The sequence below is a fragment of the Eleutherodactylus coqui genome, chromosome 2, assembly GCF_035609145.1.
Source record: "Eleutherodactylus coqui strain aEleCoq1 chromosome 2, aEleCoq1.hap1, whole genome shotgun sequence".
Taxonomy (NCBI): domain Eukaryota; kingdom Metazoa; phylum Chordata; class Amphibia; order Anura; family Eleutherodactylidae; genus Eleutherodactylus; species Eleutherodactylus coqui.
Window position 1 is genome coordinate 285,160,474 of NC_089838.1, and position 144,179 is coordinate 285,304,652.

The 144,179-nt window shown below is 45.4% G+C and overlaps 3 protein-coding genes across 4 annotated transcripts; 2 read left to right on the forward strand and 1 right to left on the reverse strand.

The window, feature by feature from the left end:
* The first annotated feature begins 852 nt into the window (after window positions 1–852).
* Window positions 853–13,588, forward strand: LOC136610815 (interleukin-1 beta-like). The gene is made up of 7 exons (XM_066590012.1): window positions 853–940; window positions 1,051–1,102; window positions 2,151–2,199; window positions 5,362–5,557; window positions 7,545–7,715; window positions 10,114–10,253; window positions 12,891–13,588. The coding sequence occupies exons 2-7, from the start codon at window positions 1,059–1,061 to the stop codon at window positions 13,083–13,085; spliced, it is 795 nt and encodes a 264-aa protein (XP_066446109.1). The 5' UTR covers window positions 853–940; window positions 1,051–1,058; the 3' UTR covers window positions 13,086–13,588.
* Window positions 13,589–19,430: 5,842 nt separating this feature from the next.
* On the forward strand, window positions 19,431–33,214 carry CKAP2L (cytoskeleton associated protein 2 like). The gene is made up of 9 exons (XM_066593130.1): window positions 19,431–19,510; window positions 21,332–21,398; window positions 22,820–22,880; window positions 25,201–26,276; window positions 28,425–28,632; window positions 29,711–29,866; window positions 31,695–31,758; window positions 31,837–32,008; window positions 32,209–33,214. The coding sequence occupies exons 1-9, from the start codon at window positions 19,480–19,482 to the stop codon at window positions 32,477–32,479; spliced, it is 2,106 nt and encodes a 701-aa protein (XP_066449227.1). The 5' UTR covers window positions 19,431–19,479; the 3' UTR covers window positions 32,480–33,214.
* A 3,881-nt stretch (window positions 33,215–37,095) lies between these two features.
* On the reverse strand, window positions 37,096–84,459 carry LOC136612647 (cytosolic purine 5'-nucleotidase-like). Of its 2 annotated transcripts, XM_066593131.1 has the most exons (18): window positions 84,138–84,452; window positions 80,192–80,265; window positions 79,805–79,922; window positions 78,244–78,339; window positions 76,710–76,801; window positions 74,048–74,105; window positions 71,410–71,503; window positions 61,928–61,981; window positions 60,695–60,778; window positions 60,573–60,614; window positions 55,453–55,560; window positions 54,134–54,200; window positions 53,850–54,020; window positions 53,206–53,257; window positions 51,701–51,761; window positions 50,448–50,624; window positions 38,234–38,329; window positions 37,096–38,117 (listed from the first exon to the last, which is right to left on the reverse strand). In XM_066593131.1, the coding sequence occupies exons 1-18, from the start codon at window positions 84,260–84,262 to the stop codon at window positions 38,007–38,009; spliced, it is 1,680 nt and encodes a 559-aa protein (XP_066449228.1). In that variant the 5' UTR covers window positions 84,263–84,452; the 3' UTR covers window positions 37,096–38,006. The 2 variants fall into 2 exon arrangements, with proteins under 2 accessions (XP_066449228.1, XP_066449229.1); XM_066593132.1 differs by lacking the exon at window positions 53,850–54,020 and having other exon boundaries at window positions 84,138–84,459.
* Window positions 84,460–144,179: the final 59,720 nt, after the last annotated feature.

A 144,179-nucleotide genomic window follows, 5' to 3' on the forward strand; every position in this document is an offset into this window, starting at 1 on the left:
GCCGCCGGGATCCTCTTCCTCCGTGGACCGCAGCTCTTCTGTGCGGTCCATTGCCGATTCCAGCCTCCTGATTGGCTGGAATCGGCACATGACGGGGCGGAGCTACACGGAGCTACACGGAGCCCCATAGAGAACAGGAGAAGACCTGGACTGCGCAAGCGCGGCTAATTTGGCCATCGGAGGGCGAAAATTAGTCGGCTCCATGGGAACGAGGACGCTAGCAACGGAGCAGGTAAGTATAAAACTTTTTATAACTTCTGTATGGCTCATAATTAATGCACAATGTACATTACAAAGTGCATTATTATGGCCATACAGAAGTGTATAGACCCACTTGCTGCCGCGGGACAACCCCTTTAAGTTTATTTTGTACCGTTTCCTGCCCTCAGCTACTTTTGCCCAGTGTCAGAACATCCTGTTAAATGTGCAAAAAAGGACCAGACAACAATCAAGAATGTAATAGAAATAGAGCAGAAGCTAGTAGTCCATAGATAATGCCAAGAGCAAACACTAGTATACCATATGTAAGCAGAACTAAGAGATTTGAGTTCTGAAGAAGATATATTCGAAATGCTGAGTTCATCTACTTCATTTAACATCGTTTCTATGAAGCTGGAGTCTTAATACAATCGTCTTTACTCCACCTGAAACAGGTTTTTTGGGTTGGGTAAAAACTGCAGCCCTAATGATCCCAAAACTGTGAATTTCCCATTCTTCTTTACCCATCCTGAAATTCAAGCCATATGTGTACGACATATAATTATATAGAAAAGGGAGTGTTTGTAAAGGGAGGAAGCCAAAAAAAAAAAACCCTACATTACGTAAGAGCTGTCTATAAAACAAGCTGTCCGGCTGGAAAGAGAGGCTAGTTGTAAAACTGATAACATTTCTACTGACTGGAGATAAGAACACCTCCCGGACTTGCTTCCCTTGAAGAGGGGTAATGATTCATTACTAATGAATGACATCGTAATATTCCATGTTTGCAGATATTGATATACGCCGTATGGACTCATATTACATTATCTGCTAAATATTTTATCTCTACAGATACAGCAATGGCAGAAGTTCCAGATTTAAGTGATCTTCCTATGGATGTCAGGTAGTACTTTATATTCATCTAGCTTTGAAGAGATGTATTTTGGCTCTTTCTTACTTTTCAGTTTATTGGACACCATAAACAAGCAGGTTAGCTGCTGTTGATGAATCTGATTGTGAGCAGCGTAGGAATACCTTAAAGGGGCCGTGTGGGACTTCTGCTATTGATTACTTGTGCTGGAAGTAGATAGCGGTGTCAACATTGCAGCAGCCCAGTTGGCTAGTGCAGGTACAGCTCTCATTGAATTCAAGTCCCAGACAATCCCTTTAAAGGATCTTAGTATTGAAAAGATGCAGGGGTTATTAAAAGGGGTTTTCACACAACTTAAAATTGCTTCACAACCACTCTGTCCTTACTGGTTGCTGCTGACCAGGACATGTGACTACTGCAGCCAATCACTGGCTATAGAAGGGGTTATCCGGGGCTGACCTATCCTTAGGACCTGGCACCACTGCCAATCAGCTGTATGAAGAGGCTGTGGACTGCAGCCTCTTCAGAAATCTTATTGGTGGGAGTCCCATGTGCGGACCCCCACTGATCTACTATTGATGACCTGTCCTATGGAAACCCTCTTAAGGTGTTAATGAAGCAATCAGATTCACAGGTTGCAATTAGATACATAACAGTGCATCATTACGATGAAAAGAATTATGGGTTCATTATGAATTACATAAAAATGCTAAATTTTACATTTTCTCAAAATTCAGTTAAATGTACTTAAGTGTCACAGCTAAAAGGGGGTACTCGGGGTCGCCGGGGGGTGGGGGGTGCCGTGGGTGAGTGGGGGGTAGCAGCGGGGAACAGGGGGGAGCCCTCTCTCTCTCCCTCTCCCCCCCACTCCCCGCTGCAACCCTCCACTCACCCACGGCGCCCCCTGAATTTTTTCGCCCGAATACGGAAGTACTCGAAAATCGCGGTATTCGGGTGAAAAAGGGGCGTGGCCGAGCATGTTCGCTCATCTCTAGTAATAATGTATAATTTTATAAATAAGGATTGGATGTTTTTTGTTTCTTTTGCACTATTACAAATTTACATTGTTTTGTTTGTTTAGTGAAAATGACGAAGAATTTTATGCCAATGACGTCCCAAACAAAATGAAGGTAAATTACACTTGACAAGGTTTCTCATAAATGTATTAACCCTTTCCAAACCAATTTCCCCGCCGCCCCCACACTCCCCAGCTGTAATTTATTTTGGGTGGGCAAGCACTTTGTGGATTCCTTGGAAATACTCAACAGAAACACATGAAAATGACCCGTCATGATGATTTTATTAGCAACTTTTTGAAATTTAATTGTGAGTTATGAGTGTTTCACATCGGCCAGATCATTAGTAATAATCCTGTAAATATATGTATATTGATGTAAAATATACATTTATGTAATAAGACTTGATTCATTTATAAATTCTCTAATAATGGATATATATCTCTGTAATACAGTGCCATACAGAAGCATCCTATAACATATGTGTATAGCATGTTTCTAACACTATGCAGAACAGCTCTCCGATGTCGGAGGCTTGTCTGCAAATGTATATTACAGTATGCAGGACAGCGCTTCGAAATTGGAGCGCTGTCCTGCGTGGTGTTAGAAGCATTTGTCGAACCTCACCCGACATGGGAGCTATGCAGGCCAATCTCAATGTCGGACGAGGTCCAACACTAAACTGGAAAGGGTTGAAGGGGATGTCTAGTGTGGAACACTTATTTCTAAATATTCTATTAGGATATTCTGAGTTAATAGGGGGATGTTCTTCTTCAGGACTTGCATCTATGATCAGAGAATGGTGCCTCTTGTTTTGGAGAGAAAGGAATCGTGAACGTTTGTGGACATGGAGGCGCAAGGCTCATGAAACGGTATTCAAGTAGGTAGTTTTACCCAGTTCTTCTTTATTAAAAAGTAAAAAAAAACCCAGACAATATTTAATGCTTCCTCAGAAATGGCTGTAATGGGTGCGGGATATATAGCAGAGGTTTCTCCTATCCTCGCTACCATTCTGGTATACCCACTGTTCTCGAGAACGGTAGCGAGGATAGGAGAAACATCTATTACTGTCATTTCTGAGGAAGGGGCTGCGTCCCCAAAATGTGTTAAACATTGGCTGTTTTGTAAGTCTTTAACAAAGAAGAACCGAGTAAAACTACCTACTTGAATACCATTTCATGAGAGTTGCGGCTCCATTTCCACAAATTTCCACAATTCCTTTCTATTTGATACGCTCCATTACTAACAGTTTGGCGTTAGTGGACTGGCAGCACCTCAGTTTATTTCATTTATTTTTTCCTATAAGGAAAACCATCTTTCCTGCACAGCAGCAGCAGAAGCAGCTCCACCCTTATTGTTATTTACTCATTGGAGGACTTTGTACTTTTATGCATTACACAAAATTAGCGAGTTTGCTAACTTTTCTAAAATGTATACGAGCACTTTTAAAAGGGGATGTGAGAGAAGATCTGCAAAACTTTGAATTGTCCCTTACTTCCTTGCATAGAAAGGGAAGCCGTAGCCTATTCATGGCACTGGTTTATTAAAACTAATGCAAAGGATAAGAACAGAAGTGGTCCATAGCAATCAGATTCCACCTCTCAGAGGTCCTTTGAAAAATGAAATCCGATCTGATTGGTTACTATTAGCAATCTTGCTGTGTGACTTGTGTCTGTTTTGTGCAGCTTGCTGTGTGACTGGTGTCCAGTGTTTGGCTGGCGGCCAGACATTAGGTGTGGATAGCCCTGTAGGGTGTATATGGTGTGAACAGTGTCATGTTCTGTATGTCTGAGCAGGTGGCTAGACATGAGGAGTGACACAGTCCTGTTATATGTGGTTGGGTGTCTGGCATGCTAACCCTAGTGTGTCGCTGTGTGAATAATGTCTTGTGCTGCCGGTTTAGTGTCTTGCTAGAGTAGGGACTGCAAGACATGAGGGGCCTTGCAGCTTAAGTTCATTGGCCAATATACGAACTAACACCTCGCTTTTATATTCAGCGTTACCATCTGCTGTGGAGTGTGAGGTTGTGTGGTGAGTTGTGCATTTTGTCAGTTCCGCCTGGATGTGAGTATCCCCGTTAGGGAGAACAGGGCCAAGGTTCTGGCGTGGGGCTGCCTTTATAGAGGCGATTGCCCTGCATAGTAGGTAGGGCCATGTCATCCTCCCTGCAGCATAGGGCCAGCCCCCCCCCCCCCCCCGACTCGTGTCTCTGGGTCACGTTCGTGTTGGCCCCGTCCTTAATAGCTCACACGAACATAACACTTACATTCTGTGCATGGCCATCCTGAAGCAGGAGCCAGCTGTGATTGATAGTTGGCCTCCCACTTCAACAGCGAGGATTGATAAGAACAGCGATCCCCATTGTTAACCCTCTATATTCCATGATCTATGTAGATTGTGGCATGTAAAAGGGTTGAACAGCGTGCTCCCTCTGTGACGGCATCCCAGATATTTGGTATCATTGTATCCGTGATAAGCTGTACAAGAAATTGAACACACTATTTATCCTGCATGGCAAAAACTATTTAAAAAAAAAACTAAAAAAACAAAGGCAAAATGCTTATTTTGTTCACTTTGCCTCCCAAAAAAATGTAATACAAGTGATCAAAAAAGCCAAATATACCCTTAAGATGGTACAATCAAAACTGCAGCTCGTCATGCGAAAAAAAAAAGCCCATACAGAGCTCCGTCCATAGAAAAACAAAACAGTCATGGGACTTTGTATACAAAGAAGAAAAAAATAATTTCCAAAAAAAAGGGGTTTTATTGTTCAAAAGTGGAAAAAACTAATAAATTTATCATTGTGATTGTACTAAACCGCAGAAAAAAAAACTTAGCATGTCACTTATGCTGCATGATTAACGCTGTTGGGGAAAAAAATTGCAAAATTGATGTTTTTTCTCTCCCTGCCCTCCAAAAAAAATTTATAAAAGTTTTACAGTACATAATACATACCCCGAAAAAATGTACCAATAAAAACTACAAATTGCTACGCAAAAAACAAGCCCTCATACGGTCATGTCAACCGAAAATTTAAAAAGTCATGGCTTTTGAAAAGTGGAGATGAAAAGCCCCCAAAATTGGCGCGTCCTTTGGGGGAAAATAGGCCGTGTCCTTAAGGGGTTAATACATCTCTCACAATAGGCTGAGGACCTACTACAGCCTTGTGTCTTCAGGGTGTATTACATCTAACTACAATTCCCATGATGCACATAATATAAGGTGAAGGATTTATGAAAGAGCCCTGTAAGAACCCTATCTAATTTTAATCCACAGGCCAGTAAGCATTTACACTGCCATGAAAACCGGGTGACTTGTCTTCCCAAAATAAAGCTGGACATAAGAAAACCAGAAAAATTAGTGCGTTCATACAAGAAAGTGTTCACTGCAGTTGCGGAAACATTGAAGGAAAGTGGAGGATCCAAAAGTCAGTGTTTGATCTATGATGATGACCTGCTGACTCCAGGAAATGGTAAGACCATTTAATGATATACAGTAACTGCAATAGGTCATATGTCAAAAAAAAATAAAATTCTAATTTTGGTTTATTGCACCCTGGTGGCCAATCCCGTGAACTACACCCACTGCAATATGTCGTATGTTAACAGACCAATGAGAAACCGTCAAATTCCCTCTCTATCTATAGGACGAATCAAGATGATGAAGGCAAAATGGGAATGTTTTTTGTCTCGCTTGTAAAGATTGGTAGATTTGACATACAACCTATCGCAGTTACCACAACGACATAGCTTTGTACAAAATCTCCACAAGGGAATACATTATAAGGTGTTCTTAAGGCCTTCTTCACACAGGCGACACGATATCACCGCGAGAAAATCATAGCAATATCGCATTGGCAGTCCGTTGCAAGTGGTGCTACAAAGTTGCACGACTTTATAGCACCACCTGCGAGGATTTTTTGGGGGGATGAGGGTTGTGACTTGAAAGATAAGCCCAACACCGAAAATAAGCCCTAGCTTATCACAATTCCCGCATCCAGAAAGAGATGGCTGTGACTGGTTCACAAGCACCCTGGCTTAGCCAATCATTGCCAGCTTTCAATGAACCAATCACAGCCATTCATTCATTCATTGAATGGCTGTGATTGGTTCAACGAGCACTGGATCTGATTGGCTGAGCCACAGCACTCATCAACCAATCACAGCCGGGGATTTTCATCCTGCAATCCAGGAAGGGTTGACAGAAGACTTCAAGCAAGTGCTGGGGAGCTTCAGGGGAGACACACGCAGGAGATGACAGCGCCTCTTAGGTGATGTATTATTTTATTTTTTTTTTCTTCAGCTAGGGCTTAGTTTAGGGCTTTGACAGTAGGATTTCCTACTGTCAAAGTTGCATCGCATGAAAATCATGTTTTTGGAGAGGAAGGCTCCATAGGGAAACATGGGCTACAAAACCTTGCAATTGGCGTGCATATCGTGAAACCCGCAAGGTTTTTGACTTGTAATGTTGCATGCTACAAAATCTCGCAAATGTGAAGGAACCCATAGGAAAGCATGGGCTTCACATACATGCGATTTGTAGCATTGTCGCAACGCGTGACTTTGTTGCTCATGTGAAGGAGGCCTTAGATGTATATATTAGGCCAGTTTCACATCTGCGCTGGAACCTCAAGCTGGAGGTTCCATCACAGATCCGGCTCAAAATACCAAAGTTTGAGGAGTGGCTGTATATAGCATTTGACATTCAGCTGAAAAGGATATACGGGAGGAGCAAATGTAATAAAACCAAAAGGCTGGAAATAAGGCGCAACCCTTAAAGAGACATGCACATACACAGGTGTTTGCCATTAAAATTTCTCAGTTTTTATTTGGTAGAATGAGCTTAAAAACTGCATTTTGAAGCAACGCAATGCTTCTTCTTCAGTATTGCTGGGGACACGCACCCGAATATAGCAGGACAGGCGCTGGACATGCAGGGCGGGGGAAGCACTGTCCTGTTCAGCTGTTCTCAGCCAACATCATTACTCTATATTTGCATTATAACTAGAGATGAGCGAGCATACTCGCTAAGGACAATTAGTCAAGCGAGCATTGTCCTTCCTTATTAAAAGTTGAGTAGAAACCCACCTAGACATGGGAAGAACATACAAACACACGTGTCCTTATTCAGATATGACCCCAGGATCCCAGGGCTTCAAGAACATTGTGTTATCCATGCACAGGTTCACATTATGGCTACAATACAAGAATTCTAAGAGGAGAGCTGCAGTGTAAAGCATGGAAGATGGATAGTGGCCCCTGATAGCATTAGAAACGAGCCAGGATGTGAATTTCTAGACTATAATAAGCAAAGCTGAGTTGGAATCTCCAAAAGGCAGCCAAGTTCTGCTGAGATTTTAGCTACCGGTAGTTCTTGGCATATTTTTAGTTTATGGTGATGTTTTCCTGTAAGTCACTATTAAGTAGGACGTGTTTAACCCGCTTTCCTTCTATTAACAGAAAATGTTACCGTAAGTAGAGTCGATATTAAAGAGGCGGCTCCACTTAAGTTCGCATACAATAGTACATCACAGCACAATATTCGAGACTCCAATGATAAAGCCTTAATAATGGAAGGCAATGATTCTATTGTGGCCGTATATTTAGAAGGGGAGAATGTTCAGCTGGAATGTAAGTCTTATTAACATCTAATACCATTACAAATAATATCATTATTGAGGATAAACATGTAAATGCAGCTTTACCTTTAGAAAAGCTGCAGGGCAGTGGTACTACCCATATATATATATATATATATATATATATATAATTTTTTTTTTTTTTTTTAAATTTAATTTATTTATTTTATTTTACCTTACATTGTTACTGATTTTTGAAACTATTTTTTCTTTTAACATCTATATCATGATGTGATATAGGTCCTCTGGTAATCATTCACATTTCTTTTTTTATTTCACTTTCCCACTTCAGCTGGGGCATCCAAAGGCGTCCCAGTTACAGGGGAAAACATCCCCTTGCAGTGACAATAGTTACTAACAGAGCTCATTAGGGTCTGCTAGGACCCTGCAGCTCTGCTGTGGCAGGGGTCACCCGGCAGTCACGTGATCCCCGGGAAAAGTGTTACTTCCGCTTTCTCTCTTCAAAACATAGTACTCATTGAGTCCCAAGGAATATTAACACTATCACTGAAGGGGACCCCTTTAAAACATAACTTTTATTAAATAATATCTAAAATATATTTGGACTAAATAGGGTAGACAAACAAACAATCACGTGTATAGAGTGGATGATGAGAGAAGTGGTTATACATCCACCACTCTCTATAATGCTAGGATTGCTCTCCAGCCTACCATCCAGGCTGGAGACTCTGTCAGTCCTTGTTTGTTATTTTTTCTATGGGGTTATGGGGTTACTGCCTATTAGGAACTTTAGAGTGAGATTGTTCACAGATATCCAGTAAAGTCTTAAGCTAGGTGCAGTCGTACTCCTGTTAGTCAGGTGAGGACAGATTTAATGAGAGATGCTTTCATTTAGATTCATTTGCAAGATTAATTTTTGCACATTCACGAGAATTCCATTTTATTTTAGATACTCTGTGTCTCCTTCCATTTTTCACTCTAGCAATTAATCTGATGTAGGAAGTTTATAAGTACCTATTTTTTCTTTTTCGCTCCTCCTTTTTAAGGTATTAAGAATTTCCTTCACTTGATTAATGAAGGATTCTCTTTTGTAGTGATACCTCATTTATACATCAAACACATGACAGATTGGTTATGCACTTCTATAGAGGTCTTTTTTCAAGAGGGGTGTTTGTGGACTACTAATAGTTTCCTAGTATCTGATATAAGACACAACTGGTGCTGGAGATACTATTGTAAGCCATCCTAGCATTATAGAGAGTGGTGGATGTATAACCACTTCTCTCATCATCCACTCTATACACGTCATTGTTTGTTTGTCTACCCCATTTGGTCCAAATATTTTTTAGATATTAATGAATAAAAGTTATGTTTCAAAGGGGTCCGTCCCCTCCAGTGGTAGTGGAAAGAAGGAGGAAACCGTTAAAAACTGCTTCTGCCTTCTCCTCCATTAGTCACAGCTGAGGACCTAACCTTCTCCTGCTAGATTGCATGAGCTTTAATCCTTTTTTCCCCAGGACCAAGTGCCGTAAATTTATTGTCCTTGGTCCTTTAGGCCTCATGTCCACGGGGAAAATCAGGCCCGCTACGGAATCTCCATGTAGAATCCGTAGCGGGTCCCTCCAGCCCTGCGGACATGAGCGCTTAAAATAAGAATAAACTCACCTCTCGCACGCTCCGGATCTTCCCTTCGCCGCGGCTTCATCTTCTCTCCGTTGCGGCCGGATCTTCTTTCTTCGGCCCGGCGGATGTGCATGGCACGTCGGTTGCGTGCCGCGCGCATGCGCCGGCCCGAAGAAAAAAGATCCAGCCGCGACGGAGAGAGAAGATGAAGCCGCGGCGAAGGGAAGATCCGGAGCAGGTGAGTATATTCTTATTTTAGGTCTCCCGCGGATCCGGACGGCTTCAATAGAAGCCTGTGGGAGCCGTTCCCGCGGGAGACCCGCACGAAAATGGAGCATGGTCCAGATTTTTTCATGCTCCATTTTTAAAAAATTACTTTTATTGACCATCCGCGGGTATTTATCTACCCGTGGGTGGTCAATGCATCCCTATGGGATGCGGATCCACGGGCAGGAGAAGAGTTAAAATCCGCTGCGGATTTTAATTCTTTTTTTGCCCGTGGACATGAGGCCTAAGGGATTAAAGGAGTTGTACCACCAATAGAAGCTGCCACCTATCCACAGGATAGAGGATAACTAGCTGATCATTGGGGAAACAACTGTCGGGCCCTCCACCAATCTCCAGAACTCGGGGCTGACAGGTCCCTACGTGAATGGGTTCTGAAATGACCTCCATTCATGCTTGGTAAGCACCTAGTGTTTGGTTATTTTTGGGTAAAGTAGTGTCAGAGGTGCAGCTCTCTTTATGCTGTGCATGTAACATGTAAAAGTAATAGTGCATTGTTCACACTATGTCTTTCTTTGCAGTAAAAATAAACATGAATACTTATATTGAACCACATCCTGACAGCAACAAACGTCCAGTCACATTGGGAATTGTAGGCCACAATCTCTATCTATGCTGCACTGCAGAAGAAGGGGTCACAAGTGGGGTGCTCCGACTCACAGTGAGTATTCTTAGAATAGATTTCTTCTTATCCCATTCCTGACCTCAACTTGCAAATACACGCCATACGATCATGAAGGATGTATAAAATGAGCTAAGGAGTTGAGTCCGATCAATATCCATTGGCCATCAGCTGCTTGACAGCTGACAACAGCCGGCAACTGCCACAATTGGAGTTAGCTTCAATCACGGCAGTTAATTATTTAGACACCACCTCCATCGTCCCATCGCTCTGCTTGGGACATAATTTTGGGGTGCCAATAGGTTAGCATGTAAGCCCAAAGCCTAGTGAAGGTTCCCAGTGCTGCCACGCATGGATGCCTATTAAGCCCTGCATGTAGCAGGGCTTAATAAGCAACATTGAAGCTTACTATATGCTACACTACTGTAGTTTGCAGTCTATTACAAAAAAATAACTCAGAAAACCTCTTTATGGTCACCTAGTTTCCAAAAAAAAGCAAATTCTTACTTCAAAATCCACCCTTTAGGTACCATCTACCTCTCTTGATGATCAGCTTCGTAAATAAATGATGCTTCGTCTGGGTGAACAGTATTTGAACATAAGTAGCTACATATACAAAAGCCTCGTCTGGCGCAGAGTATTAAGGCAGCAAAATGCAGTCCTAAGCTCTCGCTCACGATTTTAGGACTGCATTCCTAATTGTGGGTTCAATCCCCACATGGTTCAGGTAGCCTGCTCAAGGTTGACTCAGCCTTCCATCCTTCCGAGGTCGGTATGAGTACCCAGCTTGGTGGGGGATAAAGATGACTGGGGAAGGCAATGGCAAACCACCCACAAAAACAGTTTGCCAAGAAAATGTCACAATGTGACGTCACCCCAGGAGCCAGTCACAACTCGGTGCTTGCACCAGGGAACTATACAAGAAATCCTACCTACTATACAGGCTTGTTTTTGCTCCTCCTCTCAGTCAAGAAACATGACTGTCCAAACAGAGCCAGACCGTGTAAGGACACACTCCATTCATACATTTCCAGGAGGAATAACTGAGAAGCAGAACACAAGAGTTCTAAGAAAAAATGTTCTAGCATTGTTACTGAATTGCTAAAATATGTGTGATTGAGCAAACTTTCGGGAATTTCTCGCAGCCTTTGTCAGGCTGAATGAAACTAGTTTGGATGGCACATAATTATAACATACAGATGCAGAGGGGAGGCGGACACACTCCTCTTGATCTAAATAAATGTTCAACACAAAAATTTGAGACTGTTTTGAACTCAAAACTTAAAACAGACAAACAGAGCTAAGCCATACATCGTAAATCAGTCCACTGAGTTCAGGACAGTTTTATGATGTGTCTTATCTCTCCTTCAACCTGCACATGGAAGGAGATGCAGCACCACCTAGTGAATGGAAACATTATTACAAGTCAAGTTCTGAATTTTTATGAAGTTTTAAAGCAAATTTTTATTTAAAATTATGATACGGAGGAGGACATCCCTCTTGACCGCCTTCAGACCATTCATATTTTCCACTTATGCAAGAATCGCGGGCTGAGGTTCATTCCATTCTTGAGAGTATCAAACATGACCATAAATGTGTACTCCCAAATTCTTCTGTGATGCTGCGACTTGAAATTGCCCTTTAGTATGATAACTCTCATCTGCTCTATGCTGTGTCCCTGACCACAAAAATGTTTTGCCACAGGTAGTTCAGTCTTTCCCTCTGTAATTAAGTGGCGATGAGATCTCATCCTGGCTCTCAGTTTTTGTCCTGTTTCCCCGATATAAAGCCCCCCAACAGGACATTTACTGCACAGGATCAGGTACACCTCATCAGACGTGGAACTTGTGAATGTCCCTGTGATCTTATAGTCCTGCTGTGTGTTGGGGATTTGTATCCTGTCCATAGTCAGTATATGTGAGCAGGTCTTACAGCTCCTTACCTTACAGGGATATGTTCCTTTTTGTGTGTCAGAGGGCAAAGCACTCCTGATTTTACAGTTCCTCTAATTAGGAGGTTGCCTATAACACAGAAGGGGAGGGTCTAGGAATATGGTTTTCAGATGGTCATTCTTGTGTAGGGTATGATCATAATTTTTTTTCTTTTTTTTTTGCTTTAAAACTTCATAAAAATTCAGAACTCGACTTGTAATAATGTTGCCATCCACTAGGTGGTGCTGCATCTCCTTCCAGGTTGAAGGAGAAATAAGTGCATGTTGCTGGAGAAATAAGACACATCATAAAACTGTCCTGAGCTCAGTGGACTGATTTATGATTTACGTCTCCACTTTGTTTGTCTGTTTTAAGTTTTGAGTGCAAAACAGCCTCAAATTTCTGTGTGTAAACATTTATTTAGATCAAAAGGAATGTGTCCCCCTCCCCTCTGCATGTTATAATTATGTGCCATCCGAACTAGTTGCATTCATTAGCCTGACGAAGGGGGTGAGATATCCCCGAAAGCTCCCTGTAACATCATGTATTTTTGTTAGCCATTAAAAGGTATCATATCTACAAGATTACGTGGTTTCTCTCACACTTCATTCTGGCTAACACGATACCAAACCTTTTTCTTTTTGCTAAAACAGACATGTCAGATGACACATCCTCATTAACTTTCTGATGTATGCTAAATGGTATTCCCTGAATCCTAACCTTATCATTTGCGTCTTTCATTTAGGAAGTTGATGACATAAAAAGTAAGGAGAACGAATTGTTACCCTTCATCTTCTACTGCAGAATTTCAAGTAATCTTAGCACTTTTGAATCGGCAGCCTTTCCTGGTTATTATTTAAGCACATCTCCAGAGGAGCGCGAGAAGCTGCAGATACGGCCGGACGATCAAATGTTTCTGACGACTTTCCAAGTGTCATAGTTGTCAAGTGTGAATAGTTGACAAGTCTGAGAAGCGGACATGTATGTACTATTTACAGAGTGGAATTATTCTTAGTTCAGATCTCCTTGAACTTTTTCTTCTGTGACCCCTGCATCCTAACTAGGGTCACACTTGGCCCTCCACATCTATGCCAAAACAGGGACATATAGATGAGGTGTGAATAAGATGCAGCGGCAATTCCCTATAACAGTAGCAAGCACATAAGAGTCATTGTGCAACCAGTCAGTACAACACTTACCTTGCCATGCAAGACTAACCTCAGGGGTGCACTACCTATACATACCACTAAGGCTGAACAGTTGCTACTGGCTCTGATGACTTGGGCACCTTGCACTGCAACACCAAATCTAGTTTATGGATAGGACAGTGTTATATAGGCAACAGTATGGGAGTGTTATTTTTACGCTTTATGTCTGATTGTATTATTTGGGAATAGAGATGAGCGAACGTACTCATTTCGAGTAATTACTCGATCAAGCACCGCGATTTTCGAGTACTTCCATACTCGGGTGAAAAGATTCGGGGGGCGCCGGGGGAGGCGTGGTGAAGCGGGGGGTAGCAGCGGGGAACAGGGGGGAGCCCTCTCTCTCTCCCTCTCCCCCCCCCCACTCCCCGCTGCAACCCCCCACTCACCCATGGCGCCCCCCGAATCTTTTCGCCCGAGTACGGAAGTACTCGAAAATCGCAGCACTCGGGCGAAAAAGGGGCGTGGCCGAGTAGGTTCGCTCATCTCTATTTGGGAACTATATGGTATAATGCAAGGAGTATGGACGCCTGCACACGGGCAGATTTGCATTGCGGAATCCACCCTTGGATTCTGCAGCAAATACTGTCCATAGCATGCTATAGAAAAAATTATTCTTTCTGCACACGAGTGGAAATCAATTGCGATTTACGCTCGCGGAGGAAAAATCGCAGCATGCTCTATTTTTCTACGGATTCTGTGTGGACTGCTTCCATTGAAGTGGCCGCCCTTCCGCAAGTAACATTGTGGAAAGCTCACACGCACTACCATCATCGCCTAGCAACAGTGTGGGAGAATCTGTACTGCGCGTGTCTGACGGCGAGCCGTTTGTACCATCTACAGTACAGAAAACAAAGACGACTGGCAGGTACGCAGGGTCGCTGGCCCCGGTCAGGGCCGGATGCCACTGTGGGATTCCGTGTTCAGAATCTGACTCTGCCGTGTGCAGGCGGCCTGACTAAGTGAAGAGTGTATGTTATTTATAGCTATATTTAATAATATTAAGAATATTTATTATGCAGGATGTTATATTTAACTTATTACATTGTTTTATATTAGAGTTATGTGTTTTAGATTTATGTTTTTCACAAACCCAATTCCAAAAAAGTTGAAATAATGTGTAAAATGTAAATAAATGTAAAGAAAAACAGAATGCAATGATTTGGAGATTTCATATAATCATATTTTATTCCCTATAGAACAAAAAAAAACACATAAAAAAATGAAAATGAACTCATTTATAAATTGGAAAGTAAGCGGTACTAATGAAAAACAGTTGGGGTGCCAAATTTTCTATTGTCACTTGAGTGTGTATAAAAAGAGCACGTTAAAGAGGCAGAGTCTCTCAGAAGTAAACATGGTTAGAGGGTCACCAATCTGTGAAAAACTGCACCTAAAAATTGTGGAACAATTTTTTCAGAAAAATGGTTCTCAACAGTACATAATATCAAAAAAGATTCTTGAGTAATACATGTGTGCAAGGGACAAAGCTGACGGTCAATATTGGATGCTTGAGATCTACAGGCCCTCAGGCGGCACTGCATTAAAAACAGTCATGATTCTGTAATGCAAATCACTGCATGGGCTCAGGAATTCTTCCAGAAATCATTGTGAACACAGTTCGTTGTGAAAAACATTTGGCGCATTATGAAACAAAAAATTCATCAGAGAAAACCGAAGACTGTTAACCCCTTAAGGACACGGCCTATTTTGGGCTTAAGGACGCAACGATTTTTGGTAGATTTTCATCTCCATTTTTCAAAAGCCAAAATTTTTTTATTTTTTTGTTGACGCGGCCGTATAAGGGCCTGTTTTTTGCGTGGCGAACTGTAGTTTTTTTTGGTGCCATTTTTAGGTACATAGACTATATCGTAAAACTTTTCTTATTGTTTTATGACAGCAGGGAGAGAAAACGCATCAATTCTGCCATGTATTTTTTTTTACAGCGTTACTCATGCAGCATAAATGGCACAATACATTTTGCGGGTCGGTACGATTACAACGATACCAAAATTCTTATATTTTCTTTCAGGTTTTTCCACTTTTCTCTAAGAAAAAAAAATGCCGCTGATATGGAAGATTAAAACTCAAAGTGAAAAAATGGGTCTCTACCTGAATTTAAAGAAGACTAAAATTATGACAACTGTGAAAAATGGCCAAATTCAAAACAAAATCTACAATGAGGTCATAGAATGTGTGTGAGACTTCAGCTTCTTTGGTTCAAAAATTAACCAGGCTGGAAAATCTATGCCAGAGATAAACCATAGGATAGCATTGGGGCGAAGAGCGATGCTAAACATGGACAAAATCTGGAGGGATATCGGCATAGCAACTAAATGCAGGATAGTGCAAACCACTGTGTTTCCCAGAGCCATGTATGGATGTGAGAGCTGGACTGTGAAAAAAGCTGATAGGAGGATTGATGCGTTTGAGCTGCTGTGTATGCCCTGGACGGTGAGAGTAACAAATAGAGAAGTCCTGAATCGTATAAGAGCCGATATATCACTGGAGGAGAAGATGACCCGGGCTCAGAATCACCGTCCATGTAATGTGAGCAGAGCCGCTGGAAAAGTCTATAATGCTTGGCCAGATAAGTGGCAGAAGAAGACCCGGCCGCCAAAGAACACGATGGCCAATACTGTCAGAGCTGATACTGGCATGGATATCACACAACTGAAACAAGCAGTGCAAAACCGAAAAACATGGAGGGAGCTCACCTTTAGGGTCGCAGAGGGTCATGAATCACTAAACAGCTAACAACAACAACATCTACTTATAAGACCTGTGTAGTTTTTAGGTAAAAAATGAGAAGAGATATGGAGAATCCTGAAGGGTTGTCAATCTTTTAAGTACCACTGTAGTTGGTACATAACTCAGTCGTTTTAATCCCATAGTGACATAACTACTTTAAGAACCAGTAAATCATTTTTCTTTTTGTGTTCCTGAGAGATGAACAGAAAACTATTTTGGCACTGCTGCATTACCACTCCTACTTCATATGGCTGTAGCTTCAGTTTGATCGCAGTGACAGACACGCTTTTTGCCTCATTTTAAATCTAACATTCTTGGCTCATATATTCACATCAGAAGTATTCATTGTTGGAGGTCCGGGTGTTGGGACCCCCATTAATCCATAAAATGAACAAGCTGAAGTGCTCAGCTGAGCATTTGTTTGTTCAGCTCTTATTAGCAAGACTTGTGTGGGTTCTGGGCAGGGATGGAAACAGCTGACTGGGCATAGCACTCAGCTAGGCCATTTTGCCCGTATTAACATCATTTAGAATAATATTTATGAAAAATGGTTCCATTGTAGCAAATCAAGCTTCAAATTTAGTATTATTGCCAAATACACAAAGTTCATTGTAATTGCAGAGGCGTTCTAAAAATTTATAGAAAATGAGTAAGGCCTCATGTCCACGGGCACACATGGAATCCGACCCTGCATACCTGTCTGTGTCTTCTTTTTTCTGTACTATGGATGTGTGTGGAAGAGCCGGCCGGCGCATCGGTGCACATGCGCAGTAGATAGTTTTGTTAAACTCCTGCTTTCCGGGGGAAATCCATGGCCCATCCACAATGTCAATGGCCCACGGATCAAACGGCTTCCATTGACTTCAATGGAAGCCGCCCGTATGGGAACCGCAGTAACATGGAGCATGCTGCAATTTTTCATCCGCGAGCGGAAACTGCAATTGGTTTCCGCTTGTGTGCATGAAAAATAATTGTTACATAGCATGCTATGGAGGGTTATTGTTGCCCACTTCGGATTCTGCAACAAAAATCTGCCCGTGGACATGAGACCTAAGAAAGGTACAGGTTGTAAAAATGAGAGGAGGTGGGATAATCACCGCGTGGGGTGGTTACTAAATTTTGGGGGGGTTCAACAGTCTCAGTACCCTTGTGTAAAGATTATGCATGCTCCATAAGACATCTTGCTACAGAGCTATCCTCTGCTAGATGTATCGCTTCTTAGCGGAGAATACCACCAAAAGACAGTGGCAAAGAGGGTCACCGTATGGTGGCTAAGTGCCGAGGGATGCGTAATATTCCGTCCTTGTGCTCACGGCTTGGCTGTGTCCGTAGCCTTGGCTGTGGCTTGTTCATTATATTACATGCTGTAATAAAATTAACAATATCAGCTCTAGTGGTTAAAAAAAAAAATTGCGCAAAATCTCTGAAAACCCTCAAAAAGGTGAAGAAATTGAAAAGCTACAACTCTGCAACTTCTGCAACATGAAGCAAGAACTATATAGGCAGAGCAAACTGAAAAATAAGACCGCAGCAAGATACATGGGAAAATAGAAGTGACCGGCAGCAGGAAGTTACTTCAGCCGACTTCTATCCCAGAATGCTGTTCAGGTTATTTCTTAAGACTAAATGAAGAAATGGAAGCAAAGATTCACATCACCGAGCCTTGAGAAACACAGTTAGGAAACCGCTGCCGACATCGGTGAAGAAAGAGTGTTTCCAGGTCAAGGCTACGAGTGGTGGTCAACCTGCCCCAATATGAGGTCCGGGGATGGATGCCGAGACTATAGACACAAGGCCACAATGTTACCGCGGCAGAACAATGGAGCTGCTAGGGCATGTTCACACAGGGCGGGAGTGCTGCGAAATCCACAGCACAGTCCACAGCATTTCTGTATCAGATCCGCAGCTGATTGTAGTCCGCAACGCCGCTCCTCTCACCATACTGAGCCCTCACCGCAGCTCACATCCCTCATCCGGCAACCACTACTGGGCGCTCTGCCGCAGGTCAGGTGATGCAGAAGTGATGCGAGTCACATGAAAACGCCTTGCATCCGTGGGGCTTTCACATGGTGGGGAGTACGATATGCGGACGGGATTCATGGCCTGATATGGCGCTCACCAGAGTGTGGCGAGCCTTAAGGAGAGATCGTGTCGGAAAGGTCCCATATTCCGCGTCATCGCTGGGGGACGATGCGGAGAAGCAGGAGTTTCAAGAAAAGAATCTGTACTGCGCATGTCCGACGGTGAGCCACGCGGACCAACCGCAGCACAGGGGACAAAGGAAAGCAAGAGGTACGTGCGGGCGCTGCTGCTGCCAGGGTTGGATTTCGCAAATGGCGAGCACGTCGTCAGTCCGATCTCGTGTGTTATACCCATGAATGCAAGATGGCAAGCGTGATGTCGGTCCGATCTCGTGCGTTATACCCGTGGATACAAGGTAATTTTTTGGCAAAAACATCTCACATCGCTTCTGTGAAATTCTGATCCTCTTGTTCGTGTTTCACGCGATAGCGAATCGGAAGCGTATCCCATTTATTTCAATGGGAAACCTGGCATCACACTCGCACGCAATGTATTTCAGGTCCCATTGAAATCAATGGGCGTGGCGTTCCGAGGAACGCGACAAAGTAAGACATGCTGCCATTTTTTCCCTCGCAGCATCGCTGATGTGCATGACTCCATTCAAAAAAAGTTATGCGGTTATGAACGCGGTCAAATCCGCGCCTAGATGGTACGGATTTTGTCACTGCAGATTTACAGCGTGGCATTTTTTCATGCATACACCCAAGTGACGTCAGAAGGAAAGGCGTGAATAGTTGCGATATATATATATATATATATATATATCATGCTCTTAGCACCATTAAAAAAGATTAGCACGCCCTTGCGTCATTTCTATGCAGCTGCTGCTTCCCACTGTCCGTAGAACTCGATGTGCTGCCGCAGGTGAACTGGAAGCTGCAACAAATATATATCTGCATCCATCTACCCCAGCATACAACGCACTGCTGCAGCGCCGCTATCACCTAATGCAAACCCTGTCTCACGCCTCTAGCAGAGGGACGCAGCATCTCCAACCACGCCACCTTCCAAATTTTTGTCCAATCAGGAGTGACTGCACAGAACGCCTCTCCAATCAGCTCACGCGATATCCCGCAGCCGTCCAATCCTGGCTATCAGCACCACACTAGCCTAGATCTTTGCTGCGGCTGTTGTTGTCAATAAAGTTTTATTGAGAAAGTAAAAAAAAGTGCTGATACGAGCATGTGATTGGTTGTTCTTGCTTAGAACGTAGAATCTGATTGGTTGTTTGGTTTGAACTACGGCGGTTGTGTGGAAAGTGCTTTCAGCCGCGGCGGCTGTATAATAATAAATATCATGGAAGCGACGAAGAGATGGACAGCGGAAGGTGAGTATACACTGTGTGCGTGTATATATATATATATATATATATATATATATATATATATATATATATATTATGTGTATGTATGCGTGCGTGCTTTCCTGCAGTTCTGGCCGCACATTTATCATGCATGCATGTAATATGCCTGTTATATAATAACCCCTCTACACATAGCCTATGCATTACCACTAATGTATACACACATTTGCACTGTATATTGCATATATGTAATGAATGGACCCCACTGATTTCAATGGGTTCGGTCACAACTTCTTTTTTTTGCGTGCGCATTATAGTTGTACTAAAAAAAATGTAGCATAACCCTTTTTTTGCGCGAATTGTGTGCAAAAATAGCGCATATTGAGCCAATTAAACGTAATTGCCTGTTGAAATCAATAGGCGCATACTTGTATGCATGTTTTTTCTTTTAGCGCGCACAAATACGCCGGGCGTCTGCAAACAATACGGTAAAATACGGGGACAGACGATCAGTGGTGGATCTGTGGGGTCTGATGTTTGGGGTCGGCCGCAGCTGAATCGGACGTCCACATTGGGGTCAGAAGTGGGTCTAGAGGGTGTGGTCACCATTGATTGTAGTGGGACGAAGCCTTCTACTACAATGAGTGCGACGGCTGAGATCAAGTGATTGCCGGGCGGCGGACCCCGCTGATCAACTACTGGTGAGCTGTCCTGAGAATAGGTCATCTATACTGCAAGGGGTTAAATGCTCAGAATACTCCTTTAAGGCCGGGGTCACATGGGTCGTATTCTCGGGCGGAAAGCTTGCAGTTTTGCTGCAGCGAAAAACTGTGAGACTTGCGCCGGGAAAGCGCAGATTCAAAACCTGTGGCGCTTGGCTGCGGGTTTCAGAGCGGCTCCGCCGCATGCTTTTCTGTTGCGGCCGGCTCTCTCATAGAGAAGAGTGCAGCTGCAGCAGAAAAGAGAAAAGAATGGACATGCTACGTCCCGGGAATCCGCAGCGCTGGCTTTGCCGCCCTGCGTGGAAGGGATTTTTGGCAAATCTCGTCCGGAGAAACGCAGCCAAGAAAGCTGATGATTCCCGCACTGAAAAAAACGTTGTCAAAAAGTTCATTTCAGCGGCAAAGCATCGCGCTTTAAAACACATGACTATAACGGACAGCGCTGCGGATTAACCTTGTCTGAGCAGCCCCCTTGAAAACAGCGGTAGTGATTGACGGCGTTTAGCGCTGCGCTGAAAATGCAGCGTTAAACGTAGAACAAAACCGCCTGTGTGCGAGCGGCCTAACTCCGGGCTGTGATGTAGCAGCGCCATAGTGCCAGCTGTGCACCTCATGGCTCATACAGTAAACGCCGTAGAACCTCTACACCCAAATCCTCTACAGATATTCCGCAGCACTTACAATCGGCGTGACGCCGCCCGCAGGGTACGATGTCACATAGCAGATTTGTTGCAGATCTTGATTTGCAGCAGATTTTGCGCCTTCAGTTGAAGGGATGAAGTCTGCTGTGCGTCCGCTGCAAATGAACGCTCCCTTAGGCCTCTTTCACATGAACGTCATTTTAGCGCCAAAATAGCGGCTATTGGAGCACTAAATTGCATGAACGAGGAATAGCCGCAACCAGATCGCGGCTATTCTCTGCACGTTTACTGCACTGATGTGGCAGCCCCTTCTCAGAGGTGGAATAGGAGGAGGGGGTCCATGGAGTATAGATGGAGCCGTAATGACGTGGAGCATCCAGAGGGGCTACAGAGCCTTTATTTATTTCTGAAGCTGTATGTAATATTCTCCTATAGTCTGACCCTCCAACGTAATATTTGTCATCCGTTCCTTCTCTTTGTAGAAGAGCGCCGGTTGAAGCTTCTGGAATATTTGGCAGCAAAAGGCCGACTGAAGCCTCAAAACGACAAGTAAGTCAACACTTTGTTATTCCAGGCATGAAACGGGTCATCTCAGCCAAGTGCTGCGCCTTTTAATCTACCTTAGGGACGGCCACTTGAGCAGAACACCGCCCCCGTCTTCAGTGGGGGATTGCTGGAAGCACTAGTTTATTTTTTTTTCATTGAAACGACTGACCCCTCGATGCAACCTGACTTACCCCATTATAAGTTATAAGGGCCAATTGGGCACAAAGAGTTAGGTGACGAATCCCACACAGCATTGTGACGATGACGATGAGAACAGAGCCTGAAGGGGCATTTACATGGGCTGCTTATTGGGCAGAAACGTTCACCCACATGGCCAAGTGTTCCCCGTTAGTCTGCCGGTGTGTAGATCATAAAGCCAGCAGTAAACTTTTTTGTTTGTTGGCTGATCTGCTTGTTTATGCGAGCATAAAAACGCTGCTGTTCAGCTCTACATCATCCCTGTAAGAACGAAGAGATGTCCAGCTGACCAGTGACAGCTCCGTAGGGACGAACGATTCTTCTACTGATCCTTCATCCCTTTAAAGGATCCTACATAGAGGAGTCCACTGTGCGTGCGATCCGCCGGGAGGGGTCCGTTGTGCGCGCGCGGGCCGCCGGGAGGGGTCCGCTGGCGTTGACTTCCGCGGGTGACAGTTGGGAATCTGGAGCCAATTCAATATAACACCCATATTCCCCGTCTCCTTGGAACCTGCCCTATGAGCACAATAACTTTATGGTGCTCACGGGTGCAGGCAAGTTCCCTTTAATGCCGATTTGCTGTGTGTTAACGACCGTGAATGAGCACTGATCAATTCTTAGCCTGTGTAAATGCACCTTTACTCCCCAGTAGGGATGAGCGAGCACACTCGGTAAAGGCAGATACTCGAGCGAACATCCCTCTTCTCGAGTAACTGCATACTCGTCCGAGCAAATGTGGGTGGAAAAGAGAGAGATCTCTCTCACTCTTCCCCCGCCCTCCCGCATTTGCTCGGACGAGTATGCAGTTACTCGAGAAGAGGGATTTTGCTCGAGTATCTGCCTTTACCGAGTGTGCTCGCTCATCCCTACTCCCCAGTTGTAACAGTGTACTTCACAGCAGGATTTTGTGGTTATCCCAAGATACTGCAGCATTGTCCAGTCTCTAGTCTATCCTATAGTCAGTATGGAATTCCTGCCACACAGCTGCTGTCTCAGTGAATGGCATGCACACAGTGGGGTCCCACGCTGTGAAGTTGCTTGCAATCTCGCTTGCTGTTTTCTCCGTATTTTAGACATATGTAGCGGCCCCTTTTAGAGCAAGTTTCACCTTTAAATGAGTGTAACATAGTACAGATTGTACTGAGAGTCCTCAAATGTGTAGTATTGTTATAGAGAGTGCTGTTGGTCTATTGCATTCTTACTGTTTATCCTCATGTTTTTTGCAGACCTTATCTAAAAGATTGCACTAATCTACAGAATAAAAGGCCACAAGAGTCTTCTAAACAGGTAAGTGAGCAACTGTAGGCCACTGGTGTATTGGGAAGTATTACAATGGCAATCATGAACACAATGTGGAGGAAAGCCTTATAATCTGAAGGCCAATTTACACTGTTCACGATTGGTAAAGATTGTTCATTTGCCCGATCATTGGACTGCGTAAAGGCCCATTTACATGCAACGATTATCGCTCAAAATTCGGTCATGTGAGCGATCATTGTTGCGTGTAAACGCTGCCATCTTTCACTTTTCGGCTGAATAATGATTTTAAGGTGAGCTTGTCTGAAAGATTGTCTTTGCGTGTAAATGGGCCTTTAGGCCGGCTGTCGACGGGCGTAGCATATTCCTGCAGCACATTTCTGCCGCGAGAGAACGCTAAAGTCACCGCGATGAACCTATCATAAATGATAGGTGAATAGCTGCGTGCCGCGATTTCTATACGCAAGCGGAAAATCAGGGCAATTTTCCGCTCGTGTGCATTGGGCTGTGCTTTCCATAGTTATCCTATGGAAAGTGTTCATTGTGTTACCCGCATACGGATAACGCAATGGGATATCGCCAATGGACAGGACGCCCCCCTAAGCCTGGCTTCACACAACCAGATTTTTTTACTGCCGAATCTGCGTCCGCATAGAGCAGTGTTCCCCAACTCCAGTCCTCGGGGACCGCCAACAGGTCATGTTTTCAGGATTTCCTCCGTGTTGCACAGGTGATGTAATTATTGTCAGTGCCTCAGACATTGCCACAGGTGTTCTTACCATAGGATGTCCTGAAAACATGACCTGTTGGTGGTCCCTGAGGACCGGAGTTGGGGACCCCTGGCATAGAGGATCCCTAGCAAATACCTTTCAAAGCATGCTATGTAAACTTGCTTTTTCCTTCACACTCACAGAAACAAATTGGGATTTCCACGAGCAGTGGAAAAATTGCAGCATGCTCCTCTTCTGCTGCAGACTTTGTGTGGACGGCTTCTATTGAAGTCAATGGAAGCTGTCCGACCCGCAGCCCATCCGCAATTAACATTGCAGATAGGCTGTGGGTACCCGCGTCATCACCTAGTGAAATCTTTTTTTTTTTTTTTTTTTAAATCTGTACTGTGCATGATTGACGGCAAGCGTCTGTAGTCATCCGCAGCACAGAAATGACAGGTACACAGGGTCGCCCGCTGGGTTCACAGACAGATTCCCCTGCGAAATCCAGCGCTGCCTTCTGCAGCCGACCTAAAGCTGCCCTCGGTCAGCCTATGAGTGAGCAAGCACTTGTTGATCAGTTAATTACTAGAGATGAGCGAGCATACTCGTTAAGGACAATTGCTTGATTAAGCATTGTCCTTAGCGAGTATCTTCCCGCTCGGGAGAAAAGGTTCGTGTGCCGACGCGGGTGACAGGTGAGTTGCGGCAGTCGGCGGGGGAGAGAGGGAGAGAGAGATCTCCCCTCCGTTCCTCCCCGCCCGCCGCCGGCAGCCAAATCTTTGCTCTCGAGCAGGCAGGTACTTGCTAAGGGCAGTGTTCAATCGAGCAATTGCCCTTAGCGAGTATGCTCGCTCATCACTATTAATTACGTCTTTTGTGCAACCGAAATATATTTTGTACTAGATGACATACCCGGCCTCGCCCGAGTTACTTTGATACAGGTGTTTACGTGGAAAATTTTATGAAGTCAAGTTACTTTAGAGTAACAGAGGGATAAAATATGTATACACATAGAAGAACGTTAGATTCTCCTCAGGCTGCATGTACGGATGTCCCTCTGCAAAACGTGACACTCCCCTAAAGAATGCTCGCGCCACATTTCACGCTTGTACGACACTGAGAAGTTACATTACATAGGGGTGCACTTACTTTTTCACTTAGCATTGAATAATCGAGTTGTGACTCCTTTACTTTTCCTATTTAGGACCTAAAGAATGGTTGTGGCAAATTTCATGTTTGCATGACACCAGGAACTTTAGAGAATTAGCTTAGGTACATTACACAGGGGTGCTAATACTTTTGCACTTGGCAGGGAATTTTCAAGTTGTGACCCCTTTACATTTCTTATTTAGGACCTAAAGAATAGTCCTGCCGTATTTCATGTTTGTACGACACTGGGAAGCTAGAGAATTAGTGGCGAGTCAGTCAGTCAGTGAGGGCTTTCACCTATAGATAGATAGATAGATATGTACTGTATGTTGTATGAATGATCTTTCAGTTGTCTACAATAAGTAAATAAATTACATTTACATGAAGACAGAAAAGTGGAAAATCCGTATGGGGAAATCTAATTACAAACTGTTCACACATCCCGGGTATTGGTAGAACTATAATAACTGAATTTTATGTTTTTATAGATTTGTAAGCCAAAGAACTCCGCTCCGAATAAAGGGTCACATTTTACTTTCGGATTGAGTAAAAGCAAAACCTCATCCGCAACCCTTCTGCATCAGTCAAATTCAGGAAAAATCCCTACGCAGCCAACTGTCTCCACCAAGAGACTTGTGAGTAACGCTTCATCCAGGAACCCGCTGCCACCCAAATGTGGTCTACCAAGAGTGAGACCTGAGCAGAGGGACCATGCGGGGAGGACATCACACCCTCCGTCTGTTCCCAGCGCCCATGCTAAACAGGAAAGAAGGGAAGAATCAGACGTCACATTAACAGTCATCTTGACCAAAAAAGATGGGGAGAAACCTGAAATCTGTGTGGTGGATGAGACCTCACCTACCACGGGAGGCCAGTGTGCATCCGGGCTGTACGCAAGTGTGCAGCGCAAGAACGGAGAGCCGGGTGTATCTCAGTCTAAGCAAGTACCTGCAACTAAAGCCGTAACGCAGGCCACCAAAACGAAAAGTGATCCTAAGACGCAGCCTCCAGCTAGTAAGCCTGTGTCCCTGGCCAGCAGTGGACACATCCGCATAGTTTCTAGATTAAGCCTGCCAGACGCTAAAAGTAAAAGTGTTAGCGAAAGAAGTTTCTTGATTAAGTCTTCAAGGTATGACGGCTCAAAACAACCACTAAATGTGCGCAAGTCGCAGCCGGTCGACAATTCTCATAAAACAACTTGTCCTACTGCCAAGTCCAGCTCAGCGGTGGCGGCCTGCACCACGATGGTCCATAAGAAGATTAGCACTGGTCCAGTCTCTGCTCCGAGCAGAAGACCACATAGTTCGGATTGCACTTCCAAGAGAATATCCTATAGTCAGAACACTCAGAATAAACCAATAGCTCCCCGGAAAAGCACAGCGCCAACTGGATGCAAGACAGTAGTCAATGGGTCCAAGGATGAGAACAATGAGGGGAACCGAGAGCACAAGCAACAAGGTGTCACCGGTGCAACTCAAGAAGTCCTCACGAAAGCTTCCAACCTGACAGCCACCGACACCGCCAGCAGACCACAGACTCCCAGGATGACTGTAGAAGACTGCAAGTATGTGAAAGTGTTAATAGACCATTACATACATACATATTAGGGATCACATCAGCGTTTTGATTCTCCTTTTGAATGGATCCTTTTATTTTAAAGTGGAACGGATAGCAACATGGAACTCAAAGAGAGACCATAGTTTCCGTTTCTTTAACGGATCCAGTAGACGGGTCCGTTAAAAAAACCTGTTTTTATCAGTTTGGTTTCATTTGCTCCTTTTTACATCCGTTTTTAAAGGGGTTGCCCAAGTTTTTGTTTTTTTTCTATAAAACGCAACTCCCCCTGCTGTAAAACAGTCATATCCTCGCCTCTCCTTGCTCTATCTGAACTCAGAGCAACATATCTCCCTCCCTTGTAACATCTACCCACTGGAGCTTTTAATTAACTACCTTGCAGGTGAGTCTGCTCCCTACTATTTCACAGAATGACAGGAGTCCGGGGGAAATATACCTCCCATCCACTACAACTCCTGTCATCCTGTGACAATGGAAATGTGTATTTTCCATTCTGGACCTATTGGGGCATATGGACGTCATAGAAGGGGGATCCTCCTCTATGAACCGCAGTGGGGAGCTTTCAATCACTGGCTCTCACTAGCCGACGTGGCCATCCATGTATTCAATGAACAGCTCTTCTATGCAACCACCATGTAATGCAATAGGCCCCTTGTGCAGACCCACAGTAGTAGTAACAATGCCAATATGCCTTTTTTACGACTTTTACTAATGGGCCTGTTGTATTAATATAAATGTGTTTCTTATATCAGCCTAGGCAAAAATATATATATATATCCATTTTCATAGGAAATAGCTAACAGTTAAATGGTTAACAAGCTCAATATTATACCCTGGTATGTTCAAGTACAATGTGGAAGCTAACCGTACGCATTTCCCAGCGCTAGTGCACAAGGGGAGGAACTTCTTATCTTACTGCATTCCTTCTCTCAGATTGGAATATTAATAAAGTCTATGCTACTTGGGTATATAGGAATTACATGTTCACATAGCGACATACACCGGGGGCGTAAACATATGGTAATCATTAGCTTCATTACATACTAGGCCAATCGTGAGTTGTTATGATGTTGGGAGGGGCGTGCATGTAATTAGTGCGTCATGGTCAAATATATTTGTATTGTACTTCCTTTGAATAAACCAGAAGAGTATTGGGGACTGACGGATAACATCAGTCAGTTCAAATACATATATTCATGCATGAAGCTTCTCAATATAACCAATCTGAAGCGGACCAGTGAAATCTTCTGGAATATGATTTATTCCCATAACGGGCCTAAAGGCCCGTTTACACGCAAGGTTTATCACGCAAAATTCATTCAAAGGATGGCATAGGAGGGATAATTGTTGCGTGTAAACGCTGCTATCGTTCACTCTTCAGCTGAACAATAATTTTAAGGTGAGCTTAAAATCCGTTGTTCAGTCGGAAAGAAGATAACAGGGACTGCACGCTGTGTTCTGCACAGGAGTCAGGGATTACATTGTATTCCGCTTGACAGCGCGTTCAGAGCACAAAGGAGCTGTATACAGAGCTCAAACCACATGCTGTGCTCTGTAAACAGCTCCAGGAGGCCCTTTTACATGCAAATGTTGCTAATAAAGTGTTAATGGACACTTTATTAGCTGGTATTTTTCAATCCCTGGCCTCCAGAACAGAGAAGACGACTGACGAGGCTGGAGAGAATAGCTCTTCAAGTTGAGTTAATTTTTGACCCATTTGAAGAAATGGGATAGCATTGCAGATTTCTGTCACAGCCGTCTCAGGGGAGCGCAATGTTCTCCCTTTGTCTTTAGTGAGGCTAGCGCTGCTGCCGCCGACCCCATTAAATACAATGCGCGATATCGCCCATTCTTCTTTGCGATGCGAGATTACAGCGAAAACATTGCAAATGAGAATAAAATCATTGGTTTCATCATCATGCGTTTTCACTCTCACATCACAAGGGTATCGTATCGCCAGGGGGTGTGAGCCCTTACAGAAATACACCATTTTTTTAATGCTGCAATTCTCTTAAAGCTGATCTCCATCACATCTGTTATAAAAGTGCTGAAACACTGGTCACGGGGCTCGGTAACAGATCTTTTGTGCAACTCTTAGTACAACTGCATTGCAACTGCTATGTTTTCTACTTCTAAGGAAGAAATTACAAGAGTGGCTAAACTCAAAGGGGAAGACTTACAAGAGGCCGCCCATGTTACTGCCGCCAAAGAGGCCACCGACAGCGAAGAAACAAAACCCTCATAACCGTTCATTGTGGGAAGGTATTGAGGAAGAGGAGGAGATGCTGGCTTGGTCAAAGAAAATCAGCCAGACACTTAGCGAGTGTCTAGAACTCATCGAGAAGGTAAAGGTCCTCTGCCATGTTGTGAGAAGATGATATTGTGTTGTGCCCAGTGCAGGGCTTGGCATTAAAGTGATGGAACCAGAATGGTAATGGGGTTTTGTTCTCCTAGCGCTGCGCTCCGTGTTCTGAGGTTTAGCATTTTGCACAATTTCACAATTGCACGTTCTCCCCTATCCACAGGATAGGGGTTGACTTTCTGATCAGCTGGGGTCTCACTGCAGAGACCCCTGCCGATATTGAGTGCCCCTTGTCCTCCCTTTTAGGGTTGCCTTATTACTCCTTTCACTTTCAATAAGACTGCGGTGATACTTGGGGTGCGTATGACTTTTTTGATTGTTCTTTATTACATTTTTGGGGGAAATGGAGTGACCAAAACAAAAATCACAATTCTGGTATTGTGAATGTATTTCTGATGACATTCACTGTGTTGGGTAAATAATGCATCATCTTGATAGATTGGACTTTTACAGATACAGCAGCATCAAATATGTCTATTTCTGTTTCAGTGTTTCTTATTATAAATACTGGAAAGTTTTTTTTTTTTTGTTTGTTTTTAATTTACCTTTTTAATCTTTATTTTATATAAAATAATAAAATGTAACTTTTTGTGATTGTGTATACTGCAGTACTTTAATATTGCAGTAAATGGTATTTTTGATTGCATTCTATTAAACCCTGCCTCTTATGGCAGCACCAGGGGGCCTTCAGAAGGCCCTGGAGTGCCATGACAACTGAATTGTATCTCATTGGAAGTGGGGCACATTCAGGACCCCCAAACGCTAGCTGGGGCATTAAAATGCTGCAATCAGAATTAACAGTAGCATTTAAAGGTTTAACAGCCACTATCAGTGTAAACGCTGATCACTGCTGTTGTAGCCCCGTATTAGTTGTCAAAGGCTACTTACATCTGCTGTGCATGGAGCTGGCTCGGCTCCTGATCCCGCTGCATATATACCCCACACACCGAAGACTTACATATACGTTCTGGGGCACTAATGTCTTAGTATACTCTAAACTTCTACAAGTTCATACTGGAGGCACTGTGAATGTTGCTTACTGACATGGGCTTGTCTTACAGGAAGTCTCAGTGGAGGATATTCATGCTGCATTGGACAAGGTCCCAGAAGCAAAAAAGTTTGCAAAGTACTGGGTGTGTAAGGCAAGGCTGTTGGAGAGAGAAGGCATCTGTGATGTGATGGACGTGTACAAACAAGGCGTCCAGTTCGGGGCCACGGTAAGTTTGTGCTGTAAATAGAAGCATTAGTGTGCATGTAAAGGGGTCCTATAAGTTTGAAAAATGCATAAGAAGCTTCAAATGATATAGAAATAAAACAAACGCTGCTGACCTCTTATTTATGCAGCACTCGTAGTCTCACTCTCCTCCCATGGTGGTTTGCATGCGGCCAGCACATAATTGCTACAGCCACCGCTTACCATACAGCTGCCATTGCTGCTTAGTACATGCTACTACCGTGTCACCCTGAAAATAAGACACTATCTTATTAATTTGTGCCCCAAAAGAGAGACAGTGTCTTATTTTCGGGGGGTGTCTTAATACCTAGCAGGCGCTGTCCCCATCCCTGCTCTGCAGGTGATCCAGCAGTCATCCTTGTCATTCTTAGCGCTAAAAGAGCATTCTCTTCCTGGTAACGTGGGTTGAATACCCCGCCTCCAGCAAGAGAGTACTGTGATTGGCTCAGGACTGCAGCTTCAGCCAATCCAAGCCAGCCCTTGATGAGCCAATCACAGCCATTCAGTGAATGACATTGAATGGCTGTGGACGACACGGAAGACTGCCGGAGCGCATGGAGAGCAACGAGATGGACGGCGCCTGCGAGGTGAGTATTCTCGTTTGTTTATTTTTTTTTATGTAGTGTAGCTAGGGCTTATTTTCTGGGGAGGGCTTATATTTTAAGCGGTTTTTAGAGGTTGAATTTGGTGGCAAATTCCCTGTGTGAACATACCCTTGGGGTGGCTTTACGCATGATGACTGTCCCAACAACTATCGCACTTGTGCTTTCACACAGGAGTGATAGTCGTTCAGTGAACAGAGGCGGAGTGCTCTGTAGATCTGCGCCCGGCCGCCTTCATTCACCGAGAACAGGCAGTCGTTCAAAGACTGCTTGTTTATACTGAACGAGAAGTCGCTTACGAGTCGTTCCGTTTAAGTGAGGTGAAACGGAATGACGAGACTACGGCGTGTCTTCTCGCTCAGTACCGTGGGTGCTGTGTTTACAGGCCGACAGTCTCTCGTTTGAGTAATTCGGGCGACTACCAGCCTGTGTGAAAGTACCTAAAGCAGTCAGTCCAGCCTTACTAGCAGATCTTATTGAAGCTGCAGAAGACAAACACTGCAACATTTTTAACTAAATCCTATTGCAAAAATAATTATCAGACCAGAATACATGCATTTGTCTAAAGCCTGTAAAGTTGGATAACCCCTTTAGATTTGGGGTTATTCATATGCGACCATGTACAAGATTTAAAATAAAGGTATATTCCCATCTCAGACTTTTAGGGTATATCCACAGGATATGCCATAAGTGCCTGATAGGTGCAGGTTCCACTTCTAGAATCCAAACCAATCTAGAGTTTGGGCCCCCACGAACCCCAGCCATCCTGGATTCAGTGGCTGGAGGTAGTCAGGAGGCCGGAAATATCTGAGCACCCTGTGCTATGCTGTATCTGGAACACACAGACGTCTATAGGAGTTACACAAACAGTGTAGCACAGCCAGCTCAGGGGCTATGGAATCAGGGAAGCTTGATGTGATACGTTGTTTCCATAAATCCCATTCACTTCTACGGGAGTTATAGAAATGGCATAACTCAGCTAAGCTTGGCTGTTTCCATCTTCCTGGTCATCTTGTAGTCAGCGGTGTTCATGTCTCTGAATGAAAGATTAGCTAATAGAATGGTAAATATTGGGAATGTCATCAAAGACACCGGAAGGAAATGTTTTTGTCAACTGTTCTAGACTTCACTCATTACCTCCAGAGACATATGTACTATCTCCTTCTATGGCTAATTCACTCATGTATTCCCCTTCTGTCGTTTTCACAGCCACTCGACGAACTGAGAGAAGTTGTGTTTGACATCATGAAGAACACAACCAAGAAGACAAAAGGTGATTTATAGTCCTCTGTTTTTACCTACAAGGAAAGCTGGGGGATCTCACATGATACTCATAGATTGTCTTCCTTAGTGGTCACATTTGGGCCCTTGCCAGCTGAGGAGGTGACGGAGAGCGAGATCCACGAGGACATCTCGTTAACCCCATTTACTAACCGTACAGAACAGGTGAAGACACCTTGTACTGGAACCAGCATATGCGACCAAGGCTCGGCCGTGAAGCTCCACGTTGCATCTCTTACCAGGTAATACCCATTCATCAAACTGATGACCACACATGGGCGGCAGGGGGTTCTAAATAGGCCAAAACGTCTTTTTTGACCCTAAACATACCCGTTAAAGATTACAAATAGTGAGCCAATCATACAATATTCCTGAGTACATAGATGTGAACAGAGCCTAAGGTTTGTTTTCTTTTTTTATTCTTTCCCATACTTCAAAACAGCAAGAAGAGAATTTCTGAAAGTGGTCAGGAGTGGAAGCGTCTGACTCCAGTGAGGAGGTCGGTGCGGATCCATCACTCAGCGTCTCAGTACCCGGAGGTTGTACAGGAACACGATACTGTGGTGTCCTGTTTGGAGGAGCTCCTGGACAAGGCGGATGCAGAAGCCTACTTATACACGAGGAATGAAGCCCTACCAGAGGAGGCGGAGCACAACCTTATGATCTTGAGGAAGAAAGACCCCACAGAAGGCCAACATGAAGGACCAGTGTGACGCTGGAGGCGGAGTCATGACTACATAGCAGCATGTACATGTCTGTGTCTTCCACGCCGCTGGTTCTTGGAGCTGTTATCTCTGGCCACTTTTGTTAAATGGAGAGTTGTACAATTCGCATCAGCACTTTAACCCTATAAGGATCAAGCACTGTAAATTTAAACACGATGGTAAAAATACAGCGCGCAATTAAAAATTCTGCAATGCAGCAAGAGCAGGTTGGGTGCTCAGCTGTTAATGCCGAAGACCCGGAGGAGAAGGCAGAAGAGATTTTTAAAAACTTTGTGGCTAAACTATATAAAAATAGCCCTTTATTTCACTTAAAAAAATGCAGCAAAAATAATTTTCGTAGCTGAAAGAATTAGGCTGTAAAATCACCACACGGGTACAATCCCTAAAAATGTCTGGTCCTTTAAGGTGTTAATGAGATGTCATGTGCCAACTGCTGGTGAGCATAGTGATACAATATATATTGTAACACTCTGATGTAGCAGACACTGATAGCCCACTGTCTGTATGAGAGATGTGTGTTTATATGTTTATAGTAAAATATTGTCTGGCTTCACACTTATATATATATTTTTACATAGAATGTGGATTGCAATTGTAGGAAAAGTATTGTGAGCGCCTGTAAATGCTTACAATTCAATATGAAATGGACATCGGTCCGCTTTTACTGCAGCTTACCTGTATATTCACTATAACAAACATTAAAATGTTCGGACATAATGTAAAGACGGGGGTTTAAGGAATTACTGCTGCTTCAGCAATGCATATCAATGCAACGTGAGTCTAACTTCACTTTCAACAAACTTTTGATATGTCAAAAGTTTTATTAGTGAGGTTCCAGGTGCAGAGGCTGGCAATATACAGTAAGAGAACCCTGACGGACGTCTTCCAACATCAGAGCTGTACAGCCTTAAATCATAATGTCTTCAGACTTCAGACAGTAGATTGGAAAGGGTTAAGGGAGTGTCAGAATAGACACCTGCAAATCTCCAGAAGACGGTTGAGCAGCATGTATAGTGACCTGAGCAGAGGAGTCATCGAATAGGCCAAACTCCAATGTTCCACGTCATTGAGGTCAGATCACCAAGGAGTGGTTGGAGGAACACAACAATGAATTCTCCACACTGTCTTTGCCTCCAAACTCACCGGACAGTAACCTCTTTGAACATGTTCTGGATATGCTGGAAATGCCTGTGAGATCTGCTCCCACTTATCTGCTAAACTAGCTGCAATACCAATACGGCATGAAAAGATAAGTCTTACTCTATCTTTTGCCAAGATTCGCAGGAAGCTCCTATAGAGTTCAATGCAAGCTGGGGAAAAAGGGAGCAGATAACAAACACAGCTGGCCCAATTTAACCATTATTGGTTATTCTGAGCATTTTACAGCAATCAATGTTTTTCATCACTATTGCATATTTTTTTGCCAATACGCGGCAGCAGTCCGTGTGACTGGCTGAAAATATGCGGCCAAATTCAGGACTGGATCGGCAATTATTATTTATTCATGTGATAATACAGTGCAAACGGAACAATGCATAGGGTCGTGTGACGGACAGCTGAAATCAGTGTGTCTATCCATATACTGGTATGCAAGGCAGTGTTTTGGACCTGCAGGGGCCTTGATTCACGGCCTAATATCGGCCTCGCAATTCTTCTGAAAACCCCTGGATGCGAGATGTTTTCACATGTAAATAGCCTCGCATCCCTGCGGGGATGAAGGAGTCCCCCATAGCGAGGGGAGAGAGGTGGAGCTACAGGGGCTCTCCTAGAGATCTCTCCAGAGATGGGGGGCGGGGCTAGAGGGCTCCCCCAGGGCTTTTATGGGAGTGTGAACAAGAAGGGGCGGGGCTAGAGGGTGGATACCTCTAGCTCCTCACCCTCTCCTGGCTAGAAAGGAATCGCTGAGAACCCCATCTAGCCCAGCCCCCTATATCTCCAAATATGGGGGGATCTCTAGGAGATCCCCTGTAGCTCCGCCCCCCTCTCTCTCCTTGCTATGGGGGATTCCTTCAGTCCCACAGGCTATTTTGTGATCTTCTCACATTGATTTCAATGGGGCCGGTGCTGCAGAGAATCACAATGTTCTCCCTATGTTTTCAATGGGGCCAGCTCTGCTGCTGCCGGCCGCATTGAGAATAAAGTTGAGAACAAAGTTAAACCCCTGGATGTGACAGCATCGAGGGGTTTTACATCCAGGTGTTTCTCTTCCAAGGAAGGTGCGACAGCTGCAGCAGGGAATTGCGATCTTCTCCCATTGCTTTCAATGGAGCGGCGCTGCTGCTGCACCATTGAAAGCAATGGGATGAAGTGAACCCCGCAGTGATGCAAGGCTGGTTTCACATTAAAATGCCTCACCTCCAGGGGTTTTAGAAGGTTTGAGAGAGCGATATCGGACTGTGAATCATGGCCCGCTCTAACTCTCCCCAGTGTTCAGAAGCTCTAAGTTCCCTGCTGGGTTGGCACCGGCCTCGGGAAAGAGAAAAGCCCCCCGGCTGCAGTCTCACCAGTTATTCCTCACATTGTCCTAAACTATTAATCAGATCTTGTACCTGTAAGCAGCGACCCACATTCGCACACGCTGAGCAGCTGTTTTCTGTTCTGGTACAAACAGGCATTTTCCCCCATCGGTATTCACTGCTAGATGTCTCAAAACAACAAGCCGGTACAGAAGGTCATCCATGCACAGAACATAGCCCGCAGCACTTATACATTTAAGATTCACTCCTTGCTAATAACGTCAGGGCAAGTTCATCAGAAACGTGTCAGTGGCTGCAGGCTATATGGATGCAATACATTATAGAGGATTATCTGGACACCACATCACTGCTGGATTCCAATCCCTGCTGGCTACGTCTGTGATCCCTACTGTAGGTCATCCGTACATATGGGGAATGCCTGAACTAATCAGTAGTGCTGAGATGATGATCTGAAATGTTTGCTCATTACTAGATTGCTGCGAAATGCAGACTGAATTGCCCGAAATGTTATGTCTGCTCTGCACTGTGACTAGAAGGAAAGCAAAGTCCAACTAAGACACAAGAATATGAAAAAGATACTTTAAATGATCAATGTAAACTCTTGCATTCTACTTTTTTCCATTCAACTCGCAGCTTGTCATGTAACAGATTATTATCAGTCCTTATTACATGAAGGAGGATTCTGGCATCATGTCATTTTTTTGTTCTGCTCACCAGCAGCATCCCAAAATCACTCCCTATTAAATCATTGGCTGATGGTTGAACACCCTGTAAGTATTTCCTCTTTTGTAGATTTTCCCATTATAATGAAGCATTAGGGGGCTAGTACGCGGCCACAAGTAATAAGCACATTTTTACCAGTAATTACCGGTCTGCACCTGAACTCGCAACTTGAAGAGACAGCAAGGTGCAGCCCGACAATTAGTAAACGGCAGCATTAGCCATGGGCGCACAAGTGATTTAGAGCTAATTGTAGGGCTGAACTTGCAAGTCCAGGGGCAGCCCAGCAAATCGCTCTAAATTGTGAGTATTAGCAGGGCTTGTGTTATAGCACCCTTTTAGGCCTCACATCCATGGGCACACACGGATTCCGCCCATGGCCGGTGATCCTGCGTACTTGTGTGCAGAAGTGCTGGCCAATGCATATGCGCAGTACAGATTTTTATTTTTTTTCAAACTCCTGCTTTTCCCACAGAATCCGCGGCCTGTCTGCAATGTCCACTGCGCACGGACCGCGGATCGGACGGTTTCCGTTGACTTCAATAGAAGCCGTCTGTGCAGGAACCGCAGTAAAATGGAGCATGCTGCGATTTTTCATCTGCGAGCGACAAACCACAATTGGTTTTTCGCTCAAGTGCATGAAAAATAATAACCGCAGCAAAAATCCGTCCGTGGACATGAGGCCTTGGGGTGAGTTCGCACATCAAGGAGAAAACCTGAACCAAAATCCACGTGTGGCTTTTGGTGCAGGTTTCACAGCGCAATTCACTCATTGCATTGCAAGGAATGAGTTCTATGAAAATCCGTGGCATTTCCACAACTAAAGGGTAAGGCTAGTTACCATGTGTTCAACCATATTGTCACGGGTATCAATGTTTTAATAATATAGAGTATGTTCCTTTACAAGGAACATCGGGTGTGACGGCGGGAAGGACACAGCAAGGCAGTCTTGCAAGTGCCCATCAGGAGTGTAGGAGACAAAAGAAAAATGCCCATGGGGGTCAATGAAAAGTGAGAGTTGCTGCTGAACAAGAGAGAAGCAATGTTCGATGAAGGTGCAGCACCTCCAGGATGCCCCTGCCCACAGCTGTTTATGCCCATGGTGGCAGAGCTCTAGCCCACCAAAACTTTTGTGTTTGGGCTGCAATAACAGACTGCCCTGCTGGGCCTGCCCCGGCGTGTACTGGTGAGAGTTATACATCATCCGGAAATTGTTTGGGGCCCGTGTACACAGCCGTCCCAGCAATAATCATTTTCATACAGGAGCGATCATCGCTCAGTAAATGGAGGCGGAGCAGGACGGGGATCAGTCCAGCCACCCGCCTCGATTCACAGGAAACAGGCAGTCGTTCCTAGATGAATCACTGCCTCTTTATACAAGCCAATCGTCGTCTGATTTTTTTTAAATTGACTTTGTTCTTCTGATTGATTAAAACTAGTTCCAGGCACGTCTGTGATTGAAGGGCTTACTAGATTTCCCAGCTAAAGTTGCCTGAAAACAGTAGGGAATGGCCGGTTCTCATCCTGGGGCCACATTCCAAGAGCCTGACCGGTCCGAGACCACCATGTGGACCCTTTCACAACAAATACAGCATGCTGCAGATTTGAAGATCCCCAGCATTAGTCTTCCACTGCGGATTGGTTACTCTGCAAGTGAATGGGATTTGTTAAAGCCCCATTCACTTACATTGTACTGTTTCAGTGTGAGATGTGTGAACTCGCCCTCAAAGAATCTCTCAGGCTTCCAAATTAATGATTTTCACCTGTAAACGGCTGAAGGAGAATGCCCCTCAGGTGCCAATCCCAGATCTCTGCATCCTTCATTGTGACACCTTGACTATTGGATCTTGTAGCATGTAATACACTCTACCAAGACGTCTACAAGGTAGTGGAAGACGGGACCAGTCTGACTATCGTGAATGGCGATCTGTGCAGATATAATACTGCAGTATAATAGTTTCTGGCAATTATATTGGTGACCACCAAGCTTTTGTAGGAAAATATATACCTATGATATGGCCAGCTAGAAGAACCTGACAAATGGATGACTGTTTTTTTTTTTTTGAGGGGGCGCTAATTTATTTGTAATGATTTCAGTGCAATAAACAAGCCTGCCCTTCCTGCAGTAGACCTGCTCTATATGGTATAAAACTGTCCTGTAAACTGTAACAATCACCACTCCATCATTTAGATAAAAAACTATTTCTACGCCCAGTGTGGGTGTATGTGAGTATTGCCCCTCCAGCCGTCATCTGTCATAAGCTGCGTAGCAGTGAACTCGGAGTATCTGTGGATGTCGCTAGGTTGGCCGCTCGCTGCTAATACAGCATAACACTTGGCGGTTTTCTCTCCGTTTCAGGCCTTAATGCCGGCGAGTCCTCAAGGCTTAGCCTTGCAGTGTTGACCACCTGCAGCCAATCGTCTTGAAGCTGTGATCAGAAAACAGAACAGTGCCCGGTTAATCTTACCCACACAATGCCCGCACTGAAAACCACCATCAGTCCAGTTAAATGGAAATCAAGTATATTGCACATCCCGTACTCACATGTTCTCTTTTGATGAATTTTAGATGTTGTCCAAGAACCTTGTTGGCATCTGCTCCGTCCACACTGACATGCTCCACTGTGGATTCATGGGGCATCTGGAAGTATTCATATATGAAGAAGAGTCAAGGAGGCACTTAATTATCTGTACTGACCGGTAACTTTTAGAACATTGATGCTTAATTGATACAAAAGACTCCATTTCTTATTCTTTTCTTTACTGAACTTTGTCTCCTGATCCCCATCAAATATTAAAGCAAGTAATATAAACACCCCCTTGGTCCCAGACCTCTGAGTGATATTTTCTAGGGTATCGCATTTCCAGAAAGACCAATGCGGACAATCTCTCAACTTCATTTTCTTCTCTACCCTTCATGACCGACCCTGGCTCTGTGCAGTCGCAGGGGGTGCCAGATACCAGCTTCTAAGAGGGGTACCAGGCGAAAGGAGGCTGGGGTCAATCACCACCTCTTAGGTCCGCCTGGCTAAATGACAATTTTTTCCATTAGGCAGCATCTTCTGGTGCTTAATGAATGAGGCTAGGCAGGTAGCCTATCGGCAGCCCCACAACACAATTGCTTAGTTCTGCTACTGTATTTATGTTATAAGCTTGGATCTTGTATCCATGTACTGAGGTTGGTTGGTGCCATGTTCTTGTTATGAGCTTGGTTCTGGTTCTCTCTTTATGTCATGAGTTTGGTACTGGAGTTGTATTTATGTTATGAGCTTGATTCTGGTGCTGTATGTATGAATCAGGTTTGGTTTGTGCTATATTCATGTTATGAGCTTGGTTCTGGTACAGTATTTATGCACTCAGCTGTTCTGGTATGGGTATACTGTTATCGTGATGCTTTATGTACAAGCAGAATACAGGCACACTGTCCCCTGCTGGTGTGATGGTCTGTGGGGACTATCACATATGACAGTTGGTCCCCCTAGTAGTGGTACGACTGACAATGACAGCTCAGCGATATGTTCAGGACAACCTGCAGACACATGTGTTCCTCTCATGGCGGCTTCCAATAGGCATCCTCCAGCAGGATAATTTCTTGGCCGCACACACAAGGGGGTGACAGCACTGCCACATTTCTGTAGTCAGTCTAGGCGCTAGATTTATCACCAATAGAACATGTATGGGACTATTTGGGACACCAACTTTAACAGCCTACGAGTCTGCACAATCTAGAAGCTCAGTTACGGCAAATGTGGAGCAATATGCCACAAGATATCCTATAGAACCTGTATGCCTCCATGCCCGCGCGTATCTCATTTTGTATCCAAGTTAGAGGCAGCCCAACAGGGTACTAGAGCCGACGTGCCTGTGCGTATCACATCTTGTATCCAAGCTACATGGTACAACAGGGTACTAGAGCCTTCATGCCAACCTATCTCACATGTTGTATCCAAGCTAGAGGCAGTACAACAGAGTACTAAGGCCTCCATGCCCCCCGTAGCACATCTTTTATCCAAACTAGAGGTGGTACAACAGGGTACTAGAGCCTCCATGTCTGCCCATATAACATCTTACATCCAAGCTAGAGGCAGTACAACAGGGTACTAGAGCCTCCATGCCCACCCGCATCACATCTTGTATGCAAGCTAGAGGCAGTATAACAGGGTACTAGAGCCTCCCTGCCCACCTGTATCGCATCTTGTATCCAAGCTAGGCATGGTACAACAGGGTACTAGAGCCTTCATGCCAACCCATGTCACATGTATCCAAGCTAGAGGCAGTACAACAGAGTACTAGAGCCTCCATGCCACAAGATATCCTATAGAACCTGTATGCCTTCATGCCGTATCACATCTTGTATCCAAGTTAGAGGCAGCCCAACAGGGTACTAGAGCCGACGTGCCTGTGTGTGCCTGCTTGTATCCAAGCTAGAGGGGTACAACAGGGTACTAGAGCACTTCTAGGGGTTAGTTTTCTATGATAAATTCTCCTTCTGCTCTGATAATGTAATCACTTACCTATATGAGTGTTATAATCACACAGAGAAAGTTTTATTTGATTCGACAACTTCTAGGGGAGGGACTTTTTTTGACAATGAGTGTATGGAATCTTTTTCTTATTACAGGGGCACCAAAGAAAAATTCTGCACAAGGAGTAGAGATGAGCGAGCACCAAAATGCTCGGGTGCTCGTTACTCGGGACGAAATTTTCGCGATGCTCGAGGGTTCGTTTCGAATAACGATCCCCATTGAAGTCAATGGGCGACCCGAGCATTTTTGTATATCGCCGATGCTCGCTAAGGTTTCCATTTGTGAAAATCTGGGCAATTCAAGAAAGTGATGGGAACGACACAGCAACGGATAGGGCAGGCAAGGGGCTACATGTTGGGCTGCATCTCAAGTTCCCAGGTCCCACTATTAAGCCACAATAGCGGCAAGAGTGGGCCCCCCCCCTCCCAACAATTTTTACTTCTGAAAAGCCCTCATTAGCAAGGCATACCTTATCTAAGCACCACACTACCTCCAACAAAGCACAATCACTGCCTGCATGACACTCCGCTGCCACTTCTCCTGGGTTACATGCTGCCCAACCCCCCCTGCATGACCCAGTGTCCACAGCGCACACCAAAGTGTCCCTGCGCAGCCTTCAGCTGCCCTCATGCCACACCACCCTCATGTCTATTTATAAGTGTGTCTGCCATGAGGAGGAACCGCAGGCACACACTGCAGAGGGTTGGCACGGCTAGGCAGCGACCCTCTTTAAAAGGGGCGGGGTGATAGCCCACAATGCTGTACAGAAGCAATGAGAAATATAATCCTGTGCCACCACCATCAGGAGCTGCACACGTGGGCATAGCAATGGGGAACCTATGTGCCACACACTATTCATTCTGTCAAGGTGTCTGCATGCCCCAGTCAGACCGCGGTTTTTTATAAATAGTCACAGGCAGGTACAACTCCGCAATGGGAATTCCGTGTGCACCCACAGCATGGGTGGCTCCCTGGAACCCACCGGCTGTACATAAATGTATCCCATTGCAGTGCCCTGGACAGCAGAGCTAACGTCAGATTAAATGCAGGTGGGCTTCGGCCCACACTGCATGCCCCAACCTGACCGGGGTTTTTAATTCATAGACACAGGCAGGTACAACTCCCTATTGTGAAGTCCCTGTGGACCGACAGCATGGGTGGGTGCCAGGAAGCCACCGGCGGTACATAAATATATCCCATTGCATTGCCCATCACAGCTGAGGTAATGTCATGTTTAATGCAGGTGGGCTTCGGCCCACACTGCATGCCCCAGTCAGACTGGGGTTCTTTAGAAGTGGACACATGCAGTTACAACTCCGTGTGGACTGACAGCATGGGTGGCTCCCTGGAACCCACCGGCGGTACATAAATATATCCCATTGCAGTGCCCAGCACAGCTGAGGTAACGTCCGATTAAATGCAGGCGGTCTTCGGCCCACACTGCATGCCCAAGTCAGACTGGGGCTCTTTATAACTGGACACATGCAGTTACAACTCTGTGTGGACCGACAGCATGGGTGGCTCCCTGGAACCCACCGGCGGTACATAAATATATCCCATTGCAGTGCCCAGCACAGCTGATGTAACGTCAGCTTTAATGCAGGTGGGCAAAAAATTTATTGGATTACACTGTAGGCGAGGGCCCCAAAAAATTGGTGTACCAACAGTACTAATGTACCTCAGAAAAATTGCCCATGCCCAACCAAGAGGGCAGGTGAAACCCATTAATCGCTTTGGTTAATGTGGCTTAATTTGTAACTAGGCCTGGAGGCAGCCCAGTTAAAATAAAAATTGGTTGAGGTGAAAGTTTCAACGCTTTAATGAGCATTGAAACGTATAAAAATTGTTTACAAAAATTATATGACTGAGCCTTGTGGGCCTAAGAAAAATGCCCGTTCGGCGTGATTACGTCAGGTTTCAGGAGGAGGAGCAGGAGGAGGAGGATGAATATTATACACAGATTGATGAAGCTAAAAGGTCCCCGTTTTGGATGGTGAGAGAGAACGATGCTTCCATCCGCGGGAGCAGCCTACGTATTGCTTAGGTATCGCTGCTGTCCGCTGGTGGAGAAGAGAAGTCTGGGGAAATCCAGGCTTTGTTCATCTTGATGAGTGTAAGCCTGTCGGCACTGTCGGTTGACAGGCGGGTACGCTTATCTGTGATGATTCCCCCAGACGCACTAAACACCCTCTCTGACAAGACGCTAGCCGCAGGACAAGCAAGCACCTCCAGGGCATACAGCGCGAGTTCAGGCCACGTGTCCAGCTTCGACACCAAGTAGTTGTAGGGGGCAGAGGCGTCACCGAGGACGGTCGTGCGATCGGCTACGTACTCCCTCACCATCCTTTTACAGTGCTCCCGCCGACTCAGCCTTGACTGGGGAGCAGTGACACAGTCTTGCTGGGGAGCCAGAAAGCTGTCAAAGGCCTTAGAGAGTGTTCCCCTGCCTGTGCTGTACATGCTGCCTGATCTCCGCGCCTCCCCTGCTACCTGGCCCTCGGAACTGCGCCTTCTGCCACTAGCGCTGTCGGATGGGAATTTTACCATCAGCTTGTCCGCCAGGGTCCTGTGGTATAGCATCACTCTCGAACCCCTTTCCTCTTCGGGTATGAGAGTGGAAAGGTTCTCCTTATACCGTGGGTCGAGCAGTGTGTACACCCAGTAATCCGTAGTGGCCAGAATGCGTGTAACGCAAGGGTCACGAGAAAGGCATCCTAACATGAAGTCAGCCATGTGTGCCAGGGTACCTGTACGCAACACATGGCTGTCCTCACTAGGAAGATCACTTTCAGGATCCTCCTCCTCCTCCTCAGGCCATACACGCTGAAAGGATGACAGGCAAGCAGCATGGGTACCCTCAGCAGTGGGCCAAGCTGTCTCTTTCCCCTCCTCCTCATCCTCCTCATGCTCCTCCTCCTCAACGCGCTGAGATATAGACAGGAGGGTGCTCTGACTATCCAGCGACATACTGTCTTCCCCCGCCTCCATTTCCGAGCGCAAAGCGTCTGCCTTTATGCTTTGCAGGGAACTTCTCAAGAGGCATAGCAGAGGAATGGGGACGTTAATGATTGCAGCATCCCCGCTCACCATCTGGGTAGACTCCTCAAAGTTTCCAAGGACCTGGCAGATGTCTGCCAACCAGGCCCACTCTTCTGTAAAGAATTGAGGAGGCTGACTCCCACTGCGCCGCCCATGTTGGAGTTAGTATTCCACTATAGCTCTACGCTGCTCATAGAGCCTGGCCAACATGTGGAGCGTAGAGTTCCACCATGTGGGCACGTTGCACAGCAGTCGGTGCACTGGCAGATGAAACCAATGTTGCAGGGTGGCAGCGTCCGTGTGGGACTTGCGGAAATGTGCGCAGAGCCGGCGCACCTTTCCGAGCAGGTCTGACAAGCGTGGGTAGGTTTTCAGAAAGCGCTGAACCACCAAATTAAAGACGTGGGCCAGGCATGGCAGGTGAGTGAGGCTGCCGAGCTGCAGAGCCGCCACCAGGTTACCCCCGTTATCACACATGACCATGCCCGGTTGGAGGCTCAGCGGCGCAGGCCAGCGGTCGGTCTGCTCTGTCAGACCCTGCAGCAGTTCGTGGGCCGTGTGCCTCTTCTCTCCTAAGCTGAGTAGTTTCAGCACGGCCTGCTAACGCTTGCTGCGCGACACCGACTGCTGGCGACGTGCTGCTGCTGACACATCTTGATTGCGAGACAGAGGTTGCGTAGGAGGAGGAGGGTGGTTTAGTGGAGGAAGCATACACCGCCGCAGATACCACCACTGAGCTGGGGCCCGCAATTCTGGGGGTGGGTAGGACGTGAGCGGTCCCAGGCTCTGACTCTGTCCCAGCCTCCACTAAATTCACCCAATGTGCCGTCAGGGAGATATAGTGGCCTTGCCTGCCTGTGCTTGTCCACGTGTCCGTTGTTAAGTGGACCTTGGCAGTAACCGCGTTGGTGAGGGCGCGTACAATGTTGCGGGAGACGTGGTCGTGCAGGGCTGGGACGGCACATCGGGAAAAGTAGTGGCGACTGGGAACTGAGTAGCGCGGGGCCGCCGCCGCCATCATACCTTTGAAAGCCTCCGTTTCCACAACCCTATACGGCAGCATCTCCAGGCTGATAAATTTGGCTATGTGCATGTTTAACGCTTGAGCGTGCGGGTGCGTGGCGGCGTACTTGCGCTTGCGCTCCAACACTTGTGCTAGCGACGGCTGGACGGTGCGCTGAGAGACATTGGTGGATGGGGCCGAGGACAGCGGAGGTGAGGGTGTGGGTGCAGGCCAGGAGACGGTAGTGCCTGTGTCCTGAGAGGGGGGTTGGATCTCAGTGGCAGGTTGGGGCACAGGGGGAGAGGCAGCGGTGCAAACCGGAGGCGGTGAACGGCCTTCGTCCCACCTTGTGGGGTGCTTGGCCATCATATGTCTGCGCATGCTGGTGGTGAGGCTGGTGGTGGTGGCTCCCCGGCTGATCTTGGCGCGACAAAGGTTGCACACCACTGTTTGTCGGTTGTCTGCAGTCTCAGTGAAAAACTGCCAGACCTTTGAGCACCTCGGCCTCTGCAGGGTGGCATGGCGCGAGGGGGCGCTTTGGGAAACAGTTGGTGGATTATTCGGTCTGGCCCTGCCTCTACCCCTGGCCACCGCACTGCCTCTTCCAACCTGCCCTGCTGCTGCACTTGCCTCCCCCTCTGAAGACCTGTCCTCAGTAGGCGTAGCAAACCAGGTGGGGTCAGTCACCTCATCGTCCTGCTGCTCTTCCTCCGAATCCTCTGTGCGCTCCTTCCTCGGACTTACTCCAATTACTACTACCTGAGTGATAGACAACTGTGTCTCATCGTCATCGTCCTCCTCACCCACTGAAAGCTCTTGAGACAGTTGCCGGAAGTCCCCAGCCTCATCCCCTAGACCCCGGGAACTTTCCAAAGGTTGGGCATCGGTCACGACAAACTCCTCCGGTGGGAGAGGATTCGGAACCATTGCTGCCCATTCTGGGCAGGGGCCCGAGAACAGTTCCTGGGAGTCTGCCTGCTCCTCAGAATGTGTCATTGTAATGGAGTGAGGAGGCTGGGAGGAAGAAGGAGCAGCAGCCAGAGGATTCAAAGTTGCAGCAGTGGACGGCGCAGAACTCTGGGTGGTCGATAGATTGTTGGATGCACTTTCTGCCATCCACGACAGGACCTGCTCACGCTGCTCATTTTCTAATAAAAGTCTACCGCGTGCACCCATTAATTGTGAGATGAATGTGGGGACACCAGAAACGTGCCTTTCTCCTAATCCCGCAGCAGTCGGCTGCGATACACCTGGATCAGGAGCTCGGCCTGTGCCCACACCCCGACTTGGGCCTCCGCGTCCTCGTGCGCGTCCACGTCCTCTAGGCCTACCCCTACCCCTCAGCATGCTGTATTACCAGTAGTGCAGAAACAGAACGCTGTAATTAAATGTGCCGCTTATTGGCCTGTGGTTGGAGGCTGACTTCGCTTACGGAACGCACAGCAGAGCCAGGAAAGAATTTTGCGCAAGCCTGCTGTAACACTTAGCTGGCTGCGTATGAATTAGGACAACTACCCCCAGCAGAGACGCAGTACAGTCAGGACGGTCACAGGCAGCCCAAATAGATTTTTTTCCCCAAATTTTTTGGGAAAAGCCCACTGCCTATATAGACTGTATATGTCTTTCACTGTCCCTGCCTCACCACCACTACTGGCCCTGGACTATGTAAAATTACTGCAGACTGTTTCACTCTGGACAGGATGACAGCGGTGATGTAAGAGGCAGCGCAGAGCCAGGAAAGAATTTTGCACAAGCCTGCTGTAACACTTAGCTGGCTGCGTATGAATTAGGACAACTACCCCCAGCAGAGACGCAGTACAGTCAGGACGGTCACAGGCAGCCCAAATAGATTTTTTTTCCCAAATTTTTTTGGAAAAGCCCACTGCCTATATAGACTGTATATGTCTTTCACTGTCCCTGCCTCACCACCACTACTGGCCCTGGACTATGTAAAATTACTGCAGACTGTTTTACTCTGGACAGGATGACAGCGGTGATGTAAGAGGCAGCGCAGAGCCAGGAAAGAATTTTGCACAAGCCTGCTGTAACACTTAGCTGGCTGCGTATGAATTAGGACAACTACCCCCAGCAGAGATGCAGTACAGTCAGGACGGTCACAGGCAGCCCAAATAGATTTTTTTTCCCAAATTTTTTTTGGAAAAGCCCACTGCCTATATAGACTGGATATGTCTTTCACTGTCCCTGCCTCACCACCACTACTGGCCCTGGACTATGTAAAATTACTGCAGGACGCAATGCTCTGGACGCAATGCTCTGCACGGCCGATATACAAAAAAAAAATGTGCAACACTGCAAAAAGCAGCCTCAACAGTACTGCACACGGTCAGATGTGGCCCTAAGAGGGACCGTTGGGGTTCTTGAAGCCTAAAATCAATCCTAACACTCTCCCTATAGCAGCTCCGGCATCAGCAGCACTTTCCCTGATCTCTGTCAGAATGCATCTGTGGCGAGCCGCGGGAGGGGCCGATTTATATACTCGGGTGACACCTGATCTCGCCAGCCACTCACTGCAGGGGGGTGGAATAGGGCTTGAACGTCGCAGGGGGAAGTTGTAATGCCTTCCCTGTCTTTCTATTGGCCAGAAAAGCGCGCTAACGTCTCAGAGATGAAAGTGAAAGTAACTCGAACATCGCGTGGTGCTCGGCTCTAGTAACGAGCATCTCGAACACGCTAATACTCAAACGAGTATCAAGCTCGGACGAGTACGTTCGCTCATCTCTAACAAGGAGCCATCTAATCTATGACTGGCATTGTTACCCTCCTCTCGTCATGTATTTTATATCACTACTAGTGAATTTCTGACCCAATTTCTGCTTAATTTCTTCAATGCCATCTCCCTGGGTTACCCTTTCCTTGCTCAGACCTTGCAAGTACATATTTCTGTCGCCCCAATACTCCTTTACTTGTGGTAATTTTAGACCTATTTTGCTATTTTCTAAAATACTGGCCTTGAGACTCCAACCTTATATCCCCTCCATGAAACCGAGAACAGGTGGGCTTTGTGCCTGGACATGAGGCCATATACAATGCTATTGTGGTGGCCCAGAGTTAGTGTAGTCCCTCTATAAATGTTACGTGTTTGTCTGTGCAATTGTATTGTCAGTGTCTTCTATTTTTTTTTAACTTTGTTTTATTTATCAGAATACAAAAATCATGGTACAGAGCACACTTGTTTAGAAAAAAACATCATACAAGGCAATGAGTATTTATATGCAAGTAATATATATGTGTACGAGTACAACTAGAACTGTTCTGTACCTATATAAACTTGACAATAAAGGCATTGCTTTTTAGTTTTGCTTGGTTTCATGTTGAACAGTTGAATAACAATAAGGGGGGGAGGGAGTGCCGGAGAGCCCGCGGCGGGCAGCCGCTGAACGCCTGATGGAGAGGTGAGGAGTGCATCAGAAATGCGAATGGAATGTATAGAGGAATGAGAGAGATGCGAGAGAGGGAAGGTATAGAGGAAGGAGGAGGAGGGGAGGAGCCCGGATGAAGATCAGGTTGGTGATAAAGTATAGCGGTTGATGAGCCAGAGGCCCCAGATCTCCTGAAACCTACCCGGGCATCCCCTGTTTTTATAAATAATTTTTTCATAGGGAATGACATCATTTATTAGTTTTATCCATTGTGTTAGTAGGGGTGGGTCTGCAGCCATCCAGTGTAGTACTACCACCTTGCGGGCCAGGAATAGTATTTTCCTGAGGAAGGTGCGTGTATATTTGGGCCATTGATATTCCGGCAATAAGCCAAATAGGATTATTTTGGAATCCATTGATATAGTGAAAGGGGATAATAAAAGTGAGTTTGTAAAGGCGGTAATGTCAGACCAGAAGTTGTTGATTGGTAGGCAGTCCCAAATTAGATGCCAAAAGTTCGCCCCAGGTTGATGTCATCTGTGGCATGAGTTTGAGGGGACGTTGCCCATTTTGTGTAGCCGGCTAGGGGTGAGATAAGCTTGATGGATTATATAAAGTTGGATCAGTTTGTTGTTCACGGCAGGAGAGACAGACAGGTGGGATTCCATTATGTCTGTCCAATCATCAGTTGTGAGGGATGGGATGGAGAGCGTCCATTTGTTACAGACTAGAAGCGGGTTATGGTTTATTTTAGCTGAGAGCAGGTGTGTATAAAGTGCCGAAATCAAGCCCCTGGGTCCCTGGGATTTAAGGATTCCGATTGTAGGGAAATTGGATATCTGAGTAGAGTTGGGGGGGAATTGGGTGGACAGTGCGTGCCTGAGTTGAAAGAATCTGAATAGTTGAAGGTTTGGGGATTGTATTGAATCGCGCAGCTGGGTGAATGTAGGGAGTATGCCGTCTGTGTATACATCTCTCAGTGAAACAACCCCCAGGCTCCTCCAGTATTGGGGGTCCGGGACTGACTGCAAGGCCGTCAGGCCTGGGTTATTCCAGAGAGGGAGATCGGATACCGTATCATCAAATCTCTGGAGGGATTTTGTTTCTCTCCACACACTCAGCGCCAGTCTATGGAGTGGTAATTAATTCGGAGGGGTTAGAGCAGTCGGTGTATTTGGAGTTCCCCAACAGATTGTTGCCTTTCACTTGATGTTCAGTGTCTTCTATTTAGTGTGCATTTGATGTGTATTGCACCTCTGCAGCACTGAATGGGTTCATGTCTAGGCTACGTCTGAGAAATGTATCATGTTGTGTGTCATGTGACTGTGATGGATACCTGAGAGGTTCTGCAAGTGAGTTACACAGACACGGATTGGTCTGTGTGTGGTGACTGGAAGAGGCCGAGCGATTGCCTGATGCTCAGCCCGGGCCTGTGAAAACCCAACGGGATCCTCGGTGCTACTTCTGGGTGCTGAGAGAATGGAACCAGTTCACAACAAGTAGAGAAAGTAGTAAGTGATTTCACAGTGTAAGAGAGATTTGTGCCGAGAGAATGTGATCACACAGATAACTGTGGATTCTACGAATGCCCAGAGAGCCTCCACTGCTTCCACACTTCCTTTGTACAGAACTGTTATTTTCAAGAAGTTGAAGCACATGGACATTACCACACATTCCCGGTTTGTCCATGACAGTTTTCCTGTGTGTGTGGACTACTTTATTACAACATCTAGCTAGTTTCACCGCAGAGAATGGAACGGTGGCGTCACGAGTGACAAAAGAGACTCAAGGTAATGTTCAGTTACTTTTCCCTGTGATCTCCTCCAGCAGTAACTTGGTCAGGGTTATACCCTGAGGAGAGATTGTGTGGTGTTGCTAGGCAAGGTGGAGTTACCTGCCCTACACTTGGCGGCAGAAATCATGGAAGACTATGGACGCTCAAGATGGCACCTACTCTTCCTTTATTGTTAAAGAGCCTGCAAAACTTTCCTGCCAACAGCTTCCCGCCGTGGGTGAGGGAAGAGTAGAGGGGGGGCACCCCTACCGCGGAGCAGCAGCTGCTGACTGCTGAGGACCGCCCAGGGTGCGCCTCCATGGTAGTTCTCTATGCCTTCTAACAATTGACGCTAAGATGACGTTTAATACCGTGAACTGGAACTTCCTGGAGACCACCCTTCAGAGAATTGGACTTGGTAAAGTGCTCTGATTCTCTCACACACTTGAGCCCCATCATCCTACAGTGCAGGCACAAGTTAATGGCTCGCTCTCTGCCCCATTTCAAATTGGGAATGGGACAAGAGAGGGGTACGCCTTCTCCCCTTTTTTATACATACTTGTTATGGAATCCTTGGCAAAGGCACTTAGAACAATTCGATTAAGGCTACCAGTGTTGGACCTATGGAACATAAACTTTCACTATTTGCTGATGACCTATTAATATAATATAAGTTTGCAAGAGAGGAGGCAGAAGTGGTAAAAACTGCTTCTGCCTTCCCCTCCGGGTCCTCAGCTGTGGCTAACAGCCGAGAACCTGGCCGTGCTGTATTTTTGCCATCGGCCGAGATTAAAGCCCAGGACCAAGCACCATAAATTTACTTAAAAAGTTAATCCTCCCTAGAGGAGTAAAAACCCGTTGAACCATGAATACAAGGATCAGAAAAAAGTGGATATATATATATATAATGTAAATGATGTTACCGAAGGGGTTAATTTGACAAGAAAGTATAAACTGCAACTTCCCATAAAGATGAACTTTTTCCTGATACGTGATTTGTACGGGGTTCACAAGGTGCTTATTCTCCAGCTACATACCAGTACAGGAAGAGCGCGGAAGACGTAGCTGAAGGGATAGTACAGAAGGTTCAGGAAGGAGGCAGCATACAGATCAGCGTAACGCATTAGCTGGCTGGAGAATAGTGTCTGACGGGAACCGCTGCGGAACAGGCTGCCCATCTTCCCGTAACACATGTCCATCTCTTGGGTAATTTTCTGTGTGTAGAGGACAGGAAACTTAAAAGATGATTAAATTTTTACATAAGAAATAGAATGCCGCCATCAGGAAATCATTCCCTTCTGCGGAGCTAGGACTCCAGGTGCCACAGTCATATATAGTCATCTAATATAAACCATTTTTACAAGTTATTCTCTATGGCATATAGGTGGTGCATGGAGTACCTCTGGTTATATCAGGCAGCTTCTCCCTAGGGAAGTGCCTAAGCTTTAGAGTCTAAACTGAAGGTGCTATTTGTTTGTGCTAACTTTCTGATTACTGAGTGGGTATTCCCTGACTACTCTGCATTCTCCACTCCTGACCTCAGCTTATTGTATTGACCATTCTTCTGTTTGCTGCCTTCCCTGACTCCTGGCCTCTTTGTACTGTGCTGAACCTTTTCTGTAAGCTCTGACCTCTGGACTGTCTCTCGTGCTGAAGCATATGCTGCCTGCCTCAGTGCGGATTTTCTTGACTGCATCTTTGTTCCCATGTTCAAGTCTATTGTAGCGTCAGATGTCACATAACTGGGAATACGTCCAATGTAACTGCTGGGGTACCCCACAGTGAAGCCCAGATCCCAACTGGTGGGGTAAAAGGGTGAAGACCAGGGCTCCTCAGATGTCGCCTTAGGATCTGGCCAAATCAGTGTGTGGCATGCACAAGGAATCTACATCCGCTGACCCCAACACATTTGTAGTACTACTGGTTAGTTTTATGGCAGAGGAGTGGTTGGGTGTTTTTAGGTAATGAGTGTTGTTACTACCCCCCCCCCCCCCCCTCCCTATATTTACACCGCATACTATTCCCTACATAGCAAGGAACATACCAAAGTACTTGCTGGACCGAGGACATATGCCTGGAGTGAAGCTCTATCTTATATGGTAGGCATTTTATGAGAAGATCCAGCTCATCGGAACAAAGACAGTTAAAGCAAATCGGGCAAAAAGTGAGAAGCACAAATATTATCACAGAAACCATGCAGCTGTCATAGAGCTGCCTGAAGGCTGCTTATAAGATAGATATCAGGAGCTGGTACGTTGATGAATTACCCGAGACAGAGGGGTCACTGTACCTGAATCTGCTTCTGAATGGAGCTGATATTTGGTTGCTCACTGCTGCCGCTGTCAATGTGTCTGGACGAAACAGAATCATACAAGGTTAATTCAGCAACTCAGTTTATTGAAAGAGATGCCAAAAGTCTTATCATAATGATGGACGTCCTATCATTCCGAAAAAAAACTCCATTAGAGGAGTTGTACCCCAACTGACTTCATAGGATCCATAGGATAGGTAATAAAAGTCTGATTGGTGCAGTGCCACTCCATTCATCTTTACTGGGACTGGCAGAGATAGCAGAGTACTTGTGCTCAACTATTTACATAAGCTCCACTGAAATAAATGGAGCAGTGGCGCCCATGTGTGACCACCACTTCATTCAATCGGAGTCAATTCAAGCTAACAGTGATGAGGAAAGGGGGACACGGGACCCGTGTTATTACGATAAGCAGGATCTCAGCAATGGGACCCCCACCAATCAGACATCACCTTGATAAAAGTCGATTGTGGTGCATCCCACTTTAATGCAAGCTGGATGGTTTCTGCTAATCTGTCATCTTAGGGCTTATTCACATGGGTGATTTTCACATCCATGTTAGCAACTGACTATACACAGGCAGCATACTGACCCATTACAGTCAATAGAGCTAAGCATTGATACGTTCTTCTACATGAACCAGTGGTCCGTGAAAAAAAAAACACATCATGTCCAATACTGCTCTGATAGCTCGGACAACAGTCACCCATTCAAGTCTGTGGGTGTACAAAAAAATGGCGCACATATGGATAACATCTGTGTGCATTCCTTTTTACATAGATCTAAGCAATGCTTTAAAAAAATGAGCCTCCTATTTGTTTTGCGCAAAACAAAAAAAAGTGAACGACACAAGGAAGTAAAAAACGAACACATGAATGCACACAGATGCAGAACAGACATCCACGGGAGGAAAAATCCATCCATTTTCCATAGACATAAATCAGACATGCCTATGTGACTAAGACCTAATATCTATCATAGCTCCACTGCAGATGGCTCACTGCCAATGCAGCTGAAATATAAAGTGTAGGGGTGTAGGGTCCAGTGACATCATCTCTATGACTTGTTTTTAGGAGTCAGAAACCATTCCTGATGTCTTTGGTATTGGTGATTGTTCCTAACTTCCAGTAGTTCAGCCTCAGTAATGTTGTGTGACTCTGCAATATAACATCAGCATACAACATGATAAGCAGCAGCTCCATAGAGTGCCCACTATACAATCAGCCATCCAGAAGTCAAGAGGGCCGTTCTTGCAGTGAAGCTGGCTGGAGGGGTGCCAGATAGTTTTGGAGTCTATGAGGGATGAAATAGTCGTTCGGTATACGTGCTGTTAAGCTTTATTATAATGCCATTGTGTAAAGCACCAAAGCCTCACTGCTGATCCTGGAGAGCCGACAACTCCGACTAGGGGATTGGGTTGGACAATGAGTGTATATATACATACAGGAGGAAGCACCATGCTTCTACATAGATGGAAGACTTACTGCTGCAGCTGACCCAGGAAGATGTCCAGACTCTTCAGTTCATTGAAAAGCTCTGAAAAATAACATAATCTTATCAAAGTGTCTATTTCTAAATATTATATTGTGCTACAGGGTTGAATTTCAAGCCAACATCTTTTATGTGAGCCGCTCCCTCGGTGTACCATTAATTGTAGGGGGTCCTACTGCTGGGACCCCTTGTTCTCAGCTATTATTGGTTGTGCTAAAGGAACCTGGAAGCTAATACATTCCCCTAAAACTTGGCATTATGCAGCAAGCATTGGAATAAATGGACTGTTAGTATATTACATAGTTGTACCAGGTCCTACAGAGTGGGAATAGCTGCTTGATACTGATTTGGTTCTGGGCAATGAAAGGTGGACCCTTTGGAGAAGATTTCCAGGAGACGTATTATAGAAGACGTTCATTAAGGTTTTAATTGGTACATTCATCATGCCTAGGTAATGAAAAAACAAGTATATACTATGTATAAATATTACATACATATATAAATATATTGACGGGAGCGCCACCAATCAATCTTCCATGGCATACCCAGTCAGTAATTTGGGAGGGTCTATATAAGTGTGATATACTAGATAGATATAAAGCACTGTGTCTACAAGCCTCTCCGGGCAGACACTCACCGCTCTTCTCAGTCCAGATGTTGAGCTCTTTGGCCAGCTCAGGCACAACTAGAAATGTTCTCCATCCCTGTCTTTTCTTAGATTTTAGGATGTCACCAAAGATGTGGTCCCCCACATAGAGGATGTCTTTCCCTTTCACCCCAAGTAGATCACATACGATGTCAGAGGAGCCTGAAAAGCAGAACATTCACTGGTCACAATGTGGAGAAACCACCCAGGTGGGTCCCTTCTGACATTAAACCGAGTGATCCCTGCAGTGGTCTAACAGACAAAGGGTCACCTACCTCCTGAGTACACCGCACAGTGCTGGTGGGGACCCGTGTACGTCCCGATTCGTAATTTCCCATTATCCTGAAAAAAAAAGGCAGTTGTAAAAATAATTGACAGCGTTTCATCTATACTAAGGGCGAGCACCCACTGGCGTTTTTTTACCTGCGTTTTGCGTTTTGCGTTTTTCCTGCACAGGCATAGAGATAACATGTGTTCCTGTCCACTGGCGTTTTTTTTGCGTTGCGTTTGCGTTTTTAACATAGGAACTGTCAGTTGCATATGTGTCCTTATTTTTCTCCATGGAAATTAATGGAAAAGCCGCGAAAACGCCGCGAAAAACGCCGCGAAAAACGCCGCGAAAAACGCCGCGAAAACGCCGCGTTTTTTCCCCGCGGAAAACGCAAACGCCAGTGGGTGCTCGCCCTAAGACTATGTAAAGCTTGTCACAGGCAATGATTATCTATAGAATCAGATCACCTTATAATACATAACAAGACCCCTGCTGCCTGCCGTCCTTGTAAGGTGGAAAGCGTATTGACTACTGGATGCAAACTAATCTTGTCTTCTTAGATTAAATGCAATGCTTTCAGAAAATGTGAATTCTTCAAAATCGCCACAAGAGGGCAGTAGAGCTCCAACCAATATTAAGTTTATACATGAGGACACTGAAAGTAGCTCAGAAATGGAAAGTCTTATTGGAATCCGGATTGAGGAGGCAGCAACACTCAGGCTATTGCTGCAGCCTCTCCTAGAGCAGTGACGTCATGTACAATGGTCACATAGACAGTCCCATTGAAGTGAATGGGATTCAGCTACAATACCAGGTGCTGCCACTATACAATGTACAGTGCTGTGGCTTGTATACACCGAAATGACAGCGGCGTTCACCCAAATGGCGTAATTTTTTTCAGCTCATCAGCGGGTATCCTGAGAAGCGGACCCCTGCCAATCAACTATCCTGGGGGGGGGGGGGGGGGGGGGGATAAAATCGCGCGATTTTCACACAATGTGAGACTGAGTAAAAACACAGCATTATTGATTTTCAATGTTTTCCTTCAAATTTGTGATGTTTTCACTTATACGATGTTGAGAGAAAAATTTTTTTTTGCATTTTCTATCTCCCATGTTTCCCTATGGACCGTTTTTAACATTAGAAAGTCCTATTGACTTTTGCGCTAAAAAATCGTGGCAAAATCGCGTGAAAAAAATGTGTGAGAAAATCTGTGCATTGAAGAATTTGTCCATTTGATGACCACATTTGACATATTTAGAATGTTTCCAACCCATCTGCATCTCAGGACTATACACGGATAATATATGGAGAAGCTCCTACCGTATTGACTTGGCGAAGAACAGTTCCTTCTGCAAAGAAGAGTGGTTTCCTCGTGTCCACAACAATCAGATCAAAATAAGACCGCCACGTTGTCTTCTTGGGGTCGTACTAGAGGAAGCGGAAAAATAGAAACCTTCATTTACATACAGAGCGATTGTGGCGGTGTGATGTGAAGATCAGAGAGTTACTTCTAATGATTGTCAGTTGGGTCATTTGTAACCTAACGCAACATCAAAGTTGTAGAAACTCCAAACCGCTTCCCGGTCATAAACCGTATGCATCATAAACCGTTACGTTCATGTGCCGCAAATACGCATTCATGTGAAGCCGGCCTTAACGTCTTTGTATCACTGCCGAAGTAGGCCAGCGATCCGGATGTCAAACCCTGTTGGAATGGTATTGCCTGCAGACTGGCTGCTACTCCACTTCCTCTATCTGCTCCTGGCACAGCTGGGTGACAAGTCGTCTGCTGTATTAACAGTTCCCACAGGGTTTTACACCCTACTTTTCCGGATCTTTCAATTGGCATAGTTTTGCAATGTCTTTCAAGGTCAACCCTTTTGGCCAGTTTCCCACAAGCGATAAAATCACGCGATTTTTCTCGCAGTGCGACAATGCTACAAAATCGCATGTATGTGAAGCCAATGCTTTCCAATGGGTTCCTTCACACAAGTGATGTTTTGTAGCCTGCGACATTGCGAGAGGGAAAAAAAAACGCTGGTTGCTAAATATTGCGCGATTTGCTGTTTTGTAGCCCATGTTTCCCTATGAAGCCTTCCTATGTGTTGCCTCACAAAAAAACGCAGTTTTTTTGCGGTATGATGCAGCCCTGGCTGCATAATAAAAATACATCACCTAAGAGGCGCTGTCCGGCTCCGCCACACGCCTCCTCAGGTTCCCAGCATATAGTAGTTGTAGTGCTTGTAGTTTCTTCTCAGCATTTCCTGGTCAGGAGTTTGAAAAACCCCACCTCTAGGAAGTGCTGCCTCTAAATGGTTCTCGAGCGCTCACATTGAATTCATTGAATGGCTGTGATTGGTTCATCGAGCGCTGGCTCTGATTGGCTGAGCCACGGCACTTGAGAACCAATCAGAGGCAGCACTTCCTGAAGGCGGGGTTTTTCAAACTCCTGACCAGGAAGCCTTGCCTAAAGACAAGTGCTGGAGATGCAGGCAAGCCCTGCGCCGTAGCTGGACCACGCCTCTCAGGTGATGTATTTTTTTTTTGGGGGGGGGGGGGGGGTTATGCAGCCAGGGCTTATTCTTAGGGTAGGGCTTATAGATCAAGCTCTCCCCCCCCCCCCGAAAATCCTGTCAAGAGAGCACTACAAAGTTGTGTAACTTTGTAGCGATACAAAATCGCGATATCGCCACAAGAAAACGCAGTGATATAGCACAGAACATTGATGCAATATCGCTGCACTTTTCTTGCGGCGATATCGGCGGAAAAAAATAGAATTGACATGCTGCGGAATTGAATTCCACGTCGCATGGCCGTTTCCGCCTGGCTTTGCCGCAACGGATTGGCTGCCCTGTGTGGACGTGATTTTTACAAAATCTCATCTACATGGCTGGCTAATCCCAGAATTAGGAGCCGTGCGGCAATTCCGTCCCATGTCAACTCAGCCTCAGGGAAGGTCCAGATGTATCGGAAAATTTCCACTGCGGATTTGGCCAAGAACTTGCACTAAATCTGCTGCAAAAATCTGCAAGTGTAACATGCGATGGATTGTGACATAAATCTGGCAGCGGACTTTTCATCAATTTCACCCTTTGCATTGCAAAAAGTGAAGTCCGTGGTGAAAATCTGCGGCAGTTCTACAAAACAATTGAGCTACAGATCTGAGAATCTCCCACAAACTCGGATTTCCCTGTACTTTTTCTGATACATCTGGAAACCACATCCATTTGTTCTGTGCTGTAAACTGCTGCGGATAAGTGGTGCAGAATCCGCCACCTCTGGACCCACCGTAGAGAATACACGGTTTTGCCATCCGGTTGTAATGAATGGAGTCAGACAGGATAATATGGGAATGACCAAAGTTCCAGATAACTAGGGCAGCTGCTGTTTCCCTATTAGCAAAAAAGTGACCTAAACCACGAATCATCCCAAGTGTTCTGGCGCGTCGGAGGAGGACGTGCGGACGGTATTTAAAGGTCCCAACAAATCAATTACCTGCAGCCTTCGTTGATGTGACCTTCAGTGCTAGAGATGGAACAATCCAATGAGGAGCGGCATCTTAATACAAGTGCTGCAGTAATTGTTGGGGCATTAGATGGGATTGCGGGGGCATCAGGTAACCGTCCGCAGCTGCTGCTTCATCATCATATATCACACAATAGTGGATTCCTGCCCTCGTTAATCTAATAACTAGGAGCTCAGCCGAGCGGCCTGAACTGGATGTGGCCCAAGTCCCCAATGTCCCCGCACAGGCGATTAACTCATTACAGAGTCACGGACAGCCGGATCGCTGGGATTTGTCATGAGCTCATTATAACTATATAAAGGCACTTAGGCCTGTGTCATGGGCGAGTATGAGCAGCGTTTTGCGCATGCAAAATGTGTGCACGCAATATGCAGTGAATAGATCCCATCAATGTCAATAGGTTTATTCGTGCACATATTGAACTAATTACACTAATCAGAGGCGTACCTTGAAGCTCTCGGGCCCCAATGCAAAACCTGTAATAGGGCTCCCAACTATAATGCTTTATTCATAGTACTGGGCTCCCTATATAGAGAAGAGAGGCCTTATGGGCCCCCTAAGGCTCCTGGGCCCGGGTGCAACCGCATCCCCTGCATCCTCTATAGTTATGGCCCTGACACTAATTGCCTATTGCAATCAATGGGAGTAGGCTTGCATGTCTTAGTGGGTTTTGGGTAATTGCATGTGTAGGGCTTATTCACATGAGTGTATATAGACCGGCATTTTCACGGCCGACCGATATACACTGCAGGGGTTCGGCGTATATGCCGTTGGGTGGGGGAAGACAGCTTAACTCTGCTAAGCTATCCCCCCTTCCCTCTCCCTCGCTGGCTCACCTCCTCTTTCCTCCCCTCCGTCTGTTTGCAATGGGAGAGGGCGAGATGAGGGTGAAGCTAAGCTCCTGCCCCCTCCCTGCCCATTGTATGCAGCCAGTAACGGGAGTAGGTGGGCAGAGCTTAGGAGCTTAGCTCTGCCCCTCCCATTGCAAACAGCGGCAAGGGGCGGGAGAGTAAAAGGGGGAGTGCGTTTAGTGTATTTGCAAGTGTATTTGATTTCAATGGTTTCATTTCCATTTCAATATATTGTGAAGACCTTACTGTACGTTTTGCGAATGCAAAAAAAAAAAACATGCAACCATGCCCACATTTATTGAAATGGGCAATTAGTTAATTAGTTTAATATATGCTATTTTCCTGAGCAGGCAGCACGCTGGAAAATAGAGCAATAGGTTCTATTCAGCTAGTTTCACACGAGCGTTTTATCATGGCGATAAAATGACGGCTGAAAATCGCGACCATCTGAAGCATTGGATTTTTTTACTCCGTCCGGAAAAGATAGGACTTGTGTTATCTTTTGCCGGGATACACCAGTTGTTCCCATAGGCTCCCATGAGAGCCATCAGGAAAGGGAAGGCGGAGGGAGTTTAACAGCGTCTCGCATTGCTAAAGCCCCTCCCCTTGCCGGCAGCTCCCATAAGCTGGGGAGGGAGTTTAGCACACTAGCTCCCTCCCCGTTTTGCCTCTTCCCTTTGCCGGCAGCTGACAAGGGGCGGAGCGGGGGAGGGAGAAAAGCAGTGCTAAACTCTTCCCCACTGACCAACGGTATTCCAGGCTGCAGCGGAGATTCGCCGCATCTGGCTGGCTGAATTTTTTTTGTGGAAACGATCACGCCAAATACCCGCATGTCGAACTCATTGAAAGCAATAGATTCTATTCCTGCATATTGCGCACGCAAATGTGCCCTGTATAAGCACGTCTGTGTGGATCCGGCTTCTGGGAGCTCTTTGATAATATTCAACCATTTCAATGAGGCGGGATGACGAAGGTGACAACTACTTGTAGGATAGGGATTGTCATTCCAGCTTTCTGCAAACCCTGCATGCTTGTAAATCCACATTGTTCTGTGTGCCCAAGAAGATGGACTCAGGGTCTCTGGAAAGCTGGGTCAGATGACCGCCTTTAGTATTGTTTTCCCCACTTATGTATGATAGCCCGTTCCAGTGTTGTTGCTGTCCCCAGGGAAGGATTTCTAGGAATACTTTGGGTTCTGGGGATTTCCTGCCGTCCTCTGAAGTAAGAAGATCGCTGGGGATGCACCTAAAAATAACCAGATGTTCCAAATACTGGCACCTGTTGTTTTGTTGTAGGACACCATGCAAGATCTATCCTGGTCCTCACTGGTCATGTAGATGTGATGCAGCTGAGATCAACATGGGCACATGTTCTTAAAGTGAAGCAACCTTAAGACTTATGCATAGGGCATATGGTACTCCGGGGGGCATATGGTCATCGGGGGGGCATATGGTCATCGGGCGGGCATATGGTACTCCAGGGGGGGGTCATATTGTGCACTGGGGGGGAACATGGCACACCAGGAGGGGGGCATATGGTGCACTGGGGAAGCACATGGTGCACCGGAGGGGGGGGGGGGGGCACATGGTACACCGGGAGGGGGGCATACGGTACTCCAAGGGGCAAAATTTATGCTCACAATACATAGAGGACAGAACATATTAATTCAAATGGGTTTGTTCACATGCTCTATTTTCCTGTACATTTGTGCATCAAATGTCCCCAGAGAATTCAATGGGGGTGCACAAATGTGCATGCAAGACGCAAGGAGATGTGTGATATGCTGCGGAATTCCGCTGGAAAAAGAATACATCAGGAAATAATTAGACTAATTTGCAATTTCAATCGGCGTGTCTTTGTTTGCCACGCACAAATTAATGTGACTTGTGGGTGAAAAAAGTACCGTAAAATATGCTGATGTGCGTACAAAAATAGCTTAGTTCAATCTGCCTTATGGAAAGCCTTCTTAAAGGCTAATCGTTATTCCTGACATCTAACAACTATCTAGCAGTTGTTTCCTTTAAGTCATGAGTTTGTATGTATAGGAACATTAACAACCTTACCTTATCATCAATTCCATCATCAAACAGATAGGACATGATGGCCTGGAGGAAGAAGACAGAACATGAGGCACTGTGCAGAATACAGAGGGATAGTGGGTACTTAAAGGGTCGGACATACTTACATTCGTGTATTTGTAATCACTGTTTGTGGCTAAGAAAACCTTCCCCACCTCCCGTAAATGATTCAGCAGCACAGGGATTCTGTCCTGGAAGAATCATGTATTGCTATTATATGATGGAAGAAACAGTTGTCTGGCTTAGAGAATCCATTTACAAATACCCTGTCAGAGAATAATGAGTTAATAGACGCGGTCTTCCATTCAGCAAGAGTTACAAAGATCATCCCTCACTCTGGAGGACCCAATGCGCCCATGTATTATCCAAACAGTCCATTGATTTCAATGGGCACCATGTAATGCCTCATTTTCCCTCTGGTGGTGCTGTAGGGAAATTAAGCACTTGCTTCAAAATTCCCCTACAGATTATAGCTGATCACTTTGGTTCCAGCAGAGACATGGATGAACTCTATATAGGTAGTTGAAAAAGTACAATATAGACCAACTGTGTGGCTTTTGGACAGGTATTCCCCCTCGGTGCACAGATACTGTATAGTCCCATTTGCACACAATAGTAAGTGATAGTCAAAAATTAAAATTCCAATAATTCATTGAGACAACTTCGAAATAGACACAATTCCTGTAAAAGACTTATTCAAATGTTTCAGGCTATACTGTCCTTAAAGGGGTTGCCTGAGACTTTTACCGTTGATGCCCTATCCTCAGGCTAGCTCATTAATAGTTGATCGGTGGGGGTCTGCTGCTTGGGATCCCTGACGATCAGCTGAATGCCAGGCCTGCTTTTAGAACGGACAGCACTAAAAGCAGATATCACTGTCAACACTGCCCGGGCCCGGGTTAGTAATGCATTGAATTCAATGGGAGTTGTGCCTGCAGTACCAACCTGAACCACTGCACTACAGACGGCACTATCTTTTTTCAGTTCTGTTTGCACTTTCGATAAATTATTAATTAGCTATCCTGAGAATGGGTCATCCATAGCAAACCTCCTGGACAACCCCTTTAATTATAATACTGCTGTATAAATGAGCCAAAATCTGTGCCATAGTGTTTGAGCGTATCTACCGCCAATCTGGTGTACTGTCCCTTTAAATCATACAACCTCATTATTGGAAGGCGCATAATCCAGTTGTTTATTCTGTAATGTGAAGAAGTGCGGTTCATATGCAAATTTTACTCAACTAGCTTATTTATTTGACCGAAAATTGGAATACGCAAATATAGAAATCCCTTCATAAACTCATTATATGAACATCCCAGTTAATAGGAAGAACTTACATCTTTCAGAACATATTTATTGAGATCTTTCAGAGTCTTCTCCTTTAGAACGCCCTAAGGACATACAAAATGGAAAATTCATGGAGTTCGATCATCATTACTCCTAATATTAACTAACAGTAATAGTAAAAATACCTGTAAATAAAGTAAGAAATACTCAATAGTCACACTTTCTGGAATATTATTAATGAGGCATTGTATCCCCTGTACTCCCAGCCTTAAATACTTTGGACCCCACACAGCACGAGCCCTTACCAGTGTCAGAAACATAGATCATAGCTCCAGCGCAGTTCCCTACCCTAGAGCTGTCCTTCTCTACCAACACCCCCTAAATACATGCTCCAGAACCGCTAAACTAATAGAGTCCCAAGACCGTAAGCCCTAAATACAGACCATTTATCACCGAAAGGACCAATAAAGTTAAAATATAACCTTTAATTCAAATAATAAAAAATTGACGTGTCAACAAATTATTATAAAAACCAGATGAAGGTTGAGGTAATATCTGCAGTATTTATGCAGATGTTTATTACTCTCACCAAATTAAGTGTATCTTCAAGGATACACGTTGTAGCATTTAGGATATCTCCAGATCTTGGTAGGGTAATTCTACTGCTGATCGTATGACATAATTGAGCTTACAGTAATATATCTGTTTCTTCGCTGTAAGAGGTATATATACTAAAGGAGAGCTGCTAATTGCCTTTATTCAAATTTTGGCGCAGCTACTCCTATTGCTGATAGATGGATTGACACTCCATTGGACGCCAGGTGTCTTATATACCCTCAATGTCAATGGTCAGTGATGTATATACTCTACACCCCTGTATCTTATACTACATAGGGTTGTGTGCATTGCATTCATATAAACACTGATAGTACGCTCCACATCCACTCATCCAGATCAATATCTTTCAGATATATAGCAGATAATATCCCCAGATATTAGTGCTACCTAATGCAATAAATTGCCCAGTAACTATCTCTTCTGATAAGTCTTTATCCTACGTGATCTGTCATCTATCTAGTTTTCTAGACTAATCACTGGATATATAGGGTTAACCTAATATAGTTCCCCTTTAGTCCATCAACGCGTTTCAACAGACCCCTTTAAATTGGGGGCTGTATCATCAGGATGGTTAAATTCTAGAGATATAGAGGTAGTGTGCAGCCTACTCGGCCGCTTGATAGTAAATGAGCATAGATGGTACGTGCTTCTCTAGTCCGGGCTTATGTATCCGTTGCCCCGCCTACCTGTCAGGGGCTCGTCCTTTCTGCTCCACTTAGCAGTGCCAGGGACTACAATAACTTACCACGCAAGCGCGGGATGTACTGAACATCGCGGTGTTCAGAGACGGCCCCTCCTGGCACTGCTCATTGGAGCAGAAAGGACGAACCCCTGACAGGTAGGCGGGGCAACGGATACATAAGCCCGGACTAGAGAAGCACGTACTATCTATGCTCATTTACTATCAAGCGGCCGAGTAGGCTGCACACTACCTCTATATCTCTAGAATTTAACCATCCTGATGATACAGCCCCCAATTTAAAGGGGTCTGTTGAAACGCGTTGATGGACTAAAGGGGAACTATATTAGGTTAACCCTATATATCCAGTGATTAGTCTAGAAAACTAGATAGATGACAGATCACGTAGGATAAAGACTTATCAGAAGAGATAGTTACTGGGCAATTTATTGCATTAGGTAGCACTAATATCTGGGGATATTATCTACTATATATCTGACAGATATTGATCTGGATGAGTGGATGTGGAGCGTACTATCAGTGTTTATATGAATGCAATGCACACAACCCTATCTAGTATAAGATACAGGGGTGTAGAGTATATACATCACTGACCATTGACATTGAGGGTATATAAGACACCTGGCGTCCAATGGAGTGTCAATCCATCTATCTAAGAATCTATCTAGTCCTAAGAATTCAAATCTTACCACCACCCAAATTAAGAACTGGCCAATTTATGGAGAAATGGGTGAAGGAAGTAACAGAGAGCTCACTCAAACTTATGAAATTGCTGTTGGAGGAAGAGAAGTCAAATTTAGAAAAAAAATAGTAAAATATTAGATGATCAATTGAAAGACATACAGAAGTTCTCTGGTGAGGCTGAATTTAGTAAAAAAAAACAGACACTTAAACTAAATTTGGACAAATATACGGGATTCCTTAAAGAAAGGAAACACTTCCAATTTAATAGGGATCTGAGAGACTTTAATGAGAATAAGGCCTATGAAATGAGATCCTTCACGGAGTCTGAATTTAGCTCCTCAGAAGGAGAAATCTCAGGTAGCAAAATTACATCTAAAAGAGGTCCCTACTCTAATAGATCTAGAGGAAGGGGCGGCTCTCGCTTTAAAACCCGTGGTAGAGGTTTCCCAAATGAGGGACATTTTTTAGGGCAGCCAATTATGCAATACATGACAAGAAATCGGAGTGGAACATCAATGACCCAACAGCAATAAATACTTTAAGGGATGTGAGAGCCAGTAATTCCCAAGAAATCAATGGGGATGCTGTACCCACACCCCTCGTAGTTAGAGATGATAACCCACAAGTAACCACCCAGCAACTTACCACACCATCGCAGGATGAGGAGGAATTACAGATTATCAATTTATCACCTAGAGTACTATCAGTAGATGAAAAATCACTTCTCAAGAAAGGTTTGTCCTTTATCCCCACTAACAAGTATGATCGCTTTAGCTGGACGAGGGACGTGTCATTGTTTCTATGTAAATTACGCTGGAAAAAATTTTTCTCCATCAAGGACCGTAAAAAATGTCTGGAACTAGGTCTAGAGATGGAAGACTTGGAAGCGATTAATAGACATCTTAAGTGACAAATCAAGTTATGAAATTTTACCAGGTAACCCCACTGACAAATTTACCGGCGAATTGAGAGACATCTTACTACCAGCTAAAGAGAACCAACTAATAGGGGAAACGAATTCCTTTACTGTTTACCACCAAACTCACAAATTGCTACTTTTTACAGCCTCCCGAAGGTACATAAGGGTCTATCGCCGTTGAAAGGAAGACCAATACTGTCAGGAATTGACAGTCTCACCCAAGGGATAAGTAAATATCTGGACCTAATGTTGAGACCATTTGTGGAGGCGCTACCAGCATATGTGAAGGATACCACAGATGTATTACGCAGACTTGAGGGCTTGTCTATTAGTGCTGACATCAAACTAGCGAGTCTAGATGTAGAAGCGCTATATAGCTCCATCCCCCATGAAGGGGGTCTGCACGCTGTGGAGTTTTTCCTGAAACAAAGAGGTATCCATCTAAAGCCCCACAATGACTTCCTGCTACAGCTACTCTCGTTTGTCCTACACAAAAAAAAATTTCTATTTGAGGATAAGTACTTCCACCAGCTATGGGGTACGGCAATGGGGAGCCCTTGTGCCCCCAGCTATGCCAATCTGTACCTGGGCTGGTGGGAGGAAAAATCCGTATTCTGCGAGACAAACGAGAGCTGGATGTCCAAAATAGACCTATGGATCAGGTTTATAGACGACATCCTGATCTTCTGGAATGGTACAACAGAGGACTTTTTCAACTTTGTGAAACATCTGAACAACAACAGGTTGAATTTGTACTTCACGGCTGAAATAGACCCCAGTACCATCACCTTCCTGGATCTTAGAATTCGGAAATTAGAAACTGGGACACTGGAAACCACCATCTACCGTAAACCCACGGCGACAAATACGCTCCTGCATTGGACAAGCCACCATCCAGTCGCATTGAAAAAAAGGGATCCCGAAGGGGCAGATGATAAGAACGAGGAGAAACTGCTCACAAGACGCTGATTTCAGAGAAAAAAAGAACCAGATGACCCAACGTTTCAAAAACCGCGGCTATCCAGAAGATACTATAACATCTGCATCGGAGTTTGTGATGGACATGAAACGGGAGGAATTCTTGAATCCACGACCCAGAAAGATAGGGGACGGGAAAACACGTATAATAGGAACATATGATGACAAAAATAAAGAAGTGAGACAAATTTTGGAGAAACACTGGAACATCCTACTAAAGGACAATGATTTGGTAAATCATCTCCCCGAAAGACCCCTTATAACATACAAGTGGGGGAGGAACCTCCATGATCGCCTTATTCATAGCCATTTACCATCACTGCCAAATTCCGCTACATGGCTAGCAAGAGATCTACCAAAAGGGTCTTTCCCCTGCGCAGGATGCAAAGCATGTAGATATATGAGGAGAGGATCAACATTCCGTAGCTCTGCAACTGGAAAACAATACGAGATACGGGATTTTATAAATTGCAGAACGAGCGGAGTTGTCTACTTAGCCTCCTGCACTTGCCCCACGGACTATGTGGGCAAGACAATGCAACAATTGCGGAGAAGGGTCCTATCTCATATAGGTAATGTGAATCGGAATGAACAAACCAGCATAGCCAAACACATACGTGAAAAACATAACAACAACCCTGATGTACTTCATTTCCAAGGAATAGAAGTTATCAAAAACAACGGCAGAAGAGGCGATCTAAATGGCAGGCTACTCCAGAAAGAATGCGGTTGGATTTATAGACTGGATTCCTGCTCACCAAAGGGTCTTAATGAGTGCTTTACTTTTACACCTTTCATCTAAATGGCACGGTTTACCATCATAAATGACCGCCTTATAAATTCATCTACAAGCAATATAATGGAACCATCAGCACCATGTGTATCAAAAAAGTCGATCATATTTTTGTCAATCAAATAGCGAAATAACAACAAAAAACGGATAAAAACATGAGAGTGATTTCTTCCTCCACAAGAATAGAAGACAATGATTTTCATCTCTACCATAATATGATATAGTATTAAAGTAGATAGATACTTACCATCGAGGTTATAACTGATATTGATGAGATAAATAAGACTTGACTGGTCGTAGTCTTGAACAACTAAACGAATAAACTGATTGGCATTCTTATATCACCTCATGGGGCAATATCCGTCCGATGGATGATCCGTCTCATACCGCTATCCCTAAATGCATTTCATGCGCCATATCCTTACTACATCAGGTAAGATACTTGATGGCATCTAATGCATACTACGATATTTAAATGCATCCCATCTGATATACCCTCAGTATATCTGGGAGGGAGATTAAGGACATCGAAGCTACACAAACATATTACAATCTATTGCAGCACATGGTTCATCTAATTGGATCCTAAGCATAAGTACACACAAATATAGAGCGTCTTTAAGATCATGTGACATAAATAGACTTTGGTCTACAAAGGACTAAGTATTAAGCGCCTATACTATCACAGCGCTTTTGTCATCACAGCGCATGCGCGGAACCACTGCGTTAATGTCACCATGACAACGGCACATTCATGTATTTTGATCCTCCTAACATGGATGCATGCCGATGACTTAACGGAACAGCGCATGCGCCTAAACACGGAGCTTATTGCATTAACTAGGGCGGAGTGATCCAATGAACGCACCAATGATGTGGATGTAGAGCGCATGCGCGAGAAGCTCTAAGTATCGCGCGATCTCGGCATCAAACCCAAGGTAATGGCCGGGACTACAATAACTTACCGCGCAAGCGCGGGATGTACTGAACATCGCGGTGTTCAGAGACGGCCCCTCCTGGCACTGCTCATTGGAGCAGAAAGGACGAGCCCCTGACAGGTAGGCGGGGCAACGGATACATAAGCCCGGACTAGAGAAGCACGTACCATCTATGCTCATTTACTATCAAGCGGCCGAGTAGGCTGCACACTACCTCTATATCTCTAGAATTTAACCATCCTGATGATACAGCCCCCAATTTAAAGGGGTCTGTTGAAACGCGTTGATGGACTAAAGGGGAACTATATTAGGTTAACCCTATATATCCAGTGATTAGTCTAGAAAACTAGATAGATGACAGATCACGTAGGATAAAGACTTATCAGAAGAGATAGTTACTGGGCAATTTATTGCATTAGGTAGCACTAATATCTGGGGATATTATCTACTATATATCTGAAAGATATTGATCTGGATGAGTGGATGTGGAGCGTACTATCAGTGTTTATATGAATGCAATGCACACAACCCTATCTAGTATAAGATACAGGGGTGTAGAGTATATACATCACTGACCATTGACATTGAGGGTATATAAGACACCTGGCGTCCAATGGAGTGTCAATCCATCTATCAGCAATAGGAGTAGCTGCGCCAAAATTTGAATAAAGGCAATTAGCAGCTCTCCTTTAGTATATATACCTCTTACAGCGAAGAAACAGATATATTACTGTAAGCTCAATTATGTCATACGATCAGCAGTAGAATTACCCTACCAAGATCTGGAGATATCCTAAGTGCTACAACGTGTATCCTTGAAGATACACTTAATTTGGTGAGAGTAATAAACATCTGCATAAATACTGCAGATATTACCTCAACCTTCATCTGGTTTTTATAATAATTTGTTGACACGTCAATTTTTTATTATTTGAATTAAAGGTTATATTTTAACTTTATTGGTCCTTTCGGTGATAAATTTATAGCTATACTAAGGACGTTACTGTCACGGTGACAAATAAATACAGACCATGGACCAAACACCAGACCCTAAACTACAACAGACTTCAGAACAGACCCTCAAAATTAACATTGACCCTACAACAAACCCCAGACACACACCCTGTGATTCACATTGTCCTTCGAACAGCCTTGCTTAAAGAGCCCCCTAGCTTCAGATCCTGCATACATTTGTGGCTTCTGGACTCACTACACACCACAGTTTTTTCAGGGTCTTTGCTGTGCAGCGTCCGAGCAGAGGCCGGCCATTGCAGGTGAGACCATGGGGTTCTCGAGATGGTTGTCAAGGGTGGCTCTGTGAGGTCTCCCCAACAATGGCGTAACGTGGCCCAGCTCGGTCGCACGCACTACAAAAAGAACAGGCAGATGTAAACGATGGTAATTAGTCCTAACGGTGTTTTCACGTGACGCCAGTACCTCTTTTTAAGCAAACGGTTGCTTGTTGTTAAATAATAGAGTTCACAGACAAAGAGATAGTTTTCAAACCGGAGGTACACAGTTTTCTTTACTCACATAGTCCAACTTCGATTTTCCAAGTATAACACAAGATGACTGTCGCAGACACAACACATCTGGAAGGCTTCACCTTGATTCACTTCTGTTACACACACACGTTCTTCTAGGAGACATTTTCCTTCCCATAATCTAGGTGTCCTCAGTCTATGTTATCTGTAAGACGATCCCTGGGGGTATACTCCTGGTGGGTTATGGTGGGTTAACACACAACTCTTGCCTTTTCTTACTTACTAGTTACTCCTTCCGACTTGTCATAGCAGGAACTGTTACTCTGAGCTTCAGTCCCCGGTGAGGGGAAAACATCCCACCCGTATTATAATTTGGCACTGGCCCTTACTCTCTAAACATTGAGATAAACTTATCATCTTTTCTATGCCAGCAACTTTTCAGGCTTTTACACCGAGCCCGCCACTTTTTCAAAAAATGGTGCAGCTGTACATGGCCCGTCCCATTTACCGGAGTACATTATAGAAGACACCTAGACCAGCTCAGAGCCAACATGGGTTTCACCCTGGGGAACATAGGTGCCTTCGGGTGCAACTAACATATTAAGAGGCGCAAGCCAGGCAGAGTTTTTACTAAAGGCTTATTCACATGGGCGTACACAATTTTGGTCCGTATGACGTAGCATGTATATGCATATTAGGTATGTTGTTGCTGGATGTGCACTTTTTTTCTATCCATTTTGCATTCTCTGTGTTTTTTTACGTACCCATACACTTTAAGGGCTCCTTCAGAGGAGTGTATGCACAAATGTGCATGCTTCAGCGCAGGGGCGTAACTATAGAGGATGCAGGGGATGCGGTTGCACCTGGGCCCAGGAGCCTTAGGGGACCCATAAGGCCTCTCTTCTCAATATAGGGAACCCAATACTATGAGTAAAGCATTATAGTTGGGGCCCTGTTACAAGTTTTGCATCGGGGCCCAGGAGCTTCAAGTTACGCCTCTGATGCAGGGGATGCGGTTGCACCTGGGCCCATAAGGCCTCTCTTCTCCATATACAGAGCCCAGTACTATGAATAAAGCATTATAGTTGGGGGCCCTGTTACAGGTTTTGCATTGGGGCCCAGTTGCTTCAAGTTACGCCTCTATGTTAAGGGGTTAAGAGAAGTTGGTGGGCCCCAAGATAAATGTTTGCACCCAGGCCCATTAGCGTTTAGTTACGCCCCTGCTTCAACGCAATGTATTCGCACTATGAACAAGGTTGATTTGCGCGTTTGTCTGCACATAGAATTGTACATTTTTGCGCATGCAAGGCCTGTTCATATATGTGCACGACAACACAAGCCCTGATTTAAATGGCTATTTAGCTTAATGACGACCAGATGCGTTCTTTTTTTTCACAGAATTTTTGCACACCTCCCATAGAGCAGGTCCTATTTGTTTGCACAAAAAGGAAATAAGAACAAACCCATTGACATAAATGGGATCTATGCTCTGCATATTGTGCGCGCACATTCACCTATGTGAAGGAGCCTAAACAGGTGATTTTGGTCTGTGCATATGGACCAAAATAGGGAATGCGCAATATTTTTTAGGTGCAACATTAATCAGCATAAAAACCGCACGTCCGAATGCACCAATTTAATTCATTGGGTCCATGTGCTGTCCGTGTTCAGTCAGTAAAAAATAAGGACAGAGAATACACCTGTGTGATTGGGCCTTCTACATGCCCCTCTGACTCTAGGACATCCAATCCATATACAGATTTATATGGTTGTACAAGGATAGGCGCCCCCTAGTGAAAATGAATGAAATTAGATTTTAACAAGTACAAACCGGGCAGTAGCATCTGGGAGTACAAAGGACTGCATGCAGTAAAGGGAGTCCCTCACACTGAGCCACCAATCCAAAAATTAAATTGGGGGCTATATGGAGGGTGAACTTTGTACCCAATGGTTTAACCCTTTGTACATGTCTGATTTTCACACGACACTACATGACCACGTTATTATTTTTCTGTTTCTTTCGAAGGCGTATTGTATTAAAGAACATTCTGGGCATCATCTGCCAAATACAACTATAGGTACAGATGTAGTCCTAGCACAGACCCACCCGAACCGCCCACCAGGGTGGGAAAGGATAACAGAGGGCGATAATTGAGAACAGCTTATCATAACCTGCGGTTGCCTCTGAATAATAAATATGACCGAGGGGAAGTTGTTCTCTGTCTGCAGGAATTCTGTGGTGAAGATCTGATAACTCCAATACTACGTGAGGCCCGGCAGGACTTCACCCATTGAATATTTCACCACGGCACAAAAAGGGGTGGAGTAGTGAAAGCTTATCTAATCCATTGGGTTCCTGCTGACAGTCATGTCAATAAGATAATACATATGACCTCCACACCCCTCCCATGTTCTCACCGAGTCATGCATGTAGTCCATCGCATCTCTCACATCCTGAAACATACTTTTATAGGACATAAACAGATTGCCATGGCGGTATCCGGTGTCGTAGCTACAAGCAAATTCAGATAAAGAATCACTCACACCTTATAACATATAATAACTTCACTTTAAATGAGTTTTCATTGTTTTCAGAAAATGTCTCATACTTGTGGCTGGTGGGGCACGTGCCCTGGGTGCTGGGAGAAAGAGGGTGCCAAAAAGCCACTCTACCTTGGTCATATACAGGCCAGGGCGGTGAACTGAAGCTTTTTTCCAGTCTTTCATCCTTTAACCCTTTGAGTGGCGGGTTTCTTACCACCCTGTCAGACCCACCAGGGCAGGTTTTTTTAAATAGTCCAATCATTTAATTTCAACTAATTTTGCAGTCGCATTCCAAAAGTCATTGCGTGCAGAAAATGCATCAGGAAATAATTTGAAAAAATTAAATTTCTTTGAAAAAAAATACAAGTACTGCAGCAAAAAAAAAAAAAAACTATACAAGTTTGGTATCGTAGTAATCATACTGACCCATAGAATAACGTTAGCATGTCGTTTTTGTTGCAGTTTGTGTGCAATAGAAACAAAACGCACTGAAAGATGGCGGAATGTCTTTTCTTTTTTATTTTACTCCACTTAGAATTTTGTAGAAGTTTTTCAGTACATTATATGGTACTTTAAATAGCACCATTGAAAAATACAACTCGTCCCGCAAAAAACAAGTCCTCATACAGCGACGTCGATGGATAAATAAAGACGTTATGATGAGGAAAAAAAGAAATGGGGGAAAAAAGAAAAAAAAGGGGCCGTGTCATTAGGGGTTAAATAATGTACTAACTTCCTTCTCTGGGTCATTACGATGCAGGGATACCACATGTGTCATTTTATTTTTAAATTTTTACAAAGTAAAGGGAGACAAGTGTTTTTGTTTTTATTTTTCTAATAATTTTTTTTGCTTTTTTTTTTTTACTTTTAATTTTTTTTTGTCCCTTTAGGGGACTTCCACAGAGACCCATTAGGACCCCTGATCACAATCTGGGGGTCCAATGGTGACAGCCCTTTACATGCTGGAGTCACATAGATTGCAGCATTTAAAGGGTTAACACAGCAGAGGTCGGAGGTTTTCTCTAATCTCTGCTGTAAGAGCTGGTAACTGGCTGTCCTCTGACAGCCAAGCACCAGCTATCCCTGCCACAGAGACCATCGGCTTGCTTCTGACAAGCCGATGGTCTCTATGGCAACCTGTAAACAAACCAATGCAGGAGTTTGAATTCAGAAGCAGGAGATTGCCGGCAGATCGGCAATATCTTCCTGCTTCTGTTTTTCAGAGTCATGCACTGGTTCTCTGTGGGACTGTGCAGGCAGAGCACAATACCACAGCTTGTGGCATTGTGCTCTGCAGCTCCCATAGTGATACATAGCCCGGAAATCTTCCGGGCTATATCGCTATGGGCAGTGGAGCTCGTCCCGGAAAATTTCCGGGCGTGACACTCAAGGGGTTAATGGATGGAAGGCAGACTAATGGCTAGACAAGCGTTCTGCTATTTACTTGAATTCCACAGTACCTCGGCCCAATGTTGTTCGACAATTTTTATAAATGATCTAGATGACGGAATTGAGGAGAAACTGATTAAATTTGCTGATGACACAAAGCTAGGTAGAATAGCTAACACTATATAAGAGAGAGAGGAATCAAAAATATCTTGTCAAGCCTGAACAGTGGGCGGCGACTAACAGAATGGTATTAAACAAGGAGAAATGCAAAGTCCTACATCTGGGGAAAAAATGTAAAAAGCATATATAGAATGGGAGGAATTGGGTGAAGCAGCACATGCGAAAAAGACTTCATACTAATAGATCATAGACTGAACATGAGTCAACAGTGTGATGCTGCAGCAAAAAAGGCAACCACAATTCTAGAATGTATTAAGAGGAGCATAGAGTCTAGATCACGTGAGGTCATTATGCCCCTCTACTTTTCCTTAGTTAGACCTCATCTGGAATACTGTGTCCAGTTCTGGCCACCCCAATTTAAAAAAGACAGAGACAAACTGGAGCAATTTTAGAGAAGAGCTATCAAGATGGTGAGCGGTCTGCAAATCATGTCCTATGAGGAACAGTTAAAGGATCTGGGAATGATTAGCTTGCAGAAGAGAAGGCTGAGAGGAAACTTAATAGCTGTCTACAAATATCTGAAGGGCTGTCACAGTGCAGAGGGATCAGCCCTATTCTCATTTGTACAAGGAAAGACTAGAAGCAATGGAGTGAAACTGAATGGGAGGAGAAACAGATTAGATATTAGACAGTGAGGGTGATCAATGAGTGGAACCGATTACCGCAGGAGGTGGTGAGTTCTCCTTCAATGGAAGTGTTCAAACAAAGGCTGGACAAATACCTCTCTGGGATGATTTAGTGATCCTGCTCTGAGCAGGGGGTTGGACCCGATGACCCTGGAGGTCACTTCCAACTCTACCATTCTATGATTATATGAGAAATATGCAGTATATGATCCTGTAAGTGCACTTTTATATGTTTTTAGAAAGTAAATCAAGAAAACTCATAATAAGAATTGGGTTTTAAGGACCTCAAAATACAGTATGAAATAGATAATACTTACTTAACATATCGTGGGCAGTCAGTGAAGAAATCCACCAGACAGGCATATAGATAGGTCTCTGTGGAGAGAGGCAGCACAGATCATGAGCATGCATCTTCTGGTTAGTAGTAGAAGAAGACATATTCTAGCAGTAGTAGTTGTATTCGGTGATGATAGTAGCAGATACCATTAGTAGTCACTGTCAGACTGGGGTACATTAGGTCCACAACGGGGACATTACTTTTAAAGTCTACTTTCCAGAGCAGAGATATGTCAACTTTCACGTAGTACGGGTCATATCATAGGGACTAATAAAGTAATACATCAATAATATGAAACCCCCACTTGCTTACTGGTCGGATGCATATTTCCCCGTGTGAACAAGATGTGCAGCTCACCAATGATAGCTGTATGGGGACAAACAATTATAATACCGACCGTTCTTCCCCATACTGCAGATAGTCTACCAGGGTACACAAGAAGAGCGACATGCTCACCACCATTGGTGCTTGTTAGCATGGGCAGATTACTTTCCCATGTAAAAAAAACCCTAAGGACCTTCCACCCAGGACGGACTCACGTCGCAGACGGCTGTCAAATCCGCGGGTGCAGAATTCCACGCCAAAATCTGCAAGTCTGACTGCAGATCGTGATGCTGATTTGCAGGCAGGTTTTAAGCCATTTTCAATTCCGCATCAAAATCCGCAGGTAATACAAGTGATCTTTTGCAACCTATTACAGATGCAAAATGCGGACTTCTTCATGTTTCATCAAAAACAGAATTAATGTCAGGACCGCCTGCTCTAGGGATCTCCGTGCCCACACCACCGGTCCTATCACCCGAGCTGATCAGGTGCGGCGCAGGGGAGCTCCGGTCTTGGTGACCTCCCCTGGCCGCTGGGGTTCCGGACATTGGCTCCAGTCGCACGCTCCCGTGCTCAGAAGGCGGCGCATGGGTAATCGGGTTTGCTGAGGATGCGGCGATGCTGTCCCTGTTGCCATGACATTCTATCAGCATGTTCTGCACTCGTTGCTGGATGTCTGGGTCTCTGCACTCGCTGACTTATGTCTGGGTCTGGCTGCTGGCAGGCTCTCCACCCCAATCAGCTGCTGGGGCGGGAGTTCTGACAGCATTTAAACGTGCCTGTTTCCTTCCAGTATTGCCAGTGTATGTTTGTCTCCAGGCTACACCCGCATTATTCTGATCTGATTTGCCATTGTGACCCTCTGCTTTTGGACCTGACTTTGAACTTGCCTGATCCCTGGTACCGCGTATTCTCCTGTTGCCGACCCGGACTTCCTGACTTCTCTCTGTATGTTTGTCTCTGTATTTGTTTGTAAGTCTGACTCCCTGCCCCCGCTTCCCTAGTGAGTATAGGGACCGTTGCCCAGTTGTCGCCCTGGGGCCTAGCCCAGGGGGGCAAGTAGGTAGGGACAGGGGTTGCGGGTAGCTTTTAGGGACTTCCAGTACCCGGACCCCAGTTCCCTGACAATTAATACACCAAGGGCTTCTAAGGTGCCCTAAAGGACCTTTGACTTGGGACAGAATTAGTCATTAAATTGTTAGTATTCATTCTTACATCCGTGCTGACATAGATGTGACCGCCACTACGTGGGATTGTTCCCTGGCAGCTAGTAGCAGCAGACTTGCTAGTTGGAGTACTAACTATCCTAGCAAATTTAGCAAATAGTAGTAGCTAGTAGTTATAGGATGTGTAGTAATTAAGCCAGTTTCAGACACGCATATTGTCACGTCTGTACTACGGGATCCATAATACAGACATGTTATAGATTATCTGTATGTCATCAGTTTTTCATCAGCATTTGATGTTTATTTGCCTCCATATTTGCTGTCATTGGTTATGCTGATCAGAATTTGCCCAACAGAAAAGAATACCAATACAGAGGCAAAAACGGACAGAAATAGGTCCTGCTGTGTTTTCAAAAACATCCATGAAAAGTACAGCCATGCGAATTGATACATAGATTTACAACCCCAATTCCAAAAAAGTCGGGACACTGTTTAAAATTAGAGATGAGCGAGCATACTCGCTAAGGCAAACTACTCGAGCGAGTAGTGCCTTAGCCGAGTATCTGCCCGCTCGTCTCTAAAGACTTGGCTGCCGGCGCGGGTGAGCGGTGAGTTGCGTCGGTGAGCAGGGAGGAGAGAGGGAGAGAGAGATCTCCCCTCCGTTCCTCCCCACTCTCCCCCGCTGCTCCCCGCCCCCTGCCGGAATCTTTGGAGACGAGCGGGCAGGTACTTAAATAAGGCACTACTCGCTCGAGTAGTTTGCCTTAGCGGGTACGCTTGCTCATCTCTATTTAAAAGGTATATAAATATAAAATGCAATGATTTGAAAATCTCATATACCATATTTTATTCACGATAGAACATAAAACACATATCAGCAGGTGAAAGGGAGACATTTGTCCATTTCATTTAAAAAAATTTAACTAATTTAGAAACCGATGGCAGTAACACATCTCACAAAAGTTGGGCCACGTCTACCATTATACTAGAGACCAGTGCTATCAACGCCATCTTAAAAAAAGGATCACAATAACTTTGTGGCAAAAAACACATACAGTCAACCTCGTGCGTTTTTCGACAGCATTAATACTGTATCCTGACCGGACCATGTCCTTCCCCTGAGTAGTACCGTCGGCAGAACCCTCCACTCACCTGACAAGTTGAATAGCGTGTTGAGCACATGATACCTCTTGGTGTCATCTCTCTGGATGAATTTATTGGGGTACTTAACCCAGATTTCTGCCCTGAATAACAAAGACAAAGAGCTTGGAACACAGGACACTGCGTAGAAGATTTACACAATGCATGACTTTATATGAAATGGGCCCTAGTTTGTATGCATCCAATAAAGAGAAATGTGACTATGCATCCTGAACACCAAGAAGAGTAAGATCATGACCACTGTCAACAAAGAAGTCCACATAAAGGTCAACAACAAGGATATCGAAATGGTTAATGGTTTCATATTTCTTGGGTCCCTCATCGATCATAGTGGCAGCTCTACAGGTGAGATAAAGCATTAATGAGCACTGGGGCGTACGGCCATGGTGAGCATGGACCCAATATGAAAGTGCAAGGATGTCTCCGTCAACGTCAAACAAAGGTTAATCACAGCCATTGTCTTTCCGATTGCTACATATGGCTGTGAGACATGGACTTGAAGATATGAGTGTGGAAGAAAACCTCTACGAATCCCATTGACAGCTAGGGTCACCAACAAAGCTGTCCTGGACTGTATTAACCCAAAGGTGTCCCTGGAAGGCAACATTATGAGACTGACTTCCTTTGGACATGTGATTCACTGGAAAAAGAGATGCTACTTGGAATGGTCAGTGGTAAAAGGAAACAGGGAAGCCAAAATGGCTGGACACCATCAAGAATGAAACCAGAATGGACATCAGGCAACCGAAAGCAGCCACAGAGAATAGAGAAGCATGGAGAGGACTGGCCTACAGAGTATCCAAGAGTCGGACACGACTGAACGGATAGAATAGAACTGTGGAAGGGACTGATGGGAGTGATTACAATCTGTAGTACTCGCCCATAGTGGCTAGTTTTGTTGCAGAGAACAGACGTGTCTGAAGTTTCTTTCCCCTTTGACGACTCTTGGGACAATCCTCCGTCTTCTTGTTTGCTAACAAGCCAGTTCCTCTATAGTTGGAAGTCCTGCAAAGTTTTCTACCACCTAAAAGCAATGAGGATGGGACCATCCAGGGCACAGCTCCATCGCTCTAAGAGCCCCAAAGCAGCCGCATGGGTCTCTCTATGGTATATTTGCTGTCCAGGACTCTTGGAACAGAAGCTCACAACCCAAGGACTTATACTGATTTAGAGGAGATGCTCATAAAGCTTATCACTAATTAGAAAGTTATTCGGTATCTAATTAAAAACAGATTTCTGTGAGTTAATAAGTGGTCATGTCAGGACTGCTCAGCAGAGAAGGAGACATTCAGAGGACAAAGAGGAGACTCGAAGGAATTCTGGCCACTGGACAATGGACTTATGTATAGAAATATTAAACCCGCAGGGATCTTCTGCAAGAATTTAGCATCATGACAGAACCCCACAAACATGTCACTCTGGATCCAGACCCTATTTCCGTCCTGTCGATGAGCCTGAGCAAACAGTGGGCGCAGTCACACCAGCCAATCACCGGCATGTTTTTCATGGGTTTCTGTTCACTCACCCTTTCAAGAAGCGGAAGCCATGAGTGCAGACCAGCACATTGCCATTAGAGTCAACTTTCAGCAAGTTTCCATAAAGGCTATCAAATACTAGACCCCTGCAAAGACACAAGGCATAGTGATTCAGTAAAATGAGCATATACAAATAGAGCGGAGTCAAGTTTTAGTCCAACTTCTCAACTTTCCACAGGATCGCAGGTGCACAAAACGAAGAATCCAACGCACAATTCAGCTCTGCTACATCTGACACCAAAACTATTGCAGCTACTAATTGATGCACGGAGATTAACCTTGCTTTATTATTATCGTGTATTAGAGAACAGCATTGCATAATGTACACACAGCAGAAAATAAGACTCCGTCATGCGTGTGCCGCAGGATAACCTTATCAGTTTTGTACAGTACTGTAGAACAGAGCGTGGTGACATCACAGAACGAGGGCGAACGGGGTTCCTCTTCTAAACATGATTTTGCATTTCAGCTCTTGACGGTAATAGTATTCCAATGTTACGCTCTATAGTGAGACTCTAATGTTTTCTATATAAAGTTAGTAAGCCATGCTGCACCATCTGCAGGTGTGATAGGGTACTGCACCCATAAGGTGAGAACAAAGGGGAAAGTTGGTCATTGAAGAAGTTGACCTACAGCATTTTAAGGGTGTATTTTCGTGTGAGTCTTGTGCGTCTCGCAACACACAAACTTGTACAATTTACTTCCCATTGCGAATGCTTCCTTAGGGCGTCCCTGCACATATCGGTAGTAGCGTGCCACACAGCATGTGGTGGAACTCCATGTAGTTTTACTGCAAACTGCTGCAGTTTTGTGATGTGGCTTTTGGACTTGGAACTATGTGAAACCTTGGGACAACTAGGTCTAGAGTCCGTAACATAGGTGCAAAAAGAGCACCTGTACCTGAGAGCAACATAGTTGTACAAGTACCACCAGCCCCATCCTGAATAAGGGTTTTCATTATTTATCTATCCTTTTTCTTCAATTAGCCCGACAAAGGACTCTGTAGTCTGAAACGTTGCTACACATACTCCTCAATGTATGGAATCCATGTATCCTTCACAGACTGAAAGACTAGACTGTGATTGGGCTTTGCACAACACTTCCCAGTGCCACCTAAAGGGACAAATAAGCCATTATTTTCTCTTCTTCTTATATTCCTAAGGGCCCCTTTCCATAATTGCTTGGATTCCTGCAATCCAGCGAGAATCTAAACATTTATCAGTCAGTGTAAATGCATGAACCAACTGAATGATGAATAATAATTCATTCACTCATCATTCGTTGTCCTGTTTCTTCACACATAAAAACTGAACAACAGATCGGCTCATGTAAACAGGCAGATGGTCACCTATGAACGACTGCCTGTTTACTGTGAATGGAGGAGAGCAACCAGAATGATTTCTGACTCACTCCACCTCCATTCACTGAGTGATGATGTAAAGCACAGGAATGATCATCTCTGGGACGACCTATCGATCATTTGCGCCCCACAGGTCGTCATGTGTAAAAGTTCCCTAAAAATCCCCATTAATCAAAAGTAGAGACACAAACCTTGTAGGGAAGTTTGGGTCATACTTATACTCCAGAATTTCATGGGGGTATCCAATGGACACCAGTCTGTCCAGCAGAAGCTCAAAGCCAAGTTCCTCATAGTCCGGGGAGCGGTACACTGTGAGAAAAATATAGAATGTGAGGCATTTGTATTGCATCTGCACCTCAATAGACAGGGATCTGAAATTCTCCCAAATTCTCTTTGTGTATTTGTACTTAATCCCTTCCATAGATAGAAATACTGATGGTGAATCGTTAAGGAAGTGCTGTTTATGTAATTGCTGTATTCATACATGCAATGTCATTGTAAGGAGGGTTGAATCCAGGTAGCCAAGAATGTGTGTAGGTTGGACCTTAGCATTTTACATTTAGACCAAACCAACTTACTTGCCAATGTGTAATCCATATCAAATCCAAAACATTTTATCTTCTCCAAGCCCAGACTGCGGTTAACAAATATCCTGCAGAGAAATGAGAAGTCAACGTCTAGAATTCACGTACATACGGTATGTACATATGAAGGTATGTCTTAAACTAAAGTTTCACTTCTTCAGCCACTTCAGTATGTTAGGGAATTGTACTATGAGTGATTCTCCTATATGTGATTCTAACTTGGACAGGTGGGAGTCATTCAGGTGATGCAGGAAAACAATAGAATTTTGTGAATGGGGCTACAGAATGGCAATGGCCTTTCTATCTAACTTCATCAGTTTAGTCGGGCCGACTCTCGGACACTCTATGGATCGGCCCTCTCCACGCAGCTCGGTTTTGTACGGCTTCTTTCGGTTTGATCATTTGTATGTTGGTGTCGTCCTTGATAGTATCAAGCCAGTGCATTCTTTGGCGGCCGGGTCTTTTTTTGCTGCTGACCACTCCAAGCATCATCGATGTTTCTAATGAATTAGCTCACATTATGTGGCCGAAGTCTCTGTTTCGGAATTTTACCCTCCAGTGAAACCGTTGGTTGGATGCGTCCAGGACTGTTTAATTCATGATCTTGGCGGTCCAAGGAATTCGAAAGAGTTTCTTCCAACATTAAAGTTTGAAGGCATCAATCTTCCTCCGCTCTGTTTTCTTCAATGTCCAGCTTTCGCAGCCATAAGTTGTGATTGGGAAGGTGACTGCGTTGACTTTCCGGCATTTCATTGCAATGCTTATGTTTTTGCTTTTCCAGATCTCATCCGTACTTAATGTTGCGCTGCGATCTAGTGCGACGCATCGGTTCCTGATTCTCCATTGTGGTCGATTTTTGATCCGAGGAAGATGAAGTCTTGAACTGCCATGGCCTTTAGCACATTGTAACTGGCCCTCTGCTGCCTCCATTTGGAAACTATAAGGCATACATAGTCTATTCATGCTGTAAAAGAGCATTCATGAAGGCTGCTGCTCTCTGCCACCATGTGAATCGCTTCTGCTTGTAAATATAATGTATTTAAGTCTTTTCCAGCACTGGGATACTGAAACCGACTCTAAGGATAGGTTATCAATATCACATCGGTGGGGATCTTTTACCTGGAACCCCACTAATCAACTGTTTGAAGAGGTCCGGCGCTCAGGCAAGTGCTGCAGCCTCTTTGCTGCATACCAGGCACGGCGCTGTACATATTATAGTGGCAGTGCCAGGTATAGCATCTCAATCCCATTTACTTAAATGGGACTAAGCTGCATATAGTCCTCATGACGAATGAACATAACATCGCTGGCCAGAGAAGAGGGGTTCATGGGGGTCCAAGGTGGTTGATATGCAAAGGACATTAATAACCTAGAAAACCCCTTTAAGATATACATCTGCTGGCGCCAAAAGTAAAGTTGGCCAATCAAGCATTGAATCTGATGAGTGGCCAAATTAGAAAATCCAGGATGTAACTTCTTTGGTTGATCCAAACAAATCTCTTTCAACAGTTGAGATGGATTTGTACACAACTCTACAGGGAATAATGATCATCAGTTTCAACTTGCATCAGAAACGAAGCCTCTGTACGTTATCATAGGACATGTAAACTCAACTCAGTCTTCTGAGGCCATTGCCCATCACTGTACTGAGTTAGAACCTTAATATACTGACATATGACTGCTCCAGCCAATCACTGGAATCAGCAGTCAAGTACCATACGCCATGTTTAAAACTGGTACTACCGCTCTAGTGATGTCAAAATGCATGGCATGTCTGATGCCAATTAGGTACATTATTGCTAGCAGCACCTGAAGTTGGAGGAAAGAAGGAATGGCATATTGGTTGCCTTTATAAACACATGCACGGCTAAGTATTTTTGGGGGAGTCATGAAGAATAGCTGTCAGCCAACAGATATTGAAGATGTCCTTTAGCTATCCTTTTTTCTCCAAGAGCCTGATGAAGGCCTATATAGTCTGAAATGTTGTTACGCATACTCAACGTATGGAATCCATGCATCCTTATCCTTTGTCGACTGAGAGACTAGCCTGTGATCTGACTTTTGCACAATGCTTCTCGGTGCCCCAGTGCTAACTGAATCGGACAGGAATAAGTTCTTCGGTTATTCTTTGCCTTAAAGGCAGATGTCAGGGATGACGGTCAAGCTAAGACCCTGGAAATAAGATTGTCCAGTTACCTAATGTCTATGGTAAGGAATAGGGTTCTTTTCCATGCGACGATTGTTTGGCGCAGAAGCGCCTGACAGTCGTCCAAGCGATAATCGCTTCTGTGCTTTTACATAGAAGCAATGATCACTCAATGAACGAAGGTGGAGCAAGCTGGAGATTACTTCTACCCACCTCCATTCACAATAAACAGGCAGTGGTTCATAGATGAACAACTGCCTGTTCAGTCACTGCATGAATTCAGACTCGCACGATCCAGCGAGAATCTGAACGATTATGGTTCTGTGTAAAAGGTCTCTAAGATAACATATCCCTATGTTGACCTACTAGACAAGGGGATAACCTTTTTGAGATTCCCCTATACAAGTCAAAACCAAGAAACTCATCCATCGACCCCTGCCACTGGAAGACTATGAAATCCATGGACATGATGGGTGTCCATTAATATAAGGCAATAACACATATGCTTTAGTATTGGTGAAAGTGGTCATTGACACAAACATTTGGCCTTGATCAGACGAACTTTCCAATATTACAATATTTACATACAAAGATATCTTGCCACAATTTGACAAATTGTCTTTGCATTTCCATTTACTTTGCCCTAGATGAAGAATTCTTGGCCCTTAAAGATAATAGTCATGATGGCACTGATAACGACTAGCAACGGAAAATAACTCAAAGCAAGCCGAAAAAATATTGCACTCAATGGAACACATTTTTATCTACTGGAAGGCTCATTCTGTTATCGGTTGCATTATCACATATCTACGATCATCTTGAAGTATGTTAATCAGGATCATCTGAAATCATCAGTATTGGGCCTCCTTCACGAGAGCACATGCGTATTTGCGGTATGAACAATGCTTTTTTGTGCATGTACCAGCATATTTTACTGTACTTTTTGCGCCCACAAGACATGTTCATTTGCGCACGGCAAAAAAATATGCATCGATTAAAACGGCTGATTAGTCTAATGTGTTCTTTTTCCTGCGCAATTACACAGCGTTTCACGCATCACCATTAACTTCTATGGGGACTTTTGGTGGGCAAATCTGCAGAAAAATAAAGCATGCTGGGGTGTTTTTTTACTAAACCGAAATGCGCAGGTAAAATATGCATATGTGAACAAACCCATTGAAATCAATGGGTTCTATTCACTGCGCATTGCACGTGCAAATACGCCTGAGTGACCAGAGCCTCACAGTGGCACCTACTAGGTTAATTATAATGAAAAACCATTTATCAAAGGCTCACCAGAATGAACAAAGTGAGCTCTATGTTTAACCTCCTCCTCCCCATACAGATTGTGGTCATGCCCTACTGCACAGTGGGGCATTATAGTACTGTATTTCATAGGCTTCACGAACTACAACAGTCAATAAAGGGGAACCCAACCTCCGAATGTAACCAAACAAAGCCCCAATTTCAAAATTTTGCTACTTCCCTTTGCATTGCAGTTATGGAACTAATATTTTCAGCATGTGTCAAGGCAGCCGTAGTTGCAACAATCATTCCTCCCTCTTGAAACATTTTCGCAACCCCCAGTTGTTGTCCTGCATTTGTGGCATACTAGAGTCAGATTGCAAACTTTCACCAACTTTCATGCAACCAAATTTCTTGCAAAAATCGGAAATGATTTTCCGCATCCAGTAATTCTTCAGATAGTGGTATAATATTCTGGCACATATATGGTATAAAATGTGTCTATGGGAATTCCAGTAATAGGAACAGGTTGCCCACCCCGTCACTCACCTGTGGTGATAATCTCTCTTCAGTGTCGGTAGATCCACACCATTGATGTTGGTGGAGTTGAGATGATGGTCATTCAGCTGGCGCCCATCGGTACCCACGTTATGCTCCTTACTGATGCTGCCCATGATCAAACTGTTCTCTGTGCCAGCGGTATACTCAGTGCTGCAGTCTGTGTGCTCTCAGGGCTATGTCACTAAAGCTTAACACTCAGGTCCAAGGGTCTATCTTATGCTGCAGATTATGTTATCAGAAGGGGACAGCCGCAGCTCATCCCTCCCTCCTACTCCAGTTCCAGCAGCCCCCTCCTCTCTGCAATCCCTCTTGTTCCCAATTCTCGGTCTTCCCCTGCACGGTCCGTCACATACACAACTTGTCTATCTGTGTTCCTCACATTTCATCTCTCTCGCCGTCTCACATGGTCCTTCGTATTTCTCGCACTTCTCCTCCCTCTTTAAAACAATAAACCAAAAGATATCACTTTACGTGCTTGTGTATCCCACCGACCCTTCGCGTGCGCCCGTATGGGAGGTATACAAGTAGGACCTATTATGGCAGGTCTGCATTTCACAAATCAAGTCTTATACCCCATTCTTCAACTTGGCCAATTATCTCAGAACTTCAGACAGCAGCGTTTCCCACAGCGTCAGGGAGTGAAGAAGTAAAATGTTGTGCCTGTTTTGTTAAAGGGGTATTCTGGACTTGTAAAATGATGGTGGATTGCTAAGATATGCCATCACTTTATGTTCAGTTGGGTCCAACCTCTGCTGCAGTCCCCAATGATCCTGAGCATGAAGCGCCGATAAATGATTGGTGCCGGCGGCAGTTTCCATCAGTGGCTGGGCACTGGCAGGGTAAATCTATAAGGGGGTGTAACGCTAAATCAGCGCTGAGGCCCCCATCATTGCAGGTTTCAAAGGTTAAATCATAAGTTAATGGCATATCGTAAAAAATATGCCTTTACTTAATAAAAGAGGAATACCATTTAACCCCTTAACGGCCGCCCATACGTGTTTTGAATGCAGCCGTTAATGGGCTTTATTAGAAGCTCGGCACGGGTCTCCGATGTCAGGGAGATCGGGTGCTTGGCTGTCGGAAGACAGCCGGGCACTTGCTCTAACACCAGGGACTGAAGAAACTTCAGATCTCCGGTGTTTAACCCTGTACACACTGTAGTCAGTGCAACCGCGGCATGTAAAAGTCTTCAGAGGGATGTGATCGCTGGGTTTCGATGGGTTGCTAGGGCATCCGTAGGCTTGAATATAGCCTCCGGGTCTGCCAGCTATGGTGGTCTATGAGGCCTATACTGATGTATAGTAGTATATTAGAATCATAAAATATGGTGATAATCAAGGGGCAAAACTAAAAAGTGTAAAATAAATAATAAAATTTATAAAAAAACGCCAAAACCCCATCTTTCTTCCTTCACTAGGTAAAAAAAATAAAAATGACATATGTGGTATCGCTGCGTTTGTAATGACCCAGAGAAATAAGTTAGTACATTATTCAACCCACACACTGCATGTCATGAAAAAGAATACAAAATACATGGCGAAAATAGCTCATTTTACCTATCTCACCTTACAAAAAACGGAATAGAAAGTGATTGAAACATCACATGGATTAATGAATGGTACCATTAAAAAGTACGACTCATCCTGCAAAAAAAAAAACTTTCACGGAACTGTTGACAAAAAAGAAAAAAGAATGCAACGATAAACCAAAAATACATTTTTTTACACAAGTGTGTAAAAGCTGCAAGAAATATATATAAATGTAGTATTGACATAATCATACTGGCCTGCAGAATCGATGTAACATATCATTTATACTGCATGCTGATTGCCGCTAAAAGTTAAATAACAGGCCAGAATTGCAGATTTTGTTAATCTTGTCTCTAGAAAAAAATTGAATAAAAAGCAATCCAAATGTTTAATGTTCCCAAAAATGGTATAAAGGAAGACTAGAGCTCATCCCACAAAAAAACCAGCGCCCATAGAGCTCCGTCGATGGAAAAATGAGAATGTTGTGGCTCTTGGAACATAACAAATCTTTAAAGAAAAGGTCTTGGTTAGAGATGAGCGAGCACCAAAATGCTCGGGTGCTCATTACTCGGAACGAAATGACCGCGATGCTCGAGGGTTCGTTTCGAGTAACGAACCCCATTGAAGTCAATGGGCGACCGGAGCATTTTTGTATTTCGCCGATGCTCGCTAAGGTTTTCATGTGTGAAAATCTGGGCAATTCAAGAAAGTGATGGGAACGACACAGCAATGGACAGGGCAGGCGAGGGGCTACATGTTGGGCTGCATCTCAAGTTCACAGGTCCCACTATTAAGCCACAATACCGGCAAGAGTGGGCCCCCCCCCCCCTCCCAAAAACTTTTACTTCTGAAAAGCCCTCATTAGCAAGGCATACCTTAGCTAAGCACCACACTACCTCCAACAAAGCACAATCACTGCCTGCATGACACTCCACTGCCACTTCTCCTGGGTTACATGCTGACCAACCGCCCCCCCTCCCCCCCACAGCGCATACCAAAGTGTCCCTGCGCAGCCTTCAGCTGCCCTCATGCCACACCACCCTCATGTCTATTTAGAAGTGCGTCTGCCATGAGGAGGAACCGCAGGCACACACTGCAGAGGGGTTGGCACGGCTAGGCAGCGACCCTCTTTAAAAGGGGCGGGGCGATAGCCCACAATGCTGTACAGAAGCAATGAGAAATAGAATCCTGTGCCACCGCCATCAGGAGCTGCACACGTGGGCAGAGCAATGGGGAACCTATGTGCCACACACTATTCATTCTGTCAAGGTGTCTGCATGCCCCAGTCAGACTGGTAATATGTACCTTAACAGTAACCGCGTTGGTGGTAATGTGGTGGTGACTGCGCACCTAGTAGCGCGGTTTTATTTTGTTGGTTTTCGGAATGTGGCCAGGATTAAGTGGGCCGTGGAGGGGGGATGGTGGGGGGGCTCTCTTGTAGTGTCGGTAAAGGTGAAATTCTTGGACTGCCACCAGACGAACCAATGCAAAGGCATTTGCCAAGAATGTTTTCCCTGTTGGAGGAGGAGGGGGATGTTTTTGAGGCACTACGTGTCCTCTCCACGTGTCCGTGGTTATATGCACCTTAACAGTAACCGCGTTGGTGGGAAATGGCCTCGCCGCCATCATGTCTTTGGGAAGCCTCTGTTTCCACACCCCAGAGACATACCATTAGCAGCGGTATAGGCAGAGCCCATAATTAGTAACATTTCAGCCGTAGCATTAGGACAGGCCCCACTAACATGTCACTAGCAGCATTATAGCGGGAACGCAGTCTTCGTTCCATGTCAGCAATAGTAGCACTCAAGACAAGCCCCAGTAACAATTCCGAAGCAGCAGTATAGCGGGAGCGCAGTCTTCGTTCCATGTCAGCAATAGTAGCACTCAAGACAGGCCCCAGTAACAATTCCGAAGCAGCAGTATAGCGGGAGCGCAGTCTTCGTTCCATGTCAGCAATAGTAGCACTCAAGACAGGCCCCAGTAACAATTCCGAAGCAGCAGTATAGCGGGAGCGCAGTCTTAGTTCCATTTCAGTAGCTGCAGTATAGCCAAGGCCCAAGTTACATTTATGTAGCTAAAGTGTAGGCCAACCCCACACACACTTCTGTACCATGAGTGCAGGCGAAGAACATACAAATTGCTATGATTACACTGTAGGTGAGGGCCCAAAAAAATTGGTGTACCAACAGTACCAATGTACCTCAGTAAAAATTGGCCATGCCCAACCAAGATGGCAGGTGAAACCCATTAATCGCTTTGGTTAATGTGGCTTAAGTGGTAACTAGGCCTGGAGGCAGCCCAGTTTAACGAAAAATTGGTTCAAGTTAAAGTTTCAACGCTTTAATGAGCATTGAAACATATAAAAATTGTTTAGAAAAATTAGATGAGTGAGCCTTGTGGCCCTAAGAAAAATTGCCCGTTCAGCGTGATTACGTGAGGTTTCAGGAGGAGGAGCAGGAGGAGGAGGAGGAATATTATACACAGATTGATGAAGCAGAAATGTCCCCGTTTTGGATGGTGAGAGAGAACGTAGCTTCCATCCGCGGGTGCAGCCTACGTATTGCTTACGTATCGCTGCTGTCCGCTGGTGGAGAAGAGAAGTCTGGGGAAATCCAGGCTTTGTTCATCTTGATGAGTGTTAGCCTGTCGGCACTGTCGGTTGACAGGCGGGTACGCTTATCTGTGATGATTCCCCCAGCTGCACTAAACACCCTCTCCGACAAGACGCTAGCCGCAGGACAAGCAAGCACCTCCAGGGCATACAGCGCTAGTTCAGGCCACGTGTCCAGCTTCGACACCCAGTAGTTGTAGGGAGCAGAGGCGTCACCGAGGATGGTCGTGCGATCCGCTACGTACTCCCTCACCATCCTTTTACAGTGCTCCCGCCGACTCAGCCTTGACTGGGGAGCGGTGACACAGTCTTGCTGGGGAGCCATAAAGCTGGCCAGGCCCTTAAAGACTGTTGCACTGCCTGGGCTGTACATGCTGCTCGATCTACGCACCTCCCCTGCTACCTGGCCCTCGGAACTGCGCCTTCTGCCACTAGCGCTGTCGGATGGGAATTTTACCATCAGCTTGTCCGCCAGGGTCCTGTGGTATAGCAACACTCTCGAACCCCTTTCCTCTTCGGGAATGAGACTGGGAAGGTTCTCCTTATAGCGTGGGTCGAGCAGTGTGTACACCCAGTAATCCGTAGTGGCCAGAATGCGTTGAATGCGAGGGTCACGAGAAAGGCATCCTAACATGAAGTCAGCCATGTGTGCCAGGGTACCTGTACGCAACACATGGCTGTCCGCACTAGGAAGATCACTTTCAGGATCCTCCTCCTCCTCCTCCTCCTCCTCAGGCCATACACTCTGAAATGATGACAGGCAAGCAGCATGGGTACGGTCAGCAGTGGGCCAAGCTGTCTCTTCCCCCTCCTCCTCATCCTCCTCATGCTCCTCCTCCTCCTCCTGAACGCGCTGAGATATAGACAGGAGGGTGCTCTGACTATCCAGCGACATACTGTCTTCCCCCGGCTCGGTTTCCGAGCGCAAAGCGGCTGCCTTTATGGTTTGCAGGGAAGTTCTCAAGATGCATAGCAGAGGAATGGTGATGCTAATGATTGCAGCATCGCCGCTCACCACCTGGGTAGACTCCTCAAAGTTTCGAAGGACCTGGCAGATGTCTGCCAACCAGGCCCACTCTTCTGAAAAGAATTGAGGAGGCTGACTCCCACTGCGCCGCCCATGTTGGAGTTGGTATTCCACTATAGCTCTACGCTGCTCATAGAGCCTAGCCAACATGTGGAGCGTAGAGGTCCACCGTGTGGGCACGTCGCACAGCAGTCGGTGCACTGGCAGATTAAAGCGATGTTGCAGGGTGCGCAGGGTGGCAGCGTCCGTGTGGGACTTGCGGAAATGTGCGCAGAGCCGGCGCACCTTTACGAGCAGGTCTGACAAGCGAGGGTAGCTTTTCAGAAAGCGCTGAACCACCAAATTAAAGACGTGGGCCAGGCATGGCACGTGCGTGAGGCTGCCGAGCTGCAGAGCCGCCACCAGGTTACGGCCGTTGTCACACACGACCATGCCCGGTTGGAGGCTCAGCGGCGCAAGCCAACGGTCGGTCTGCTCTGTCAGACCCTGCAGCAGTTCGTGGGCTGTGTGCCTCCTATCTCCTAAGCTGAGTAGTTTCAGCACGGCCTGCTGACGCTTGCCCACCGCTGTGCTGCCATGCCGCGCGACACCGACTGCTGGCGACGTCCTGCTGCTGCTGACACATCTAGATTGCGAGACAGAGGTTGAGGAGGAGGAGGAGGAGGAGGGTGCTTTAGTGGAAGAAGCATACACCGCCGAACATACCACCACCGAGCTGGGGCCCGCAATTCTGGGGGTGGGTAGGACGTGAGCGGTCCCAGGCTCTGACTCTGTCCCAGCCTCCACTAAATTCACCCAATGTGCCGTCAGGGAGATGTAGTGGCCCTGCCCGCCTGTGCTTGTCCACGTGTCCGTAGTTAAGTGGACCTTGCCACTAACCGCATTGGTGAGGGCGCGTACAATGTTGCGGGAGACGTGGTCGTGCAGGGCTGGGACGGCACATCGGGAAAAGTAGTGGCGACTGGGAACTGAGTAGCGCGGGGCCGCCGCCGCCATCATGCTTTGAAGGACTCCGTTTCCACAACCCTATACGGCAGCATCTCAAGGCTGATAAATTTGGCTATGTGGACGGTTAACGATTGAGCGTGCGGGTGCGTGGCGGCGTACTTGCGCTTCCGCTCAAAGACTTGCGCTAGCGACGGCTGGACGGTGCGGTGCGAGACATTGCTGGATTGGGCCGAGGACAGCGGAGGTGAGGGTGTGGGTGCAGGCCATGAGACGGTCGTGCCTGTGTCCTGAGAGGGGGGTTGTATCTCAGTGGCAGGTTGGGGCACAGGGGGAGAGGCAGCGGTGCAAACCGGAGGCGGTGAACGGCCTTCGTCCCACCTTGTGGGGTGCTTGGCCATCATATGTCTGCGCATGCTGGTGGTGGTGAGGCTGTTGGTGGTGGCTCCCCGGCTGATCTTGGCGCGACAAAGGTTGCACACCACTGTTCGTCGGTCGTCAGGCGTCTCTGTGAAAAACTGCCAGACCTTAGAGCACCTCGGCCTCTGCAGGGTGGCATGGCGCGAGGGGGCGCTTTGGGAAACAGTTGGTGGATTATTCGGTCTGGCCCTGCCTCTACCCCTGGCCACCGCACTGCCTCTTGCAACCTGCCCTGCTGCTGCCCGTGCCTCCCCCTCTGAAGACCTGTCCTGTGTAGGCGTTGCACACCAGGTGGGGTCAGTCACCTCATCGTCCTGCTGCTCTTCCTCCGAATCCTCTGTGCGCTGCTCCCTCGGACTTACTGCCCTTACTACTACCTCACTGCAAGACAACTGTGTCTCATCGTCATCGTCCTCCTCACCCACTGAAAGGTCTTGAGACAGTTGGCGGAAGTCCCCAGCCTCATCCCCCGGACCCCGGGAACTTTCCAATGGTTGTGCATCAGTGACGATAAACTCCTCTGGTGGTAGAGGAACCACTGCTGCCCAATCTGAGCAGGGGCCCGAGAAAAGTTCCTGGGAGTGTTCCCGCTCCTGAGCATGTGTCATTGTAGTGGAGTGAGGAGGCTGGGAGGAAGGAGGAGCAGCAGACAGAGGATTCGGATTTGCAGCACTGGACGGCGCAGAACTCTGGGTGGATGATAGCTTGCTCGAAGCACTTTCTGCCATCCAGGACAGGACCTGCTCACACTGCTCATTTTCTAATAAAGGTCTCCCGCGTGGACCCATTAATTGGGCGATGAATGTGGGGACGCCAGAAACGTGCCTCTCTCCTAATCGCGCAGCAGTCGGCTGCGACACACCTGGATCAGGAGCTCGGCCTGTGCCCACACCCTCACTTGGCCCTCCGCGTCCTCGGCCGCGTCCACGTCCTCTAGGCCTACCCCTACCCCTCAGCATGCTGTATTACCAGTGATTTGATTTCCCAGGCAGGAAATAAATTGGCGCAAGCCTGCAGGCCAAATATAATTAATTCGCTTTTTTGCAAAGGGAAGGCCCCACTGCGGATATTCAATGAACAATACGTTTAATAACTGTGGTGTGGCCCTGAAAAAGTGTCACACAACTTTAGTGTAGCAGAGTTATTAACTCTGGCAGAGCAGGTATTTGCCAGTCAGGAAAGACAATGGCGCAAGCCTGCAGTAAACCGTAGCTGGTTGCGTTTGATTTTTGTACGTTCTCCACGCAGCACACACGTACACGGAGACCTTAGGACTGACACAGGCAGGCCAAATATAATTAATTGAATTCGCTTTTTTGCAAAGGGAGGGCCCCACTGCGGATATTCAATGAACAATACGTTTAATAACTGTGGTGTGGCCCTGAAAAAGTGTCACACAACTTTAGTGTAGCAGAGTTATTAACTCTGGCAGAGCAGGTATTTGCCAGTCAGGAAAGACAATGGCGCAAGCCTGCAGTAAACCGTAGCTGGTTGCGTTTGATTTTTGTACGTTCTCCACGCAGCACACACGTACACGGAGACCTTAGGACTGACACAGGCAGGCCAAATATAATTAATTGAATTCGCTTTTTTGCAAAGGGAGGGCCCCACTGCGGATATTCAATGAACAATACGTTTAATAACTGTGGTGTGGCCCTGAAAAAGTGTCACACAACTTTAGTGTAGCAGAGTTATTAACTCTGGCAGAGCAGGTATTTGCCAGTCAGGAAAGACAATGGCGCAAGCCTGCAGTAAACCGTAGCTGGTTGCGTTTGATTTTTGTACGTTCTCCACGCAGCACACACGTACACGGAGACCTTAGGACTGACACAGGCAGCCCAAATATAATTTTTTCCCTGCTTTTTTGCAAAGGGAGGGCCCCACTGCGGATATTCAATGAACAATAACTGTGTTGTGGCCCTGCCTACACAATTCTGTCCCTGTAGTATCAATGGAGGGTGCAATGCTCTGCACAGACGATTTTTTGAAAAAAAAAAAAAATGCAACACTGCTAACAGCAGCCAGCACAGTACTGCACACGGTTAAATTTGGCCCTAGAAAGGACGGTTGAGGTTCTTGAAGGCTACACTCACTCCTAACACTCTCCCTGCCTAAGCACCACTTCTGTCCCTAATACCGGGTGCAATGCTCTGCACTGCCGATTTTGAGAAAAAAAAAAAAAAAATTTCCACTGCTAACAGCAGCCTGCACACACGTAGATGTGGCCCTAAGAAGGACCGTTGGGGTTCTTGAAGCCTACACTCACTACAAACACTCTCCCTACAGCAACTCCAATAGAACAGCACTTTCCCTCAGCTAACTCACAAGGCATGTGTGGCGAGCCGCGGGAGGGGCCGACTTTTATACTCGGGTGACATCAGATCTCCCCAGCCACTCACAGCAGGGGGGTGGTATAGGGCTTGAACGTCACAGGGGGAAGTTGTAATGCCTTCCCTGTCTTTCAATTGGCCAGAAAAGCGCGCTAACGTCTCAGAGAGGAAACTGAAAGTAACCGGAACACCGCGTGGTACTCGTTACGAGTAATGAGCATCCCGAACACCGTAATATTCGCACGAATATCAAGCTCGGACGAGTACGTTCGCTCATCTCTAGTCTTGGTGTAGAAAAAGAGCAAAACATAAACAAACGGTATAAACTTGGTATCGCCGGAATCGCGCGGACCCCGAGGATAATGTTATCACATTATTTATTCTGCACACTGGACCCCATAAAAATGCATTCCCAAAAACAAATAGCAGAATTTCTTTTTTTCCCCCAATCCGCCTTAAAAAAATAAATAAATAAAAGTTATACAATACATGCACCCAAAAATGATGCCATTAAAAAAAAAAAAACTTGTCTCGCAAAAACAAGGCCTCGTATGGCTATGTCGACAGAAAAAACTTTAAAACGTATGGCTCCTGGAATGCGACAATGAGAAAAACTGCAAAATTAGTTGGCCATTAAGGCGCATGACCTTCACCTTCAGCGGTGTGCTGGTTGGTGGTCAGGCCACTGGAGTTGGGGAGCTGCAGGGATGTGTTCACTCCCGTTCACTTTAGGTCCTGGCTGCAAGCCACAGTATACTGCCCCTTTGGAGCAGAGTAATTGTCAGATCCACACCACATCGTGTAATACAACGGCCTTATTGGTTTGGCAGAACTCACAGCGGTGTTGGCTTATACAGATGGATCAGCGGGATCTTGGACAGTTGGGCTTGAAGCTTCTGTTAATCCCACTAGAATACTCTGATGAGATTATGAACTCTGATCCTCAACTGAAGCCCACTCCATCAGAACTTACGGTTCGTCGACACACAAGGGTAGAGCTCTCTTCGCATGTCCTCTCAATGTCCTGTTAACCCTCCAATGGGGCCACCATAAGATGGTGCTGACCGTCCCCCTTTCCGGTTGCTCCAAGACACCTGAAGTCACCTGAGCTTTAAAGGAATACACACTCAAAATGCATTAACGGAACAGATAAAAGACCAGCGGTATCACCCCTCTATACCCCTTTAAGGAAAGTCTAGCGCTGTCACTTAACCCCTGCCGTGCCGTATAACAAATAGCTTCCGGTGAAGTGGTCCATATACTGTTCAGGGGCCTCAACTGTCCCCCACAAGCAAAAATGAACGATTTAATTTAAATGCAAACCAACGACTGAACGCTAATTGTTCGCTCTTCGCCTGTCATTCATTTTATGCAGGCATCGTTGGCTCGTTCACTTATTCAGTCCTTCTCAGTCATTTATACAGCGAATATGAAGGACTGAATGATTCTGAGCTAATTCAAGCTAATTCAAGCCAGCGATGTACCTGCCTGTATAAATAGAGTGCACGAGCAAACAAGCTAATAATTAACCCCTTAGTGACGGAGCTTTTTTGCTTCTTTCCATTTTCGTTTTTTCCTCCTCTCTTTAAAAAAAAATCGTAGCTCTTTTATTTCTCCATCGACGTCGCTGTATGAGGGCTTGTTTTTTGCGGGACGAGTTGTATTTTTCAATGATGCTATTTATTGTACCATATAATATACTGAAAAACTTTTTAAAAATTCTAAGCAGAGAGAAATGGAAAAAAACGACATTCCACCATCTTCTGGTGCGTCCTGTTTCTACGGCGCACAAACTGCAACAAAAATGACCTGATATCTTTATTCTATGGGTCAGTACGATTACTACGATACCAAACTCATATAGTTTTTTTTTGCTGTACTACTTGTATTTTTTTTTAAGATATTTAACTTTTTAAAATTATTTTCTGTGTCCATTTTCTGCGCACAATAACTTCTTTATTTTTCTGTCGACATAGTTATGTGAGGGCTCGTTTTGTGCGGTATGTCCTGTCGTTTCCGTTGGTACCATTTTTGCACACAATTGACTTTTTGATTGCTTTTTATTACATTTTTTTCCCAGAGATAGGTGACCAAAAAAGTGCATTTCGGGCGTTCTTTATTTTTTTTTTCGGACCACGTTCCCCATGCGGGGTAAATAATACATTACTTGGATAGATAGGACTTTTACGGATGCAGCAATACCAAACACGTATTTTTGCTTTATTATTTTGATTTTTTTTATTGCAAATATGGCAAAAGGGGGGGTTTTGAACTTTTATTACTTTTTTTTTAATAATTACTAAAACTTTATTGATCCTATTTTTAAACTTTCTTTTAGTCCTCCTAGAGGACAACAACTTGCGATGCATTGATTGCTCCAGCAGTAATGCTATAGCATTACGTCATACTGCTTTTTGACAGGCAGTCTATCAAGCTACCCCACAGGGCTAGCTTGACAGGCAGTCTGCTAAGGCAGCCCTGGGGCCTTTCAGAAGGCCCCCAGCTGCCATGACAGCTGCACGGCTCCCCCGATGTCCGGGGGATTTAAATGCCGCTGTCAGAATTGACAGCGGCATTTAAAGGGTTAATAGCCGCGAACGGCCAAACGCGGCTATTGCCCGCGGGTGTCAGCTGTAATAAACAGCAGACGCCCGCGCTGTATGGAGGGAGATAGCGGAGCTATCTCCCTCCATACACGTCCTGCAACAGCAGGACGTAAAACCACTATAGGGCCGTCACTAAGGGGTTAAGTCATTCGTTCATGCAAAAAATTAATTGTCTCGTCTAAAAGGTCCCTTAGTGTAACTGCTATTTCAGGGGATGTCTAATGATATAAAACTTATCAGTGTTATAGAGAGAGCCCCCATCAACCATTCACTTGATGCTACATTTCCACTGCAATGGCCACTACAGAGAAAATGTCTTTACCTGCAGATTACAGTTTACTGTCTGGGATTAGAGAGGCTGGACACCCTGTGATTAGCTGATCACTGGGACAACTTCTGTTTAAAAAGGATTTGCCTTCATTAGCCAACTTCTTTAGGAGATCTACAAGTGGAGAAGTAGAACACCTTCATAATCACACTATGTATGGCTATATCAGGGGACTATACAGAAATCTTTCCCATCTCCCAGGACTGTGACTGTAACAAGGGGACACTCGTTATGTCTAGAGGCAAGAAGGTTTCTACACCAACATAGAAGGGGGTTCTTTACTGTAAGAGCAGTGAGACTATGGAGCTGTCTGCCTGAGGACGTGCTGATGGTGAACTCACTAAAAGAGTACAGGGGGACCTAGGACGTCTTTCCTGAGCGATACAAGTTATATCACTGAATACTTCAAAATGGTCGGTGATCCGGGGATTATTCCAATTGCCAGATTGGAGTAAGGAAGGAATTTTTTTTTCAACTACCGGATCTTTTGTTCTCAGGAGATGGACTGCTGCTAGACTACTCCGGCAGCAGCTTTCTCCCCTCTATACATGCAGAACACATTCACACTTAGCGAAGCCAAGGGGGTGTCGGGAGAGGTAGCCGGTGTTGTCCAAACATTTTGGACAACAGCTTTATAGAATGTATGGGTACTTATAAGTAGAAGATTCACAATTTAGGGCCCTTTTAGGCTTCATGTCCACAGGGAAAATCAGGCCCGCTACGGATTCTCCATGGAGAATCCGTAGCGGGTCCCTCCTGCCCCGCGGACATGAGGCATTAAATCAGAATAAACTTACCCGCAGCGGACCGTGCAGGTCTTCTCTTCTTCGCGGCCGGATCTTCTTTCTTCAGCCCGGCGGATGTGCTCGGCACGCCGGCAGAGTGCCACGCGCATGCGCCGGGCACATCCACCGGGCCGAAGAAAGAAGATCCTGCCACGAAGGAAGGAAGATCTGCATCGCCCGGAGCAGGTGAGTTTAATTCAGGCGCGGGTCTCCTGCGGATCCGGACGGCTTCCATAGGCTTCACCTAAATGGAGCATGTCCATTTTTTTCATGCTCCAGGATTTTTGTAATTCACTTTTATTGACCATCCGCGGGTATTTATATACCCGCGGGGTGGTCAATGCATCCCTATGGGGTGCGGATCCTCGTGCGGGTGATCCGCTGCGGATTTAAAATCTTCTTTTCCCCGTGGACATGAGGCCTTAGATGGCACAATTGTTGATTGTATGAGCGAACAAGCTAGTGATGTCATCACCAGCTCATTGGCTCTCATGCAGCCTGTTTAGACAAGCAGATTCTTTGTTGACTCGTTCAATAAGAATTGTTCATTTCTCATGCAATCTTTTACATTCACTATGTGAAGCACTGAATGATCAGTGTTTAAACAGATCGAGCCAACGATACGTTTTCTGCTTGCAGATTCTCGTTCATTGTTCAGTCGTTGGCTCGCTTTTAGACTGAACAATTATTGTTCACTTTCGTTCGTTTGAATGATTTTTTGAACGATAATCGTACCATCTAAAAGAAACCTTATACATCTGTTGTCCTTCTAACAATAGTCTGTAATTGATAAAACTGGAGTTTCTATGTTCTCCGATTTCTCCCCACACTTCAAACACACACTGAGAGGTCAAGTGGCTTCTTAAGAAACTGGCCCTAATGGGTGCCTGAAATAAGGAAATTAGATTAGGAACCTCAAAGAGATCAAGGACTGATAGGGATGAGGACAATCTCTGTACAATGCTTTGGAATATGTTGCAGCTTTATCATTGGCAGTGCACCTGCAAATCCAGTTAGAAATTAAAGGGGTTTTCCAGGATTATTAATGACCTATCCTATCCCAAGTGGTGGACCCGGACCCCCCACCGATCAGCTGAATTTACAATCCTTCAGATCAGATCTGGGACTGAAACAAAGTGTATTTAAAAGTTAGGGGATTTTTAGAGCTGTCTATGACTCATTTTTAGTTTTTCTAATATTTCATATTTTTTTATTAAGCTTCATTTTACATTTTTTATTCCTCATAGGGAACTTGAACATTACTTGACCACTTGTAAAATAAACTGCAAAACTTCAGTATTGCAGTATACTAAACTTTTACCTGCAGCTTATTAAGCACTGCCATAGACAGGGCTTAATAGGCATCGATACATGGAGCTTTTACTAGGTACCAGGCTGCCATGGCAGCCCATTGGATCCCCACGATCGTGTTACAGGGGACTGATGTGGTGCTTTAGGTGACCCCCTTCTGGACAGCTACTTAGACATTGCAGTAAGCATTGACCACGGCAGCTAAACTGCTGCAATTGGAGCTAGATCCAAGTCTGGCTTCTGTCGGCAGCTGTCCAATTTCAGAAACAGCTGACAGTGACTGGGTATGAAGCAGGCGTGGCTCCCAAGCCCACTTTAAACTCACCATGCATACCGATGACATAAATGGTTGTTAATGGGTTAAGAGTAGGGATGAGCCAGCGTACTCAGTAAGGACAGATACTTGAGCGAGTATCGTCCTTACCGAGTACCTGCCTGCTCGCCCGCAAAGATTCGGGTGCCGGCGGCGGTGAGCGCTGTGTTGCGGGAGTGAGCAGGAGGGAGCGGGGGGGAAGGAGAGAGAGATCTCCCCCCGGCGCTCCCCCGCAGCTCCCCGCTCCCCGCCAGCACCCAAATCTTTGCGGGCGAGCAGGCAGGTACTGGGTAAGGACGATACTCGCTCGAGTATCTGTCCTTACCGAGTACGCTCACTCATCTCTAGTTAAGAGACATAGGGATGTAAAAGATTAACACCTTGGTTCAGGAATTGACCTGTCATGTGTTCAGCTTAAAAGGGTTTTTCAACTGAAGACACTTATCTTCTATCCACAGGAAAAGGCAGAAATGTCTGACTTTTGGGGATCATTCACTTCTATGGGTCAGGCAGTGACTTATGCGTTTGTCAATCGCTCTCTGTCACACAGATGTGAATAGAGCGGCGGTCGAGCATGCACGGTGCAGCTCCGTTCTATATAGAGCATTTGGTTGCATCAGGGCTTCGGCAGCTCACAATCATAGAAGTTGTTAAGAGTTTTTCATTTTACAAGAGCGTGTTTGTGGAGAGAAACCATCAATCAGAAGATCAAAGCTCAGTGAAAGTGGCCCCTGCAACAGGACAATGACCCTACACATATCGGTAAATCTACCAAGGAACGGCTAAAAACAGAAAATGAGGGCTCTAGAATCAAGAGCTGGACCCAAATCCTATAGGGATGGTGTGAAGTAATTTATTACAGAGTCCAGGAGTTATTGTTTTTGTCTGATGATGGCACGGTTATCTTTATAAACCGTTTGTTGGGTGGAGCATTTTATGAAGAATCACATCAAGTTCATTCATTAGTGGGAACTACATTACAACATAACATACCTGTAGAGGGCACTACTGATCTGCTGAGATACAACAGGAATGACACAGAACGGTCCACATGGAATAAAAATATGTCATTCCAAGACCGGCGGGAAAGAAGTGGATCCTAAAGGTTATCACTTTGAAATAACTTAATTTTTTTCTTACAATATACCTCAATTGCATTTTAGTGCCCGTATTATGACTTTGTAACGGGGTCAACAGGAACAGACAACCACGCTTTGATTACATTGCAGATTAACACAATTTACTGAACGCTATGGAACAATTTCCTTTTGCAAATGACACTTTTGGTTAAGTGTGGTCTACACCAGGGCCGGTGGCATTGACCATTGGAGTGCTCCCACCAAGAGTGGCTCCAACTGACGCACATAAATGCGCTGATGACAGACGGGTGCAACTTCAGCTTTGTGGGTCATGGCAGTAGTGACCCTCTATCATATAGAATCCTCAACAATAAGCGCTATGACCTCTACCAATGGGTGGGACGTGAAATCAAATGTACTACCGGAACCACCAACACCTCCGTGGAGCCTTGAAGAGCTACTGCTATATTTTGTGGAACTACTCTCCCCTAACGATCAGCAGCCTGAAGACAGTTAGGCACATCTAAGATGCAACTCAGTCCAATTTCCAGTATTACGATCGTTCAAGACCAGCTCTTCTGGGATAAGTGCAATTATCTAACTTCTCGGTAACCATGGTGAACAGTAAACCCACTTCAGATATTTTCCAAGAACGTTGGCTTACAATAATGTAGTACTCATCATGTTTGTCTGGGGTTTTCAGTGCACAAGTAGGAGAGCCTCGTTAACATGCGCCATTCAGTAGACTTCCACAAAAGACTTAAGGCCGCTGTGTTCTCAGCTACTGTCCTCCAGCTAGCTCTGCACTTCCCTATTCCAGGGCAGGCAATGGAGGTTATCCAGCCCTGATCTCTCTAAAAAGCTCTGCCCTTGTTGGCAGGGCATCCCAACGATAACCACTCATGTGCTTTTACACAGGAACGAGCATCACTCAGTGAATGGAGGTGGAACGGGCCGGGAATCATTCTGGCCTCCATTCACAATAAACAGGCAGTTGTTCATAAGTGATCGACTGCCCATTTACACGGACCGATCCCCCATTCAGTTTTCTGCATGTAGAAACTGAATGACAAACGAGAAGCAAACAAATTCTCATTCATAGTTTAGTAGGTGCATGCATTTACTAAACTCAACAATAATCATTCAGATTCCTGCTAAATGCTGAAATATGAACTATTTATTGGCCCGTGTAAAAGGGCCCTAAACGACAGTTCCGTATAAACATGGCTACTAGCCAGATGAGGAGGAAAAATTCGTTCACTAGTTGCTTCTTTCTTATTGATTTTTATCAAATCTTATTGAGTTTTACAGACCCCAGCAGATCACCCGGCCAGACAATGAACATGACGTCACTACCGTGTTTCCCCGAAAATAAGACAGTGTCTTATATTAATTTTTGTTCAAAAAGGTTTAACCTTTTTACATGTATAGCTGCCTGGACACTATTTAAATTGACTTTTTTTAATTAACTGTTAGCAGCGCTTAATTTTGGAGTAGGGCTTATATTTCAAGCATCCTCAAAAAGCCTGAAAAATCATTTTGCATCCTCAAAAATTCTGGAAAATCATGCTATGTCTTATTTTCAGGGAAACAGGGTAGTTATGTGGCGTACATTGCCCCGCTAGGAACAAATACAATGAGGACAAATACAATGTCACCGGAAATCAATATAGATCCGAGTCACGTAACCACATCTGGGAGCGCCGAACCTGTAAGAAACGGGTAGAACATTACGTTGAAAAGTTAACTGTCTTGCACTAAGGGTCCTTTTACACGTGCCAATAAATAGTTCAGATTCCCACATCCAATGAGAATCTGAGAGATTGTCATTTAGTCTGAATGCATGCACCGAATGAACAACAAACAATAATTTGTTTGCTTCTTGTTAATCGTTTAGTTTCTGCATGCATAAAACTGAGCGACGGATCGGCCGGTGTAAACAGGTAGTCATTCATTTATTGACAACTGCCTGTTTACTGTAAATGGAGGTGGATAGTCCAGAACGATCCCCGTCCTGCTCCACCTCCATGCACTAGCGATGATCGTTCTAGTGTAAAAGCTGTGTAAGGCTTCCTTCACACGAGCGTGCTGTAATCGTACTCGCCAGAGGAGGACGTGATTGCTTTCAGAATAGAACCCTATCCCCTCTGGTGAGCGGATCCACGCTTCTTCCTCTTCTTTGCCCTGCTACTTGCCCTGCGGGAGACAACCGCGCCATGCTTAAACAGGTGGGGTATTCTAATGAGTAGGCATGCAAGTCTACTTAGTCCCTGATGTTATTGATTAAGACAGTGAAATTGCGCTGTAAATAGCGTGATTTCGTATGAGATAAGGGTGCATTTGCATGCACTATAGACTCCTATGGAGCCTCAGGTATGCACATGCGGCCCAAAATAGAGCATGCCGCGTATTTTTGCTGGTGACGAGAATTCATGCAGAAAATCGGCCAATGTGAGCACACCTACCGAAACCTATGGGTTTTAATGGTTGCGATTCCCGTGCGCAAATTTCTGCACTCAAATCCAGGTGGAGAAATCACCCTTGTGAAGGAGGCCTAAGGGGTTAATGTCAGAGATCGTTGTTCTCTGTGAGGTTGGCTGTCAGTTAGGGTCGGTTCCCTCTGAGGATGGCGTGGGCTCATCTTCTGAGCCTGCACCATCCATAGGATGTAACGGTACACCCATTCATGGGAACACCTTCTCACTCAGGGCGTACATATACGGGACGGGAAGAATTAAATAAATGGGCTATGTACAGTAATGCAGGACAGGACAGATCTTCCAGAGCAAAGGATGGACTTTGTATTTACTCCAGATTCTGACCCAGAACTCCAGTTTAAAGTGGCTATGGCGTCCGAGCGGGGCTGCAGCAGTGCACCGTACATTTGTAGTACCCCAGAGTTGGGGTCCCACAGCACTGTCATAGCTACCTCAGGCGGAATGTCTATGTGTATGTATGGTTGTCTGTGTCTTAATGTCTGTTTATGTGTATTGGCCTTGTCTGTGCCCTAAGAGTTACTGTCTGGTGTCTCTCAAACTAACTTGTGCATGACTTTGCAGTATGCTACCTAACCCACTCTGTTACCTGTCAGTCATCCCTAGTTAGTCTTGGGATTGGGTAGCAGGTTTCCCCATAGTCTAGGATTGGTTGGTGGGGAGGTATAAGAGACAGAACTTGGGTGCGGTTAGGGGTCCTTCTTCAGAGTGTGGGGTCTGGACTAGTTTAGCATGGAGACTAATTAAGCCGTTCTGGAGGCTGGGGTCTGGAGGCCAGCCAGCTAGAATGTGTAGTTGTGGAGTCAGCTGGAGAGGAGAATGAAAGGAGAGCAGTGTCTTTTTCATCCCTGCTTAAGGAGGAATCTAAGACAGGGCAGACCCCGCGGAATCTGAAAGGAAAAGTGGCCAATTCAGCTGTGAGTTTATCCTGACCCTGTACATTCGGCAGTCAGTGTCCCCACAGGAGAGCTTGCATTATTCCCTCAATTACTCCACAAACAACCTCCCAGTGCGGTCGCCAAATAACTTAGCCTGGTAGCCGATCATTCTTCAGAGGGCAGAATTAAAGAACAAATGCATGTCATGTCGTCTGTGTAGGGTCTTGTTGAAGAATTTACTGCTCAATGAAGAATAGTGTGAACATTGTTATATATCTGCAAGCATTCTGTAAACTGTGTGCCTTTAGTTTTACTGTAAACCTATTGGGACTTGTCTCTATATTTCGTGGTCCTAACTCATTCAAAGGCACTGGCCTCAAATTAAACAATACATGAACTGTTAATAGTTATTGACTAGAGATGAGCGAGCATACTCGCTAAGGACAATTACTTGAGCGAGCATTGTCCTTAGCGAGTACCTGCCTGCTCGGAAGAAAAGGAAGAAAATATTCGGGTGCCGGCGCGGGTGAGTGGTGAGTTGCGGGAGTGAGCAGGAGGGAGCGGGGAGGAGAGAGGGAGAGAGAGATCTCCCCTCCGTACCCCCTGCTCTCCCCCGCCACTCCCCGCTCTCCCCCCGACACCCAAATCTTTTCTTCCGAGCAGGCAGGTACTCGCTAAGGACAATGTTCGCTCGAGTAATTGCCCTTAGCGAGTATGCTCGCTCATCTCTATTATTGACACAAACTCAGTTGCAATCTGCCTGCTGCACAAGTCGCCATCTTAGACAGTGTAGCCACCATCACGACCAAACAAAAGTTAGCGCACCCACTCGTGCTACGCCTGCCGACCCCAGCTCGCTACACATTGTAAAGTGGCTGCTCCTGGTATAGCATCTCTGCCCCAATCACCTGAATGGAATTGAGCTGCTGTCATACCATGTGAGAAGACGCTGGAACACTCCTGACCCCACCGATCTGATATTGACTACTCATTCTAAGGGCTTTCCCTTTAAGGATACATTTTCGATGTTGATACCTAGCAAAACACTGATAATTTGAGATTTGTTTAAGCCAAGATAGGACAATGGTATTTTTAATGCTTGCACTGATATGTGATAAGGACGCTTGAACTTTGTGTGCATTTCTTTCTTTAGTAGTGTTATTCCTTGAAACACTTGTGACTTTATGTCAATGTTTGCGCTTTCCACAATGGGAGAGACTGGGTGTGATCAGGCGGGGGAGAGCACAATAAGGCCCGTGTCACATGACGTATTTGCGCAGAGAATAGAACCCACTGATTTGAATGGTTCTGTTCACATGTATGTAGTTTGCATGCGCATTTCGGTGAAAAACGCTGCACGAAATCCCACTGATTTGGTAAATAAATAACAGTTCCCTGCGTATTTTGTGCGTATATACACATATCCATACTTACGGTATGTAATACGGACCAGGATTCACTGCACATTACGCACCTAAGAAATACGTTCGTGTGAAAGAGACATTATTCTCTGTACAAAGATAGGGTTAATGATCTTCACAAGTTCACATGATTAGCGTTCAGATATACGGAAAACGTCCGAGTCCATATAAGTACAGGCGATTGTGTCCGCTGACTCAGAAGGTCGTAGAACAGTGAATTCTCCGAATGCAAAGATATTCTGCTGTTTAATGACCTGGGAGCAAACATCAGAGCGAACGAAGGTCATTTAATACTAGATTTTGGCACAGGGCAGCAAACAAATGCAAAATATACCGTAGGTCACATGATGGGACCTTTAAACATTTTGTAAGGGATCCATTCATGTTGTGGGTCTGTTTTTTAAAGGATTCATGATGGATTTGATAAATTTATTTTGCAATGGATCCTAAAGCTGCTTCATTTGGCAGGACCAGCGGATTGTCTAATGTCTATAGGGTTGTCCTGCGAGTGACAAGGGTCACTGAGTCCAGGACTGTGCTGTTGTACTTACCTGCCTCTCTTTTCCCCCACTGTCTGTCTGCCTCAGAAGTCACCGCTTGTTCCGTGCGTCTGAGTCGTCTCTGCAGTAGTGTGTGCGCACATACACCTAGAGAACAGTGTCTGCACACGCTGAATGCAGAGATGAGTTTGCTGCATGGACCAAGCAGGAGCCCCCCGGGTGGACAGACGAGCTAGGTAAGTAGAAAAAAATAAAAACACACTATAAGTATGCATTCAGACGGGCAAGAAAATCGTGCAAGTTTTGTGCATTGTGGAATGCACGAAAATGCAACCAACTATTTGCATCGCGTGTATTTACATGGGCAATTTTTCTCATGCAGCAATGATGCACGACACAAAAATCCCAGCATGTGTATTTTCAGGTGAGTCTGAGAATAGAACATGCAGATATGCGGTCTCCCACACAGTGCATAGCACACAGACAGAGTGTGAGAATGTCGCATCCGACTCCCTATCGCCCCGGTGAATGCACCCTGGAATGTTAATAACTAATTGATTTCAACGTATTTATTCACATGAGTGATTTTTCGCACAGACTAACTTCACACTGGCGAGCGTGATATGAGGTTGTGATTCATCCCCCATATCACGCTCCCCGCCATGTGAATTCACCATGGATGCGAAGCTTTGTATCGCTTCGGGGAAGAAGCAGTCGCAGAGTTTCTCCTATTGTTTTCAATGGGAGACTTTGCATCGCATGCACCTAGTATGTGGTGCAATGCTGCCGCCAGCCCCATCGCAAACAATTGGGCTGTGATGCAAGAACCTGTGCAAGATAAAACATGCCGCGACATCACAGCGCCATGCAGGAAAACATCGCTCATGTGTATGACCTCATTCAAAAGAAAAGAGTTCATATTTGCGCAGGATTTGTGCATCTCACAACGCAAAGCACTTATGCTTCTTTTCTCTGAGACGTCAAGGTGATAGCGGTCTGATGCCGCACAAGGTCAGACAGGTGCGACCAATGTACAGATATCATTGAGGATGGTTTCACGCGAGCGTTTTATCACGAAAATTGCAACCATCTGCAGCATTGGTATTTTAATGTATTTGTTCAATTTTCCAATGCGTAAAATCGGCTGGCCAGAAAAGATACCGCATTCCAGCTGGCCGCTTTTACACAGGGCAGAAAAGATAGGACTTGTCCTGTCTTTTGCCAGAATATGCTGGCCATTTCCCTAGACTCCTATGGGAGCCTATGAGAGCCGTGAGAAAAGGGAAGGGGGAGAGAGTTTAGCAGCGGCTTGCGCTGCTAAAGTCCCTCCCCCTCCTCTTGCCGGCAGCTCCCATAGGTTTCTATGGGAGCTTCTACTGTCACTATCAGCCATCAGGAGACTGTGGCAGCGCAAAGGTCTTTCCCCCTGGCCCATGAAATTCCGAGCAGCCTTGCCGTGTGAACGGGCAAGAAAATGGGAGAATTAGCCGTAACTTGGTTGCGTCTTTCTCCCGTCCATGCGATTTTTTTTTTTTTTTTTTTTTTTTTTTTTTTTTTTTGTCCGCGATTCGGGCAGCCAAAAATTGCAGTGCCCATGTGAAAGAGCCCTGATGGAACAAAATGTCAGCGGCACTAGAGAATTAGCATGCCACTCTATCTCATGTCTGCTCCACTTATTCCAGGTGGCAGCTGTATCAGTTCGTTAGTGAGCGACTGCCTGTTCACACGGCCGATTCATCATTCGTTTTTCTACATGCGGAAACCGAATGACAAACAAGAAGCAAACAAATTCTCATTCGTCGTTCTGTCGCTGCACGTGTTTATGCTGAACGCTAATTGCTCAGATTCTCGCTGGATCGCGAGAAGCCAACCGATTATCGGCGAACTACTACTTCTATTACTACGGAAAAGCACCTTCAGACAGAAGGTGGTGAGTGCCAGGTGAGGCAAGGGTTACCTGGAAGGTGACGCTGGCAGCAGAGAGGTGGCCTCAGGGTGAGCTGAGTAATGAAATATTGGGACAGACAGGAGTTTGTAGAAGGGAACACCATGTAATAAATGCAGATGCCATGAGAGGTCAGCAGCTGCACTGAATGAACTGTAAGCCATGAGGACGAGGGGACGTAAGGTCAAGGCTTTTTTTTACTCTATATTCACACAGGATGGAATTTGCTGCAACGTTTCCGTCCTGGACATTCAAAGCAGTGCAAAGCCACTTCAAAACCCGCACCACAAAATTAAAATTCTGCACTGCAGGTCCATTTCCGCAGCAATTTTTTTTTCCGCAGCGTGTGGACAAGATTTTGAAAATTTCATCCACATTGCTAGTACTGTAAGGCCCCCTTCACACAGCCATAGGTGCATTTGCGCACGCCTCAGTGCAACTTTGTTAGACTTCACAATGCTTTTTTGCCCACGTATTGGCGTTTCTAACTCTAATTTTACCCCCCAAAGCATGTTCATCTGCACGTGGCTAAAAGACGCTCAGATTTAAATGACTAATTAATCTAATGAGCTCCAAGTGTATTCTTTTTCTTGCACAGTTACACAGGCGTGCGCATTTGTGCATCCCCATTGACTTCTATGGGGACTTTGGGCGTGTGAATATGCAGAATAATACGGCGTGCTGCAGGTTTTTTGCGGAACCAAAATGCACATGAAAAATACGCACATGTGAATGAACTCATGGAAATCTATTCTGTTTATTGTGCACACTCTGTGCAAAGTCTGGAAGGAAAATCCACAGCAAATCCACACAGTATGGCCCAAGGGTAGTTTCACATATAACATTTTTCAGAACTCTCAGTTTCCCCTGAGCTGGTGGTTCTATACTAGTGCTATAATGTTTTCCATACTATGCACACAGAGAAAACGTGATCCTGCACCCATGTCACTATGTCATATATAGACACGGAGCAGCAACATGTTGGACATTATATTGCAGTACTGAGCAGTGTAGATGTGATTCCAGTAGCTGTGAGACAGTAAAACACTTACTATTACCTGCAGCAGCATCTCTGTGTGTGTTTCTTTGTTTCTCTCTCATTTAGATTATCTTCTCCTTCTCTCCATAGACTTCTACAGTCAGCATGTAGTCTGGCTTGTCAGTGAGTCTTAGCCTGTTTTGTTAACCAAGACGGATTTTAGCAGTTTTTCAGAGTGAGTGAAGAGTTTATGTGGAAAGGGAGAAGAAAGGAAACTGATGAGTGAAGAAAGAAGTATTTTCTCTTATATATTTAGAAAGCTTCCTATATTTGCTTGTTTTATTGAATTCTGGAAAGTCTGATAGAAATGGAGTGCCTATATAACAAATGCCATGTGTTACATGATTACTCTTTCCCCCACTGGGTCTTCTTAAAGGAGATGTCCCGCGCCGAAACGGGTTTTTTTTTTTTTCAACCCCCCCCCCGTTCGGCGCGAGACAACCCCGATGCAGGGAAGTAAAGGAAGCTTACCGGAGCGCTTACCTTAATCCCCGCGCTCCGGTGACTTCAATACTTACCGCTGAAGATGGCCGCCGGGATCCTCTGTCTTCGTGGACCGCAGCTCTTCTGTGCGGTCCACTGCCGATTCCAGCCTCCTGATTGGCTGGAATCGGCACGTGACGGGGCGGAGCTACACGGAGCCGCTCTCTGGCACGAGCGGCTCCATAGAAGACTACAGAAGACCCGGACTGCGCAAGCGCGGCTAATTTGGCCATCGGAGGCCGAAAATTAGTCGGCACCATGGAGACGAGGACGCTAGCAACGGAGCAGGTAAGTATAAAACTTTTGATAACTTCTGTATGGCTCATAATTAATGCACAATGTATATTACAAAGTGCATTATTATGGCCATACAGAAGTGTATAGACCCACTTGCTGCCTCGGGACAACCCCTTTAAGTAATACTCCTTGCAGGGGAAATGTGTGGCTATTCTATGTTTTTATCCTATGTGAAAGAGTTGTGCAAAAAGTTTATAGACTGCAGATATCTCAAGTAATTTGCTGCCCCCTTGAGTTCACTGGAGACATTACAGTTGTACTCAAAAACCCCCGACTCGAACCTGTTCTTCCTGGAATGTTCAGACTGACAGATCTAAGCCCATAATGATCTGCACCCATTAATATAACTTTACTACAACAGTTCTAATTAGCCAAATCAATTGGTGAGTCCTTGTTTGCCATGTGAAAATGATTATGCCTAGCGGGTGCAGAAAGTACAGTAAAATATGTTGATGTGCGTGCAAAAAAGCTATGTTTTTCACACAAAAAACACTATACTCACGCACACGCAAATACACATACGCCTGTGTGAAGCCGGCCTAAAGAAGAAAAAGTAGTGGGGTCAGTGTGCTGTCACAGCTAAGAATGAGTTAATGACATGAGCCAAGTGATTACATTATTCGTATGCACTGTTTATATTCTTGTACTTTGCTGCCATCTAGTGGCCATTCTTATAATTGTTGCTTGTATATTTGGTACTGCAACTACCATAATACTTTTGTATATATAACAGCTGCTGGTTCTTGTCATAACTAGCTCATTGGGCAGTGCCAGCTTGTTTTTGCACAGGATAGACATCACAGACCTGAGGAGAGGATTTTCCTTTGACTTTATTGATTTCACAACTCAAGGAACGGTCAAATAAAGTTACTGAAGTTTCACCATTGCATCTCCTTCTTGAAGTCTTCACATGCAACTGGTATGTGTAGAGCGAGTGAATAGATTATGGAGTTGAACTACCTACCATAGCTTGTATAGTCTGTCCTCACATGCGTCAGAGCTCACACGTACGGCGGGGGCAGAATAGTCAGTTTCTTGTAAATACTCTTATTTTCATTGTGGCAGATCTTGACAACTTTCCACATTCTTCTAGCAAATCTATGTATCAAGGTTGTCTACCCCTGGGATAAAGACAACACTTCCTGGAAAGCTCCGCACTGATACTGCAACAAGAGGAGATGAGGACAGAGTGGAAAAGAAGCCAACAGAAACAAAAAGGTTGATATTGTTGTAACTGAGGTTTAAAGGGGTTGTGAGGTTAGCAGATTGCCTATGAAGTCATGGCTGTGATGTGAACTGCCTGTCACATAGTGGTATAATGTAAAACTATGATATTACCTCATACTGCAGGCGATCAAGCCATCGCAAGTTCAGGTCCCCCAAAAAATGCGTAAAAAAGTTTTGTTTATTAAAAAAATAAAAGGTAAGAAAGGTTTAAAAGAAAACACCCATTTCCCATATTCATGCTAAAAAAAATCAAAAGAAAAATAAACCATATTTTGCATCACTGCGTCCCTAAAAGTCCGATTTGTCAAAGCAATGCATTATTTATCTTGTCTGAATGTCATCAGATAAAAAAAAAATGCAACACCAGAATTGTGCTTTTTTGTTCACCCTCATCTCCAAGAAAAAGTTTAATACAAAACAAGCAAAAAGTCGTATGTATTCCAAAATGGTAAAAAATAGAAACTACAGGACGTCCCACAAGAAATGAGCCCCCACACAGCTATGCAAATGGAAAATTTATGTCTATCAGAAGATGTCATAACTCCCTACGAGACATCAATGGATCTTGTATGTTACCAAAATTGAGGCATTCTAGGACATCTGTCATTAAAGTAGAATTACACGGAACGGACAGTTTATTAGAGACCCCCATCTAACACGTTGGACCTACTTTGTCACATGTAGCTGATTTGGTGCAGTAGATTTCACACTTATATGGCTTATTCACAAGCGAGTATATTAGCTGCCGTTTTCACGGGCAACTGATATAAGCTACCATTTGAGCTGTCTATCCCCTTCCCTCCCCCTTGTCGACTCTTTGCCTCTCTCCTCCGCTCCAGCTGTTTGCAACTGGAGGGGGCCAGGCAAATCTCCATCCCGTCCCCTCCTATTGCTGTCTGCGGACAGGGGGCAGGTAGGGGGTGGGAACTTAGCTCCGCCCCACCCCACCCCACCCCTTCCCGTTGCAAACAGCTGGAGGGGAGGAGAAAGGCAGAGAGCCGGCGAGGGGGAGGGAAGGGGATAGACAGCTCAGATGGTAGCGTATATCGGACGGCCGTGAAAACTCCGCCCCATTCTGCCCCCTCCCATTGCTGGCTGCGGAGAGGGGGCAGGAGCTTAGCTCTGCCTCCCTATAGCAAACAGCCAGAGGGGAGGAGAGAGGCAGAGGGGAGGAGAGAGGCAGAGAGCCCGCGAGGGTGAGGGAAGGAGAAGACAGCTCAGATGGCAGCGTATATCGGCCGGGCCATGAAAACAGCGTCTGATATACGCCCCTGTGAAGAAGCCCGTAATTTCATTCAAATAAAAGGGGTTAAATTTTCTGCACATCTGCACCAAAATCTGCAGCAGCTCAGCTATGTGAACGCACCCTTGACCTGTAGAACCGCAGTAATTCATCATGGCACAGATTCTATAAGATGTTGAAATCATTCTGCAGGAATACTGGCCCATGCGGACAAGAAGCTTCTAGTTGTTGTATATTAGGCCTCGTGTCCACGGGCAGGTTGGATTCCACATGTGGGAGCCGCAACAGAATCCCACGCTGCCCGCGGCCAAAGATACTATTTTACCTGTGCAGGTCTTCTGAGTCCTATCCGGATCTTCTTTCTTCTTCACTGTGGATGCGTGTGGAAGTGCCGGACAGCGCGTCGCTCGCATGCGCAGTACTTTTTTTCCGCATTGAAATGGAGCATGCTGTGATTTGTTTTCTGGAGCAGAAGGTCCACAAAACAAATCTGCATGGTTGAATGCATTTGCGGATGCCCATGTTTCCCTATGAGCGGCTTGATTTGCGGATCTTCTGCGCAGATTCCGCAAATCAAACTCACCGATGGACATTGGGCCTCAGATGAAGTTATTTTCATGTTCTGAACAGCTGATGGGAAGGGTTCATTGATTCGTGCTGCTTGCACCAAATTCTGACCTTCCCATCAGCATGGTGCAACAAATCTGGATTCATCTGACCAGTGGATGTTTTTCCGCTGCTCAATGAACCAATTTTTGCCCTCTTTTGCCTAATGGGGCCTTTTTATTTCTCTTAGACATCTATGGTACTCCAACTGCTCATCTGCTGCCCATCCGTGCTAAGGACAGTTGTGCACTTGGACACGTTAGTTGTAGCATCAGTGTTGTACTTAGCTGTGGTTTACTTGGCTTTGCACAGCATGTTCGTCACAACGATTCTTGACATCCTCTGACCCCTTTTGTCGACATATTGCTTTTATGTCTAGAGGATCCACTTTCATTGGATGTTTTTCCTCGTGGAAGATGATCCCATCACTCATTAGCACAACAAGCTGCATTGTCTGGCCCATAAAACTCCCTACACCCATTGGTGTTCTCTCCTGTGGTGCTCCGCGCGTGGAAAAACATTAACACTTCACCCCCCATTCTCACATTGATGACCATTTATGTAGCCAAGCTAAACCCTACTGTGCACTGATCAGGGAAAATAACTTTAATACATGGGTACTCTGTTTTGTCTTAAATCCCTAGTCATGTTATAAGGCTTGGTAAAAGGTTGGATATTGATTTATATGGTGGCTACATTGGAATAATCACTTGCTTGCATGCCTTTGGAGAAAAAGTACTTTAATGAAATATATTGCAGTTCACATATTGACCACTAGATGTCAGTACAACAGGCATTTATTCCTGACTAATACCGTCTGGCTTTTCAGCTTACAGTAATCAGCGGTGTCATCCCATTATAAGAGGTGGAGGTTACATTTCTCATACACATTATATTAAAGTTGATGAAAATGTATGATTTCAACCAAACGAGTGTTCATCGCATGAAATATAGCAACCGTTTTAGCCAACCAATGACAGACTGTCATCCCCTAGAAAGAAGTTGGCTGCATTTGGAATTGTTCTCCAATAGTCGGATGAAAGATCATTTGCTCTTTAGAAAGAACTTTCACTCCCAAACAATCCTTACTATACAGATCGTTGGTCCATCGCTGTATTGAACATGTAAGGCCGGTCTGGATGACTGTAACGGCCATTATAAACTAATATATATATATGCAGGGCTGTGTCTGTGAAATGACTGTTCACCAGATGATTGTGCAGCCATCAGCCTGCTTCTATGTAATGTATCCGCGCAGCTTTTACAATGACAGCTTATTTCAGCTCTGTTGTAATGCTGCAGGCTGAGCATGCAGGTTACAGTGACAAGGAGCTGAGGATGCAGGTGCTGCTGACTTACAGTATAATTTAAGTTCCGCATTACTTACACAATCATTTTATTACATACTACATAATGTCAAAGCAGCTTCTCCCTCTCTCTTCTGGATAGGTGCACCAAAATCCAAGTGGCGGTAAGTATATAATGGGGAGGTTATTGGCATGAGAATGCAATTTTGCAGAGATATTTTGCGGCCTCCTCACCCCTAAGCCACTTTTTTCCTAGTGTCGGAAAACCCGTTTAACGCACGAAGGAACAAGCACAGTAAACTTGGTCCTGGGCTTTATGGACAATAGTAAAAATGTGGCTTGGGATTAAAGCTCCTGCTCCTGCAATGTAGCAGGTGCAAATCAGGTCCCCAGCTGTCAGTGACAGCCGCGGACCAAGAGGAGAAGGCAGAAGCGTTTTTTAACTGCTTCTACCTTCTATCTTACAGGCTACATAGTGCTTGATGAATCAACCCGGCGATCACATGACCACTGGGTGCCCTCTGCCACAGTTTTTTTCCCCTCCTAATTAAACGAAAAAAACAGGGGAAAAAATCAGTCAAAAAATATATATAAAAAATAGCCCTATAAGTCACGGAAAAAGAAATACAGCAAAAATAACTGAAGAAGAAAAAATAGGGCAGTAAAACTCCACATGGGTAAAATCCATAAAAGGTGTCTGGGACTTTAACAGTTAAAGCCACAACAGCAAGCAGTGTGACTTGCATGCCGATGTGATCTTGACTTGTTGGAATCAGTTATCTCACGATTCTATTCAACGCAGTAAAACTGTGAGCTGTTATGTAATATTAACATTCAGTTCCTCGGCTTTATCTAGAGAATGTGGCATAGCTAGAAAATATTAATTACTTCTGCTATGAAGGCATATTTCATTCTCTGAGTGGAAATGATGGAAAATATGCCTTCTGGTATTAAATATTGATTCAAAGATCCGGAATTATCATTCATAGTGTTAAAGAGACACTAACGAAACAAGACGCCCTGTATACTATACATAATAGATCCAGTAGGATAGAAAAAAAACATCACCACTGCGCTACTCGGGGGAATTGTAGGCTGGAAACTTCTGACATTAGTATGTATAACCAGAAAGGTTTATTCAACCATACAGCAGTATACAGAACCAAATGTTTCAACCCCCTCTGGGGTCTTCATCAAGAACCTGATTTTCAGCATATGATTCCACTGAGTAGCGCCATTGGTGAAGGGTTTTTCCTGGTTCTACTATACTCTGCAATGGGTTTGGGACAGTATCTCCCAGTTTCCATCATAGCTTGATCGAATGGACATATCTTCAGAGCAATTGGTGCTAATTGGAGTTGTGCCCTAATTAGCACAACTCCTTCAGGTGAGAATCCTATATATTGGGATATTTGTTATGATTTTTGGCTTTCTACCTTGTTGTAACTAGAGGGGCAATCTTGTTCATTAATTGGACAACCCCTTTAAGAAAATCATAGCATAACTTCTTATTATGACGCTGGTTGTGCATCCCCTGTGCCATATCGCACAGCCTAAGGCCACCTGCACATGGGTGGATTTTTACTGCGGAATCTGGGTGCTGCAGCAAATAACATAAATAGCATGCTATGGAAAAGTGATTCTTCCTGCAAGAGAGTGGAAACCAATTGTAGTTTCCACCCGCGGAGGAAAAGTCACAGCATTCTCCATTTTTCCTGTGGTGCCCGCACGAACAGCTTCCATTGCCCGCGGATTTCGTGGAAAAAGCAGTTTTGAAAAAACATTGTACTGCGCATGTCCAGTGGCAGCTTGCCATGACCATCCGCAGTACAGAAAAGATGAAGAATGACAGATACGTAGGGTTGCCGTCCGCAGTTAGAGCCGGAATCTGGCTCTGCCTGGCCTTGCTTCTCCCTCAGTGAGATATTATTATGCTCAGTGCCTTCACCAAGCGTCACCTCCTAAGCCTACTCCTCTCCTGCAAACGTGACTACTAATAACGACTCCTGGCTTCCATTTCACTACGCTTCCTGCCTCATCCATTGGTAATGCAAACGTGACTACCCGATAACGACTCCTGGCTTCCTCCTGTCTACTCTCTGGTGCCGCACAACTAGTACACCCATGGCTCCTACCCAGCGCCACTAAGACATTACAGTCTGCTTCTTCCTCCTTCCCCTGCGACTGCTATGATGAAACTCCCTGCCTCTCCATGTTAGATTGAATGCTTCATCCTCTTTCACCTCCTCTTCCTCTTTGTCATCCCTTCTCCTCCTGAGTGGACTTTATGTCACAGTGAGCCACGGGAGCTAGCACCTCCATTTCCACATCCCCCTGAGTACACATTACCTGTGGAGGGCTGACCACGCGCACCTACCCACCCTCATCTTCCTCTTTGGTGGAAAAAAATGGTTGGGCATCAGTGCATTCAATGTCTTGGTCTTCTCCCTGTTGTTGTTTAGACTGTCCGTTTGACATCCATGACATTAAATGATCAAACAGCTCGCCAAACTGATCCACGTGGACTACTTTGGAGGGTGCAGAGGAATTGGAATAGGGTGAGGTAGAGAGGGGATGCTTATAGCCGTCTGGTGCAGACTGACGGCTGTGTGCCTGTGACTGTAAGAAAGCGGCAGTGGTGATAGTTGGGGCATGCTGTGTCATCCACTCTACAATCTGTTCTGTGTGCTACAGATGTAACCCATGGGCAGAACCAATTCTAAGAAACTGGCAAAAGACTTGCCTCACCTCCTGCAGAACATGGAATTGTTGCTTGAGTGGGAGTGGCCCATCTTCTACCGCCTCCAGCACTAAGATGTCCCATAGCCCTTGCTTTCTTAATGTTTCCTTTTATTTTTTTATTTAATTTTTTTTTTTTGGATACGTTTTTAGTGTAGTTTTAAGCAACTTATCAGCTAAGGCCACTCTCGCACACAACGCTTTTTACTTTGATTAGCCTGGCAAAATTCATGGTATTTCTAATGCCACAACTTTCGAGCACTGTCTGTCCTATTTTTGTGCGTTTTCGCGTTTATCGCACCCCATAACCCATCACAGTGATGGGGTGCGTTAAAAGGCGCTGTCACATGCCGTATCATGCACTCAAAAATGCTGCTCATTTGTAGTGACCGGACTAACAACTTTAAATGGTGTCTGAGGCCGCTCGCACACACTGTGTGTATTTGCTGTTTCCCTGTTTGGTTTTCTTTTTGTTTAATATTAACAAAAAAGCACCACCAATTAAATGAGCCACCATCCCTAGAAGGCACAATTTGTGCGAACCGAAGGTCACAGAATATAGCTTGTATCTTAGTGATCTGTCCCTGTTTGGCGCAGTGTAATTGAATTCCCCGAACACCACTGCTGGCTGTGAAAAGCCTGTAAGTAATTTGTCGTGCCATATAAGGCCACAAACATTGGCACTTGACACTGAACGACATATAAGGCCACAAACGGAGAGCTGTGATATTTCCCACACCAAAGCGTAGTTTGTCTGTCTGCTTTGCTGCTATTTATGTTGACAGCAGCAGAAATATACCCCCTCCCAATATATAGATCACATTTCGTATAGGCATATAAATGTAGCTTCTTTCTCTTCTCCCTCTAATAGAACCCTGTTTAAGTTCTTTGCTGGCATAAAAGCTTTCACACCGGCAGCAATATATCCTCTGCAGAATATCTGGCCCTAACAACAGACCATGTGTTATATAGACATATAAATGTGATGCAGCTTCTCGGTCCTGTTTTCAACTGTAAAATGTCTGCTGGTTACACTGTACCTATGTTATATATGGCTAGGTCATGTGATGCAGGCGTCCAATTAAACTGCTGCTCATATGCCACATGGAGGACACATTCGGTGACATCAGCAAGGCGCCCTGGATGCTGATTGGTTGCATGCTGAGCTCTGCAACAGGCATTATGGGAAATTCGATTTTCCCTCGATTTTTGCCAAAAATCGGTTCTGAATAATTCTGTTCAATTTTGTGAAAATTGGGACAATTTTATTACCCGGCCAATCGAGATACGTAACTCTACTCTTGACCATCTAACTCTATGTCTAAGGATGGATTTGCAAAAGGACCCTAAGATAGTCCAGGATTCCTGGAACTATTCCAGAACACAACACATCATTACTCTGCTCTGACTGATGCATGAAGACAATGCATTTGTTGACTAGCTGCTTGCATGCAAACAATTGTTGGAGTACAGAGTAGTACAAGATCTTGGAGAAGGTGTATACTATATTAGATAGGCTGGTATATTTGCATGCATGCTGCTGTGGTTGGCACACTTATTTGGACAGTTTTCTGATTGGCACATATTTATGGGCTCTGTTCTAGCAGTTACTATTTTTTGAGAATTGCTATGTGTAATGGAGCTATTTTATGGACAGTGTTAGTTGGTAGGACAATACTAAGGTAGTTGTGTGGCGTAATAGTATGCGCTTTCTGTGTTGATCCTACTAGCACATTAGCGCTACTATTTGGCCTACACTTTTATCAGTGGGTGATAGCTGCAAGGGGTACCACTGTGTATAGGGTGTATATTTACAACAGTTGAGGGTCATTATATGAGTTCCTAGCCTTGAGCAATCTGGGTTGCCTTGTTTCTATAACTAGAGTCGGTTTTGAATTGTGGCCAACATAATGAGAGTAGGACTACGGAGGGGCTCCAACGTTAAAGGGGTAGTCCAGGGTCTGAAAAACATATCCGCTTTCTTCCAAAAACAGTGCCACACCTGTCAAGGCGATGGAGCTGAGTTCCAATATCAGTCACAATCCATAGACAGGGGTGGTGCTGTTTTTGGTGGAATGCAGCCATGTTTTTGAAATTCTGAATAACCTTTTTAAAGTAAGCAGAAATACACTTTAAAGGAAAACTCCCAAACTTTCTCAGAACCTATTTATGATGTATGGAACAAACATTCACTGTTTTGCATTTCTCAAATGAAGTGCTTTCTGCAACTCAGAAAAAGGGCTAAACTGCAGAAGAAATTAGTAAAATTCTGTTCCACTTATGGGAACAATAGTAAAACTGTGTAGATGCTCAAGGGGTCACTTATGGGAACCCTTGACTGTGGCACAATTCAGGCACATATAGCTGTCACTGAATCAGAGAAGTCCTGAATCGTATAAGACCCAATATATCACTGGAGGGCTCAGACTCACGGATTCTGGCCATGGAATGCGAGCAGAGTCGCTAGAAAAATCTGTAATGCTTGGACAGATCAGTGGCAAAAGAAGACCCGTCTGCCAAAGGACACGATGGCTGATACTGTCAGAGCTGATACTGGCATGGATATCACACAACTGTAAGAAGCCGTGCAAAGCCGAAAAACATGGAGGGTCGAGGATCATATATGACTAAACGGCTAACAACATAGCTGTAACTAGTCAAAAACGGGCATATGAAAATCTGCTGTGGTGTTGCCTTGCAACATCAAATGCTGATCATGTGGTTATAAGATACAATGGACATGGGATCCACTGAACCACGGACTGGTTTAGTTTTGGGCCAAATCTTGAGGTGAAACCTGAGGTACTGTGGTTTTTACCCTTTAACCCCAGCAATACGAATGAGGGCTTTGCTGCGGGGTCCCCAGGCTGTTATTCAGGAAGTGGTCCCAGTACTGTGGCAGCTATCGCTACTGGAGGCCTAGGCACGGTACCTGAGGGTATGAACTGGAGCATAGTCAGGCAGTCCGGGCCAGCACAGGCAGCAAACTTCATTACAGAGAGCAGGTTTGGCATAGTGGATCAGGCCAAAAGACAGGGCAAGTAGCGGACAATAATATAATCATAGATCAGGCCAAAGGTTCGAGCAGAAAGCAAACAGCAGTGTAGTCAGAAAAGCAAGCAGGGATCAAAGCAGAGACCGGAACGTAGTAAGAATAGCTAAGCCAAAGTCAGGAAAGCGGAGAATCAGAAACAACTTGCTTGAACCTTTAGCAGACCAAAATGACCCAAATACTCAGGCACCCTCCACAGGGGTAGAATGTCTGATACAGCCAGGCATTCACAGCAAATAAAGGAGGAACATATTGTTTGGGCACATTGGCCCTTTAACCCTTTCCAATCCACTGTCTGACGTCTTCCTACATTCTGATTGAAGCTTCTACAGCTCCAATGTCAGAAGACGTCTAACAGGGTATTCTTACCGTCTATTGCCTGTCACTCCGCTGTTGGAGCCTCTCTGGCACACACACACTGCCTTTAGCCAGCAGATAGCAATGTTGCATAACAGCAAAAAGGGAAAACCTTTTAGGAAACCCTGAATCCAAAATTGGATTGGAAAGGTTTAAGAGCAAGTGGCTGTCAGAGCAAGTGTAGACGCTATGGGTAAATCCACGTGAATAACAAACTCTCCTGTGTATGTGATTTTCATGAATGGCTATGTATACTATATAATACGGTATGTCGTTCAGTGACTTTTCACATATTCCCTCTTCAAATACTGGCCCAGGCTAGAGATTCTGACCTCTGACTCTTTTTTTTTTTTTGCAGGCTACATAAGACGATTGCTACTTGATTCCAGTCTTGTAAGGTGTTGGCCATTTGTGACTGAACATAAGTCACGCCTTGCATTTATAAAACCAGTTATCCACTGGGTTATATGTCCCATAAAGCAATGATGAGCATTCTCCTAGGAAAACATATAATGCCTGAGCCATCATTATTGCTGGTAACATATTTAGCTCTAGAAATGTAAGTGTTAAAGTATAACCCTGCCCAAAGTACTTTTAGGCACTTTGTACATAGAACACGATGTGCAATGTACAAGGGGCTATGTGGAGGCCAGAATGATGATACCATTGTAGAAGAATGTGCTTATTCTTCCATTAACCTAAGAGCAATGCGTAGATGTAAGTAGACATGTTTGCTGCAGGACGTCAATGAGATTCTATTCTTACTAACTGGAAGAATTGCAATTTCCTATTGACGGATGTTCGGAAGACCTGCAAGAAATTTTTATGTAAGAGGAAGTATTTCTTCCGATCGTTCATGTCAACACTTATGTTATGTGCTGGTTGTTCAGGCACAGCTTTTCTTTCCTTGCTCACTATCATTGCTTATAAAGGCAGGGGCCTAACTATAGGGGATGCAGAGGATGCGGTTGCACCTGGGTCCACGAGCCTTAGGGGGCCCATAAGGCTTCTCTTTTCCATATAGGGGAGCCCAGTACTATGACTAAAGCATTATACTTGGGAGCCCCTTTACAGATTTTGCATTGGGGCCCGGAAGCTTCAAAGTTATGCCTCTGCATAAAGGGGTTGTCCCATCAAATAACCTCAAGCCATCAAACATTCCCTAATAAAATAATCCATTTGACCCTCGAGAATTCTGTTATGTTTTCTCTCCCTAGCTCCCCTATGCCACGTCTGAGGAATGTTTTCTCCCATTCAGGATTGCGGCCCTTTTAGGACTTCTTTAGAGAACTAGGGGCTCCCATCGGAGCATGGTTACTATATTTTCAGTTGAGAAGTTTTGTGAGATCCCTGACACCCGTGGAGAACCTCAATAGACTGCTCTCTCCATTTGAAGTGCTCTCTCCATTTGAAGTTCTGTGTATGGCCTCGGAATCCCCCATACATGCCATTTCAGTGATCTGTGGAATGGGAGATAGGTTATGTAGATATTTGGGAGAGGAAAATAGGTAGAAGCTTTTCCATGGAACTTTGGCAAAAGGCCTTTTTCCTATCACACAAGTCAGTAGTAGCCTGTAGGCTGCAGGAGCTCAACTTTAAGACCTTGACCGGGTGGTACAGAATGACGGAGAAACTACATAAAATGTAAACCGCTTCTCCCCTATGTTGGAGGTGCTCTGCGGAGGTGGGCAACATGTTTTACATAGGGTGGGAGTGTCCTTCGGTAGCCAGTCTTTAGAGAGATATTATGTTTCTCTATAATCTCACTTGCGGGTCTGTCTGCTGACTTGACTCCAGAGGCGGCTCTATTGTCGATGTTTCTCGGATCCATCTCAAAAACAAAAAAGTGTCTATTACGCTTCTTTGTCTTGGCAGCTAGACAGATTATCCCCAGGTTGTGGCGCACCACGACTGCTCCCTCGAGAGCAACATAGGTGAAAACCCTGAACACCCTCATGAGATATGAGGAAAGGAGAAACGATGAAGAAAACTCTTTCTCCGGGGTCTGTGCCATTTGGCAGCCGTGGGTGCAGATCCAAACCTCACAGAGACTGTGAAGTTGGATAAATCAGGGAGTGTGCAACCTATAATGATTATACTCCACCTTCAGTTAAAAAAGGGAGAGATATCAGAAGACCCTCTACCCCTCCTTATTTGCCTCCCCCACTTTCCTCTTCCCTATCTATCCTATACACCATGGGTATTTGGATGTAGATGACTGTTTTTAGTAATAGCACTTATTTTATATGAAACCAACAGCGGTGTTTATTTCTGTTCTCCAGGCCCCGGATGGTCCTGGTGGAAGTGTACTAAATTGTATGGTTTATATGCTTAATATATACTGTACATGCTTATGTCAAATTTGATGTTGGCTGTCTAATAGAATACTTTTGAACATAAAATAATCCATTTGTCGGGGTAATTTTAGATGATTAAATACTTCCCCTGCAGAGCACTGTTTCTTAGTGGCTATGACTCATTGAGGGGGTCACGAGAGTGTCCTTTTGTCCTCTGCATTGGCATATCTTTTTTTCAGCTGTTTAGGAAAGCGCTTTCCTAAAAAGTGGGTCACTGCAAAAAAAAAAACATATGGCGTTTTTTTACAATGAGATCCTAAAGTCCTAAGTATGACACCAAAGGCATATAGAGTAACATGTATAAATTACTATCTCTTCTGTAGGAGATATATTTTGGAAAATCTTCCATGCATATACAACCAGTAAAAAGCTCAGTTGTAACGTGCACGAAGACTTTTTCATCTCCGTGCGGTAGCATAAGCTTATTTAAAGTGATTATCCAAGAAGGCAAATACCTTATCCCGTCTGACTCCAGTGGTGCCAACACCTCTACTTCCATCCTGGTTCTGATAGTAGGCCACGTGGCATGCAATCATTCATCCCTCTCTCATTGTCAGAGACGTCATTTAAGGAGGTTGGCTGTTCGTGAGGCCCACGCTGAGGAGCTGGCAGGGGTAGAGATGTCACTTGTCACAGTGGCTCTACCAGACTACTCCCCAGAGGGACACATGGAACCTCAGCCAAGGCACCACTATGCCTCTTCCAGGCAATGCTGGGTTGCGGCTACCTGAGTAAGTGTAGTGAACTTGAAGTTGTCACGTGTGACGCCACCTTTCCTTAAACGCACATCCTCGGCGGTTAAATAAGAGAGTCCATACACAGTTAAAGGGGTTGTCCGGCCATAAACATCATATCTCATTACTTCTGTTTGCACATTTCCATGCACTTTGTAATGTACATTGTGCATGGAAAATGTTGCAACAAGAAGTTATTCACTTACCTTTAGTGTTGCCCCTCGGTCGTCCCAGGTTACGACAAGAAATCGTCTGTATTTCTTGTCGGGCCGGCAGCAGCTCTCGTCGGCGCGGGAACGCGTCTCTTCCCCTCCGCGCATGCGCAGTCCTTCGTTCTTCCGCCGGGACCGCGCTCTTTCCCTAATCATTGCAGGGGACGCGCGCCGCCGGTCGGCGCATGCGCAGTACACTCACTTCCTGGTTTCATATACCAGAGCGGAGTCAGTGACTGCCTGCCGCTGCTGCTTGGAGAAGAGCCAAGGAGACACCATCGGGACTTGAAAAGTATGTGGAAGGGGAGAAGGGGAGAAATGTTGGAGAGGAGGAGTTGGAGGGGTGGAGAGGGAGAGATGGATGGATGGATGTGTGCAGGGGGGGGGGGTGCAGTGATGTGTGTGTGTGTGCAGGGACCCGGCTGACAGAAGTGGGGGGGGGGTCGCTGTGGGAGGGGCACTATGAGGGCATGTGTGTGTAGGGAAATGTTTTGTTTTACTTTACTTTAGCAGGGGGCGGGGCCTGGGCGGGGAGAGACTGTAGAGCAGTTCAATAGAGGTGGGCATGTCGTGGGCGGGGCTAGGACGTGAGCTGAGGGAAATCCTGCCTTTTCATGTCTCTTACTGCCATCGGGAGCGCGCACACAGAAGAGGGAGAGCGCAGAGCATTGTGGGAAGGCAGCACAGAGGCGCCATCTTTGAAAGCTGCAGTGAAGATCAGAATCTAAGGTAAGAAACTGACATTGCAGCTGATCTGCCGGCCGGTTTGAGCCCCTGTATGCTGTCTGTTACTATCCTTACTGAAAGGACAGCAGCAGCATTATAAAAATTTTTACCCTGTGTGGCCGGACAACCCCTTTAAACTTGAATATCTCAATCACTGGGAACAGGCAGTGACTGGAAACTTTACTCTGCAGCTTCAGAAAATACAGCTGACTCGCACATGCAGGAAGGACAGTGTTTCAATAGTTGGTCAGGGAGGAGAACAGAGGATGACACCGGGCCCACAGTCAAAGTTATCTGTGGTGCTCCACTTATGGAAAGCGAACACTCCGAAGGAGGATGGGGGAAAGGAACACTCCACTGACTCACTCAGAACTTGCTTCGTAGAACACTGCACGGCAGACTTACTCACTCCTCGCACTCCTCAGAGGTGGATCCTGGCAGGGAAGGACTCAGGATACTTTTCCTCCTCTTCACCACATGAGGGTTGAAGGTACCCCCATGTAGCCGGCACACTCACTCCTTTCTCTACCGTTGAAGATGACTGAACTCAATCCCCAGACTCTCTCACTGACTCATATTTATAGCATTCAATCATCACGTGACTAAACAAACTTGTTATATTTTCCAGATATATCCCAGCCACTTTCAGACATTAACCTCTTACATGCTGCAGCAGTGCAATACAATTTGCACAGTGCATCAACACTAAAGACATGACATGTATGACATTAATGGAGGAACCAGAAATAGGTATTTCGGGCCACTACATTCAGCTCATATTAAAAACTATGCCAGCCCCTTCTATGTCTCTGCATTGACCGTTAAGGCAGTTGAATTAGTTATTGAAATGGGCGGAACAGCCAGCCCCCTGCGATGACATCTCTGAAAATGATAGGAGGGGTCAAAGACTGCATACTACGTGACCCAGTGTCAAAACCAGTCCGGAAGTGGAAATTCAATAAAGTAGAGGGAAACGGCACAAACAGCAAGTGAAGAAAGCCTTCATTTCACTATTAGCTATATTTCAGTTCCATCAATTTGGATAGGCTTGAGAAAGGTTCACAGGAGATGAAATGCTGCTAATGGTGAAATAAAAGACGTCTTCACTTGCTGGATGCGCTGCCTTGCTCTACTTTATAGGATTTGGAGTTTTTACAGTTTTGGACCTAGCACCTTGTGAGATGTGTACCCATATTTGTTTCTCAACTTCATTACTGTTGTGTACGTTTTAGATTCATAGTGGAGGTAACAGCGCCATTGGACCCAGAATGGATCGACTAAGTATTCCCCTCCCTAGATAACCCTTTTGTAGACAGCCATACAACTATAGTCGCAAGTTCTCACTCTGAAAGCAACACTTTTTTACATTGTAATGTCTAATTGTGTCTCTAACATCATGGCATAAATGTATAATCCTAAAATGTAACACTAAAAGCTCGCATTCTGAAAACTAGATACCCTAAAGCACTTTTCCAGGAGTTCAATGTCTGTCCCTAAACCCTTCACGTCATTTAAAAGGACATCTTTTTCACATATGCGTCATTCTGCGTAAGTCATTTTGAAACAATGGATGACATACTGGTAGGGTTCACATTCTGCTGCTTCTTTTGTGTATTGGGACGCCTGATATGTTTTGCTGATAAATTGCAGCGCTTAAAATAGAAAGAGATCAAGGATTTATTCCTCATGTGAAATACAGAAGGCTGCAAGATAAATGCATTTGGAGAGCCAGCTCCCTCCATTCAACCATTGCAATCCGGTACCGGCTGCTTCCATCCTCTTTGATAATAGTTGGTGAGAACTTGCCTAGAACTCCGCTCTCCAGAAGAACTGCATTGTTGGCAAACAATACTTCGTGGTGATAATCTTCGTATAAAAATATCAGTGGAATATGAGCTGTGATTAAAATGATTTATCAACAGAAGATGCTCTTGAGCTGTATCGCCAGCGAGGACATCAGCAGGAGCCAACAAGCTTCAAGGACAGTGAAATAATTGTGTTTAGGTTGTTTTTATAACACGTTAATCGCTTTATGGCTGTGTATTACAACGAGTTCACATTTAGGGAGAAGTTAGACAAGCGTTTTTTTTTGTGCACGCCTATGTGTGCAAAAAAAAGTGAGTCTATTAGAACCATTGGTTTCCTATGCAGTGTTCACATGTATATTTTTACAGGCGCAAAATCTTTGCACATGCAAAATATAGGACATACGTGCACCAGCAAGGCCAGTGCTGCACGTAAAGATTCCCCACAGGGAGTCCCCTCAATCACTGAACACTGTGACAGCTCTGTCACAGTGTTCAGTGATGATGGGATTCCCCACGGAGACAAAAGAATCCCATGCCACAGCTGTCCCAGAGGAAATATAAGCCCTTCCCTGAAAATCATCCCTAGCTGGTGTAAAAAATAAAAAAATATATATATCACCTTTCTGCTGCTGTCAGGGCTCCAGCGCATCTTCTCGCTGGCTCCCCGACACTGTTCTGAAGCACTTTTTCCTGGCCGGGGATTTAAAAATCCCCGCCTCCTGAAAGTGCTGAGTCTGATTGGCTGAGCGCTCAGCCAATCACAGGCAGCACTCAGCCATTCATTGAATTAATTGAATCACTATTATAAGGCATTACAGAACTCCCTTCTGATACCGCGCCATCCACATGATGTAAGGTTACTGTCAGGATGTGCTGCTGGGATCTGTTGTACTATGTACTCCTAGCAGCACAGCTACAGGTGGTTGAGGGTTAATTGAGCTGGCTGGGTGTGGTACTTCCTGCTAGCCAATCTCCTGGGTCTGTGCTCACATATAAACCCAGCTCCTGGTCAGTCTGGCTGGGTCCCAAGGTGAGCAGTCATGGTACTTCTGTGTTCTCTAACTTGTTATCAGTCATGTACAGCTTGTTCCCACTCTGATCTGTGTTTGCAAGTAGGTCTGTATCTCTGCTTCCAGTGTGTCAGTTGGTGGATCCCTGACAGCCCCCTATGTCAGCTCTGTGGCTGACTGTCTATCCCCACTGGTATGAGGACGCATAGACTTGCTGTGAGTTTCATCTGTGTTCATGCGTCCGTGCCGGTAGAGTCTGTGCCCTGGTTGTCTGTCCTGTTGCAAGCTTGCAGTGTCATCTGTGACCTGCTGGTTTATGTCCGTCTGTACGTTTATTTCCTGTCAGTTTTCTGTCAGCTTGCTGTGTGCCCTGTGCTCTGTCCTGTTCTTTATGCAAGCTTGCTGTGTGATCTGTGTCTTGCTGGTTCATGTCCGTCTGTACATTTAAATTCTATAAGTTTTGTGTTAGCTTGCTGTATGACCTGCAGTCTGTATCCTGTCCTGTTGCAGCATTCTGTGTGAACTCTGTCTGATTCTGCAGGACTCCTGGTTAGTGTAGGGACTAGCAGTATAACCAGGAGCCGTGAAGTGTCCCGCTAGTTTCCACGTCTTGTACAAAATGTCAACTAATACCTGGTATTTATATTCAGCTTCCTATCTGTAACTAGTGGTTGCATTTTGGCTGCTGTATGCTGTGTATTCTGGCTCTGTGTATCTTGTTGTTCTGTCCCTGTCATGTGGCATGTGTATGTCTCCTGTTCTGCGGCATGGTTCCTAGGATCAGCTAGGGTCCAGTTCCGAAGACCGCTGGGCTGCCCTTATTGGGGCAATGTCCCCGCTTAGGTAGGGTTATGCCATCCCCCCCTGTAGCACAGGGTCAGTTGCCTGAAATCCGTGTGAATCCTGTGTAAATCCCCGTGTGTTCCGCCCCTTTTTAGTCGCGATCATGTGGGCCCTGTGCTTAGTTTGCCCACACGATCGTAACAGTTACGTCCTGTTGAGTTAACTACCCCGCTGTCATGATGTAACCTTACGTCATGTGATGTTAAGGGGTTAAAGATAAAGCGCACCCACTGCTACTTATAATAACCACCAAAAACGTATCCCACCCTGGATCATTCACATCCTATTGTATTAGCTTCCACACCCCTACGGGTACTTTTACACAATAATTGTTCACTGTATGGAGGCAGAGCAGTTCAGAGATCTCTTCTGGCAGCCCGCCTCAATTCAGAGTCAATAGGCAGTTGTTCATAGATGAATGGCTGCCTTTTTATGTAGGCCAACAGTTGCTTGTATTTTAGGTGAGCTGATAAGTAAGTGATTCTTGTGTAAAAGGGTATTGTGGGGTGATTCCAATGTTTTCTTTTACTGACAATGTGCCTTTAAATGGAGGAATTATAGTATTGAAAGCCCTGAATGTGGCTGGCCCGGTACATTACCAGTCCAGAACATCCTGTTTCCAGCATTCAAGTGAATAGGACTGAGCTGCAATATTAGGCACAGCCACTATACAATGTGCAGCACTGTGTCTAGTAAGCAATGAAACAGTAGAAAAAAATTTTAAGGCATGGCTGATCAGCAGCTGCTGCAAGCACTTCAGGCGTACCTGAATAAGGAGGGTAGGGGTTGGCTGAGCCAGCTTTTAACTGCCTCAGCTCCCCTCCTACTGTCTGCTCCACCCACTCCCGCTGTCTCGACTACACCTGGGGGCTAGCGGTCCGCTCGGTGTTCTCACCTTCCAGCATGCCTGATTCCGAGTCCACCGGTTGTTTCCCAGTGCCAGCTGCGTGAACACTTGCAACTTCACTACTGCGTGGATTTCCAAAACCACATCCTGTGGACGGATCACAAGTGCTGGGAATAGCTCTGCCCCTTGCCATTGTAGCCATCTCCTCTCACTCTCATGCTTCTGCAAGGAGAGCAGGCTAGCGACGCGGCTTCCTCAGTGTTCCAGTCCACCTTTGCTCTAGTAGTTCCTCCTCCTCTCTTAGGGGAACTTTAATTCTTTGTTACAGCACAGCCCAATAATACGGAGCGAGCCCCTATTGAAGTAGCACATGCTGCTATTACTACTCCTCAAGACCCACATAGGAGATCCCATTCACTTAGGTGCCCCCTTCATCCTCCTCTTTCCTGGATTCATGCCTTTATTGTAGCCATGGGTGTGTAGCGTCTCATTATAGTGCTTCTCACAGTGGTTTAAGGGCCTCTAGGAGGCAAAACCGGTCCAGGTCATCCAGATGGCATTCCCTGTCTTCATCTGATGAGTCTTCAGGCGCATCATTGACATCCAGTGGTCACAGTTGCAGGCTTAGAAGGAAGGAGCCTCTGACTTCCTCCAGGGCCCTCAGCCTGATGACTGGTACATCTCTTCCGCCAGGAAGGTTTTAGTTGTGGTTTCTTTATCCTGTTTTTAGTTAGCTGGGAAACCAGCCTTGCAGACAACCTAAAGTCAGCTAGGGTACAGGAGGTTCTGAGGGACAAGACTGCTAGGGAGGTCCCTTTGGGTCGGATGGAGGGCCCATTTGAGTCCCCTCCTTTCAGCAATCTCAGGGTGTCCCCCTTGGTTGTGGTTCCCAAAAAAGTTCTGTCTAATTCATAACTTATCATATCCCCATGGTTCGTCAAATAATGGGAATTTACTGGAGGATGCCTCTGTGTCCTACAATTTTTTACCACGCTGTCTTCCTGGTTAAAAGAGACTGGCCCTGGGGTTCCCTTGGCGAAACCTGACATAGAGTCGGCATTTTGGTTACTGCTTGTGCATCCAGAATGTTGTCATTTATTGGGTTGTGTCATTAATGGTAGATATCACTATAACACCTGCCTCCCAAAGGGTTGCTTCATATAGTGCCAGCTATTTCTGCTTTTTGGTTCTTTTTTGGAGTAGGTGGTACTATATTAGACCGGCTCTCATTCCATCATTCATTATCTGGATAATTTTTTTTTGTTTGTCTAAAGGAGAGCATGTTGTGTAGCTTTCTTTTGAACAGTTTTTGGGCTTTGATGCAGAGTTTTGGGGTTCCTGTCGCAGAGCACAAGACGGGTGTCCCACAATCTTGTCATTTCTGGGTATTGAGATTGACTCTGAAGCAATGGCTTTTCATTTGCCGTATTTAATTTGGTTGAAGGCTTCTGTTCTGTTTCCAAGGTTACCCTCTACCAGATGCAGTTGTTGCTAAGTCTCCTGTTTTTCGCCTCTCGGGTCATGCTGATGGGTTGGGTATTTTCCTGTCACCTTTCATTGACAACACTGTATCAGACTTACCCAGTCCCTCAAGGCTGACCTACTCGTTTGGAGGGATTTCTTGCAACATTATAACGGAAGGACCTGTTTTCAGGCCCCCAAAATTACCAGCGCAGAGTTGTCTTTGGTGACAGATGCACCAGGTCCTTCTGGCTTTAGGGCAATTTTCGAGTCACAGTGGTGTGCCAAGGCTTGGCTTCTGCACTGGCAGGAGTCTGAACTATTTTGGCACCTGACCTTCATAGACCTTTTTTCCATTGTTATGGAAGTGGAAGTTTGAGGAAATAGCTTCAGCAACCATAGTGTTACGGCTATGGATGAAGAACCATTGGTCAATCTACCGGGTAGGCGAAGGACCAATCCAGCGAGGTTAACAGCTGACCCTTGGTGATCAGAGGCAAAGATACCAGGCAAATTTAACATACTCTGGGAAGGAGACCTATGGACGAGATACCTAGCACTCGGCTAGTACAGGAGAGAAGGGACAGCCCTGCCTAGAAGTGGGGCTGGCATCCTGATAAGAACGATTCCGTGGTCTTCCTCTCTGGCCTAGCTAACCCTGAAAGGACACAGGACAAAACACTGTAAAAACCAAAAGACAAACCGATGACGGAAAATAGCAGAAACAGAGGGGCTGCGGACAAGCGAACAAGAACGAGACATCGGAACAGGCGAAGGGCTACCTGACAGGTAGAGTGCAGAGGCAGGAGCACAACAAACAAACACTAGACAAAGACAGAATAAATGCAGAAACAGGACCTAAGCTGGGTGTCAGAGAGAAACTCACAACAACACTGAGGCAAAGGGGGAAGGCTTCTCAGCTCAGCTAAATAGGACAATGATTGGCCATGCCCTACAGCTGAGCTAGTATACCTGGGGCAGGTAACCATTGACATGCTGGAAGAAAATATGTAGAAGCTCTGGTAACGGGGAAAGCAGGATGACGCTCGTTTCTGCTAGAAACAGGGAGAGAAGAGCAAGTCTGAACAGCGGACCTAACACATAGTATGTTTTTGGATGGATAACATGAGTGTAGTACACTTTGTGATGAAATGATAATGGTAGATTGTCACCCATCTTTCTGTGTCAATCTGCCAACTTTCTGGTCTGGGAAAAGTTGAGTTGACCTAGACAGATGGTTAAGTGTATTTTTTGCCAAGCAGAGTTCATCAATATTCATTCCACTGCGTTTTATACCTGTATCTGAGTGGGTTTTTGATGTCACTTGCTCTTTATGGGACAAGCAATGAAACCCTGTATGGTGATGTTAACAAATTTGCTAAGTTAAAAGGAGATGTCAATTGATGTCTCCCATCCTGTGCAATATAAACCATCCAGACATTGTGGCACACAGACGTGATACTGGGTTTAATCAGATGACCCATAATAACTGGGATTATGGGTTATCAGAAGCTTCCGGCCCAAAAACGGTTATTTTCAGAACTGTGAGTGTACTGCGGACCCAGTACATTTACTCCCATCACTGTACAACCCCCCCTGAACCCGGAGAATCACATATCTGTGAAGCTAATCATCTGTCGCATATCATGTTTGGTATCCGCAAGTAGGTAAATTCATGATATAAAACATGGCGGCCATAGCTTCCCTATTGGAGGGCCTTCTAGGGAAACATGGCCAAAATGTTACATGGAATTTCTATCCAGAAGATCATATAATCAGCCCACCCATCGATGATGTAAAAAGGAGGTGGGTGGAAGTGTGACTCAAGGAGGCTTTGGAGCCTTGTGGAAGCTCACTTGTTTGTGCTTCAGTGACTTCCGTGACCTGGAGACAGCATGGTAAGGCCCTGGGCAGAGTAGGTGTCTAGAATGGGTGGCTGACATGTGCAGATGGATGATGGTGCACAGTTGGAAGTTACTTTAGATTATTTGTTATACTTGCGAGGATGTTGGGTTTGGTGGCCCTGCGGCAGTTGTCAGGGGTAGCCTTCTATTTTCAATAACTGGGTTAGGTTGATGTCACAAAAAGATTTCTTGTCATACAAGCGTTAAAGGGGTGGAGGAAAGCACATGTATTGATGGAGGCCCATTGCCCAGTATCATACCCTTTGATATGCTGCCTGGTGTCTGCCTAATTAAAGGTTTGTAGGTCCCCTTTTGATTCATCCCTCTCTGCTGCTAGTTTTGGTCTTGCCTTTTTTGGCGCACGTCATGTGAGCAAATTAGTTCCCTCTTCTGCATTACATTCCGGTGAATTGGGTTTCAACGATGTGCTATGTGCTAAAGAGGTGGTATGGTTACACATCCGGCGGTCTAAGACTAATGTTTTTGGCAGGGGGGCATGGGTACCGTTTTATGCTGCTCTGGACCTAGCCAATCTTGTGCGTCTTACCTCTGTTTTCTTATCCCTGTGGCAATCGGGATCTCATTTCCCGGTACATGAAAATAGGTTCCCTCTGACAAAATTTCAGTTCAAAGTGTTTTTTTGGCAGTGCCTTTACCCCATAGGTGTCGATGCAAGTGAATTCGGGAAACACTCCTTTTGCATATGTGCAGCCACGGAGACTACTCGCGTGGGTCATCCTGAGTCGAAGGTGATACGGATTGGTCAGTGGTATAGATGAGCGAGTATACTCGCTAAAGGCAATTGCTCGAGCGAGCATTGCCTTTAGCGAGTATCTCCCCTGCTCGAGACAGAAGGTTTGGGTGCCGGCAGCGGGCAAGGAGCTGCAGGGAGAGCGGGGCGGAACGGAGGGGAGATCTCTCTCTCCCTCTCTCCCCCCCCCCCTCTCCCTCCTGCTGACAGCCGCTACTCACCGCTCCCCCGCGCCGGCACCCGAACCTTCTGTCTCGAGCGGGGGAGATAGTCGCTAAAGGCAATGCTCGCTCGAGCAATTGCCTTTAGCGAGTATACTCGCTCATCTCTAGTCAGTGGTACTGTTTCGCACATTATGTTTGTTCAGATTTGTTGCTTTGAGTTTGTTCTATTTCCCTCCTCTTTTTTCTGGTTCAGCCCACCCATTGGTTTGGCTTTTAGGAAACTCTTATGCTTTTTGGGCCACTGAAAGACCTGAATGCCATCTGGGAGGTAGAAGCCTCGGGTTCCATGATCGTGACATGTTCTGGAGGTGCATTCGGGGCCTTCACTGGTTTCAAGTTCTGCTGGAGGTGGTGCATATTAGCTAGGGTGGACAAGTTCCAGTAATTTTGGTAATTAAGCTTCTAACCCTTATAGGCTTGGATTTTGACTGCGTCCCTATTTTCTTCCAGGATTTAATAGCTGTTTGGTTCAAGGTTATTCCCTGTGCTGTGCTGTAAAGTGCTCAGGACTGGGGTGCCATGGAGGAGGCCAGGCACATTATAAACTTTCACTTGTCCAGATTCATTCATTCTAGAATGGGTGTAGTAGTAAATTACCAACAGTTAGAAGGAGACAATTCCTATTTAATGAGAGCTGATGGGGTTCATTTGAACGATATAGGCCTAGATATTTTCCTTTCAGGTCTCCAAGACGGTATTAAACAGGCCATGTCCTTCTTGCATGGGGGTTGGAGCTCAGTATAGGAGTACACAACTTCCTCATTGGCAGTTTTGTTGTGAACAAGAGAGGAAGATGAACTTGGAAGGCAGACTTGCCTGTAGAACGTCATCGGGCTGGCATTTCGCTTCCAGGACATATAGCCTTCCTGTAACTTTTTATAAAAGTTTTTTAACTCTTTGATAGTTATTACTTATCTTCAACCTGATTTCAAAAGCTGTGACCAACCCCCATCCCCATAAAGAATAGTCAGTTTAACATCATCTTTTGGTTGTGTTGGTAACTTTACAAGGGTTTTAATAAATGCCAGGTGACGAATCCTTTGGTGGGTTTTTAAGTTGGTACATTTCATCAGTCTCAGGAACTTTATTATCTCTATCTTTATTATCTGCTGTACAGTTATTCACTGATATACTGATACAATATACAAGGGCAGTTATAGACACCACATCCCTCAGCATGCAGAAAAGCAGATTACGCTGCTTTCACACTTGCGTTGGGCTTAGTTCATGGTTTCCATCTCTCTGATGTTTTTGGAGGAGAGAAAATAAAATTCCATTTGCCTTCCGTTTTTTTTTTTTAACCTATTTAAATCAATAGGGAAAAAAACAGATCTCTTTTTTCCATTTTATTTTAGTTTCTCTCCTCCAAATATGAAGCTGAGAGAAACCTTAAACTGAGCCCTAATGCAAGTGTGAAAGCAGCCTTACTACATGGAGGAGCGTTGCCCAGGTGCAGCAGACTGATGAGCGGTATTAGTGTTTCTTGACGCCACCAGGAAGAACTGGTGGAGTCAAGATTTGACAGGAGGTGACGCCCCTTGTAGCTGATTGGCTGCAGAGGTTGATGGCCCGCAGGTCCTGGCAGCCCAGTAAAGTAATGCAGCTCCCGTGATTTCTGGTAGGGGTGGAGGGTTAGGATGAGGGCAAAGTGTAACAGTTAGTCTTAAAAATATAATATAAAGCTGTTAGATGTCCCCCTCACCCTAACTCTCCCTCCCTGGCAGAAATGTTCGGATGCTGCTTTGCCTCACACTACACAGGTCCCCCATTTCCCTCCTTGGCACAGTATATTCCCGCTGCCACCGAAGCTGCCGGGAGCGCTGTGAGTAGCATAGTTTGGATCTCTGGTGTTCTGCAGTGTAGGCAGACCGCTGTCTTCTCCGTGCTTCCAAGCGCCTTCTACTAAACTGATATGGCGGCGGAGAGGAAAGGGGGCTGGCGGCGCTGCCAAAGCTGCTTCACCTCGCTCTGCACTCACCGATTGCGCTTGAACACAGGGGGGGTTGCGCAGGCAGGTTAGGGCCTTTCGGAAGTGCGGATGCGCGCCTCAAGTAGAGGAAACTAACAGATGTCACAGCAATCTCTGGTGAGCCAAGCCGCATCTCTGCCGCTGGCGCCTTTCAGTGACTTCCCCAGCCCATTGTGGCCCCAGTGCAACAGCACCAGCATGTTTTCACTCATGCGATGTTGCGTGTTTTGTGTTTTTTTTTAAATCTCCCATGTTTCCCTATGGAGTCTCCTTTTTATCGCTTCGCAAGGAACAAACTTGCCAGTTTTTTGGAATGCATTTTTAAGATTAGAATTTTCTATTAAACATCACAGTAAAATCATGCTTAAAAGTGGCAGCGATGCTTTTGCGAGAAAAAGCAGCTCTGACGCTCAAAAATTGCTGGAAAAAGTTGCGATTTTGACGCAATTTTCATACAGCGATTTTACGATCACAAGTGTGCAGGAGCCGTTAGTGTTACAACTTATTAATGATGCCGCATACAATTTAGGGTGGCTTCACACCAGTGTGTTGGTACGTACATACACTACCGTTCAAAAGTTTGGGGTCACATTGAAATGTCCTTATTTTTGAAGGAAAAGCACTGTACTTTTCAATGAAGATAACTTTAAACTAGTCCTAACTTTAAACAAATGCACTCTATACATTGCTAATGTGGTAAATGACTATTCTAGCTGCAAATGCCTGTTTTTTTGTGCAAAATCTACAAAGGTGAATAGAGGCCCATTTCCAGCAACTATCACTCCAGTGTTCTAATGGTACAATGTGTTTGCTCATTGGCTCAGAAGGCTAATTGATGATTAGAAAACCCTTGTGCAATCATGTTCACACATCTGAAAACAGTCTAGCTCGTTACAGAAGCTACAAAACGGACCTTCCTGTGAGCAGATTGAGTTTCTGGAGCATCACATTTGTGGGGTCAATTAAACGCTCAAAATGGCCAGAAAAAGAGAACTTTCATCTGAAACTCGACAGTCTATTCTTGTTCTTAGAAATGAAGGCTATTCCATGCGAGAAATTGCTAAGAAATTGAAGATTTCCTACAACGGTGTGTACTACTCCCTTCAGAGGACAGCACAAACAGGCTCTAACCACAGTAGAAAAAGAAGTGGGAGGCCGCGTTGCACAACTAAGCAAGAAGATAAGCACATTAGAGTCTCTAGTTTGAGAAACAGACGCCTCACAGGTACCCAACTGGCATCTTCATTAAATAGTACCCGCAAAACACCAGTGTCAACATCTACAGTGAAGAGGCGGCTGCGGGATTTTGGGCTTCAGGGCAGAGTGGCAAAGAAAAAGCCATATCTGAGACTGGCCAATAAAAGAAAAAGATTAAGATGGGCAAAAGAACACAGACATTGGACAGAGGAAGACTGGAAAAAAGTGTTGTGGACGGATGAATCCAAGTTTGAGGTGTTTGGATCACAAAGAAGAACGTTTGTGAGACGCAGAACAAATGAAAAGATGCTGGAAGAATGCCTGACGCCATCTGTTAAGCATGGTGGAGGTAATGTGATGGTCTGGGGTTGCTTTGGTGCTGTAAGGTGGGAGATTTGTACAGGGTAAAAGGGATTCTGAATAAGGAAGGCTATCACTCCATTTTGCAACGCCATGCCATACCCAGTGGACAGCGCTTGATTGGAACCAATTTCATCCTACAACAGGACAATGACCCTAAACACACCTCCAAATTGTGCAAGAACTATTTACAGCAGAAGCAGGCAGCTGGTATTCTATCGGTAATGGAGTGGCCAGCGCAGTCACCAGATCTGAACCCCATTGAGCTGTTGTGGGAGCAGCTTGACCGTATGGTACGCCAGAAGTGCCCATCCAACCAATCCAACTTGTGGGAGATGCTTCTAGAAGCATGGGGTGCAATTTCACAAGCTTACCTCAACAAATTAACAGCTAGAATGTCAAAGGTGTGCAATGCTGTAATTGCTGCAAAAGGAGGATTCTTTGACGAAAGCAAAGTTTGATGTAAAAACAATGTTATTTCAAATACAAATCATTATTTCTAACCTTGTCAATGTCTTGACTCTATTTTCTATTCATTTCACAACGCATGGTGGTGAATAAGTGTGACTTTTCATGGAAAACACAAAATTGTTTGGGTGACCCCAAACTTTTGAACGGTAGTGTAGGTGTGTACATATGTGCGCACCCCTGTTCGTGCAAAAACACATGTATATGCAGGTGCGCATTGCCTTTAATAGAGCCGCAGCTGCTGCTCCAACTCTGGTTGAATGAATGACAGGCGAGAGCTGCCTCAGCCAATCAGAAGCAGCTCTTTCAGTAGGCAGGGATTTTAATGCTCTAAGAACTGCATTGCAGAGGCGGGGACAGCGCAGAGAGGACACGGCTGAGCCACGGCAGCCGAAGGAAGGTGAGTATGTGTTTTTTTACTTTTTTTTTACACTAGTTTGCCTTGTTTTTTAGGGAAGGGCCTATATTTAAAGCCCTTCCCTGAAAAACAATTATGGGGTGCTGGCAGCTGGATCCTCTAGTGCAGCTGTCATCTGTTACAGCTGTGGTAGGGAATTCTTTAACTCCACAGGGATGAAGAATTCCTTTGCTGCATCTATCACAGATGTGGCAGGTGCAGCAGGGAATTCTTTATTCCTTGTGGTGATTAAGAAAACATCTGCTGCATGTGGCAAATGTGTTCTTCATCCCCGCGGGGTACACGGCAGTGGCGGACAGGTAAGTATATATAAATTTTTTTTCTTTTGTTTTTACACTAAAATGGTTGTTTTTCAGGGAAGGGCTTATATTTATAGCTCTTCCCTGAAAAACAATTAAAAGGTGCCGGCAGACCATTGCCTTCAATGGAGCTGCTAGCAACAGCCATGGCTCCATTGAAGGCAATGCATGCATTCCCTATGGTGCACTCATGTCCTATCCTTACAGGTGCATGCCTGTTAAACACGGACATGTGAACACACCATAGGGAATGCATTGGTTATAATAGACGCGTGTTTTTGTGCGTGCGTATGCACACGCTCATGTGAAGCCACACTTAGTCTCACAGGTTCTCACTGCATCTCAAAATGACCCACACTGGCAATGCTCCTCCATATTGTAATCTACCCGTCTGCATGCTGAGGGATGTGTTATCTACCCTGGTACATATTTTGTATCTGCTTATCAGTATGAATGGACGCCTTCTGTGAATTTTTTTTTCAATAACTAGTCCCATTGCTGTTGTGAAATCCCATTTGCAAATCCCATCAGCAATGCGATATTCCATAGAAGAAGTTCTTGAAACATTTTTATAGTACTTCTTTTTTAAAGACAAAAACGGGAAAAAAACTCTGTTTAGCATGTGATGTTATTGCAGCATCACTAAAGTTTCGCCACTTGGTAGAGGTGTGTTTTCTTGCCGTATCAGTACCACAACTTATGAATGTAACTTTAGAATGGCGAGCGACATCCCCAGCGGAAGCTGTAATGATGCCATATTAGTTCATAAATTGGTTATATGAATGGAATATTAAAAACTTTATGACTGCAGAAAACCTGAAAACTTTTAGTGTGAAAACCTCAGTCAGACATACAGTTCTCAGCAGTTATTAACCAGCCCTGAAGGAAAAAAAATGACACATCCTGTTACCTGCTAACTTTTCCAAGACAGCTACAAACAAACAGAGCCGCAGGAGGTATGACACATTTCCAGTTGGTCACACAGAACTGTAATTATCACCACAAACATCCTACTCTCTTCCACGCTCCACAGGCTCTCCTTCCTGTCCTCCCAGCATATACAGGTCACACAAGACACTCTGCCCTACAAAGGAGATACATGTGTAAGCTTGTCCTTGCTTTGCCTAACACTCAGAGTTCATAATCGTAATAACCACTTCAAAGATGAAACTTATAGAGGTGCTAAACTTAAATTGTCACTTTGTACAAACTTGCACTTATCTGATAACCAGCGAAAGTGCAAATCGATTAATTTGCCTAAAATGATGATTTTCTGCTGAAAAATCCCTGAAAATTGCTAACTACTTGGGGTTCTCACTTTCTTCTAACTTGCTGACTACTACTTATTGTCACATGGCATCAGTCTTTTGTAACAGGGGTCAGAAACGCTATATTTTCTCCTTAGGGAGAGCACCTAGACGGTGAGTGAGGAGACTCAAAAGGCCATTCATGCTCCTCTGGGTAATATGCAAATAAGGGAAATGGAATAATGCCTCCACAGTGCCACCTATTGGAAGGCAGTATTTCTTAAAGCCAAAGTCTGTCTGTGCATGGAGTCTGGCTTTGCTTTTAATTCCCAGTCATTGTTACAAGGCTTGTATAAAGAGTCTAACTTTGGCTTGAAGGAATGAGTTGGCGCGATACAAATAACAAGTCCCTTCCCAACTAAGGCCTCATTCAGACGAGCGCTCACATGCTCAAAGAACTGCATTGCAGAGCCGGGGACAGCGCAGAGAGGACGCGGTTGAGCCCCGGCAGCTGAAGGAAGGTGAGGGAATGTTAGGTGCGCTGAAACATATTTTTGCTGCGTGCTTTCCATAGGCTCCTATGTACCTCGGATCGTGCGAAGTAGCCCGTTCATGCGAGCTTTACAGCACTATAGCCGTGATCTATTCTCATGGCTATAGTGCCCGAAAGCAACGCTCATCTGAATGAGGCCTAATAGTAAATTTTTACTGTGTCACAACTATTGGAATCGCCATTACACTGCTCAGTACTGCTGTATAATGTTCATCATGCAGTACTGCTCTCCTACATCCCAGCACAATTACGGGCTCTACTCAGTAATTTGCAGTCAAGGAAAGTGCTCATTGGTTAATACAAGCTCTAGTCAAACAAACATAGCAAGTGAACGTGTGACAAGAGCTTGTATTAACCAAGGTGAAGAAAATGCTCATTACAGCCCTACCATGGCTCCAGCTCTCCTCATAGAGAAACACAGCTGATTGTACACAGGGGGTTGAGGGGGAAAGGGTTGCCATCCACAGTAAATTGGGTCATGGGTTGTACACCCCTGCATCAGATGATCAGCTGATCCCCTCAAAATTGATTCAGGCAATGTAAATCTAATGTGTATGACCAGCTTTATACCTTGCATTGTTTTAGGGTCTGTCCTTCCTTTGCCGACACGGTATGCAGGTGTTGCCCAATAGACTAGAAGTCTTTGAATGCAATCAGTTGTTCCCTGTCAACTGCCGTTTATTCCGTCAAGAAACTGACTGTTATGTTCATCAATGGGATGTGTGGAAAGAAATCCAAAATATGTCTACACCCTACTACTTTATCTCACATGTGTCTAGTTCTGAGATCTCCAGAAAGATTTACATACATGCATGTGAATTACGTAAGCTGCTTCTTTGTTAATCAGCTCTTTTAACAGCTGCTGACTTCAGGCTCAGTACTCCTTTAAATCTGTGGCTAGTACTTTTCCATTGCTTATCTTTGATAAAGGGGTTAACAACACGTATCATGAGACACTTTGAGCTTAATGGGGGTGCAATAAGTCTAATGTTATAATATGCACAATGCAATTTACTTAGTACTAACATGCATATTACTAGATTACATCATGGTAAATCTAATAAGCCTTAAATTAAATACATTTTCCAGACTGCCTGGGAAAACCCTAGGCCCCCGCTGTGTGCTATTTTCCATTCTTTGGTAGAGGGACAGACACTTCCTAGAGAATACTGTTCTCTCTAAACTAGGTGACCTGAAAATTATAGTGTTAAGATATATTTTGAAAGGAGATTATAAAGCCCTATTTACATGGGACGAATATCGAGCAAGCAATGCCCTACACTCGTCCCCGTGTGGTGTCCTGCAGTGACCAAGACACAAGGCCCACACTGAGGAGCTGGCGGGGGTAGAGGTGTCACTTGTCATGGTGGATCTACCAGACTCCTCCCCAGAGGGACGCACGGAACCTCGGTCGAGGCACTGCTAGGCCTCTTCCAGGCAACACTGGGTGGCGGTTACCTGTATAAGTGTGGTGAACTTAAAGTTGTCACGCGTGACGCCACCGTTCTTTCACACCGTTGAGTATCCGGCGGTTGAATAAAGAGAGTCTACACACACAATTGGAACTTGATACTCAGTCACTACGGGCCATGACTGGTCAACTTTACGGTATAATTGGCATATCATACGGCTTACTCGCACGTGCAGGAAGGACAGCTTATTGGTGATCGGTCAGGAAGGAGAACCCAAGATGAAATCGGGGCTAGAGTCTCAGTTATCTACAGTGCTCCGTTCCTGGAGACACACACCCTCCAGGATTCTGAATTACTCCGGAAGAGAAACATGACTGTTACGGTATCCTACCCGATGATACACCAGCCTGGGTTGCCCTAGAACTTACCCGCAACCCCTGTCCCTGCCTACTTGCCTCCACTCTTGCTAACCCCAGGCGGGCAACTGGGCGGCGGTCCCTACACTCACTAGGGACCGAGGAGGGACGCTGGCGTACCAAGATGGAACAGGGTAGGATACCGACAGGAAGGGCAGGTGAGGAAAACCAACAGGAATAACAGGCAGACCGAGGCAGATGGATAACCTGGCAGATATAGCAGAAGATGAAAGCAGGAGACTGTCAGAGGCAGGACGCTAGCACACTGAAACAGAAACCAATAACTGGCAGTGAATGGACCTCACTGCCAGCCTTATAAATAGAAGCCTCCGCCCAGGGGCGCAGAGGGGGAGGCGACACCTCCTAGCAGAATCTCATAACAGGGACTCGTGCATAGAGCTGCACTCACAGACGCCCGCGCACACGCTGCTGCCCGGACCCACGAGCACACGCACCGCGCCGAGCAACCACCCGCGGCCCCAGCAGCTGCCGCATGGTAACAATGGCACTCCACTGACACTCAGAACTCTTGAAGACGATTCTGCATGGCGGACTCGTTACTCCTTTCTCTCCTCAGAGGTGGTTCCTGGCATGGAAGGACTCAGGGTGCCTGTCAGGTCCGGCGGCTCTGGGGGCCTTCATGCCCGCACTACCAGTCCTATTACCCGGGCTGTGGGGGTGCGGCGCAGAAGAGCCCAGGTCTTGGTGACCAACCCCATGGCCGCTGTGATCCGATACACCGGCTCTGTGCGCAGGGAGCATGCGCCTAGTTAGCCGGGTTGCTGGAAACACAGCGTGCTCCGCCCTGCATTCCTGTTGCCATGACACCCAGGCATGCCTGCTCTGCACTCGCTGCTTGATGCCTGGGTCTCTGCTCTGCACTCGCTGCTGGATGCCTGGGTCTCTGCTCTGCACTCGCTGCTGGATGCCTGGGTCTCTGCTCTGCACTCGCTGCTGGATGCCTGGGTCTCTGCTCTGCACTCGCTGCTGGATGCCTGGGTCTCTGCTCTGCACTCGCTGCTGGATGCCTGGGTCTCTGCTCTGCACTCGCTGCTGGATGCCTGGGTCTCTGCCTGTCTTTAGCAGGCGCTGTGGGCTGTTTCTTCCAGCGTCCTGTGATTGGGTCCTGCTGCTGTCAGGCTCCCTGCTCCAATCAGCTGCTAGGGCGGGAGTTCTGACAGCATTTAAACTGCTCAGTTACTGCAGACCTTTGCTAGTGTATGTTTGGTCTGCAGCTACACCTGCACTACCGGTATTTGATTCCATGTTTTGACCCTCGTGCTTCGGACTTGACTTTGCCTTTGCCTGACCCCTTGTACTTCTTCCTCTCCTGCAAGTAGATAGGCACAGGGGTTGCGGGAAGGACTAGGGACTTCCCTGCCCGGACTCTAGTCTTGACAGTACCTTTCCTCTTCCTCCATCACTTCCCCACATGATGGTTGAAGGTACCCCCATGTGGCTGGCACTCCTACTCCACTCCCAACCATTGAAGATGATGCAAGACTACACCTTGCTCTCAATCACTCATACTTATGGAGGGTAGACATCACGTGACTAGACAGAATTGTTACTTTCCCAGACACTTTCAGACATTAACCTCTGGCATGCTACAGCTGTGCAATACACAAAACAGCAGACAAGATACTTTGCCCAGTGCATCCACATAAAAGACATAACATGTATGACAATTATGGAGCGGCCAGAAATATAAACTTCAGGCCACTACAGTTCCCCCCTACTTAAAATAAGCTGACCCCCGCCGTGTCTAAAGCAGAGTGTAATATCCGGAGAAGGGATATCTCAGTTGTACTACTCCAGTTCACCTTTAGGAACACTACACAGTCACGGAGTGTGCAAGGCGAAACCTATAAACACAGCTCCTACCCTCCTGTTCTTTGTACAAAACATTAACCCATTCTAGTGTTCTGAGACCACCTATTGAATGTCACTTTCTGAGTAAAGCATTGTTATGACAGAATATATGAAAATGATTTGGGCCAAAACCATGAGAAGACTCTACTAGGCTGAACTGAATTCAGGATACACTAGTATAGCTATGGGACATGTACATTATTTTTCTCCTCAAAGACAAAAGATATGAGGCAAGTGAAATAAACATCACTTCCTCTGACAAAAGAGAATACAACACTGATGTGGTACTTTAAAATAGAGAAGGGCGACTGGTAGGAAAAACAAGAGACAAGTGGAATGACCATCCCTTTCTCTGAAAAAAGGACAAGACTCCGTGACGGGTGGTAGCTTAAGTAAATACCCCCCCTGTCCGGGACTAAAGGAATAAAGTGAAAAGTATGCCCTGCCTACTGAGACAGACTAGGACATTGGACAGACACTGACACTAGAGACGCGACATGGGGAACAAAGAACCTCCAGTCATAAACATAGATCACTCACGCATTTCATGCGGTCTCATTCGAACAGGAGCTTTTTACTTGCTAAGCTGAACATTTTTTTCTTAACTAATAAGAATATGAACACTTTTTCTACTTCCTGCGTAATGCTTGAACAATAATGTTGCATATCATAACATTTTCTATAGGAAATAATAACATTATAACATATAAACATTTAGCTATGCAAATGGGAAAAATATAACTTTTCAGTCCCTAATTGTTAGGCCGGCTGCACACGGCCGTCACGGCGCCCCCCCAGAGACCCCATACTTGCCTGCGGATCCGGCGTCCTGGGTCCCGCATGACGCTTCGGCGAGACGCGCGCAGCGTCATGTAACACGCCGGCCACGTCACATGACACGCCCACCCGCGTCATATGACGCAGTGGCGGCGACCCGATTTCACGCTATCTTCCGCTGTGCTACAGCGGATGATAGCGTGAACGGACGGCTTCCATTGACTGCAATGGAAGCCGTCCGCGCGTACACTTGCGGCAAATAGAGCACGTCGCGGGTGAGGACGGGAGATTTTACGGTGCAGAATTCCGTGGTGGAATTCCGCACCGTAAGAATTGAGCTATTAGGTTCAATAGAACCTAATAGTTGCGGGCAACGCAGCGGATTTCCGCCGTGTGTTACGCGGCGGAAATCCGTCCATAGGAAGGAGGCCTTCAGGGGCTTAACTGGGGAAAAAGAGAATTTCTCTCTTACGTAAACAGTCTTTAAAATGCAAAACAGATCCTTAGCCAGATAACCTTGTGGATTCGAACTGGCTCTTCAGATTTGAAATCTGTGGTCCAGCCCGTGGTCGTAGGCAGACTGTGCCAGGAACTCATGCCTAATGATGCTACAGTTGAGGGGCTGTCTGGATCACATAGTCTCCTGGTCTGTATGGGCGCAAATAAGGAAGCTGAAGTAGACTCAAGTATCTGCTCCCACAGTATGGTATGTGGCTTCTGCAGTTCTCTCCACTCGTGCAGACGCTCCTGGGAATGGAAGAGGGTCTTTACTCCAGGGTCCTCAAAGCCCCTAATAAAGGGACGCAACCCTGGAGGGATAGCTGCTCAGGCAACTCTATTGTCCTGGTGGTTTATAATTCAGGGCACAATCATGGGTCCACTCTTGCAAAGGCCAATTTGCTGGACAGCAGCTGGTGTAGGGGACACTTCCACATAGGCAGTCCTCATGGCTTTCCTAGACCTAACAGGCTTTAAGGTCCCGGGCCATGTGAATCTCCTCCAGGGAACTTTTTTCATAGAGACCCCCAGTGGCAGAGGAAATGAATGATGGGGTGACTGGTTCCACGAACTCCATCTCGTCCCCCCAAAAATACAGCAGTTGTGGTGGTGGATAGCCGGAGGCTACACCCTGGATGGGCCTTGCAGCGGTGATCGCTGGCAAAGGAGGCAACATCTCTGCAGCTTGTTGGCGGAAGGCGTTCTGAACTGAGAGGTCCAGTGGCCCCTCTCTTTTAGTGGACTCCACCTCCTGGGGGCAGTCCTGAGTGGCGCGCCAAACTTCTCGAGTTGGG

What these genes read in the sequence shown, in the direction of transcription:
- LOC136610815 (XM_066590012.1), top strand. Translation starts at nt 1,059, where the DNA reads ATGGCAGAAGTTCCAGATTTAAGTGATCTTCCTATGGATGTCAG. An exon ending in CCTGCTGACTCCAGGAAATG is followed by an intron (nt 5,558 to 7,544) that starts GTAAGACCATTT and finishes TTCTATTAACAG; the next exon opens with AAAATGTTACCGTAAGTAGA. An exon ending in GGAGAATGTTCAGCTGGAAT is followed by an intron (nt 7,716 to 10,113) that starts GTAAGTCTTATT and finishes CTTTCTTTGCAG; the next exon opens with TAAAAATAAACATGAATACT.
- CKAP2L (XM_066593130.1), top strand. Translation starts at nt 19,480, where the DNA reads ATGGAAGCGACGAAGAGATGGACAGCGGAAG. An exon ending in CACAAGAGTCTTCTAAACAG is followed by an intron (nt 22,881 to 25,200) that starts GTAAGTGAGCAA and finishes ATGTTTTTATAG; the next exon opens with ATTTGTAAGCCAAAGAACTC. An exon ending in GTCTAGAACTCATCGAGAAG is followed by an intron (nt 28,633 to 29,710) that starts GTAAAGGTCCTC and finishes CTTGTCTTACAG; the next exon opens with GAAGTCTCAGTGGAGGATAT.
- LOC136612647 (XM_066593131.1), bottom strand. Translation starts at nt 84,262, where the DNA reads ATGGGCAGCATCAGTAAGGAGCATAACGTGGGTACCGATGGGCGCCAG. An exon ending in GACCCAAACTTCCCTACAAG is followed by an intron (nt 78,340 to 79,804) that starts GTTTGTGTCTCT and finishes GTGTCTTTGCAG; the next exon opens with GGGTCTAGTATTTGATAGCC. An exon ending in ATAAATATGTTCTGAAAGAT is followed by an intron (nt 60,779 to 61,927) that starts GTAAGTTCTTCC and finishes TGATTCTTCCAG; the next exon opens with GACAGAATCCCTGTGCTGCT.